Below are 144,179 nucleotides of genomic sequence, written 5' to 3' on the forward strand. Positions count from 1 at the left end.
GATTGAGGAGAGAGGTTAGGAGATATCTCTTTACACAGAGGCATGCTGGAGTATTGAATGCTTTGCCACAGTGTGGTTGAGGCAGAGACCATTGCATCTTTTAAGGGAAAATTGGATAGAAATGTAAAGCAGCTGAAGATACAGGGCCATGGGGAGAGACAAGGGCAATGGGATTAGTTTTGGATTGCTCTAGCAAAAAGCTGGCATAAACATGATGGGTGGAATAACCTCCTTCTGTGCTGTGACCTTATATATCATTCTATGGTTCTAAAGTAGCAGCTTGAGATGCTTCGATGTAATGAACTAAAATATAAATGCAATTATTTTGATTATTTTGCTATTTTTGCTATTGAAACCTTGGGGTAGAAATTGGTTGTCCGGGTGGAAAAGAGGACGAAAAGTATCAATTTCGCAGGGCTATGTTTTGCACCCCAAGGACACCTGGAAACCATCCGACTCGAATTGGGTCAGGCCATTTTTTTTGGCAGCTACCTAAAACAGGCAATAGGCCCTTGCATATGTTAATGAGCGGCCTGGCAAGGCAGGCAGCCCGGAATGGATTCTTTGGAAATGGGCGAGCTGCCTCTGGAGATCAACCAAAGTTTTCAAATGAGGCGCGAGGCACAGTTTAGGGAAAGCCTCAGGCCTATCGTTACCTGTTTGGTCAGTAATGGATTTGTTAATGGATTGGCACTCTGAGGGCATGTTTTAATATCTGTGATGTTTGTCATTCATTGTTGATTGAGCAGGACTATTGTCCTGTCTTTTTATGTAACAGAGCAAACAAATTCTTCGAACCAAACCTTTGGACCAGATGCAAATTAGTCCAAGCCTTTGGATATCAATTAACACAATGGCCGGAATTTTGCCGGCGCTCAAGAGTGTGGGTTTGGAGGCGGGTCCGCTGTTAAAATCACAAAGATTGACAGTGGGTCGGTATCCCGCTGTAAACCCGCCTCCTTGTCAGTTTCCCAAGTGTCGGGTCTGTCATCCCTGAACAGACCCGATGCCAAGCGGCGAGTCAGCCAATTTAGATTGTTAAAAGCCTATTAAAAACTAGTTAAGAACCATTTTCCCATGTACTTACCATTTTACCAGGTTTTCAACGAGGTTCCCGGAGAGCAGCTATCACGTCAGGTAAGTATATTGGGTTCTCAGTGACTGTGGATTGCTGTGAATAGGTGAAAGCTGCAAGAGTGGTCTAAAACTTACCATTTCACAGCTGTTCATTTCCCAATCTTAGAAGCTGGAACATTAATGATTTGGTACCCACTTTTGAACTTTATGCACTTTTGAAATGTTTGGAGTAATCTCTCTATCCACTGTCACCTCCTTGGAACAACCTATCTCAACATTGACAGATTATTTCTGTCATCTCAACCTCACATGCTATCTATTCCATCAGCATTGGTGCCCTTGAAAAAATCTCACCTTGGTCCTCAGAATCCCAACACGATCAGCTCCAACACCAGCATCACCGGACACACCAGCAGCACCAACATCCACACCAATCTTCTCCACAATCAACTGATGCTCCACTGGACACAGGGCATCATCACCCATGCACATTGCTGCCCGGGACACCAGCGATGGCCTCACTATGTCCAGAGTTGCTTCACTTAACACTGTACACCATGGCTGCCACATGATGCACCAGGTTGGCACCACCCCACACCAGCACCACAAAGCATCCCTACAATGTCCAAGCCATTCCTTTCATACTCATCACCAATGGGGGGTGGGGGGAGGGGGGCAGACGTTATGTCTCACCATTCACTGGAACCCACTAAGACACTTTCAAAGGCGTGCACTAAGACACTTTCAAAGGCGCACGCAAATCTATCCAAGAAGGCAAAGGGGTGAAAATAAGGATTTCAATGCTTGACAACACATTAACGGAAAGTTCACTCATTACTCGAACATTGGCTAAAACACACAAGTGCCAACCCTTGTGTGTTGTTAGTTGGTATGATTAGACTAGGATGAGGGTGAGTGTGAGGGGTGGCTAGTGAGATAGGGAAGTGATAATATAGATAGAGAGGGATGGGTGGAGGTGCAAGGTAAGTTGGTGTGAGTAAGGATGTGCAGGAGTAGGATAGGGAAGGCAGAGTGATGGGGATGTGATGAGTGGCGCAGCAGGATGAGGTTGAGTGTGGCTTTGCAGTAGTGTTTTGTGATCTACTGAGATCATTGAAAGGTTTGTGCCACAGCAGCCAGGTCCTCCTGACCACATCCCTGCTTGTGTCCTCCTGTGCAATAAGCATATGGAGGGAGTCATGGGAGAGCCTGGGTGCAGCTGTGCACCTCTGTGCAGTGCTTGTCAGTGTTTGCAGCACCTCAGTGCTGTAGAACACTGACAGCACAACTGTCAAAATGAATGTGGACATGGTCCCTTTAAGGAAATGGCTGATGATGCATCATCAGATGACGTCATCAGACCCGCTTCCATTTAATTGGCCGGGAACCTCACAGGGCGGGCTTAACAACCCCAATCAGGGCAAAATCACTTGAAGGAGGCAGGATGATGACGAGTCAAGTGTTTGAGGCCGCAGCCTACTTCGGCCGCACTGGACTCGCCACGGCTGGTGAAATCACAGCCTTTGTGTGTAGTCCGCGGACATAAACTATTATCCTTTTAAGTAGAAGAAAGAGTGGAACCAATCAAGGACAGTCCCACTCAGCTGGACAGCAGAGGTGAAGCGTTGGAGGAGGATGGTTTGGTCAAAGGCTGCAGAGAGGTCGCGAAGGACGAGTAGGGATAGTGCATCACAGTCACAGAGGATGTAATTTGAAGTTGTGAGAAAGATGGGTATGGATTTGGGAGGTGACAACACATTCAAGGTTTTTGGGAGAGGAAAAGGAGGTTCGAGGTATTTGCAAGGGCGAGAGATCAAGAGTGGGTTTTTTAATGAGGGGGTGATGCTGGTGGTTTTGAAAGGGAGAGGGACAGTATTGGAGGAGAGGGAACTATGTCAGCCAACATGGGGGCCAGGAAAGGAAGGGTGGTTGCAGTTTAGTTGGAATGGGGTCGAGAGAGCAGATGGTGGGTCTCATGGACAAGCTGAGTTTGGAGAGGGCATGAGGGGAGATAGGAGAGAAACCAGAAAAGACCTGGGTTCAGGGCCAGGGCAGGGAGGAACCTTGGGGTTAATTAGGCTTAGTGGGCAAGGGGAAGAGAGGGTTTTGGCAGAGGCAGTTGAACGGATGGTCTCAATCTTAGTGACAAAAAAGTCCATGAGTTCCTCGCAGTTATTTGAGGTGAGGGAGGAGGGTAAAGGAGTTTAAGAAGACTGTTGATGGTGGGTAAAAGAAGTCGAGTTGATCTTTTCATTACAGGGTGACCTTGGTGTGGTGTATGATTTTGGCAAAGGAGAGCTCTGGAATTCCATCCCTACACCTCTCTGCCTCTCTACCTCTCTTTCCTTCTTTAAATCGCTCCTTAAAAGCCATTGTATTTGGTCCCCGCCACAAAACTCCGTTCCCTAGCCATCGACTCCATCCCTCTTCCTAGCAACTGTCTGAGGTTGAATCAGACTGTTTGCAACCTTGGTGCCGTATTTGACCTCAAGATGAGCTTCTGACCACATATCCACGCTATCACTAAGACTGCCCATTTCCACCTCTGGAACATCGCCCGACTCCATCCCTGTCTCAGCTCATCTGTTGCTGAAATCCTCATCCATACCTTTGTTACCTCTAAACTTGACTATCCCAATGCACTCTTGGCCGGCCTCCCATCTTCCATAAACTTAAACTCATCCAAAACTCTGCTGCCTTTGTCCTAACTCGCACCAAGTCCCATTCACTCATCACCCCTGTGCTTGTTGAGCTCCATTGGCTCCCGGTTAAGCAACGCCTCAATTTTAAAATTCTCATCCTTGTTTTCAAATTTCTCCATGGCCTCGCCCCCTCCCTATCTCAGTAACCTGCTCCAGCCCTACAATCCTCTGAGATCTCTGCGCTGCTCTGATTCTGGCTTGAGCATCCCTGATTATAATCGCTCCACCATTGGCGGCCGTGCCTTCAGATGCCTAGGCCCTAAGCTCTGGAATTCCCTGCCTAAAACACTCCGCCTTTCTCCTCTCCTTCCTTCTTTAAGACGCTCCTTAAAACCTACCTCTTAATATCTTCTTATGTGGCTCGGTGTCAAATTTTGTTTGATAATGCTCCTGTCAAGCGCCTTGGGACATTTTACTATGTTAAAGGTGCTATATAAATGTAAGTTGTTGTTATTCTTGATGTGGTACAGCCAGATCTGGTGATAGATAACTAAACCAGTTATGCATCATGGCACAGGTGATGCGGACGTCCTTGCGGTCCCTCGCTTGGACGATGACTTAGTCCAGCAGATGCCAATGCTTGGAGCACAAAGGTGTTGCCATGAAGCCTTGTATTTGTCTCTCTGACAGAACAAGGTGTTGTTTATGACAAGACCATGTTCTAAGCATTTCGTCAGAGGAGGGTACCATTGGAGTTGGCTTTCCCTACCCCCTCTCTGCCAATCACACCTCCCCAGAGGCCTGTGTCCTTTCCAACTCTGCCGTTGAAGTCGCCAAGGAGGATCAGCTTGTTGCCCATTGGGACTCGGGACAGGTATTGTTGGAGGCTGGAGTAGAATTCCTCTTTGGTCTCGTCAACAAGGTATTGTCAACAAGGGCAGATGTCGATGACGAAGTCCAACACCGTCTTCAGTGTGCCAGTGCAGCCTTCGGTCAATTGAGGAAGAGAGTGTTTGAAGACCAGGACCTCAAACCCAGCACCAAGCTCATGGTCTACAAAGCAGTAGTGATACCCGCCCTCCTGTATGCTTCAGAGACATGGACCATGTACAGCAGGCAACTCAAATCACTGGAGAGGTACCACCAACACTGCCTCTGCAAGATCCTGCAAATCCACTGGCAGGATAGGCGCACCAACATCAATGTTCTTGCTCAGGCCAACATCCCCAGCATCGAAGCTTTGACCACGCTCAATCAGCTCCGATGGACGGGCCACATTGTCTGCATGCCCGATACGAGACTCCCAAAACAAGCACTCTACTCGGAGCTCCGACACGGCAAGAGAGCCCCAGATGGGCAGAGGAAACGCTTCAAGGACACCCTCAAAGCCTCCTTGAAAAAGTGCAACATCCCCTCCAACACCTGGGAATCCCAGGCCCAAGACCGCACAAAGTGGAGGAGAAGCATCCGGGAAGGCGCCGAACACCTCGAATCTCTTTGCCGGGAGTAAGCGGAAGGCAAGCGCAAACAGCGGAAGGAGCACACGTCAACCCAAGCACCCCACCCACCCGCCCCTTCAACCACTGTCTGCCCACCTGTGACAGAGACTGTAGGTCCTGCATTGGACTCATCAGTCACCTGAGAACTCATTTTTAGTGTGGAAGCAATTCATCCTCGGCTCCGAGGGACTGCCTAAGAAGAAGAAGAAGAATTTATGCATCAGATATGTTCAAGTCTGTGGCCCTTGGATTTGGGGGAGCAAAGATGGTGGTTATACCGGGGGCATGACAGGGATGAAAGAGAAAAGATTTACTGGGAGAAGGTTATGAAAGGTGGAAATGAGGGAGTGACTGAAGAGATTGACAGCTGCAGGAGTATAGTGCCAAATGGAGGGCCAAAGCCTAGACAATTGGGAGCTTAAAAGTACAGAGAGACCACATGAGGTGGCTGTGAATATGTGTAAGAGAGTTTATATGGAGGGAGAGATTAAGGGAGGAGAGGAGGGTAGTGAAATCAGAGGCGAGAGGACAAGGTGAGCTATGGAGATTGGAATCACCAGGGATGAGAGGTCAGTCATTGCAGATGCTGAGGGTGGAAACGAGTGAGGCTATCTCAGTGAGAAACTCGGTGTGGGGCTTGGATTGGCGATGGAGAATGATGATTTTAAAGATGAGGTGCTCAAAGGAGGAAAAGGTGAAAGAATTAGCAGGAGAGATCGAGGTGTGATTTGCTAATAAGGGCTACGGTCAGGTGGCGTGGACAGGGCAGGTGGTGGAAAGTATAGCCAGGTAGGGAGGCCTCCGTAAGAGGCACCCACAAGGTAAGTTTCCGTCAATGCCATGATGTCAATGCAATCATCCACAATAAGGCTATGGATGGCAAGGGCCTCGTTGGCAAGTGAATGGACATTCTTGAGGAAAATGCGGAGTTGGGCGGTGACTGTTGTTCCGCTGCTAGAGTTTAAGGATGTAGTGTATGTACCTTTAAGGGGAGAACTACTTTTTACAGCTCCTGTATACTGTAGTACCGGCAGTGACCACACCTGTATATAAACCCTGAGTAGGGATCTGTACTTTAGTTTTAGAGTAACCTGCATCCAGTAAACACCTGTTGATTGTTCCTCTGCAGTCTCTGTCGATTTATTGAAGGACACCATACATCAAAATTCACGGATTTAACAGTGGCGACGAGTCGATTCAAACCTACCTGCAACTCTGTAGAAGAAGGCCGATTCCACCAGTGCGGGCGTCGACCATCCGGAGAGGACTTGAACATCGCAGAGGAGGCTGTGGAGAGCTGGGCTTGGTTCCCCAGTCGCGACGATCCAGCGCAGCGGGATGGCAGCAGGTACGGCGCAGACCCTTCCCGGACGGCGGCGGCTGGAGCCGACCGACGGCACAGAAAAAGGCCAAGCAGCGTTGACAGGGTAAGAGAGAGGGTAAAGCGCACAGGGCGCAGCCGGGGTTGAAGACCGAGCGGCGTCAATGAGAGAGGGGAAAACGCGCAGAGCGCGGCCGGGTTTCAAGGGCTGAGCAGCGTCCGCGGGGGAAGAAAGGAAGCGCGGGAGACACCATTTTGAGCCAGCGGAGAAGAAGGGAGAGCGCGGGAGACGCCATTTTTAGCCAGTCTAACCACACCCAGGGATGCAGAAGAGTGGCAGCGTCACAGTGTTCGACAATGAAGTCGAACATTGGGCAACATATATAGAAAGCGTAGAAGTGTACTGCAAGGCGAAGGAAGTGCCAGATGCCAGGAAAGCACTGGTATTGTTGAATTCCATGGGTGCAAAAACGTATGGCTTACTGCGAAACCTAGTAACCCCAGAGAAGCCAGTGGAAAAGGATTTTGAAAGCATAGTGGCAATCCTACAGGACCACTTAAACCCCACACCGCTGCTGATAGCAGAAAGATTTAAGTTTCACAAAAGGAACCAGCATAAAGACGAAAGTAATGCTGAGTATTTAACAGAACTGTGCAAACTATCGAAACACTGCCAGTTTGGAACGGGACTAGCAGATACTTTAAGGGACAAGTTTGTGTGTGGGCTTCAAAGTGAAGGAACCCAGAAACGGCTTCTATCAGAAAAGGATCTTACACTGGACAAGGCTTTCAGCATGGCAGTATCACACGAAGCAGCCGCACGGGGCGCTGCAGAGATACAACGGAGACCGCAAGAATATGGCACAAATGAAATGTCATATGGAGCAGTGAAGTGTTATGGCTGCGGCAGAACAACACACGACCATAAGGATTGTTGGTTCAAGAACCAAGTGTGCAGACAGTGTGGAAAAGTAGGACACATGGCAAGTGTCTGCAGGTCGGGAAAGAAAACCAGCAGCAAGAAATCTCCACAGGAGAAGTACAAAAAGGTACATAAGGTGACGGAGAGTAGTTCAGATGAACAGAAAAGTGATACAGACTCCGGAAGCAAGGAGCTGGGTTGTCTGAAACTACATAATGTAATCAAAATGGAGGATCACCAAACTATCTGGGTGACGCTCAAGATAGACGGAGTCCAAGTGAAAATGGAATTGGACACAGGATCAGCCCTAACAGTCATAAACCGAAGGGACTACAAGCGGCTATTCTCACATATACCCTTGAGAGATACAGAGATTGTCTTGAAGACGTACACAGGGCAAAAAGTCTACCCCAAAGAAAAATAAGGGTGAATGTGATATACAACGGCAAGGAAACACCAAAAATGGACCTATATGTATTGCCAGATGGAGGACCACCACTACTAGGGCGTGAATGGATCCGGAAGATACAGCTAGATTCGCATTCCATACAAGCACTGACTGTAGATGCCAAAAAGGATGACGACTGTCACACCTGGACGACTGTCAAAAATGCTAACTGACGCACAAGACGTGTTCCAGGAGGAACTCGGAACACTAAAAGGCATAACAGCGACGATCAAAATAGAGGAAAATGCAAGCCCAAAGTTTTTTAAGGCCAGACCGGTACCTTATGCGATCCGCCCAGCCGCCGAAGCAGAGCTGGAGGGTTTGGAACGTTCAGGAGTACTATCCAAAGTGGACTGGAGCAAGTGGGCTACACCCATCGTTCCTGTAATGAAGAGGTCATTGAGTAATACGCCTGGGGAACCAAAGAAGGTTCGCATCTGTGGGGACTTTAAGGTGACAGTGAACCCAGTCCTTCGCACTGTACAATATCCGCTTCCGCGGATTGAAGATATTTTCGCCTCGCTATCTGGAGGGAAACGCTTCACTACGATTGATCTGGCCCAGGCGTACCTGCAAATGGAGGTAGAAGAAGCCTCGAAACAGTACCTCACGATCAACACTCATAAAGGTCTCTACCAATACAACCGGCTGGTGTTCGGGGTAGCATCAGCTCCGGCTATTTGGCAAAGGGCAATGGATCAAGTCCTGCAAGGGATTCCAGGGACCCAGTGTTATTTGGACGACATCCTGGTCACGGGCGAAAATGACAGTGATCACCTCGCCAACCTGGAGCAGGTGCTCACTAGATTGAAGGATTATGGGCTCCGAGCTAATCGCCACAAATGCGAGTTTTTCCAGAAGCAGATCTCGTATTGTGGCCACGTTATTGATGAAGAGGGGTTACATAAGTCCCCTGAAAAAATTGAGGCAGTAATCAAGGCTCCAGCACCGGAAAATGTGTCACAACTGAGGTCGTTCCTCGGGTTGGTGAACTACTACCATAAGTTCTTACCGAATTTGTCTACAGTACTACACCCACTGAACACCCTACTGCAAACGGGGGTACCATGGAAGTGGAATGATGAATGTAAACGAACTATCCAGAAGTGCAAAGAATTGATCACATCAAAAGAGGTGTTGGCTCATTTCAACCCAGCACTACAAATTTGGTTGGCGTGTGATGCATCACCCTATGGCATTGGAGCGGTGCTGTCGCACAAATTCCCAGACGGCTCGGAGAGGCCAGTAGCCTTTGCGTCTCGGTCACTAACCTCAGCCAAGCGTAACTACACCCAGATTGACAGGGAGGCCCTCAGCCTAGTGTGGGGAGTGAAAAAGTTCAACCACTATCTGCCCGGGCAGAAGTTCACCTTGCTGACTGACCACCAACCACTTGTCTCCATCTTTAATCCAAAGAAGGGCGTTCCGGTGATGACTGCGTAACGGCTACAAAGATGGTCCCTTTTTCTAGGGGCGCACCAATATGATATCGAGTATAAGGGCACGAAACAGCATGGAGACGCTGATGGGCTATCTCGCCTGCCACTGCCTACTGCGGAGGAAGCACCAGCAGTGGATCCTGTCGAAATATTTCATTCGACTATAATTGAATGCTTGCCAGTAACTAACGCTGGTATAGAGAAGGAGACCCGAAATGACCCGACACTGTCTCGGGTATATGATTTGACGGTGAAGTGATGGCCAGCACATGGCGACTCACTGTTGCCAGCATTCTCATCCAGAAGAGAACAGCTGTCAGTATGCCAGGGGACCTTGATGTGTGGATCCCGAGTGGTAATTCTACCCAAGTTAAGGGAGAGAGTGCTAAATGAGCTTCACGGAGGCCATCTGGGAGGGGTGAAAATGAAAAGCCTTGCTAGGGCTTATGTGTGGTGGCCGGGGATCGATCAGCAAATCGAGGACCTGACAAAGAGCTGCCCAGGATGCCAGAAGGTCCAAAATGCACCACCACATGCCCCTCTACACCCATGGGAGTGGCCCTCATCTCCATGGCAACGGGTGCATATTGATTTTGCTGGTCCATTCATGGACTCAATGGCCTAGAAATTCAGTTGCGTTTGCGCCCACTTAGGGGCGAAAGAGTGGGTTGCGCCGGAAGTTTTTTAGTGCCCGAAATTAAGTTGGTCCCTAACAGCGGCATTAGCCGGTAGCGCTGCGCCGGCACCGATGACGTCATCGGTGTGCGCAGCGCCCCGGTTCCAACGCGATTCCGTCCCGAAGGCCAAATTCAGTTGCGGCCGCCTCGCCCGCAGCGGCCGCAAACAACGTTTGAAAAATGGGGCCTTGCAGCTCCGAGAGGCCGGCGCATAAAGGTGGAGGGGCGGCCGGCCGCTTTCCCGGCGGCCGCATGGCCGCACCTCCCTCCCCGGACTCCTGCACCACCCCCCCGCGGCATTGCTGTCTGACTCCCGCGAGCCCGGCACTTCTCCGTGGTGCCGGGCTCATTTGCCGGGGGAATCCAGCGGCGATCTCACGGCTGCAGGCAGCTCCTCCTTAAGAGAAGTAGGAGGCCTGCAGTACCCCAGCCTGCCGCACCGCATCGGGTGGCGCAGCGGCAGCTGGACGCCTGAAATAGACTTTCATCGCCCCAAGCGAGGCGGCAAAACCCTGCAATAGCGCCCGCCTCCGTCTTGGCCCGTCGCAACTGAATTTCAGGCGGGCGCTACGGGAATCCGGGCGAGCGCTAAATTTCGGGCGCTAAAGACCTGGCGGGGCCTTACTGAATTTCTAGGCCCATGTTTTTAATAGCCGTGGATGCACACTCGAAATGGCCTGAGGTGATCAAGATGTCCTCCACCACCACGGAGAAAACTATTGCAGTCCTATGGACCATATTTGCCAGGAACGGCTTGCCAGAGCAGATTTGCTCTGATAACGGACCACAGTTTGTGTCTGAAGAGTTTTGAAGATTTATGAAAAGGTATGGGGTAAGTAGAATTTAGGGAGTTAGGAGCCAAGCTAAAAAGTAGGACCTCGAAGGTAGTAATCTCTGGATTACTACCAGTGCCACGTGCTAGTAAGAGTACAGAGAACAGGATAGTTAGGCTAAATACGTGGCTTGAGCAGTGGTGTAAGAGGGAGGGTTTTAAATTTTTGAGGCATTGGAACCAGTTTTGTGGTAGGTGTGACCTATACAAAAGGGACGGTCTACACCTGTGCAGAGATGGAACTGATGTTCTCGGGGTAATTTTTGATAAAGCAGTTCGGGAGCATTTAAACTAGTATGGCAGGGGGCTAGAAACCTATGTAGTGAAATAGAGGAAAGTGAAAGGCAGACAGAAATAAATGGTAAAAGGGTGAGGAACAAAAAACAAAGGGCCAAACTAATTCATAAAAAATGTGAGCATAAAAAAAGCCTGAGGGTTTTATACCTTAATGCGAGAAGCATCAGGAACAAGGTAGATGAATTAGCTGTGGAAATAGAGGTTAATAATTATGATCTAATTGGGATTACGGAAACATGGTTGCAGGGTGAGCAGGGCTGGGAGCTTAACATACAGGGGTATTCAGTATTTAGGAAGGATCGACAAAAAAGAAAGGGAGGAGGGGTAGCATTGCTAGTAAAAGAGGGGATAAATGCAATTGAAAAGAAGGATATTAACTCAGTTAATACAGAATCTATATGGGTGGAGCTAAGAAATAGCGAGGGGCGAAAAACATTAATAGGAGTGGTATATAGGCCTCCAAATAGTAAAATAGAGGTTAGGGAGGGCATCACGAGGGAAATTAGAGAAGCGTGCAATAAGAGCACAGCTGTCATCATAGGTGACTTTAACTTACATATAGATTGGACTAGCCTAATCAGTAAAAATAATGAGGAGGAGGAATTCCTTGAGTGTTTAAGGGATGGTTATCTGGATCAATATGTCGAGGAACCAACTCGGGAACAGGCTATATTGGACTGGGTACTGTGCAATGAGAAGGGACTAATCAGTAATCTTGTTGTACGGGGACCCTTGGGTCAGAGCGATCATAACATGATCGATTTCTCACTCGAAATGGAGAGCGAAGAAATTGACTCAGAGACTAAGGTCCTGAATTTAAACAAGGGGAATTATGATGCCATGAGACGGGAACTGAGTAGGTCTGATTGGACAACGTTCCTGGGAGGACTGGAGGTAGATAAACAATGGCAAACATTTAAAGATAGAATGACAAAATTGCAAAAATTGTTTATACCAATCTGGCATAAAAGGAAATCTAAAAAGGTGACTCAACCGTGGATAACAGGGGAAATTAGAGACAGCATAAAATCCAAAGATAGGGCGTATAAAATAGCCAAAAAAAGCGCCAGAGCGGAAGATTGGGAACAGTTTAAGATAGAGCAAAGGAGGGCAAAGGGCATGATCAAGAGGGGCAAAATAGCTTACGAAAACAAGCTGGCGGAAAATATAAAAACTAACTCCAAAAGCTTTTATAAATATATCAAAAGGAAAAGACTGGTGAAAACCAAAGTTGGTCCATTGCAGTCAGATACGGGGGAATATATAATGGGAAATAAGGAAATGGCAGATCAACTAAATGCATACTTTGGGTCAGTCTTTACGAAGGAAGACACAAAAAACCTCCCTGGGATATCGGAAAAAATAGGGACATTGGCAAAGGAGGAACTGACGCAAATCAATATCTCTAAGGATATGGTGTTAAGGAAGCTAAGGATATGGTGTTAAGGAAGCTAAAGGGATTGAAGGTGGACAAATCCCCAGGGCCTGATAACATGCATCCTAGGGTACTGAAGGAGGTGGCCCTAGAGATAGCGGATGCACTAAGGATGATTTTTCAGAATTCATTAGACTCGGGAACAGTGCCGATGGATTGGAGGGTAGCTAACGTTACCCCACTATTCAAAAAGGGGGGTAGGGAAAAAGCAGGTAATTACAGACCTGTAAGCCTTACATCAGTTGTGGGCAAAATGCTGGAGTCCATCATTAAGGATGAAATAGCGGAGCACTTAGCAAATGGGGACAGGATAGGACAGAGTCAACATGGATTTACAAAGGGTAAATCGTGCTTGACTAATCTATTGGAATTTTTTGAGGGAGTAACTGGTAGAATAGATGGGGGAGAGCCAGTAGATGTGGTGTACCTGGACTTCCAAAAGGCCTTCGATAAGGTCCCACATAAAAGATTAGCATGGAAAATTGAGGCTCATGGGATAAAGGGGAAAGTTTTGGCGTGGATAGGGAACTGGCTGTCAGATAGAAAACAGAGAGTTGGAATAAACGGCTCATTTTCTGAATGGCAGGCAGTAACAAGTGGGGTACCACAGGGATCTGTCCTGGGCCCCCAGCTGTTCACAATTTACATTAATGACCTGGATCAGGGAGTCGGATGCAGCATTTCCAAATTTGCAGACGACACTAAACTAGGAGGGGGGGTGGGCTCAGAGGAAGAGACCAGGAAGCTCCAGAGCGATTTGGACAGACTGGGCGATTGGGCGGATAAATGGCAGATGCACTATAATGTGGACAAGTGCGAAGTTATCCACCTTGGGTGCAGGAACGGGAGGGCAAATTATTATTTAAATGGCAATAGATTGGGAGAGGGGGAAGTACAGAGAGACCTGGGTGTTCTTGTACACCAGTCACTGAAGGCGAGCATGCAGGTGCAACAGGCGGTCAAGAAGGCAAACGGTATGCTGGCCTTCATAGCAAAAGGGTTAGAATACAGGAACAGGGATACCTTGCTGCAGCTGTACAGGGCACTGGTGAGACCACACCTCGAGTACTGTGTACAGTTTTGGTCGCCTCATCTGAGGAAGGATGTTCTTGCCATGGAGGGGGTGCAGCGGCGATTCACCAGGCTGATACCAGGAATGGCGGGAATGACCTATGAGGAGAGACTATGTAGTTTAGGGATGTACACACTGGAGTTTAGAAGATTGAGAGGGGACCTCATAGAAGTGTATAAAATTCTGACAGGTCTAGACAGACTGGATGCAGAAGGAATGTTTCCCTTGGCGGGTGAGAACAGAACTAGAGGACATAATTTAAGGATAAGGGCTAAACCATTTAGGACAGAGATGAGGGGGAATTTCTTCACTCAGAGAGTGGTGAACCTGTGGAACTCATTGCCACAGAGGGCAGTGTATGCCAGCTCATTAAATATATTTAAGAGGGAATTAGATATATTTCTACGGGCAAAAGGGGTTAAGGGTTACGGAGAGAAGGCGGGGACGGGATACTGAATTAAAGGATCAGCCATGATCTCATCGAATGGCGGAGCAGGCACGAAGGGCCGAATGGCCTACTCCTGCTCCTATCTTCTATGTATCTATGTATCTATGTAAGGCATTATACATCCGCCCCGTATCATCCAGCCACAAATGGATTGGCTGAGAGGTTTGTACAAACCTTTAAAAAAGCAGTAAGGGCCATGTGCGATGACGACATTCCACTGCAGCATAAGGTGGACAATTTCCTGTTAGCCTACAGAAATGCGACACATGCAGTCACCAACCAGACCCCGGCCATGATGTTCTTTAACCGAAGGTTGAGATCTCGTCTGGATTTGCTCAGACCAAATGTACGAAGAGATGTTGAGAATAAGCAAATCCAGCACATCAATGAGAAGCCGACAAGGAGCTTCAATATAGGGCAACCAGTCTTGGCCCACGACTACCGAACAGAGAAATGGCAGCCAGGAATGATATGCACACGGCAGGGGCCACTAATGTACACAGTGGATGTTGGGGAGAACATTGTGAGACGCCATGTCGACCAGATCCTAGAGTCACAGGAACGAGTCAACCCCAGGTCTCGCGTACCTGGTGATGAACCCGACATACAGGTAGCATCTACCCCAGAAACAGTAGCATCGGAAGCTGATGAACCAACCGACGACAGGGGGCCAGAATCGCCTCCGCACCAAGAGCAAGACACTCAGGAAAGGCGCTATCCAGAAAGGATCAGGAAGCCGCCCCAAGACTGAATTTATAAATGGACTATTTGCCGCTAATGTTGCATGTTAAAAGTGTTAATTGTTAAATGAATGTTATGGTAGTGTTAATCTAAAAGGGGAGGAATTGTAGTGTATGTACCTTTAAGGGGAGAACTACTTTTTACAGCTCCTGTATACTGTAGTACCATCAGTGACCACACCTGTATATAAACCCTGAGTAGGGATCTGTACTTTAGTTTTAGAGTAACCTGCATCCAGTAAACACCTGTTGATTGTTCCTCTGCAGTCTCTGTCGATTTATTGAAGGACACCATACATCAAAATTCACGGATTTAACAAAGGAGACAGCAGTGGGTGGGGTGAGCAGATCAGGAAGGAGGCTAGTGAGATTAGATCCCCAGCAGGCATGTTTGGCGGGTAGGTTGTTGAGAGAAGAGGATGTTGCTGCTTGTGAGGAGGTTTCGAAGGATGCCTCGATGGGCCCATCACAGAATTCTGAGATAGGGACTGAAGGAAGCTGTGGGCTTATCCAAGGGGGATTCAAGCCTGGGATGGTGGCAGGAGAGTAGAAAGGTAGAGGAATATTGCAGGGTTGGGGTAGGGATTGTGGCAGGGTACGGGGGGCGGGGGTGGGGGGGGTGCGGTGGAGGGGGGCAAAGTACCCGAGAGGAGAGAAATGAAAGATGGCATGACTGGGTGACAGAAAGGGGAGGAGGCAGGTGAGCGGTGACCCAAGATGAGTCAAGAGAAGGGAAAAAATATAAGGGAGATAGAAGTTTTGGGCTCGTGCCTGAACGGCAACGAAAATGCACAAGCGCGTGGACAAAGAGGGAATTTAGGTTAAAATTAAGGCAAAGGTTTGGATAGATAAGCCCTGGTTGTAAACAGAGGATAGGGAGGAGGTGCTATTTCAGAGTCTAAAGTTAAAGACTTTGGTGGGATGAAGACTTGTAGACAAGATGGAGTCAGCTTGGAGCATCAAACGAACCAAAGTCCAGTTGATAGGAGGTGTGGAGAGTCGACCATGAGCCAGCATAGGTTGATCCAGAGCTCCGGCAGAAGTGAGCAGTGGCCTTGGTGATTAGTAGTGGACACCAGCGGATCCAGTATATGAGCAGAGGAGTGAAGAGCGAGACGCTGTGGGGGTGAAACCCAAGGGCTGAGAGCTGTAGAGGCTAGGGAACCCGACGATGGGCCAAATGGCCTCCTTCTGTACCGTTAACTTCTATGGTTCTATGAAGAAAGGTAGTCAGGGAGCAGATCCAAGAAACAGCTATGGAGAGATGAGGGTGGCTCAAAATCAGGAGTAGCAGGGGGATTTTATTTAGAAAGTTCTAATTTTCTTCTTTCTTAATTTTTCTTATTTTTTATTTAACCTCTCTCCTTTTATTTCTATTGTTGTCTTAGGGATATGTTTTCAGCATATAGAGAAGATAGAATCATAGAATGATGCAGCGCAGAAGGAGGCCATTCGGCCTTTTAGAGAACTATCCAATTAGTCCCACTCCCCTGCTCTTTCCCCAGAGCCCTGCCAATTTTTCCTATTCAAGTATATATCCAATTCCCTTTTGAAAGTTACTATTGAATCTGCTTCCACCAGCCATTCAGGCAATGCATTCCAGATCATAACAACTTGCTGTGTAAAAATATTTCTCCTCACCTCCCCTCTGGTTCTTTTAGATGAGGCAAGATAAGGATGAGCAGACCAACGGAAGAGCTGGTAGCTGGGCGTCTGGAGCAATGGGAAACAATTGTCTGTGTTAAAGTGAGTGGAAAAGGGGCGTGTAGTGTATGTACCTTTAAGAGAGAACTACTTTTACAGCTCCTGTATACTGTAGTACCGGCAGTGACCACACCTGTATATATGCTTTGAGCATGCCTCTGTACTCCCAGTCTTGAGACTACCCTACTCCAGTAAACACCTGTTGATTGTTAAGTTACAGCCTCCGTGTAGTTCTTGGGAAACATCCTATTTTAAGAATCACGGATCTAACAGTGGCGACGAGGTCGATTCGAATCTGCCTGCAACTCTGCATTTCCCGTTAAGGAGTCGCTCCGGGAGGACGGTGGAAGAAAGTCGAGGCCAGAAGCACGGGCATCGACCACGAGCAACCACCCAGTCATCCGGCAGCAAGTAAACATCGCAGGAGAGGCTGTTGAGAGCCGGTCTGGTTCCCCAGCCACGACGATCCAGCAACAGACTGGCAACAGGTGCAGCGCACACCCTTCCCAGACAGCGGCGGCGGGAGCCGACCGACGGCGTAGAAAAGCCGAGCAGCGTCGACGGGGTAAGAGAGAGGGTGAAGCGCACAGGGCGTGGCCGGGGGTTGAAAACCGAGCGGCGTCAAGGAAAAACAAGCAGAGAGAGAGAGAGGGTAAAGCAGCAGCCGGGTTCAGGACCGAGCGACGGCAACGGGAAAGGCGCACAGGAGAACGCGCAGAGCACAGCCAGGGCTCAATGGCTGAATGGCGTCCGCGGGGAGAAGAAGGGAGAGCGCAGGAGACGCCATTGAGCCGTGGAGAAGAAGGGAGAGCGCGGGAGACGCCATGTCGACCAGATCTTAGCGTCACAGAAACGAGTCAACCCCATGTCTCATGTACCTGGGAATGAACCCGACATACCGGCAGCATCTACCTCAGAAACAGTAGCAGTGGGAACCAATGGAAAGGGGCCAGAATCGCCTCCGCACCAAGAACAAGAACCTCGGGAAAGGCGCTATCCAGAAAGGATCAGGAAGCCGCCCCAAAGACTGAATTTATAAATGGACTATTTCTGTTTAATGTGCATATTAAAGTGTTAATTGTTATTTGAATGTTATGGGTACTGTTAATCTAAAAGGGGAGGAATTGTAGTGTAAGTACCTTTAAGAGAGAACTACTTTTACAGCTCCTGTATACTGTAGTACCGGCAGTGACCACACCTGTATATAAGCCTTGAGCATGCCTCTGTACTCCCAGTCTTGAGACTACCCTACTCCAGTAAACACCTGTTGATTGTTAAGTTACAGCCTCCGTGCAGTTCTTGGGAAGCATCCTATTTTAAGAATCACGGATCTAACAGGGCAATAGAACCCTCAATTCGTTAAAGGGTAGCAGGAAACTGCACACGGAACTGTGACAACCTGCCTTCTACTACAACATGATCTTTTCTTCAGATGTTTGGGTGTGTGTATTAGGTTACGTTTGGGCAGGTATTGCTCTGTCCAATGACCCTCACAGAATGTCGGCCCGCTATATGCTACATGTCTTGTATCAAACAAAACTGCAGCTGCTTCTGTCTGCAATACCATGCATAGTTTATATTGTAGCTTTACAATTCAATATATTTTTCCTTTTTCTCTCCACTTCCTCTCTGGTCCCAGTTGGGGGGCTCAAATCACACTGAATTAAATAGTTGTTTACTTGGTGAGATGGCTTCCAATTCCATTGTTGAGATTATTTGTTAACCTCGAGTCAGACAGTGGATTTTTATATCTGCTGAGTGTCCTTAGTCATGGAATCTATTAGCTGTGAGTGAAGGATCTGGCTCAGGTGACAGATGCATGTTTTCTGATGGCTTGGGTAGCAAAGCAATGATAAGTATGAATCTTACTTAGATATAAAATATACAGGAAACTCTCGTTTAAACGGCACCTAAATATCCGGAATTCTCTATTAACCGGCAAAATTCATACTCCGAAAACAACACCTCAATAACCGGAAATGTTGCCGAGTCCGAGTTTCCCGCGGTGGCCGAGTTAGTCAGTGGGGGTAGTTCTCCAAACTGCCACTACTCGGCTTCTTGGCGCTGTCGGAATTCCAAACACCTCAGTAACAGGAGTCTGACTCTTTGTTTGTTAAAAATAGCCTCGGTAGATAACCCTCTCCGTCATCCGGAATTTTTAATCAACCGGCACCATCCCGGTCCCGTCGGTGCCGGATACCAAAGAGTTTCCTGTAGTTACGTGAGGTGGTATCCATTGTTGCTCCCAGCTCTTTTACTCTATCACCAAAGGGGTTTGTACATTCCTATGTCCTATCAGAAACTAATTGGAACTATAGCAACTGTGGCGCTACTTTGGAAAATGTAGCCTAAGAACTCCACGGACCCTTTTGAAGGGACGGGACTTCCGCCTGCTGCTTTGCTGCGCCTTGACGTAGGTACATAGGAACAGGAGTAGGCCATTCAGCCCCTTGGGCCTGTTCCGCTGTTCAATTAGATCATGGCTGATCTGTATCTTAACTCCATCTATCCGCCTTAATTCCGTAACCCTTAATACCCTTACCTAGCAAAAATCTATCAATCTCAGTTGTGAAATTTTCAATTGACCCCCCCAGCCTCAACAGCTTTTTGGGGGAGAGGGTTCCAGATTTCCACTACCCTTTGTGTGAAGAGTGCTTCTTGACATCATCCCTGAACATTGACCCCATCCCAAATCTCATAGATGTGGTGTTTAAAGATTCAGGAGTAGTGCCCGCCCCTGTAGTGTCACGACAGTGTGTCTGCCTTGCTGATGAGGTCAAAGTTAGAGTGGCGCGCCTGCTAATGACTCTCAATTTTATAAACCAGAAGGGTTCCATTCAATTAATGTGCAGCTAGTACGCGATGCCAATCACATAATTTTGCATATCAGTGCCTACTACCTAAGAAGCTGCCAGGACTCAACCCTGGCTGATGGCACCTCTTACGGCATTCACAACCAGCAGGGAACAGGAGATAGAAGAAAACCCTTGGAACAACTCAAATTGTTACTGAGCAGACAATCAGAATACTGAAGTCTCATTTCAGGCACCGTGACAGGTGTGGTGGAGCCCTGCAATATACCCGGGCAAGGGTCTCCAGAGTAATTGTAGCCAGCGCATCTTTACAATTGAAAAAGGGTGGATGAGGATGAGAAAGAGGAAGAAGGAACCGGCCCAGCATTGCCCGAATATGCGGAGGTTTCCCAGGAGGGAGATGAGTGGTTCGAGAAAATCCAGCTCTGAGAGAGAATGTTTTCAGTGGCCCCAGTAATCTGCAGTAGGATGGACCTGGCGTGAGTGACAGAATTTGCCTGGTCCCCAACTTCCACCGCTAACACTGCCAAGGTTCACGGGGCTGGGGGAGGGGCTGCAAGTAGTGGGCCTTGGCCAATTTTGGGGGCACAGCTCGTGCAACCCTCCGCCCCACTGAAGAGGCTGTAGATGCTGGCTAAAGCTTACTGGGCCAGGAGGGTTGCCAGGTCCTCCTGCAGAAAGGGGGAAATCTCACCCCCCCCCAATGGGAAAGGCTGCCCCCAATGGTGCTCTGTGTCAAGCAGTTGTTTGTAATACATCCTCAAAAAAACTTCATCTTCAGGTGTTCAGGCCAGAATCCCAGCCTTGACTGCAAGCGGGCTCCATATCTGCCCCTGTCATCAAGATATACCTGGTCTGACCAGGTGTACCTACACTGAGTTTCACCTGAGGGCCAGAGCATGGGAACTCCTGACTAAAGACGCTGCACCGCCCCTCGCCCCCCCACCAACACCCCCCCCGCCCCCCCACCACCCCCCCACCCCACCCCCCAGCCTCCACAAGGCCATCCTGGAAACTTTATCCTGCAGCCAGGACCCAGCATATCCAGATTGCAGCCAAGGTCGTGGCCATTCCGGTGCACTGCTGCCGAAGTTAGGTTTGGAGTCCATCATTGACATAAGAAAACTACTAGGCACTTGGCCTAAGCGTTAAACAAAGTTTTAATCAACTGTTTTACAACATGGAGGTCTAGTTGTGTCCTTCACTAGTTCCTGTTAAGAATGTCCTGCGCAAGCGGGGCCCGTGCCCGAGTATTTATACTCTCCCTGGACAATGCCACCCGCAGGCCGCTCACTATTATTTCATAAGTCTTTCTTTCATGAATGACTGATTCATGTCAATTATAAGAGCAGTAGAATTTTTCGGACAATAAGCCTAACTTGTATAAGATCATTTTCCTCTGGATGAGCCTGCACCCACCTTCCACCCGCCCCCACCTTCCACCCACCACCACATCCCCCCCCCGACAATTTCCCAACACTTTTCCTCTTTCAGGGAGAATTCCCTCCCTTACAGTAACATTAATGAACAGTTTTCTGCATATTCCAACAGAAAGAAAACACACACGCACACTTTGGCAAATAAATTTCTAATTTAGTTTTTACAACCTACTTCTACTTCTTACTTCCAGTTGTGCCTAAAACCTTGCTAACTCGTGCTTCCAACCTCTTACTTCTCCTGCTGTAGATCTGTCCTGGACAGGCACACATTCCAGGGTGGTCCGTATGGCCTTGAAAACGTCCATCATTGTGTTGTAGATGCAGGTATTGGGCTCACCCAATTCATCCACAACCTGCATGCAGTCATGGAAGTGTCCACTGCCCAGGCTCCTGAGAACAGCCTCGCTAGGGTCCACTGCCCAGGCTCCTGAGAACAGTCTCGCTAGGGTCCACTGCCCAGGCTCCTGCGAACAGTCTCACTAGGGTCCACTGCCCAGGCTCCCGAGAACAGACTCACTAGGGTCCACTGCCCAGGCTCCTGAGAACAGCCTCGCTAGGGTCCACTGCCCAGGCTCCTGAGAACAGCCTCGCTAGGATCCACTGCCCAGGCTCCGGAGAACAACCTCGCTAGGGTCCACTGCCCAGGCTCCTGAGAACAGCCTCGCTAGGGTCCACTGCCCAGGCTCCTGAGAACAGCCTCGCTAGGGTCCACTGCCCAGGCTCCTGAGAACAGCCTCGCCAGTGTCCACGGTCCAGGCTCCTGAGAACAGCCTCGCTAGGGTCCATTGCCCAGGCTCCTGAGAACAGCCTCGCTAGGGTCCACTGCCCAGGCTCCTGAGAACAGCCTCGCCAGTGTTCACGGTCCAGGCTCCTGAGAACAGCCTCGCTAGGGTCCACTGCCCAGGCTCCTGAGAACAGCCTCGCTAGGGTCCACTGCCCAGGCTCCTGAGAACAGCCTCGCCAGTGTCTACGGTCCAGGCGCCTGAGAACAGCCTCACTAGGGCCCACTGCCCAGGCTCCTGAGAACAGCCTCGCTAGGGTCCACTGCCCAGGCTCCTGAGAACAGCCTCGCTAGGGTCCACTGCCCAGGCTCCGGAGAACAGCCTCGGTAGGGTCCACTGCCCAGGCTCCCGAGAACAGCCTCGCTAGGGTCCACTGCCCAGGCTCCTGAGAACAGTCTCGCTAGGGTCCACTGCCCAGGCTCCTGAGAACAGCCTCGCTAGGGTCCACTGCCCAGACGCCTGAGAACAGCCTCACTAGGGCCCACTGCCCAGGCTCCTGAGAACAGCCTCGCCAGTGTCTACGGTCCAGGCTCCTGAGAACAGCCTCGCTAGGGTCCACTGCCCAGGCTCCTGAGAACAGCCTCGCTAGGGTCCACTGCCCAGGCTCCGGAGAACAGCCTTGGTAGGGTCCACTGCCCAGGCTCCCGAGAACAGCCTCGCTAGGATCCACTGCCCAGGCTCCTGAGAACAGCCTCGCTAGGGTCCACTGCCCAGGCTCCTGAGAACAGTCTCGCTAGGGTCCACTGCCCAGGCTCCTGAGAACAGCCTCGCTAGGGTCCACTGCCCAGGCTCCTGAGAACAGCCTCGCTAGGGTCCACTGCCCAGGCTCCTGAGAACAGCCTCGCTAGTGTCCACTGCCCAGGCTCCCGAGAACAGCCTCACTAGGGTCCACTGCCCAGACGCCTGAGAACAGCCTTGCTAGGGTCCACTGCCCAGGCTCCGGAGAACAGCCTCGCTAGGGTCCACTGCCCAGGCTCCTGAGAACAGCCTCGCTAGGCTCCACTGTCCAGGCTCCTGAGAACAGCCTCGCTAAGGTCCACTGCCCAGGCTCCTGAGAACAGCCTCGCTAGTGTCCACTGCCCAGGCTCCCGAGAACAGCCTCACTAGGGTCCACTGCCCAGATGCCTGAGAACAGCCTCGCTAGGGTCCACTGCCCAGGCTCCTGAGAACAGCCTCGCTAGAGTCCACTGCCCAGGCTCCTGAGAACAGCCTTGCTAGGGTCCACTGCCCAGGCTCCTGAGAACAGCCTCGCTAGGGTCCACTGCTCAGGCTCCTGAGAACAGCCTCGCTAGGGTCCACTGCCCAGGCTCCTGAGAACAGTCTCGCTAGGGTCCACTTCCCAGGCTCCGGAGAACAGCCTCGCTAGGGTCCACTGCCCAGGCTCCCGAGAACAGACTCGCTAGGGTCCACTGCCCAGGCTCCCGAGAACAGCCTCGCTAGGGTCCACTGCCCAGGCTCCTGAGAACAGACTCGCTAGTGTCCACTGCCCAGGCTCCTGAGAACAGCCTCGCTAGGGTCCACTGCCCAGGCTCCTGAGAATAGCCTCGCTAGGGTCCACTGCCCAGGCTCCTGAGAACAGCCTTGCTAGGGACCACTGCCCAGGCTCCTGAGAACAGCCTCGCTAGCGTCCACTGCCCAGGCTCCTGAGAACAGCCTCGCTAACGTCCACTGCCCAGGCTCCTGAGAACAGCTTCGCCAGGGTCCACTGCCCAGGCTCCTGAGAACAGCCTCGCTAGGGTCCACTGCTGACTGCAACCATGTCTCTATCCTCTGGTGAATCTCGGCTGGTTTCCCATCTCCCACTTGCAGCCCCTCCTGCTCAATGGTACTCTGTGCTTCTCCCTGTGATCTTCCCTCTCACTTGCTAATTACTCCTCCCGAGTGTGTGCATTTGGGCTGGTGCTCGAGTAAGTAAAGGTGCCATGCCCGAGTTGGCGAAGCTGGTGCAGGAGTTGCTGAATCGGGGTTACCAGGCTGCTCTTGTATTTTTTTGTTCAGCCTCACCTAGAAGAGTTACAAGGGGAATATTTTTACCAAGGGAGATTCTCACATCTAGCTTCAAAGATCTAAGACATTTTCTGAGAGTTTGCTTCTATCCCATGATCCAAAGGGGGAAAAATTGGGTGGTGGCCATTTTGGGATGCTAACGTCGCTGAGGCGCTAAAATTAGAAAAAGTTAATGCCCCTCTGCCCTAACTTCAGTAGTAGTGCCCCAAGCAGGAGATGGGGTGCCACTGGAAAGTGCTCCACCTCCTGCTTGGGGCACTACTACTGAGTTTCACAGTGCTACGTGCTGCCGCGCTACACCTGATTAAAGGGGAGGGCCTAGCGCTGCGCGCACCGGGGCACTGCTGGACCACCGGGGAGTGCGTGTCCTGAAAAGAGCCTGGCACTCAAGAGGAGTGCCAGGCTGAGCGATCGCGGCCAGCACCCCGCATACAAAAGTGAAAGGTGGCAGGTGCTGGCAGTTGGCCAAAATAAAAAGGGCCGCCCGACACTTGCCCTTTAAGTAGTGCCGCCGCCACTGCAAAAACACCCCCTGATCCTGTCGGACGTATTGTCCGGCGATAGGTCAGGGGCGCAAGGGAAGTGTGCGGCTGGGGCGCTGCGCACGGCGATGACGTCATCGCTGGTGGCGCAGCGGCACGGCGCACTACCGGCTACCGCCGCCACTAACCTCCCATGTTAGCGGCGCCGCGCCCGGGCGCTAGGGGATTCGCACCCCGTTAGCGCCCCCCCCCAACCCAATTTTCCCCACAAAATTTCTAAGGTGCCTTATTCTTTAAGCAGCTGCAGCATTTTATGCAGTGCATTTGCATAGCGTTTCCTTTCCTCCCATGGGTAGTGAGCCACTCAGGAGCAGGGACTCCACGCCAAACCTGCCCTGAATAACCAATCAGGCCCACCGCAGGAAAATGAAACAGGTTTCCGGTGGGGTCGTGGGGTAAAGTCCCACCCGCGCTGCGTTTCCGGTGCACAAAGGAAACTCCAGTCCATCAAGGGATATGGGGAGAAGGCAGGGACAGGGTACTGAATTTGGATGATCAGCCATGATCTCATTAAATGGCGGAGCAGGCTCGAGGGGCCGAATGGCCTACTCCTGCTCCTATCTTCTATGTTTCTATAAGCCGACATTTCAAGGAAGGCTCTGTTGTCAGTGGTCCTTCACAGGAGATGTTGGTTCAGGCAGATGTTAAACAAACCCCTGGCAGGATTTGCGAGAAGAGCAGAACGAACCTCTGGCAATGTGGTCAACATTCCTACCTCAACAAACATTGCTAAAAGTAGTTAACTGGTCATTCAACTCATCGTTGATGTGCAAAGTGGCTGCTGTGTTTGCCTAGACTACAGTCATGTATTTCAAAGTAATTCATTACACGTAATGCATTTTGAAATATTTAAAGAAATGTATTTCTTTCTTCTTTCTTTCTTTCTTTCTTTCTATCTTTCAAAAATACCTTTCTATTAGAAAAGTTTGACAGATCGTGTGTAGTTCTGTGTGTTGGGTTGGGTAAAAGCCCAGGAGATCGGGTGTCAAGGTGGGTGGGTGGGTGGGTGGGTGGGCGGTGTGTAGGTTCGGAAAATCCAAATACCTGTTCTGCACACATGGGTGAAACTTTCTAGGAATTAAATGGAAGGTCTTTTTATCCTCTGGAATTTCTCCAAAGACTTGGCTTTAGTGATGCGTACTTTGCATAATTTGCTACCAGAAGACGGACATTCAAGCTTTTGTCATCTTTCACGCACAATCACACTTGTCAAACCAGACATTGGCCTAGAAATTCGATGATGCCAAAAAAAGGATGCGGCGCCGCGAAGCGAGATATGCGAGCGCCCGTTCAAAAAGCACAGGCAGCACATCAGCTTTGTGCTGCATGCTAATAATGGTGATTATAGCACACAGCCTAGCACAAAACGTGCTGCTGACAGGCTGTGCGCTCAGCAAGGGGCTGATGTTCACGTTGCTCAAGCGAAGCTGGTTTTACTTAGAGTAGCCTGCTCCTCTTAAAGGCAGTCTGCACGTCTTAAAGGTGAGCTGCCTTCTGCAGATAAAAAATTATAAAACTGCTTCAGCACTAATACAAATGGCTCAACAGGCCAGGGAAAGGGCACCCAGGGTCTCGCCTTAGCACTCGAGCTTTATGCATGGGGTCAACACTGGAAGAGAGGTCCTCTACCCAAAGGGGGCAGGGAGGCCCTCCAGAAAGAAGGATGTGGGACCAGATCGCCAAGGTGACACCCCCAGCACCTGGCTCCAGTGCCCAAAGAAGTTTCATGACCTCAGGCGAGTGTTCAAAGTCAGTGAGTGCATCTTCTCCTATCAACTGCACCACTAGCCTCACACTGCTCAATGCACGACTCCCGTCCCCATGCCAATCACTCACCTACCAACAATCTCTATCAAACATGAGGCACACCTCACATTCCTAGCTTCACCTCATCCCCTTGGAGGAGACAGTGCTGGCCATTCTTGACAGGGGCATGGCTGAGACCTTGGCCAGCGGCAGGGCTGAAAGAATAAAAGATGCTGGTAACCTCATATGTTATCTTCCTTCTCATAACCCACTTCTCCCTCATCCCACAATCTCTTCTGAGGCACATGGTATAAGCATGCACCTCTTGCTTTCCCCCCCGCCCCACCCCTACCACAACCTTACCCTTGCGCCTTCCTCATTTCAGACAGCTAAGAAATCCAGTCTTCCCAGCCAGTGGTTGACCAAGAACAGTGAGAGGAGAGTGAAGAAGAAGAGGAAGAAACACCATCACTCGATCTCACACTCCCAGCCACCAGCTCCTCGAGGTTGTACTGCAGGGCCATCTGCAGTGTTTCCCACTGAAAGACAGCAGCTTTCCACCAGCCATGCTGCAGCCACTGGGGTAGCACTGTGTAAGTGCACTGGGATAGGCAAAGACACATGCAAGACAGTCACTAAGGGAATGCACAAGGGTGATTAGTTGATTTTTTGATGTAATATTGGATGCATATATGGATAAAGTTGGATTGGAAAGTTTTCTTTGTGGTGACTTTTATTTCAGCATTGTGGCCAAGAGGACGCTTTGATGGTCAGTAACAGAGGGAAGGGAAGGTGTGGGACTAATGTTGAAAGGAGAATTGGGGTTGTGTTCATTGGGACCACAGGTGGATGATTCGATCACGGATATCCTGGCCAGAAAGGGTCTGTCTGGGTTGCCTTCTTCCTTCTGCTTCCTCCTTTTCTGCTTTATCCTTTTCTGCTTCCTCCTCTTCTGCTCCTTCCTTCCTCTGGGAGCAGCTTGTCCCCTTTGCTGCCTCTGCTCCATCTGCAAGTCATGCTGCAGCCCAAAGGAGGATTGCAACTAGTTGTGTGTGTCCCTTTAAGAAGCGCTGGCAGCGGCTCCGTTGTACTGCTGCACGCACGTTCTTCTGTGCATGGTTTGGAGAGAGCATTAATAAGGGCGTCCAAATCCAAGATCGTGCATCAATTCAGCGTGGCACGCCGATTGGCATCACAATCTGAATCATTTACATATGTGAAGCGAGCATAGGCAACAGCAGCGCTGCCGACCTGCCCAAAATGGCGGCCATTGCGTTGCGCACCAGAAGCATGCAGAAGCGAGGCGGCCACCATTTTTTCTTCCAAACCGGCTTTAACGGCCGGCGCAAGTGGCTCCAATTTCCTGGCCGTTGTGCTGAGAGGTGAGGCTGTGCAGTGGCAATAACATCATTCAATTTTTCTTCCGCATTATCATTTCTCGTTGCTAAATCTGTTTCTTCCTGCAAAAACAACAAATGCATGAGTTATTTCAGAGATATTAGTTTCAGGCAACCTACAGCAACAAAGCTAGCTCAATTTGATTAATGCAAATTTGCTGCCTAATTCTGTAATAAATAATGTTATTGTTTTATGATGGATAGCTGTGCAATGATGAAAGAAAAAAAAACATAATTTCAGTGTCAATATGTGGCCCCTGAAAATTAGTCAGATGAGATTTGTCACATTGTAAGTGGAGCCACGATGGGGGTGAAACTGTTCTTGGGCAATAGCACAAAACAGGCGACAGCGAATCGGCAGCCCGTTTTACACCCCGCCCCATATTCTTTTCTACTGACTTCAACATCCAAAGCCATAAAATTACACTCAAGTTGGATGAGTTTAAATGGAACTAATGAGATTAGGAACCAAAAGCTCGCTGCCAAAGCAGTTTGATGCTGATGGCTTTAATCAACACTGGACCAAGATTGAAACTAATTTTACAACAACCTCTTGCAGTTATATAGCATGTTTAATGTAGCAAAACGTCCCAAGGTGCTTCACAGGAGCGTTATCAGGCAAAAATTGACACCGAGCCACAAGGTTGGTCAGAGAGGTAGGTTTTAAGGAGTATCTTAAAGGAGGAGAGAGAGGCAGAGAGGTTTAGGCAAGGAATTCCAAAGCTTAGGTGCTAGATGGCTGACACGGCCGTCAATGGCGGGGGAAGGAAATGGGGGATGCACAAGAGGCCAGCTTCGGAGGAGCGTAGAATTCTTGTAGGGTCGTAGGTCTGGAGGAGATGGTCATGGAGAGATTTGAACACGATAAGAATTTTTTTAATCGAGGCGTTGCTTTTATTCCAGTGCATTAGAAAGAATTGGGTGGTGTAGATTTTTCATTGTGAGCTGGCATTGCTTTTGAAAAGTACAAAGATTGTGAGCAAAGTTTAAATTCCAAACACTTCAGAACAGACTTTGTGAGGTGCACTGTTGCAGGCATGTTACCATAACAACCACACATCTACCAAGGAAATCCAGACATTAAATAATCTGTTCTTGCTTTAGTAAAGTCTACTACTTTTTAAAAAAAAATCATTATAACACTATTTTTAAATACTGATTGCCTAAACAGACAACACACTTAACTTGTTTTTCATTCATTCACGGAATGTGGGTGTCACTGGCAAGGCCAGCATTTATTGCCCATCCCTATTTGCCCTTGAGAAGGTGGTGGTGAGCCACCTTCTTGAGCTGTTGCAGTCAGTGTGGTGAAGGTACTCCCACAGTGCTGTTAGGTATTGCACCTGTTCAATATCAAATGTGCAGACCTCTGTGATAAAATGCTCACAACTATGTGGCACATGCATTATTTGCTTGTGCCTGCCCGTTGGGTAAATATTATAGTCAACAGGCACTCAACATGAATGTCATTGTTGTCAACAGCCTATAATTCAGGAGCGACAAAGGCATTCGGGAATTTGGTCAATGTTCTCATGAGTGACGTAAGCCCAGTCATGTTAAAAATGTTGAAAATGCTGGAAATACATAACAGGTCAGTAGGCACCTGAAAGACAAAGATGTATTGATGTTTTGAGTGGCACCTTTCATCAGAACTGTCATGGTCAGAGCTCCTTTAGGGCACTGACTAAATTGATTTGGGTATAGGAGAATAATAGAAAGTCCAGATATACAATCTACTTACACAAAGAGGCAGATAATGGATTTAGTAACTAATGAACCAAGAAGTCAATGTCAACAGTAAATATTTTACAGTAAGTCATTACATATCCTTTATATGTGCCGTAATTAGCAAATTTACTTAACGATGTATTTCAAAATGAAGTTAAGATACTCAGAACTCAGATGTAAAATGTTCCGAGGAAGATTGGTTTTGAATGAACAGATTTTTAACTGGTGTCTTGGCGCCCAATTCTGTTTCAGAACAATATAAAACTTAGCCATCACTGTAATTTATTATCTTGAGATGACATCAAATAATATCATCATATCTATTCATAATCTACAGAAATTATTCAACTTTCAAAATAACTTGAATTTGCTGGTCGAATACACTCTTGTGTTGTGCACAGAATAAGATGATGAGCTGGAAGCTAAAAACGAGAAGTATCTGTGTGACAGAGATGGGGACTGGGGCACTCTGGTGAGGGAGTCCAACAGTGGGAAAGAGTGTTTGAGGGAGCTGGAGATTAGGATATAGGGCTGGAAGGAGTCAGAGACTCGAACTGATCCTGTGAGGTAGTTAAGATCTCAAAGAAGTTGTGTGTGTGTGTGCGGGGGACTGCAACATACTGTGTATAAGTTTGATACTGGCTGCTACTAGAGCAGTGAAAGTATGGCCAGAGGGGGCAGTATCGGAGCTTCAGGATTGCTTCGAACGCACTGATTGGGGCATGTTTGCCCATAATGACATCGAGGAATACGCATCCACAGTGCTATTCTACATCAACAGCTGCATCGAGGTCGTCACGACCCACAAAAATATCAGGTCATACCCCAACCAGAAACCCTGGATGAACGGAGAGGTCCGCTCACTGTTGAAAGCACACGACGCAGCATTTAAATCTGGCGACGCGGCAGCTTACAGTGCAGCTAGGACCAACCTAAAAAAGGGTATCAGGACTGCCAAAAGGAAACAGACACTACGGATAGAGGATCACTTCCGCAACAACTCGGACCCCCGGCGCATGTGGCAAGGCATCCAGTCCATCACTGACTACAAGGGCAAAAACACCAGTCCCCCGGTCAGCGACGCCTCCCTTCCGGAGGAGCTTAACAACTTCTACGCTCACTTCGACAGGGACAACAAGGAGCCGGCTACCAAAGCCTTGCCACCCCCGGAAGACCAGGTGCTCACTCTGTCGACCTCCGACGTAAGGGGCGCTCTAGGCAGAGTGAACACACGAAAGGCTGCTGGACCGGATAGCATCCCTGGACGGGTACTCAAGGAATGTGCTGATCAGCTGGCTGATGTCTTCACCGCCATGTTCAATCTGTCATTGGCCCAGGCAGTAGTCCCTACATGCTTCAAGACCGTCACCATCATTCCTGTGCCTAAACAAGCGGCTGTGACGTGTCTGAACGACTATCGACCTGTCGCACTCACACCCATCATAATGAAGTGTTTCGAGAGACTGGTCTTAGCCCACATCAAAGCCAGTGTTCCTGCCTCCCTTGACCAACACCAGTTTGCCTATCGTGCAAACAGATCAACGGAGGATGCAATCACAACTGCTCTACACTCGGCACTGAATCACCTAGATGGTAAGGAGACCTACATCAGAATGTTGTTCATAGACTACAGCTCAGCATTCAACACTATCGTCCCCAACAAGCTGGCCACCAAACTCCAAACTCTTGGCCTGAACACTTCCCTCTGCAACTGGACCCTGGACTTCCTAACAAACAGACCCCAGTCTGTCAAATTAGGTAACCACACCTCCCCCCCCTGACCCTGAACACGGGGGCCCCCACAAGGATGTGTGCTGAGCCCCCTCCTCTACTCCCTCTTCACCCACGACTGTGTGGCTGTTAATGGTTCCAACACCATCATCAAGTTTGCAGATGACACCACGGTAGTAGGCCAGATCACCAACAACGATGAGTCAGCCTACAGGGAGGAGGTCCAGCATCTCGTGAAGTGGTGCGCCGACAACAACCTGGCCCTTAACACCAAGAAAACAAAGGAAATAATCGTGGACTTCAGGAAGTCCAAAGGCGGAAGTCACACCCCCATCCACATCAATGGGGCGGAGGTGGAAAGGGTGGCCAGCTTTAAGTTCCTCGGAGTCCACATCACGGAAGACCTCTCCTGGTCCCTCAACACCTCCTCTCTGGTGAAGAAGGCCCAGCAGCGCCTATATTTCTTGAGGAGGCTGAAGGGATGTAATCTGTCACCCCTGGTCCTCTCTAACTTCTACCGCTGCACTATAGAGAGCATTCTGACAAACTGTATCACGGTATGGTATGGCAGCTGTAGCTCCCATGACCGGAAAGCCCTGCCGCGGGTAGTCAAAACTGCCCAACGCATTACCGGCACCCGGCTACCGACCATAGTAGAACATATATATCAGAAACGCTGCCTACGGAGGGCACGGTCCATCATCAAAGACCCTACCCACCCCAGCCACAGTCTGTTTGCCCTCCTACCATCTGGAAGACGCTACAGGTGCATTCGCACCCGTACGACCAGATTTAGGAACAGCTTCTTTCCCAGGGCTGTCATCCTACTGAACTCCACAAATAAACACTAAAGCCTGCACATCTGCCAATGCACTTTATTATGGTCATATTTATGCTAATATACTGCAAGCCAAATGTATAAATGTATGTTGAATGTTTAAGTGTCCTAATCCAAATTGTACACTCTCGGGAGCCGCAAGCCTACATTTCGTTGTACTGCACTTGTGCACTAACAATGACAATAAAAGTTGATTTGATTTGATTTGATTTGATTGATTCAGGGATTTGGTGACTAGAATGAACTCTATGAGGGACTTAGCAATTGGACAGAACGGGGGAATCCATTGTGGGCTAAAACTAACTATGCAGGGGACTTTGGAGTAAATGTGCAAGACAGCTATAGATTGTACTGACTGAAGAGACTGCTATGGTAGTGGGATTAAGCAAGACTGGATTGATGGAGCACCCACCAGCAGGACTCTAGTACTCCATAAGGATATGGATGAGTTATGAACTAGGTGCAGGTAAACGTTAGCAACTCAATGCCTGTGTAATAAGAGCCTAGAAATTGCCAGCCACAGTTATTAGGGACTCAAATTTGTGAAGGTTAGATACAAGGGTGAGTTACATTGCATTTGGGGCAAGGACATTAATCCTTAGAGCTGGGAACCAACACCCAACAAAACAGAATTAAAATCAGATAAAGTGGAACTGAAAATCATCCCTGGTACTGAATAGATTGCAATCTATCTTAAAGTTCAGATGTAGGTGGTATACTGTGGAATGTTTCTATGGGATTTGACAGGTGTAGTTTTATTGTTTCTTGAAGATTGCTGAATCCTACAAAAAGGCATTTCTGTCTTGTGTTAATATTATGAAACAAAGCTGACATGAATCTGGGAAAATAATGGCTATGTCACTGCTTTAAATATTGGAGAAAAATAGTCACTGCAGAATACGTTGATAAAGGACACCGAAAAGTATAAGTTATGTTGACTTTGTATTTTTTGTGATCAACTTTAATAAATTTATTGTGGAAAAGAATGAATGGGGATCCTGCCAAGCTTCCACTGAAGTTACACCGTCGGTAGGGCTGAAGTCACGAGGGAATTCTCCTCCCACCGTTTATCACTTTCCTCATAATTCAGGCATTTAATGCCAGGGATTAACCTGTAGAGCTTCTCTATACCACTTTCAGGGTTTGAATATCAACAACAACAACTTGCATTTGTATAGCGCCTTTCACGTAGTGAAATGTTCCAAGGTGCTTCACAGGAGCGTAATCAAATAAAATTTGACACCGAGCCACATAAGGAGATATTAGGGCAGATGAGGTTGGTTTTAAGGAACGTCTTAAAGGAGGAGAGAGGCGGAGAGGTTTAGGGGGAGAATTCCAGAGCTTAGGGCCTAGGCAGCTGAAGGCACGGCTGCCAATGATCGAGTGATTAAAATGGGGGGATACGCAAGAGGCCAGAACCGGAGGAGTGCAGAGCTCTCGGAGGGTTCTAGGGCTGGAGGAGGTTTCAGAAACAGGAAAGGGCGAGGCCATGGAGGGATTTGAAAACAAGGATGAGAATTTTAAAAGTGAGGTGTTGCCGGACCGGGAGCCAGGGGTTATGGGTGAACGGGTCTTGGTGTGAGTTAGGATATGGGCAGCGGATTTTTGGATGAGCTTAAGGTTATGGAAGGTGGAAGATTGGAGGCCGCCCATTAGAGCTTTGGAATAGTCATGTCTAGAGGTAACAAAGGCATGGATGAGGGTTTCAGCAGCAGATGAGCTGAGGCAGGGGCGGAGTCGGGCGATGTTACGGAAGTGGAAGTAGACGGTTTAGGTGATGGCGCGGATATGTGGTCGGAAGCTCATCACGAGGTCAAAATCGAGACCAAGGTTGCGAACAGTCTGGTTCAGCCTCAGACAGTTGTCAGGGAGAGGGATGGTGTTGGTGGCTAGGGAACGGAGTTTGTGGCTGACCTACCACAATGCCTGAAATTAAAAACCCTTCATGGCCTCACCTCTCCCTACCTCTGTAACCTCTTCCAGCCTTACAAGCACCCCCTGAACTCTCCGTTCCTCTGACTCTGGCCTCTTGTGCATTCCTCTCTCCCTTCGCCCCATTATTGGCGGCTGCGGCTTTAATTGTGCTCTGGAATTCCTTCCCTAAACCCCTCTGCCTCTCCATCTCCCTCTCTTTTTTTTAATTATGCCTCTATGAAGCACCTTAGGATGTTTTTCTACACTAGAGACACTTAACAGAGGCCTATATAAATGCAAGTTGTTGTTATTGTTGGCAACCAAAGCAGGACTTAGCATCCGAGGTATGTCTGACTCGGGCACTGCACAGGTTTAGCACAGAGGATTCTCTGACTTGTACTCTACTGTTTTGGCTGTATGGTTCAACATTCTGCTTGTTCTGTAACCATAAATGTTCAGCGCCAAGTCTATTAATGCTCCTCAATCTATTTCAATTTCACTATTAACTAAATCAACATGATCCATGAAGTGCGTATATAGAAACTGGAAATCTCAAGGCCAGAAAGAAGCAAAGGTCCATCCGGTCTGCCTTCCCATTATCCCAGTAGTTGTAACTAATGATGTGTTTCTCTTCAAGCTACCCGTCCAACTTGACCTTGAAGAGACCTAACATACAGCCTAGGTAAGTAATTCCAAAAAACTCACCCAAACAAAAGCAAAGTACTGCGGAGGCTAGAAATCTGAAACAAAACAGAAAATGCTGGAAATACTCAGCAGGTCAGGCAGCATCTGTGGAGAGTCAACGTTTCAGGTCAACGACCTTTCAACAGAACTCACCACCTTCTCAGTAAATTTATGCTTTCCTGCATTCCGCCTGAATCTTACCCCCCTTTTACTATCGACTCCTGTTCTTCTATCCTGCACCAAATAATAAAGCTCTGATTGATCCTTTACACCACTTGTTATGTTCATTAATAAATAGACATTTTTATTATGAACACAGCTAGCTTTTGCTAGTTACTTTATTGAGCACATGTGGACTAGCTGCAGTATCTGTAGAGGCTTCCATCTTGACTGCTGCCTTGTGGGTAGCCTAGTGCCTCATGGGTAATGTAGTCTTAATATCATACAGCTGGGTAGTGTAGTCTTATACATACAGCTATATACAGCTCTATGGCTCCACCTAGTGTCCACTATAGAATGACATGTTATTGATCGTTACATCCCCCTTTCTTTGAGGTTTAACAAAATCAATATCAATCAACTTTCAAGAAAACAATAAAGATAATATCAGTAACACTTTTGTTAGTGCTCTATAAACATAAACATTTTCAAAACAGTCAACACATTTTCAAAGCTTTACATTGTACTCAAAGATTAAGTCTATCAGGCTCTTTTACTTCACGTGTGGATCTTCTCAACACGGGTAAGTCTGATGTGTCTTCATGAGATTGTTCTGGCGGTGAATGACAAGATGCAGTTGCAGCATTGTCATCAATCTGCTCTTGTATAGATCGAGGTCTCCTTGCGATCTTTGCTTGGAGAGGGTTTCAGTGTTTCCTTCACTCTTCATGCCATAACTCTCAATGTAGTCAATGCACTCTCGAAAAACTGCTGACAGCTGGATCCCATCATACAGCATAGTCCTCTCAGCAGCCTCGGCTAATGGAACACCAAAGATTGGCCTGAGGGAAGAAGGAGTATCCACCGGAGCTGCTTCCTGCTCTGGTGCAGGCTTCTTCTTTTTCTTTTTCTCTTTCCACTGCTTAACAACATCTGCTGCGGTTATATCTTTGGACTTTTTCTCCTTGTGTTTTTCCTCTTTGTGCTTTTCTTCCTTTGGCTTCTCTTTGACCTTAAAGTCTTTTTCTTTCTTCTTGGAGAAACTAGGCTTTTTGAAGACATGGATACCCTTTGGCCTTTTCATCCTTGATGGGCTCTCTGCTTCATCACCTGAGTCATCTGGTCTGCTTATGGCACAGTTTATACGGTAGACTCTCTTGACCAGTTCTAAGTCTTCACAAGCTTTGTCACCTAGTATCGAATCAAGTCTTTCAGCCACAACAGAAAACATGAGATGATGCACTTTGTCTTTGACTATCACTTTGAGTCTGCATACACCTAAGCTATCTATTTTCTGTCCATTATAGTCCTTCAGTAGTACTGACTTTTTCTGTATTTTGGGCTTTTCTTTCATATTTTTTATGTCACTCATACTGATTAAGTTTGCTTTTGCCCCAGTGTCCAGTTTCAATGTAACTAATGCTCCATTTATCTGCAGTGGGATCATCCATTTGTCCTCTTTTACTGCATTAACTTTATGTTCAGCATTGTCCATTTCTGAGGGCTGCACATTTTCTGTATCCTTTTTGATATCGTCACATGACACCATTCCTACAAAAAATGTCTCACTTAAATCAGTGTCCTCAATCACATTAACTTGTTGCCCTTTCGTTGTTTTTACTTTTGAAAAGCATTGTTTGGCAAAGTGATTTTTTCCATTACACTTTGTGCACATTTTTCCAAACGCTGGGCATTGTCTTAACTGGTGTTTGTAACCACAGCGTTTACAATTAAAAATTTCATCCTCCGATTGCTTTTCATTTCTGTTCTGCCCACGTTTCTTCCCCTTGTAGGACACAGCACCGACAGCAGCATTATCACTCATTACATTCGCATCATTATTGATTTCACTGAAAGTCTTCGCGTGCTTTCGAGCTAGCTCGCTGGCTTGGCATATTTTCACTGCATTTTCCAAATTTAGTTCGGTTTCTCTCAACAGACGTTCCCTGACTTTTTTTATCATGAACACCAAACACAATCTGGTCACGAATCATGGATGATTTCAGCTCAGAGAAATTACATGTCTGTGCTTTCAGTTTCAGATCAGTTATAAAGCTATCAAAAGTCTCATTTTGTTGCTGTGTCCGAGAACGGAAGATGTATCTTTCATACGTCTCATTCTTTTTGGGAGAGCAATGTGCATCAAATTTTTTTAGCACATCTTCTAATTTTCCTCTGTTCTCCTCTGGATTAAATATAAATGTATTAAATACCTCTATCGCCTGTGGGCCTGCAACCGTAAGCAGCAACGCTATCTTCCTTGCGTCTGGCTTCGTACCGAATCCGATGGCTGCAAAGTAGAGTTCGAATTGTTGTTTAAAAGTCTGCCAATTGTAGTCGATTTTTTTTTGTGAGATTCAAACGCTCTGGTGTCTTCAAATTCTCCATGTCGCTTTTCACAATTTTCAGCAGATCTTCACCACCCTGGTACCATGTTATGTTCATTAATAAATAGACATTTTTATTATGAACACAGCTAGCTTTTGCTAGTTACTTTATTGAGCACATGTGGACTAGCTGCAGTATCTGTAGAGGCTTCCATCTTGACTGCTGCCTTGTGGGTAGCCTAGTGCCTCATGGGTAATGTAGTCTTAATATCATACAGCTGGGTAGTGTAATCTTATACATACAGCTATATACGGCTCCACCTAGTGTCCACTATAGAATGACATGTTATTGATCGTTACACCACTGAGCTTTATTGATTTAAGTATCTCAATCCTCCTCCTCAGTCTGCTGTTCACCAATTAGAAGCATCCTAGTTCAGTGAGTGTATTCTCGTATGTTATATTCCAGAGTGCTCTATCTGCACCTTTCCAAGGTCAGCTTAACTCTGCTGCATTGAGGGTTCCAGAACAGCTCACAATACTCCAGGCTTGACTTGTCCAATGCTGTATACAGTGAAAGGAAAACCTACTTGGATCTACATGCTATTACTCTTTTTTATACAACCTAACATCCCATTTGCCGTCTTTACAGTAGCCAGACATTGGCTCGATGTTGTGGGGCATCTATCTACAATAATTCACAGATCCTTTCCCAGATTCACCTGTCAGTGCTTTCCCATTAATCCTGTAATCCCTCTGCTTATTTCATACCCTAAGTGCGTGACTTTACACTTATCTACATTAAACTGCATTGACCAAATGTGCGCTCAACTCCCCAAACAGTGTAAATCTCCAATAACAACAGAAAATGCTGGAAGCACTCAGCAGGCCAGGCAGCATCCGTGGAGACGGAAACAGAGTTAACGTTTCAGGTCAATGACCCTTCGTCTGAACTGGAAAAAGTTGGAGATGGAACAGGTTTTTAAGCAAGTGTAGGGGCAGGGAAAGGGGAAGGGGAGGAAGGAACAAAAGGGAAGGTCTGTGATAGGATGGAAGGCAGGAGAGATTAAGAGACAAAAGGGATGATGGTGCCAGCAGAATGAGATGGAAATGGGACAAGTTAAGAAACAAAAGATGACTCTAGATGAAGTGTAAATGGCAGAATGATTGACAGCTGCCATGTTTGAGAGAGAGAAAAACAAGATGGGGCAGAGGTTATGGTCTGAAATTGTTGAACTCAATGTTGAGTCCAGAAGGCTGTAAAGTGCCTAATCGAAAGATGTGGTGCTGTTCCTCGAGCTTACGTTGAGCTTCATTGGAACAGTGGAAGAGGCCGAGGACAGAGAGGTCAGAGTGGGAGTGGAGCGGAGAATTAAAGTGACAGGCGACCGGAAGCTCGGGGTCACCTTTACAGACTGAATGGAGGTGTTCCGCAAAGCGGTCACCCAATGTAGAGGAGACTGCATCGTGAGCAGCGAATACAGTCTACTAAATTGCAAGAAGTACAAGTAAATCGCTGTTTCACCTGGAAGGAGTGTTTGGGGCCCTGGTCAGTGCGAAGGGAGGAGGTAAAAGGGCATGTGTTGCATCTCCTGTGCTTGCACGTGAAGGTGCCGGGCGAAGGGGAAGGGGTGTTGGGTGTGATAGAGGAGACTCGTCATCAACAGCTATACTAAAACCCAAGTAAACCACTGGGCAGATTTTCAGCTTGCCACCTGGCCATTGATCTAGTGTCATGGATCGGCCGCCGGTTATAGAAACTTCCCAATTTTCCAACTGCCATCAAAATGAATGGAAATGATTTGTATAATGGGTGGTTGATGCGCAATGTCAATTCTACATTCGGACTGTGAGTTGAAAATCTACCCCCTGTGTCTGCACTGTTGGACCATATCTACATTTTTAGTTATTTTATCAAAAAATATATTTTTTTTCCCTTTTGTAAATCTATGCTGAACAGCATCAATTAGTAATTGGCCTAGAAATTCGGAAGCCCGGGGCTGTAATCGATCCCTGTACCTGAATGGCGAGGCCCGACGCGCCCCCAGTATTGCGCCTCAGTTGAAATGAGGATAAAACACAGCACTTAAGTTCTTAAAAGAAAAAAAAATTCCATGTGGATATTTGTTTTGTGTAATCCCAATCAGATTTGCACAGGAAATGTGCAAACTATTCATTTATGGGATGTGGGCGTCGCTGGCTGTGAAGGAATAAGCCGTATAACCTATTCAGAAAAATGCACTATTTTTTGAAAGAACTCTGGCCTTATTAAAACATGACAAACTGGGTCTGGAAATCTAGAAACCGAACGATGAAAGAGCGGTGAAAGCATTCTGGCTACAGAGATAAGATAAGTTGTTGACACTGAATCAATAACCTTATTGAAACAGAAGGCTGAACCTTTCGGAATGAAACAATGGTTCACCCTGGATAAGGTGTTCTAAATTACACTTCGTAAAGAAGTACAAACATCTGCCTTCATAAAAATGACATCAAGTAAAAAACACACCTGCCGTTACACCGTTTCTTATGGTAAACTTAGAACACCTAGAGAGGAGACATAATTCTGTAATGCTACCAGCTGAGGTGATTAAGAATTGCAGAAATCAGCAGAAAACTGACTAGCGATAATTAGCTTACATCAGCAGAAAACCTTAAAGGAAATACCACTGGAAAAGGGTATGAATATTGAACTCTCAAATGGGATAGTAGACTTGCTTTAAAGGGGTAAAGCGATTCTTGGCTTCAAAGGCGGCTCTGTAAGTCTCCAACTCTTTGTACCTCGGGGATCAAAGGTATTTGATTTTGGTGGATATCCTGAATAGAACTTTAAGAACTGTAAAACTGTAGCAAAGTTAAGATTTGAAAGTAAGGTTCTCTGATAATAGGATTGTAAGCTTTCTCTTTTTGGAACTGTTAATGTTGCGATTGACTCACCAACTGTAAACTGCATGTCGGTTCTTTAATAAATCTATATATTTTTAGAATTGTCTCACATAAGACTTCTGTATCAAACTCACAAACTCAATTTCTGTACACTCTTTGGTGAGGAGTTGCAGAATTCTGGGCCCTCATAACATCCGGAACGTTACAGTCTAGCTAAGCTTATTAAAAGCGCTATCTGGAGGATGGTAACATCTTCAGGTTGTTCCTTTCCTTTAGGGAGAGATAGTTCGGACCTTTAGACCCAATTAAGTGTCTTTAGGATTCAGCTACCTCAAACTTTAGTTGAAAGTGAACGTCTGAGGAAGATGCCTGATCTGGGGTAGCCCTAAAGGGGCTAGAACTAGTAATTATCCCTTCATGGCAAGACCAGCGTTTATTGCCCATCCCTAATTGCCCTTGAGAAGGTGGTGGTGAGCCACCTTCTTGAACCACTGCAGTCTGTGTGGTTTCATTTTTATTATTTTGTTTCAGTAGCAGCTTGTTACAACTGAATGACTTGATAGGCCATTTCAGAGAGCAGCTAAGAGTCAACCAACATTGGTTTGGAGTCTCATATAGGCCAGACCTGCAGATTCCCTTCCCTAAAGGACATTAGTAAACCAAATGTGTTTTTACAACAATCCAATAGTTTCATGGTTACCGTTACTGATTTTTATTTAATTAACTGAATTTAAATTCCCCAGCTACCATGGTGGGGATTTGAACTCGCAGTCCCTGGATCATTAGTCCAGACTCTGACTGGATTACGATCCCAGTGACATTACCACTATGCTACCGTTCCCATGGGTCAGTGAAAACAAGCAAAAGGAAACAAAAAGCTACATTCTTTGAAATGTTTTTTTTAAAAGGCCTGTGGAAGGTGGTAACAGTCGTACTTTCAGCATTGTGCTCCTCTCCAGCAGGTCAGCATTGCTGCAAGAACGTGGTGGGAGTTGTGAAGCTTTAATAAAGGTTGTTGATTGGCTGTCACTGTAGTAACCAAGGATACCGTCCCCCTTTCCCCTTTCTCCCTCCCCAACCTTGTGTCTTTTCAGTCATAATATTTATAGAGAAAGAAGGTGGAAGCACAAAGGAGCGCTAACCCTGAACTTAAGGTTACAGTGTTTCGTTATTCATTGGGGAAAACTTGGTTTTCCGGCTTGTTTTATTTTTCTTTGTCCGGTGCACATTTTTTAAAATTTGAAAACACGTTATAAAATTGATGAGTTTCGTGAGGACTTACTTTTAATAAATTTGTACGTAACGCTCGAATTAAAATTACAAAATGACGTAACCTTTCTGTAACTGTCAAGGTGGCGTTCATTTTCATCCTGACATCTGGGTCCATGTTCCCCGTCAGCACTAGCGAGGCAAGTCTGAGAAATTCCAGCCCTACAGCAATTGCTTCGTGCCACTGGGAAGTATGAGCCTGATCACCAGATTATATCAAGAGACTATATGGCAAGCTGAGACTGACCAGAGAGGGAACAGGCAAAAGAGAGACAAGGACGGCGATTTTGCCAGCCCTGGGGAGGCGGGTTTGGAGGCGGGACTACTGGGAAAATGGCAGAATCTGGGGGCGGGTACCCATCCCACCCCCAACCCGCCTCCGTGCCATCTTCCCAGGAGGCGGGTAGCCGACCCGCACCACGTCCCGTCTCCTGGAGGCAGGAAGGGGATTACAGCCACTTAACTGCCTGTTAACAGGTAGTTAACAGGCAGTTAAGAGGATTATCCCCATTTTCCCTCCAGAGATGCGGGCTTCCTGACGTCGGGAATCCCCGCCAAGGTCAACGAGGTGAGCAGTGGGTCTGCAGGGGTCGGAGGGGTGCAAAAGTGCGCCGTGGAGGTAAGTGATGGGTGCAAGTGTGGAAAGGTAAGTTTGTGAGGTGAGTGAAAAGTGATAGAAAATGCTTACTTACCTTTGTTTTTTCCTGCAGGCTTCAACCGTTGGACATGCGGAGACTCTTGCATCTCATCGGTAGAGATTACAGATGGCTGCTGCATTCTCCGATGCAACAACCATCTAATTTCTGCTCACAAAAGAGGTTTGATGCGTCTTAGCATGGAAAATTGAGGCTCATGGGATAAAGGGGAAAGTATTGGCGTGGATAGGGAACTGGCTGTCAGATAGAAAACAGAGAGTTGGAATAAACGGCTCATTTTCTGAATGGCAGGCAGTAACAAGTGGGGTACCACAGGGATCTGTCCTGGGCCCCCAGCTGTTCACAATTTACATTAATGACCTGGATCAGGGAGTCGGATGCAGCATTTCCAAATTTGCAGACGACACTAAACTAGGAGGGGGGGTGGGCTCAGAGGAAGAGACCAGGAAGCTCCAGAGCGATTTGGACAGACTGGGCGATTGGGCGGATAAATGGCAGATGCACTATAATGTGGACAAGTGCGAAGTTATCCACCTTGGGTGCAGGAACGGGAGGGCAAATTATTATTTAAATGGCAATAGATTGGGAGAGGGGGAAGTACAGAGAGACCTGGGTGTTCTTGTACACCAGTCACTGAAGGCGAGCATGCAGGTGCAACAGGCGGTCAAGAAGGCAAACGGTATGCTGGCCTTCATAGCAAAAGGGTTAGAATACAGGAACAGGGATACCTTGCTGCAGCTGTACAGGGCACTGGTGAGACCACACCTCGAGTACTGTGTACAGTTTTGGTCGCCTCATCTGAGGAAGGATGTTCTTGCCATGGAGGGGGTGCAGCGGCGATTCACCAGGCTGATACCAGGAATGGCGGGAATGACCTATGAGGAGAGACTATGTAGTTTAGGGATGTACACACTGGAGTTTAGAAGATTGAGAGGGGACCTCATAGAAGTGTATAAAATTCTGACAGGTCTAGACAGACTGGATGCAGAAGGAATGTTTCCCTTGGCGGGTGAGAACAGAACTAGAGGACATAATTTAAGGATAAGGGCTAAACCATTTAGGACAGAGATGAGGGGGAATTTCTTCACTCAGAGAGTGGTGAACCTGTGGAACTCATTGCCACAGAGGGCAGTGTACGCCAGCTCATTAAATATATTTAAGAGGGAATTAGATATATTTCTACGGGCAAAAGGGGTTAAGGGTTACGGAGAGAAGGCGGGGACGGGATACTGAATTAAAGGATCAGCCATGATCTCATCGAATGGCGGAGCAGGCACGAAGGGCCGAATGGCCTACTCCTGCTCCTATCTTCTATGTAAACTACAGAGAATGTAAGTGTTTGACAGCTTCACAGAGCTGTCAAACGATGACAATTCATCTGTCAAAAATTTTTGACAGATGAAACTGTTATGTCCGTGTAACTTAATGTTGTGTCCTTCAATAATCAGACTGCAGGGAACGATTCAACAGGTGTTTACTGAACGAGGGTTACTTTAGAACTAACTGTACAGTTCACTACTCAGGGTTTATATACAGATGTGGTCACTGCCGGTATTACAGTATACAGGAGCTGTAAAAAGCAGTTCTCTCCCTTAAGGTATATATACATTACATACATTACAATTCCTCCCCTTTTAGATTAACAGTACCATAATACTCATTTAACAATTAACATTTTTAAGATACAATGTTAGATGAAAATAGTCCATTCATATATTCAGTCTCTGGGGAGGCTTCCTGATTCTTTCTGGATAACGCCTTTCCCGAGTGTCTCGCTCTTGGTGCAGAGGCGATTCTAGCACCCTGTCGTCAGTTGATTCATCAGCTTCCAATGCTATTGTTTCTGAGGTGGATGCGACCTGTACGTCGGGTTCCTCACCAGGTACGTATGGCCGAGACATGGGGTTGACTCGTTCCTGTGACTCTAGGATCTGGTCAGCATGGCGTCTCACAATGTTCTCCCCAACATCCACTGTGTACATTAGTGGCCCCTGCCGCGTGCATATCGTTCCTGGTTGCCATTTCTCTGTTCGGTAGTCGCAGGCCAAGACTGGTTGCCCTACATTGAAGCTCCTTGTCGGCTTCTCATTGATGTGCTGGAATTGCTTACTCTCAACATCTCTTCGTACGTTTGGTCTGAGCAGATCCAGACGAGATCTCAACCTTCGGTTAAAGAACATCATGGCCGGGGCCTGGTTGGTGACTGCATGTGTTGCATTTCTGTAGGCTAACAGGAAATTGTCCACCTTATGCTGCAGTGGAATGTCGTCATCGCACATGGCCTTTACTGCTTTTTTAAAGGTTTGTAAGAACCTCTCAGCCAATCCATTTGTGGCTGGATGATACGGGGCGGATGTGTAATGCCTTACCCCATTCCTTTTCATAAATCTTCGAAACTCTTCGGACACAAACTGTGGTCCATTATCAGTGCAAATCTGCTCTGGCAAGCCGTTCCTGGCAAAAATGGTCCATAGGACTGCAATAGTTTTCTCCATGGTGGTGGAGGACATTTTGATCACCTCAGGCCATTTCGAGTGCGCATCCACGGCTATTAAAAACATTGAGTTCATGAATGGACCAGCAAAATCAATATGCACCGGTTGCCATGGAGATGAGGGCCACTCCCATTGGTGTAGAGGGGCATGTGGTGGTGCATTTTGGACCTTCTGGCATCCTGAGCAGCTCTTTGTCAGGTCCTCGATTTGCTGATCGATCCCCGGCCACCACACATAAGCCCTAGCAAGGCTTTTCATTTTCACCCCTCCCAGATGACCTTCGTGAAGCTCATTGAGCACTCTCTCCCTTAACTTGGGTGGAATTACCACTCGGGATCCACACATCAAGGTCCCCTGGCATACTGACAGCTTTTCTCTTCTGGATGAGAATGCTGGCAACAGTGAGTCGCCATGTGCTGGCCATCCCTTCACCGTCAAATCATATACCCGAGACACTGTTGGGTCATTTCGGGTCTCCTTCTCTATACCAGCGTTAGTTACTGGCAAGCATTCAATTATAGTCGAATGAAATATTTTGACAGGATCCACTGCTGGTGCTTCCTCCGCAGTAGGCAGTGGCAGGCGTGATAGGCCATCAGCGTTTCCATGCTGTTTCGTGCCCTTATACTCGATTTCATATTGGTGCACCCCTAGAAAAAGGGACCATCTTTGTAGCCGTTGTGCAGTCATCACCGGAACGCCCTCCTTTGGATTAAAGATGGAGACAAGTGGTTGGTGGTCAGTCAGCATGGTGAACTTCTGCCTGTGCAGATAGTGATTGATCTTTTTCACTCCCCACACTAGGCTGAGGGCCTCCCTGTCAATCTGGGCGTAGTTACACTCGGCTGAGGTTAGTGACCGAGACGCAAAGGCTACTGGCCTCTCCGAGCCGTCCGGGAATTTGTGCGACAGCACCGCTCCAATGCCATAGGGTGATGCATCACACGCCAACCGAATTGGTAGTGCTGGGTTGAAATGAGCCAACACCTCTTTTGATGTGACCAATGCTTTGCTCTTCTGGAAAGCTCGTTTACATTCGTCACTCCACTTCCATGCTACCCCCGTTTGCAGTAGGGTGTTCAGTGGGTGTAGTACGGTAGACAAATTTGGCAAGAACTTATGGTAGTAGTTCACCAGCCCGAGGAACGACCTCAGTTGTGACACATTTTCCGGTGCTGGAGCCTTGACTACTGCCTCAATCTTTTCAGGGGACTTATGTAACCCCTCTTTATCAATAACGTGGCCACAATATGAGATCTGCTTCTGGAAAAACTCGCATTTGTGGCGATTAGCTCGGAGCCCATATTCCTTCAATCTAGTGAGCACCTGCTCCAGGTTGGCAAGGTGATCACTGTCATTTTCGCCCATGACCAGGATGTCGTCCAAATAACACTGGGTCCTTGGAATCCCTTGCAGGACTTGTTCCATTGCCCTTTGCCAAATAGCCGGAGCTGATGCTACCCCGAACACCAGCCGGTTGTATTGGTAGAGACCTTTATGAGTGTTGATCGTGAGGTACTGTTTCGAGGCTTCTTCTACCTCCATTTGCAGGTACGCCTGGGCCAGATCAATCTTAGTGAAGCATTTCCCCCCAGATAGCGAGGCGAAAATATCTTCAATCCGCGCAAGCGGATATTGTACAGTGTGAAGGACTGGGTTCACTGTCACCTTAAAGTCCCCACAGATGCGAACCTTCTTTGGTTCCCCAGGCGTATTACTCAACGACCACTTCATTACAGGAACGATGGGTGTAGCCCAATCGCTCCAGTCCACTTTGGACAGTACTCCTGAACGTTCCAAACCTTCCAGCTCTGCTTCGACGGCTGGGCGGATCGCATAAGGTACCGGTCTCGCCTTAAAAAACTTTGGGCTTGCATTTTCCTCTATTTTGATCGTCGCTGTTATGCCTTTTAGTGTTCCGAGTCCCTGCTGGAACACTTCTTGTGCGTCAGTTAGCATTTTTGACAGTCGTCCAGGTGTGACGTCGTCATCCTTTTTGGCATCTACAGTCAGTGCTTGTATGGAATGCCAATCTAGCTGTATCTTCCGGATCCATTCACGTCCTAGTAGTGGTGGTCCTCCATCTGGCAATACATGTAGGTCCATTTTTGGTGTTTCCTTGCCGTTATATATAACGTTCACCCTTATTTTTCCTTTGGGGTAGACCTTTTGCCCCGTGTACGTCTTCAAGACAATCTTTGTATCTCTCAAGGGTATATGTGAGAATAGCCGCTTGTAGTCCCTTCGGTTTATGACTGTTAGGGCTGATCCTGTGTCCAATTCCATTTTCACTTGGACTCCTGCTATCTTGAGCGTGACCCAGATAGTTTGGTGATCCTCTGTTTTGATCACATTATGTAGTTTCAGACAACCCAGCTCCTTGCTTCCTGAGTCTGTATCACTCTTCTGTTTGTCTGAACTACTCTCCGTCACCTTATGTACCTTCTTGTACTTCTCCTGTGGAGATTTCTTGCTGCTGGTTTTCTTTCCCGACCTGCAGACTCTTGCTATGTGTCCTACTTTTCCACACTGTCTGCACACTTTGTCCTTGAACCAGCAATCATTATGGTCGTGTGTTGTTCTGCCGCAGCGATAGCACTTCACTGTTCCGTATGACATTTCATTTGTGCCATATTCTTGCGGTCTCCGTTGTATCTCTGCAGCGCCCCGTGCTGCTGCTTCGTGTGATACTGCAATGCTGAAAGCCTTGTCCAGCGTAAGATCGTTTACTGATAGAAGCCGTTTCGGGGTTCCTTCACTTTGAAGCCCACACACAAACTTGTCCCTTAAAGTACCTGCCAGTCCCGTTCCAAACTGGCAGTGTTTCGATAGCTTGCGCAGTTCCGTTAAATACTCAGCATTACTTTCATCTTTATGCTGGTTCCTTTTGTGAAACTTAAATCTTTCTGCTATCAGCAGCGGTGTGGGGTTTAAGTGGTCCTGTAGGATTGACACTATGTTTTCAAAATCCTTTTCTACTGGCTTCTCTGGGGTTACTAGGTTTTGTAGTAAGCCATACGTTTTTGCACCCATTGAATTCAACAATACCAGCGCTTTCTTGTCATCTGGCACTTCATTCGCCTTGCAGTATACTTTTATGCGTTCGACATATGTCGTCCAATCTTCGACTTCATTGTCGAACGCTGTGATACTGCCACTATTCAGCATTTTTGGGTGTGGTTAGACTGGCTTAAAATGGCGTCTCCCGCGCTTTCCTTTCTTCCCCGCTGCGGCTTAAAATGGCGTCTCCCGCGCTTTCCTTTCTTCCCCACTGCAGCTTAAAATGGCATCTTCCGTGCTGCTGCCAACGCCGCTCTCGGCGGTCCTCGTGGCAAATGGCGATGCCCTGTGGGTTTCGTGCGCTGCTCCTGCGCTGCTGCCAACGCCGCTCTCTGCGGTCCTCGTGGCAATGGCAGCGCCTCGTGTTTTCCTGCGCGCCTCTCTCCCCTGTTGACGCTGCTTGGCCCTTGACCACCGGCTGCACTCTGCTATCTCTCGTCTCTGTCCCCCGTTGTCGCCATTCGGTCCTGAACACCAGCTGCGCCCTGTGTGCTCTGCCCTCTCTCTCTCCCCCGTCGACGCTGCTCGGCCTTTTTCTGTGCCGCTCGGTCGGGCTCTAGCCCGTCGCTGTCAGGGAAGGGTCTGCGCAGTACCTGTTGCCAGCCCGTTTCGCTGTACCACCGTGACTGGAAAGCCAAGCCTGGCTCTCGACAGCCTCCCCTGCGATGCTCAAATCTCCGCTGGAAGACTGGGCGGTTGCCCGTGGTCGACGCCCGTGCTTCTGGACTCGACCTCCTTCCACTGTTCTCCAGGAGCGAATCCCTGGGAGGTGATGCAGAGTTGCAGGTAGGTTCGAATCTGCGTCGTCGTCAATGTTATGTCCGTGTATCTTAATGTTGTGTCCTTCAATAATCAGACTGCAGGGAACGATTCAACAGGTGTTTACTGAACGAGCGTTACTCTAGAACTAACTGTACAGATCACTACTCAGGGTTTATATACTGGTGTAGTCACTGCCGGTACTACAGTATACAGGAGCTGTAAAAAGTAGTTCTCTCACTTATGGTATATATACATTACATACATTACAGAAACGTCATATGCAGACGTTCTCTGGAACCGGCTTGCCCTCAATTGGCCTGCTAAGCCCGCTGGGCAGGCTTAACAAGGTCAATCAAGGGAAAATAGCGTGGGTTGGCCACAAGTCGATGGAGACGGGACTAAAACTCAACAAGTGGAAGCCCCGCCTCCAAAAGCTCCCCATTGACAAAATCGAGCCCAAGGTGACGTAAAAAGAAACTGCCAGCTGCAAAATGTAAGTTTGCCAGAACAAAACTGAGTACCTGTATACCCATTAGTCATTGGAAATAGTTGCAGATAGAGTCTAGAAACTGGAATACAAGTACATGGTTTGTGATTTTGCATTAAGTTAAAAATTAATGGAAATTTTTGGTAATTATGAAATAGTCCTTTATTAAAGTTTATTACATAGTGTCATAGTATAGCAACATAGCATAAGACGGCACAGAAGGAAGCCCATCGCGCCTGTGCTGGCTCCTTGGTAGAGCTATCCAATCAGTCCCACTCCTCTGCAGTTTCCCCATAGCCCTGTAATTTTTTTTTCCTTCAGGGATTGATCCAATTCTCATAGAACATAGAAGATAGGAGCAGGAGTAATCCATTCGGCCCCTCGAGCCTGCTCCGCCATTCAATGAGATCATGGCTGATCATCCAAATTCAGTACCCTGTCCCTGCCTTCTCCCCATATCCCTTGATCCCTTTAGCCTTAAGAAATATATCTAACTCCTTCTTGAATATATTTAATGAACTGGCCTCCACCGCCCTCTGTGGCAGAGAATTCCACAGGTTCACCACTCTCTGGGTGAAGAAATTCCTCCTCATTTCAGTCCTAAATGGCTTACCCCTTATCCTTAGACTATGACCCCTGGTTCTGGACTCCCCGGCTATCGGGAACATCCTTCCTGCATCTAGTCTGTCCAGGCCTGACAGAATTTTATAGGTTTCGATGAGATACCCTCTCAATCTTCTAAACTCCAGTGAGTATAAGCCCAATCGACACAATCTCTCCTCATACGTCATTCCTTTCATCCCAGGTATCAGCCTGGTGAATCTTCGCTGCACTCCTTCCATGGCAAGAATGTCCTTCCTCAGGTAAGGTGACCAAAACTACACACAATACTCAAGGTGTGGTCTCACCAAGGCCCTGTACAACTGTAGCAAGACATCCTTGTTCCTGTACTCGAACCCTCTTGCTACGAAGGCCAACATACCATTTGCCTTCTTAACCGCCTGCTGCACCTGCATGCTTACCTTCAGCGACTGGTGCACAAGAACACCCAGGTCTCTTTGCACTTCCCTTTCTCCCAATCTATTACCATTCAAATAATAATCTGCCTTCCTGTTTTTGCCACCAAAGTGGATAACCTCACATTTATCCACATTATAGTGCATTTGCCATGTTTCTGCCCAATCACCCAACCTGTCCAAATCGTACTGGAGTTTCACGACATCCTCCTCACAGCATACCCTCCCACCCAGCTTTGTGTCATCTGCAAATTTGGAGCTATTACATCCAATTCCCTCGTCCAGATCATTAATATATATTGTGAACAGCTGGGGTCCTAGGACCGATCCTTGCGGTACCCCACTAGTCACTGCCTGCCACTCGGAAAACGACCCGTTTATTCCAACTCTTTGCTTTCTGTCCGCCAACCAGTTCTCTATCCAAGTCAATACCTTGCCCCCAATCCCATGTGCCTTAATTTTGCACGCTAATCTCTTATGCGGGACCTTATCGAAAGCCTTCTGAAAGTCCAAATACACCACATCTACTGGTTCTCCCTTATCTATTTTACCAGTTACATCCTCAAAAAATTCCAGTAGATTAGTCAAGCATGATTTACCTTTTGTAAATCCATGTTGACTTTGTCCGATCCTGTCACTGCTTTCCAAGTGCTCTGCTATTACATCTTTTATAATGGACTCTAGCATTTTCCCCACTACCGATGTCAAGCTTACCGGTCTATAATTCCCCACTTTTTCTCTACCACCTTTTTTGAATAGTGGGGTAACATTAGCTACCCTCCAATCCATGGGTACTATTCCAGAGTCTATCAAGTTCTGGAAGATGACCAGCAATGCATCTACTATTTCTAGGGCCACTTCCTTAATACCTTGGGATGTAAATTATCAGGCCCTGGGGATTTATCGGCCTTCAGTCCCAACAATTTTCCTAACACCATTTCCCTACAAATACTGATTTCTTTCAGTTCCACCCTTTCATCAGACCCTATGTTCCCCGGCATCTCTGGGAGGTTATTTGTGTCCTCCTTTGTGAAGACAGAACCAAAGTATGTATTTAGTTGGTCTGCCATTTCTTTGTTCCCCATTATAAATTCCCCCCATTCTGACTGCAAGGGACCTACGCTTGACTTCACCAATCTTTTTCTCTTCACATATCGATAAAAGCTTTTACAGTCAGTTTTTGTGTTCCGTGCAAGCTTACTCTCATATTCTATTTTCCCTTTCTTAATTAATCCCTTTGTCCTCCTTTGTTGAATCCTAAACTGCTCCCAATCCTCAGGATTATTGCTTTTTCTGGCCAATTTATATGCCCTCTCTTTGGACCTTATGCTATCCCTAATTTCCCTTGTTAGCCACGGTTGGGTCACCTTTTTTGTTTTATTTTTATGCCAAACTGGGATGAACAAATTCTGTAGTTCATCCATTCGGTCTTTGAATGTTTGTCATTGCCTATTCACCGTCAACCCTTTGAGTGCCATTCCCCAATCAATCCTACCCAACTCGCTCCTCAGACCATCGTAGTTTCCTTTATTGAAATTGAGGACCCTAGTCTCCGAGTCAACTACTTCATTCTCCATCTTAATGAAGAATTCGATCATATTATGATCGCTCCGACCCAAGGGGCCTCGTACAACAAGATTGCTAATTAATCCTTTCTCGTTACATAATTTCTTTTGAAAGTTACTATTAAATCTTCTTCCACCACCCTTTCAGGCAGCACATTCAAGATCATAACCACTCACTGCATTACAAAATGTTTTTGCATGTTGCCTCTGGTTCTTTTCACTTTAAATCTGCGTCCTCTGGTTACCGACCCTTCTGACACTGGAAACGGTTTCTCCTCATTTACTCTATCAAAACCCTTCATGATTTTGAACACCTCGATCAAATCTCCTCTTAACCTTTATTACAGTGATAACATCACAGTGAACATAAGGAAACCTCTGAGCTTTCGGCTGAAAACTTGATTTATCCCAGAGAGAGTGTTTTCGCTTGCCCAGATTTCCAGGTAAATACGTAGCATTACTCAGGAACAGAGAACTCTCTGCAGTTTATTTAGCCGAGTAATTTTGTCATGTGATCTGACACGATCCTCCTTGTCTTCAGAAGGTGGTAGACTTTGAATTAGGCTTCAGCTGCCAAGCAAATTTTATTAAGTCAGCATAGAGCAAGCAGCTAGAAGCAGCAAAACAATCAATATTTTTACAGTAGTTGTTAAACTTATTAACAAATAATAAATCGATCCTACCTGCTGTGCTAAACTATGATGTAAGTAATCTTCTTAAGCAGCGTTTCTTTTCAGTGTCTCACCACATACAGAAGCTGCCTGGCCTGACTATCTCACTGATTTGAACAAGACAGGAACTGAGGGCGATTTTAACTCTACTCGCTCAACAGAAACATGGCAGGTAGGCACTTAAACTCTTACCTGTCCGAAAGCCATCACGATCGCAACATCTGCAAATTTAACCTGCTCTCCTGGGCAGGCACCAAGGACAGGCGCCCGGAGCCACCAGGGTCCTTCTTTACATATGCATGTTGCAGCCCGGTGACATCACTGAGATCCGACTGTAATTTTAACTCCGGCCTGAGCGGGGAATCCACCTGGAGTTAAAACTGGGGCCCTAGGAGCAGGAGTAGGCCGTTCAGCCCCTTGAGCGTGCTCCACCATTCAGTTAGATCACAGGTGATCTATCCCTCAACTCAATTTACCCGCCTTTGCTCCATATCCCTTGATACCCTTACCTAACAAAAATCTACCGATTTCAGTCTTGAATATTCCAGTATCCACAGCTTCTTGGGGGAAGGGAGTTCCAGACTTCCACCACCCTTTGCGGGAAAAAGTGCTTCCTGATTTCACTCCTAAATGGCAAAGCTCCAGTTTTAAGATTATGTCACCTTGTTCTGGATTCCCCCACCAGAAGAAATAGTTTTTCTGTATCTACCCTATCGAATATCTTTATCAATTTAAAGACCTTGAGGGAGAAATTCAGTAGCGTGCAGGAAGGGGCGCTAACTTTTGAGAAGTTGGAAGATTAGCGCCAGGCACTAAGCAGTCTCGCTGCCCGCTAAATTCAGTCTCCGCACTCAAAGAACACAGGGGAGCGCTAAATCAGGCGCTAATGGCATAGGTGAGTGGTGTTGGGCTCCAAGCGACAACGAGTATGAGGTGTGTAATCGGAAGTGAACATTGGTGCAGGTGCTTTCCAGCCATTAAAAGGGAGGGTGCCTCAAGTCTGCACACCAGCCCCCCGATGATTCGGGGAGTGTGGTACGGTGATATGCAAAGTGCTTTGACGACCCGCAACACTCCGGGGACTAAGCAGCCTTTATTTGGCTGCAGGTACATCCTGCGCTCTCTGCCATTCATAACTGACCTTTCAAACGGAAGTTCCTTGACAGCTGGGGTGGATCCCTTTAAGTAGCGCCCCGCCCGCCGCCAGCTGGCTGGTTCATGCCTCCGCTCCCTGGCGCTGTCAGCGCGAGATGGTAAGGCAGGGGGCGCTACTGAAGTTTGCAGATCGGGCACCCTGCGAGCGTTGCACACTCGCTGACGTCACGATCTGCATGGCGAAAGGGGCCAAGGCGCTAACCGTTATTGCCGGCGCTTCAGGGGCCGGTGAATTTGCCGTGCGGCGCAGGGTTCGCCCCGCCGCGGCACCACTGCCTGAGCGCCCCGTTAGCACCTCCGTCAGGCGCTAACTGGGGGTGCTAACCTACTGAATTTCACCCCCCTTGATTCGATCGCCTCTCAACTTTCTAAAGTCAAATTAATACAATCCAAGTTTATGCAGCCTGTCCTCATAATTTAACCCGTTAAATCCTGTTTTCATTCTGCTGAATTTGAGCTGTACCCACTCCAAGGCCAATATTATGTTTCCTGAGGTCCAGTGCCCAAAACTGAATGCAGTACTCCAGATGGGGTCTGACCAAGGCTTTGAACAACGGAAGCATCATTTCCTCACTTTTGTTCTCCAATCCCCTTGAGATGAAGGCCAACATCCCATTCGCCTATTTGATTACAGGTTGAAAATACCTTCAAAAAAGTGACTGAGCCCAAGTTGATTTAATTAACCACCTGTTAAGAGTAATAAAAAGCTACCAATCAAATGCATATTTGAACTAATCCCAAAAGATGTTCATATATGTATTGTAAAGCTTGGCCCCTGCTTAAGACACAGCACAGACAAACAGACTAAAATGTGTAACAGTTGTCTCACGATAAGCTGGGACACCTAAAAGGTTCTGTGAGTGAGGCTGGATTCCAACTTCTTACATAGTGACACAGGGTTAAAGAAACCTTGCTAAATCTTAGTCAAAAAGGCTTCATTTTTGTGACAACAATGACAACAATAATTTGTATTTATATAGTGCCTTCAATGTATTAAAACAGAAGTGGGGATGTTCGCTGATGATTGCACACTGTTCAGCACCATTCGAGACTCGTCAGATACTGACGCAGTCCGTGTCCATATGCAGCAAGACCTGGACAACATTCAGACTTGGGCTGACAAGTGGCAAGTAACATTCGCACCACACAAGTGCCAGGCAATGACCATCTCCAACAAGCAAGACTCTAACCATCTCCCCTTGATATTCAATGGCATTACCATCACTGAATCCCCCACTATCAACATCCTGGGGGTTACCATTGATCAGAAACTGAACTGGACCAGCCATATAAATACTGTGGCTACAAGAGCAGGCCAGAGGCTAGGTATTCTGCGGTGAGTGTCTCACCTCCTGACTCCCCAAAGCCTTTCCACCATCTACAAGGCACAAGTCAGGAGTGTGATGGAATACTCTCCACTTGCCTGGATGAGTGCAGCTTCAACAACACTCAAGAAGCTCGACACCATTCAGGATAAAGCAGCCCGCTTGATTGGCACTCCATCCACCACCTTCAACATTCACTCCCTCCACCACCGGCGCACTGTGGCTGCAGTGTGTATCATCTACAAGATGCACTGCAGCAACTCTCCAAAGCTCCTTCAACAGCACCTTCCAAACCCGCGACCTCTACCACTTAGAAGGACAAGGGCAGCAGACGCATGGGAACATCACCACCTACAAGTTCCCCTCCAAGCCACACACCATCCTGACTTGGACCTGTATCACTGTTCCTTCACTGTCGCTGGGCCAATATCCTGGAATTCCCTTCCTAACAGCATTGTGGGTGTACCTACACCATATGGACTGCAGCGGTTCAAGAAGGTGGCTCACCACCATCTTCTCAAGGGCAATTAGGGATGGGCACAAAATGCAGGCCTAGCCAGCGACGCCCACATCCCATCAATGAATTTTAAAAAATACGTCCCAAGGCGCTTCACATGAACGTTATCAAACATAATTTGACACCAGTCCACATAAGGAGATATTAGGACAGGTGACCAAAAGCTTGGTCAAAGATGTACGTTGCAATGAGCATCTTAAAGGAGGAGAGAGAGGTAGAGAGGCAGAGAGGTTTAGGGAGGGAATTCCAGAGCTTGGGGGCTAGGCAGCTGAAGGCACGGCCGCCAATGGTGGAGCGATGAAATCGGGGATGCACAAGAGGCCAGAATTTGAGAGCACAGAGCTCTCGGAGGGTTGTAGGGCTTGAGTAGGTTACAGAGGTAAGAAGGGACGAGGCCTGGAGGGATTTGGAAATAAGGATGATGTTGCGGCTGCCGCGGAACACGAATGGAGGCCGAACCGATCTGAGGAACACATGGCTTTTATTACCTTCTCTTGAGAGATGGCTGCACCAGCTCCTCTCTCTGCTAAACCCGAAAACCGCATGAGGGCGACGCCCGCGCTTTTGAGTACACACTGAGGGCAACGCCCGCTCCTTTGTCATGCCTTAAAGGCAGCATGCTTCTTAAAGGCAAGGTGCCCGATTTATTGTCCACGGACGGAAAAGTGGATTGCGCCCGTTTAGGTGGCGATCCGCCACACAGCTCCCCCCAGAATCCGCTTAGGAGGTGTGGACGAGACGGTGCGGCAGTCTGATGGGCCGGCCGGAGCGGCTCTTGTAGGACGCCGGTGGACGTGGAATGGCCGGGCGTGGAGCAGCCGGGTGTACTGGCTTGAGGGCAGGTCGGCCGCGTGGCGGTGGACGAGCTACTGGGACCTGCTCACCGGGCTCCGAGTGTGCTGGCTTGAGTCGGTCAACCGACACTTTTTCAGTCCTGTCGCCCACTTGTAGGTCGAAAAATTTGCCCCCAGCCTGTAGCACTTTGTAGGGCCCGTCGTACGGGGGTTGAAGGGGTCCGCAGTGGGCATCGTGCCGGACGAAAACGAGCCGTGCCTGGTGCAGGCTTAGCGGGACGTGTGAGATGGATTCGCCGTGCCGGGCAATGGGCACCGGGGCGAACTGTAGCGCCGGTGAGGCGAAGTCGTGGCGTTGCTGGTCGGCTGACCAGGGTGTCGTGGCGGTGGGCAGGAACTCGCCGGGTACGCGCAGCGGCTGGCCGTACACGAGCTCTGCTGCCGATGCGTGGAGGTCTTCTTTAACCGCGGAGCGCAGGCCGAGGAGGACCCACGGGAGTCGGTTGGTCCAGGCGCCGTCCTGGAGGCTGGCTCGAAGAGATGCCTTCAAGGATCTGTGGAACCGCTCACACAGTCCGTTGGCTTGGGGGTGGCACGCTGTGGTGCGGTGAATGGTCACCCCGAGATTGCGTGCGATGGCGGTCCAGAGTTCAGAGGTAAATTGCGGACCTCTGTCCGACGTCATGTCGGAGGGGACGCCGAACCGTGCGACCCAGGTGCTGACGAAGGCTCTGGCGATGTCGGCGGTGGTGGTAGAGGTCAGTGGAATTGCCTCGGGCCAGCGCGTGGTGCGATCGACGATCGTCAGCAAGTGCGTGTGGCCTTGCAACGGCGGCAGGGGCCCGACGATGTCCACGTGGATGTGGTCGAATCTACGTGAAGGGACGGTGAACTCCTTGAGGGGTGCTTTCGTGTGTTGCTGCACCTTGGCCCGTTGGCAGGCTAGGCAGGAGTTGGCCCAAGTACGCACATCCTTGCGAAGGCCGCGCCAGACAAAGCGGTTGGCTACCAATTTGATGGATGCGCGGGCGCCGGGGTGGGAGAGGTTGTGGAGAATCTCGAATACCCGGCGGCGCCAGGGCGCTGGGACGACGGGCCGAGGTTGAGATAGGGATATGTCGCACTTGACCGTGACTGCGGTCGGGCCGCAGGCGACGTCGGCCAGGCGTAGCCCTGGTAGGTTGGTAGGTGCGGAGAGCAGATCAGGGTCCGTGAGCTGGTCTGCTGCGAGTTGAGCATAGTCGACTGCCAGGTGTGCGGCGTGGATGGCGGGGCGGGAGAGGCAGTCGGCTACCACGTTGTCTCGGCCGGAGACGTGTTGGATGTCCGTGGTGAACTCGGACACTGCCGCGAGCTGGCGCTGCTGCCTGGCGGACCAGGGGTCGGTTGTCTTTGCCATTGCGAATGTCAGGGGTTTGTGGTTGACAAACGCAGTGAAGGGGTGGCCCTCCAGCAAAAACTGAAAATGGCGGACCGCCAGGTACAGCGCAAGGAGCTCGCGGTCAAAGGTGCTGTACTTGACCTCCGGGGGGCGTAGTTGGCGGCTGAAGAAGGTAAGTGGTTGCCAGGCGCCGTCGACCCACTGCTCATACACGGCGCCGACCGCGTGGTCGGAGGCGTCCGTGGTGAGCGCTACTCTGGCATTGGGCCGTGGGTGCGCGAGCAGGGTGGCGTCGGCGAGCGCGGTCTTGGTGGAGTTGAAGGCGGCTGATACGTCTGCCATCCATTCGACCGCCATCTTGCCGCTCCTGCCCCGGAGGGCTTCATACAGGGGCCTCATGAGGGACGCCGCTTTGGGGATGAAGCGGTTGTAGAAATTCACCATCCCGAGGAACTCCTGGAGTCCTTTGATGGTGGTGGGGCGGGGAAATTGCTGGACGGCCTGCACCTTGGTGGGCAGGGGAATGGCCCCAGCATGGGTGATGTGGTGGCCGAGGAAGTCGATCTTGTCCAGGCCGAACTGGCACTTGGCTGGGCTGAGGATGAGCCCGTGGTCGCTGAGATGCCCGAACAGGATGCGAAGATGTTCGAGGTGTTCCTGCTTGGAGGAACTGGCTACCAGGATGTCGTCCAGGTAGACGAACAGGAACTTTAGGTCCCGAAGGACCGAGTCCATGAGCCGTTGGAATGCCTGGGCCGCATTTTTGAGGCCGAAGGGCATCCGCAGGAACTCGAAAAGCCCGAAGGGGGTGATTACGGCCGTCTTGGGGACGTCCACGGGGTGGACGGGGACTTGGTGGTAGCCGTGCACCAGGTCGACTTTGGAAAAGACTGAGCGGCCGGCCAGTCTAGCCGAGAAGTCCTGAATGTGCGGCACGGGGTACCGATCAGGGGTGGTGGCATCGTTGAGGCGGCGGTAATCCCCGCAGGGGCACCAACCCCCACCTGGTTTGGGGGCGATGTGGAGTGGGGAGACCCAGGGACTGTTGGAGCGGCGGATGATGCCGAGCTGTTCCATAGTGGCAAACTCGGTCCGCGCGATCTCCAGTTTGGCCGGGTCCAGCCTGCGGGCGTGGGCGTACACTGGGGGGCCTGTGGTGGGGATGAAGTGTTCCACCCCGTGTTTGGCGACCTCCGCGGAGAAGGTCGGGTTGGTGAGGGCCGGGAATTCGGCCAGGAGTGCCGAGTAGTCATCCGTGGCCCGGGCGTGGCACTGTGACGCCATGTCGGCGGGTTGACGGGGGGCCATGGTGCCCAGGATGGGGGACATGGTGTTCATGTCCACGAGGCGGTGTCGAGGGATGTCTACCAGTAGGCCTTGGGCGCACAGGAAGTCTGCGCCGATGAGAGGGGAGAGTACCTTGGCAGTGATGAACTCCCATCGGTAGCGGCGACCAGCGAGGTCGAGGGTGACTGTGCGGGTGCCGTACATCCGGATGTCCGAGCCGTTAGCGGCAGCCAGCGCCTGTCCTCGTTCGCCCTTTTGGATGTCGAGGGCGGAGGCCAGGATGATGCTGTGCTGAGCTCCAGTGTCGCACAGGAACCGACGGCCAGTTTTGTCATCCGTGACGTACAGCAGGGAGCCCGCGTGGCCCACGGCCATCGCGGGGGCTGGTACGGGGGCGGACTTGAAGGAGCAGGGAGGTGTGCACCGTTGTGCCCTGGCGCCGAACCGTGCGTGGTAGTAACAGTAGCCCGGGTTTGTGGGGCGTGAAGGCCCTGTGGGCCCCGTGGCTGGGCCTTGTGGCCGCGTGGTGGCCGGTGAGGGGCGCACCCAGGCTGTGGCTGCCAGGTCCGGAGCGACATCGCGGCTGGAGTGAGCGGACAGCAGCTTGTCGGCCTCGTCGGCCAGGGCTTCTAGGTCCGTGAGGCCGGACGCCACGATCGCTGGGCGGATGCTGGGAGGTAGCTGGCGGATGAACAGCGTGCGGAAGAGGGACCCGGGTGGGCTCTCGTCGGTGAGTGAGAGCATGTGGGAGAGGAGGTCTGATGGTGAGGCGTCACCGAGGCCTGGAAGGTCGAGGAGGCGGCAGTTTCGCTGGTATGTCGAGGTCGTAAATTTTTTAAGGAGTGCGGCCTTAAGATATGCATACTTGCCCTCCTCTGGTGAGTTCTGCAGCGCTATCCAGACCTTCGTGACTGTGGAGCTACCGAGTGATGCGACGAGGTAGTCATACTTCGTCCCATCTGTGGTGATGTGTCGCAGCCGGAATTGGGACTCAGCTTGGAGGAACCAGGCTTCGGGCTGGTTTTCCCAAAACTCCGGCAGTTTCACGGAAACTGCGTTCGTGACCGCCATTGCAGTGCTCGGAATACGTTCTGAGCGTCGGGGTCACCAATGTTGCGGCTGCCGCGGAACACGAATGGAGGCCGAACCGATCTGAGGAACACATGGCTTTTATTACATTCTCTTGAGAGATAGCTGCACCAGCTCCTCTCTCTGCTAAACCCGAAAACCGCATGAGGGCGACGCCCGCGCTTTTGAATACACACTGAGGGCGACGCCCGCTCCTTTGTCATGCCTTAAAGGCAGCATGCTTCTTAAAGGCAAGGTGCCCGATTTATTGTCCACGGACGGAAAAGTGGATTGCGCCCATTTAGGTGGCGATCCGCCACAATGGGAATTTTAAAATCGAGGCATTGCCGGACTGGGAGCTAAAGTAGGTCAGCAAGCACAGGGGTGACAAGGGTATTGTCATATTTGAAAAGCAGAAGTAAGATTGTTGGCCAAATGTTTATGTACAATCAATTATGTTTTTATGTCATAAAAAGTCACTAATTTATGAAATGGCACATAATTCTGGGCAACAATTTGCACTTTAATGAGTTATTGGTCATAGTTAGAACTCCAGTTTGCACCAATCAGTTCCCTTTATAAAATTATTTCTGTATCCTCAATAACGAGCATAAACTGGCACAAAACAAAATTTAATTTATAGCAGTCCACGGAAAATACACCTTTTCTCGAGAGATTTCTGCTAAACAGACACTTAAGTTGCATTTTAAACACCAAACGCTATCAGATAGTTGCCCTTCACTTGTCCTGTTTATCCTAATTGGTCTCTTCCTCCCTAGGACTTAATATAATAGGATTCAATCTGTACATAAGGGAGTATGTGTAACATCCTCAAGCTACTTCTCTCTAACTGAAAAGTCCACATGTTAATGTATTGGAAATGGTTATGCATCTCCATAAAAAGTTCATCTCTTTGATCTTGGGTTTCCAGTGCACAATTTAGATTTTTTTGACTAAACAATGTGTAAAGTAGTCCTTTTATTCTATGTATTAACCATCCACAGACCTCCCGTGGCATTGCATACAGTGAGTCAGAGGATCCACTGTTCTATATTAGGGGCATTATCAACAAACTGTGACAGGGAAAGTGTGACAGGAAGTAAGCTTGACACTAACAGGATGTACACACTCTACTCAAGGCTTTTAGTAACTATCGGCACTCCACCGCTCAACTTGAATTTCCCTCCCCCGCATCCCCATCGGATCTGTCATTGATCTCTCCTTGCCCGCCTGGCACTTGCAAGTGACAGCGGAGGGGTGGGGGTGATGGGAGGGGCAGGTGTGGCACCCGGGTCCCCAGTGGATTTCCCTCCCATCTACCTATCTTACCACTGCTTCCTGGGCTGTTATGGGGAAGGTAGTGTTAGACTCCAGGAAGTAGCAGTAACAGCTCTGAGGTGCCCCTGTGGTGGAAGGGAGCCTTTTCGTGGCCTCCTCCATCCCCATTCCACCCACAACACTTACGTGCTGAAGGCCCCAGCCTCACCCAAGGCCTTCAGCGAGGCAGCCGGCCTCATCTTCAGGGCACTTCCGCTCCTTTAAGGTCCCTCGCCAGCTCTTGCACTGCTGCAGTGCCTTCCCCGTATCCCCACTGCAGCCCCATCAGGATTGCCCTTTATGCACTGGTGTGCTCCCTCTTGGCAGTGGGAATCCGGCAGGAGCCCGCACTGCATCTCTAATGACCCTCGAGTGATGGGGCGGGGTTGGGGCGGATTCGGAGGGGTGAGAACAAGTCCTGCTCAACCAGATCTCCACCCTGAAGAGGAGAATCCCAACCTTGGTCTTGGGTTAAGAAACAATAGCATGGTGGAAGAAGGATATGTGTTGGGGGAGGTATCGGTGAGGTACCTTGTGCATTTTAACTGTCTCATTCATCTCTTTATCTACACCGTGTAGACATGGATGGTAAGAAGTTGAGTCATGTTTCCAGAATTATTTCGGGATCTGCATGGGACTTGTGCCTTCACTTGCCTTGGCCAATCTTGCAAGATCATTAAAACATTTACAGCCCTGTACTGCCGTTCATGGGGCACTGACTGCCTGAGCCTCTATATTGCCTGCAGCATCCTTCTTCCTGTCTTAGGCACCAAAGAGCCTGTCTCGTCCAACCTTACCTATACTATATCATCTGAGTCAGGATGCATCTTGAAAAATACATGTACGGACATTGAAAGTTAGTAAAGGCATGCAAATCAACACTAAATACCAAAATGAGACTGCTAACGCACTTTAATGTTGCCCAGGACTACATTTATAAGTGATTGCAGCTGGCTGATTGCAAAATGATCTCGAAAGAAAGTAGTAAGAGCTACGGGACATAATCTGCAAATTAGAACTAAGCCAGTTTGAAGCAAATATCCCTCAAAAGGCCATGAGAATGTGGCATGCACAGCCGCAGAAGGCCATGGATGCAGAGTCAATTGACATGTTTAAAGGAGATAGATATTACTTGGGAAATAAGGATATTGGGGACTATAGAAAAAGGCCAGGGATTGGATTTAAAAGGATAGAGCTGCCTTGGCTAACAAAATGGTACAACAAGTTCATTTGGCTAAATAGATAACTCATTACCCTATGTATATAAAACACACGAATGAAGCTTCGGTTACCAACGTATACATGACCACAAGCAAAAAAAGTCTGAATAATGACGTATATAAAAATACAAGCAACAAAAGGGAATGAAAATGGACTAGCAATGTGCTATAGAGTAACCATCATTGGGCTGTCTCGCAAGTCTCACTCCAGAGACTTGAGCACATAATCTAGGCTGACACTCCAGTGCAGTGCTGAGGGAGTGCTGCACTGTCAGAGGTGCCGTCTTTTGGATGAGATGTTAAACCGAGGCCCCGTCTGCTCTCTCAGGTGGAGGTAAAAGATCCTATGGCACTATTTCGAAGAAGAGCAGGGGAAATATTGCCGGTGTCCTGGCCAAAATTTATCCCTCAACCAATATCACTAAAACAGTTTATCTGGCCATTATCACATTGCTGTTTGTGGGAGCTTGCTGTGCGCAAATTGACTGCCGCATTTCCCACATTACAACAGTGACTACACTTCAAAAAGTACTTCATTGGCTGTAAAGTGCTTTGGGACGTCCGATGGTCGTGAAAGGTGCTATAGAAATGCAAGTCTTTTTTTTTCCTGGAAGCGCAATAATGGGCAAAAAAATGTCCCAAAAGCAGCCAATATTTTTGTATTTCTCTGGTCAGATCATTGCACGTTGCTTCAAGTGACTCCGCACTATTAACAGTCTTTCCAAGCTACACAATTATCAGTGGGAATGGGAATTGTAACACTGAATATCATAAAACTCACCCAACACTACAGGAGGTTTGACACCTATAATGATTTACCCTACATGAGCGACGGTACAACCCAGATATAATATAAATCTGTGACTTTCTATTCTGCATTTGCAGGACACAAAGGGGGAGAAATTGAACACTGTTGCGCCCATTTTTTGGCCAAAAAAAATGAAGGTTGGAGAGACCAATTTTAGGTTGTGAGCTCTCGCACCAGTCTTTACCGGACATACGCCAAATTGGAAGATTTCCAAGTGTGCAGTGCACACGCCAGAAACAGGCTTTAGTTGTCTTGAATACACAAATCGAGGTCCTAAAGCTGGTTTGATGGTCCTCATTGCAAAACTGGTCATCAACTGGGCTGAGCTTGGGTCGTGCATCCTCCACTCAGTTGTTCCAGGTCTTCAGCGGTCTAACCAGCGATCCTTAAAGCAACCACTGGTTAAGCCACCCTCGAATAATTAAGGAAACCTTTTCGACGTTTCATTTCTGTGGAGCGGGAGGTTCTCCCCCTTGGCTTCACAAAAATACCGCGGGCTGCTGTTGGCCCCGGCTCGACACCCTCTGTGTTGCCTCCCCCTTCACCTTCCCCCCTCCCGCGCCCCCAGGCCCTACCTGCGGGCTGACTCGGAATCAAAACCAGCCGAAATTCCTAAGGACCTGACCAGAAAGCAGCTTCGGGCATCGAATTACATGGAATTTACAGCACAGAAACAGGCCACTTGGCCCAACTGGTATTTATGCTCCACACGAGCCACCTCCCCCTATTAACGCACAACTGGTTTCTGCAGCTCACCGGTTGCATGCAAATGAGGCCACATTTTGATCAGGCCGACATCTTCAGCTTACGTGTTGCGAAAGCCCCGTTACTTGAATATCTCCCCCAGATCATCTAGCCTAACTAATTTTGTCTGATCTCGGTCATTTGGCAGCGAAGTTTTCCAATTAGCTTTTGGTGCCTTCAGCTGTCCTTCATTCTACCAGTGCAATTCACACCCCATCCAGAGCCATCCTTTATTCCTCGACCTGTCCCATTTCCACCTCCCCTTGCCTTGAATATCTCTTAATATCTCTTAATGTCTCTTAATCTCTCCTGCTTTCTATCCTATCACTGACCTTCCCTTTTGTTCTTTATCCCCTCCCCCCTTTCCCAGCCCCCAAACTTGTTTTCCATTTCATGCTTTTTTTCCAGTTCTGACGAAAGGTCATCGACCTGAAACGTTAACTCTGTTTCTCTCTCCACCGATGCTGCCTGACCTGCTGAGTTTTTCCAGCGTTTCTTCTTGTTATTTCGGATTTCCAGCATCCGCACTATTTTGCTATTGTATTCCTAAAAACTATCCTTCTGTATAATTGGCCATGTATTTGATTTTGTCTGTGTCAGCTGTGGCTCAGTGCATAGCACACTCGCTTCTGAGTCAGACGGTTATGGGTTCAAGTCCCACTCCAGGGACTTGAGTACATAAATCTAGGCTGACACTGCAGTGCAGTACTGAGGGAGCGCTGCACTATTGGAGGTGCTGTTTTTCAGATGAGACCTTAAACCAAGGTGGACGTAAAAGATCCCATGGCACCGTTTCGAAGAACAGCAGGGGAATTATCCCCGGTGTCCTGACCAATATTTATCTCTCAATCACCATAACAAAAAACGATTATCTGGTCATTATCACATTGCTGTTTGTGGGAGCTTGCTGTGCGCAAATTGCCGCGTTTCCCACATTACAACAGTGACTCCACTTCAAAAGTACTTCGTTGGCTGTAAAGTGCTTTGAGACATCTGGTGGTCGTGAAAGGCATTATATAAATGCAAGTCTTTCTTTCTTTTGATTCAGGACTGGAAATATAATGCATGGTTGAGATCGTTCCGAGTCTATGGGAATTCCAGAATTCCTATAGAACAAAATATAGATATAGGAAAGAAATTGAGGACCTTTTTACTTTACAGGAAAATTAGATAGTAGGTTGATATTTCATGTCTCATTGGTAGCCCACTGACAGGGGGCATATCATTTTAAACACCACAGATTGCATGGAACAAAACAGAAGGCACATGCAGGATCCTCTATGGGGATGACAGAAGTTACTGTGGGAAAGACGGGTAGGAGGGTTATTGTAGAGTCTGAGTGTCCCAGATATGCTTATTCTAAATCACTGGACACAGACAACAAGAATAACTTAAACAGGTCTTTACTAATCGAAGGTCAGGGCTGAACTGCTTAGCAAATTACTACACAGAGTTTATATACCGGTGTGGTCACCACCGGTACTACAATATACAGTAGCCAAGAGAAAGTAGTCCATCTCTTAAGGTAGTCTCTTAAGGTGGTACAGGTTACATACACCACAATTCCTCCCTTTTTAGCTTAATAGTGTACATCCCAATTTAAACATAACATGGATAACATATATACAACTTCATGCAAAACTGTTCAAAGATTCAGTCTCTGAGGAGGCCTCCTGATCCGAGTTGGATAACGCCTTTCAGGGGTCTCTGATTCTCGTTGCTGGGGTGACTCATCTAGTTGATCTCTTATGGATTGGACATCATCAGGTACATTGGCGTCTGAGGTAGATGCTTCAGGTTCACTAACTTCTTCCACTGGTGTCTCTGTCGTAGTCATGGGTTCGACCCTTGTTCTTGATTCTACAAGTTGGTCAGCATGACGTCGTATTACGTTTTCACCAATATCCACCGTGTACATCAGGGGTCCTTGTCTGGCACGAATTGTTCCAGATTGCCATTTCTCATTCTTATAGTCCCGGGCTAACACTGGTTGTCCTATTTCGAAACTCCGAGTGGTCTTGTTATTTATATGCTGGAACTGTTTGTTTTCGACTTCCCTCCGCACATTTGGTTTTAACAAGTCCAACCTGGACCGCAACCTCCTGTTATAGAACATCATGGCAGGGCTTTGATTTGTCACTGCATGAGTGGCGTTTCGATATGCCATTAGGAAATTGTCCACCTTGTGTTGTAGTGGAATCTGGTCTTTGCTCATGGCCTTTATCGCCTTTTTGAACGTTTGTACAAATCTCTCGGCCAACCCATTTGTAGCCGGATGATATGGGGCAGAGGTATAATGTTTCACCCCATTCTTCTTCATGAATTTCTGGAATTCTTCTGACACGAACTGCGGTCCGTTGTCTGAACGTATTTGTTCTGGCAATCCATTTCTTGCGAATATCGTTCTTAGAACTGCGATCGTCTTTTCCGAGGTAGTGGTCGCCATCTTAATCACTTCTGGCCATTTAGAGTGTGCGTCTACCACAATTAAAAACATGGAGTCCATGAATGGACCTGCGAAGTCAATATGTACACGTTGCCATGGGGTTGAAGGCCATTCCCATGGATGCAGCGGTGCAATTGGAGGTGCATTTTGAACTTTTTGGCACCCTGAGCAGTTTTTAGTCAGATCCTCTATTTGTTGGTCGATACCTGGCCACCACACATAAGCCCTAGCAAGGCTTTTCATCTTGACTCCCCCCAGATGACCTTCATGCAGTTCCTTTAGAACTCTCTCCCTTAATTTAGGAGGAATAATCACCCTTGTTCCATACATCAATGTTCCTTGACAGACGGACAGCTGTTCTCGTCTGGCTGAGAATGCCGGTAACAGTGGTTCACCATGAGCTGGCCATCCCTTCACTGTCAATCTGTAGACCCGAGACAGTGTCGGGTCGTTCCTGGTTTCTCTCTCAATACTTGCATTGGTGACTGGTAAACATTCGATGATGGTCGAGTGAAATAACTCAACAGGGTCAACTGTCGGTGCCTCTTCCGCTGTAGGCAGTGGCAGGCGCGACAGCCCATCAGCATTACCATGTTGCTTTGTACCTTTGAATTCGATCTGATATTGATGTGCCCCTAGGAAAAGGGACCATCTCTGGAGCCTCTGCGCTGTCATCACCGAAACACCCTTCTTAGGGTTAAAAATGGAAACCAACGGCTGGTGGTCTGTCAGCAGCGTAAACTTCTGCCCTTGCAGGTAATGATTAAATTTTTTTACTCCCCACACAAGGCTGAGAGCCTCCCTATCTATCTGAGCATAGTTGCGCTCAGCGGAGGTCAATGATCTGGATGCGAACGCGACTGGTCTTTCCAAGCCATTTGGCAACTTATATGAGAGCACTGCCCCAATACCATATGGAGGAGCATCACAAGCTAAACGAATAGGCAGCGTTGGGTTAAAGTGAGCCAACACTTCCTTAGAGGTGATCAATGCCTTGCTTTTGTGAAAGGCCCGCTTACAGTCCTCGCTCCACTTCCATGGCACTCCCTTCTGCAAAAGAGCGTTCAGCGGGTGTAGCACCGTGGATAAATTTGGCAGAAACTTATGGTAATAGTTAATCAACCCTAGGAACGACCTCAACTGGGATACATTTTCCGGAGCGGGAGCCTTCACAACAGCTTCGATCTTGTCAGGTGACTTGTGAAGCCCCTCCTGGTCAATGACGTGACCACAGTACGAGATTTGCTTCTGAAAGAATTCACATTTCTGGCGATTAACTCGAAGTCCATATTCTTTCAATCTGGTGAGCACCTGTTCCAAATTTGTAAGGTGTTCCTCATCATCATCTCCTGTAATCAGAATGTCGTCCAGGTAGCATTGTGTGCCTGGAATTCCCTGTAATACCTGCTCCATGGCCCTTTGCCAAATCGCTGGAGCCAATGCCACTCCAAAAACCAGTCTATTATACCGATATAAGCCCTTATGCGTGTTGATCGTGAGATACTGGCGTGACGCTTCATCAACTTCCATCTGTAAGTACGCCTGCGCCAGGTCTATCTTGGTGAAGTGTTTCCCGCCAGACAACGAAGCGAAGATATCCTCAATCCGTGGAAGCGGATATTGTACCGTGTGAAGCACCAGATTAACAGTGATCTTGAAATCGCCACAGATGCGAACCTTCCCCGGTTCCCCCGGCTTGTTACTCGATGAACGCTTCATGACGGGAACAATGGGCATAGCCCATTCACTCCAGTCCACCTTTGACAGTACTCCGGAACGTTCTAGTCCCTCCAGCTCAGCTTCCACAGCAGGTCGTATCGCATAAGGTACCGGTCTAGCTTTGAAAAATTTCGGGTTTGCATGTTCTTCAACCTTGATGTTTGCCGTAATTCCTTTCAGTGTTCCCAGTCCCTGCTGGAACACCTCTTTAGCATCGTCCAATATTCTGGACAGTCGTTTAGGTTTGACATCGTCCTTTTTACCGGAATCTACAGTTAGTGCTTTTAAGGAATGCCAGTCCATATTTATTCTCCTGATCCATTCCCGTCCCAGTAGTGGTGGACCTCCCTCAGGTAACACATATAAGTCCATTCCTCGGCTTTCTTTACCCTTGTGGACCACCTTTACCTTTATCTTTCCGATGGGGTATACTCTTTGCCCCGTGTATGTTTTCAATACAATCTCCGTATCCCTTAGGGGAATGTGTGGAAATAACCTTTTGTAATCTTGCTTATTCATGACCGTCAATGCCGATCCAGTGTCCAATTCCATCTTCACTTGGACTCCTGCTATCTGAAGTGTGACCCAGATAGTTTGGTGGTCTGCTGTGTTACCCACATTATGTATTCTTAGATAACCCAGTTCCTTACTGCTGGAGTCTGAATCCGTCTTCTGTTCATCCGAACTGTTCTCTGTCACCTTGTGTACCTTTTTGCACTTTTCCTGCGGTGACTTTTTGTTGCTGGTCTTCTTTCCTGACCGGCATACTTTAGCTATGTGACCTAGCCTGCCACATTTTCTGCATTCCTGATTTTTGAACCAGCACTGGTTCTGATCGTGCGTTGTCCTTCCGCAACGATAACACTTTACTGCACCCAATGCCATTCGATTGGTGCTGAGTTCCGATGACCTTAGCTGCATTTCCGCGGTGCCTCTTGCTGCGGCCTCGTGCGATGCTGCAATGGTGACAGCTTTATCAAGCGTAAGGTCCTTTTCCTCTAGCAGTCGCTTTTGAGTTCCTTCTTTTAGTAATCCACACATGAATTTATCTCTCAGAGCGTCTGCTAGTCCTGTACCAAACTGACAGTACTTTGATAGCTTGCGCAGTTCAATTAAGAATTCAGCGTTGCTTTCCTCTTTCAGCTGCGTTCTTCTGTAAAATTTAAATCGTTCCGCTATTAGCAGCGGCGTGGGGTTTAAATGTTCTTGCAGGATAGTAACAATATTCGCGAAAGTCTGATCCGCCGGTTTATCTGGTGTTACAAGGTGCCTCAATAACCCGTACGTCTTCGCACCCATTGAGTTTAATAAGGTTATTGCTTTCTTATCATCTGGTACCTCATTTGCTGTGCAATAAACTCCAATGCGTTCTACATACGTGGCCCAATCTTCAACATCGCTATCAAAAGCAGTGATGTTACCGTGTTTAGGCATCCTTGAGAGTTTCTTTAAATATTTTATTTTCCCAAAATGGCGGCTTCCCGCGCTTGTCTTCTTCCCCCGCCTACTAAAATGGTGGCTTCCCACGCTTGGCGGCTTTTCCCGCGCTTGTCTTCTTCCCCCGCCGACTACAATGGCGGCTTCCCGCGCTGGTCTTCTTCCCCCGCTGGCTACAATGGCGATTACCGCGCTGTTGCCGTTCTCGCCTCCCAGCGGTTCTTAATTTCCCCGACGCTGCTTTTGTTCCCCCGCGGTTCTCGTGGGCATTAACGCTTCCCTTGTTGCTGCGCCTCTCAGCCCCGATTGCAGCCCGGCCCTTTACACCGGCTGCGGTCGAGTTCTCCGCGGTTCTCGTGGCATTAACGCTGCCCTTGTCGCTGCGCCTCTCGGCCCCGATTGCAGCCCGGCCCTTTACACCGGCTGCGGTCGAGTTCTCCACCCTTTTTCCTCCAGTTTCCCTCCCCTTCTCCACTGACAATGCGGCCGACTTTCTGCCCGTGTCGCTAGATCGGCTTACCCACCACCGTGGTAGAAGGATGATCACTGCCTGTCGCTGATGGAGGACTTCGTGGTCAGTAATTTCAACCCGGGTTCTCGATGCCTCCCGTGCGATGCAGTGCTCAGCAGGCTGATGAGGGCGGATGCCTCTTCTCGACGCCCGTTCTGAGGACGAAGCTGCCTTGGATGCAAAACTGCCGCAGGGTAAGATCGGACTCGTCGCCACTGTTGAGTCTGAGTGTCCCAGATATGCTTATTCTAAATCACTGGACACAGACAACAAGAATAACTTAAACAGGTCTTTACTAATCGAAGGTCAGGGCTGAACTGCTTAGCAAATTACTACACAGAGTTTATAGACCGGTGTGGTCACCACCGGTACTACAATATACAGTAGCCAAGAGAAAGTAGTCCATCTCTTAAGGTAGTCTCTTAAGGTGGTACAGGTTACATACACCACAGTTATGATCTCTGAAAGGGGATCTGGTTGTTCATTCTAATGATCTTTTCTGTTCCTAAGAGTACTTATGCTCTTATCTACCAGGACAGCAGTTTTGAAGACATGGCCCCCATTGTGCATTCATGAGGTGTGCCATTGTCTGACAAGCGTAACTATTTGTTTGCTAGCAACATATTGAGATCATTTCAATGTTTCCATGCCCAATCGTAGAAAAAACACCAAGGAAACACAAGGGGTACATGTGGTCTTGAGAAAATTCTGTCATTAATTCAGGAGCAATGAAACTAGGATTACTAAACCAACCAAAAAGAACTATAGACCCTGCAAACACAGAATTTGACAGCAGTATTAACCACTCAAACTTCGCAGATAGCGAGTAAATACAACTCACAAGATCACAAGATACTTACAGATAAGGGAGGCCATTCAACCCATCTTACCTTATTCATCCAGAACAAGCCTACACTTCCCCCATTGATGTATCTACTTGTTTCAAAAATGGTTCCAGGTTTATTTGCCTTCACCTCTTTGTCTGGAAGTTCAGTCCAAGTTTTGATCATCCTCTGCATGAAGAAGAACCTCCAGAAATCAGTCCTAAAGTTACTTTCTACTCGTCTGAATCAGCGTTCCCTAGATCCAGTTCCATAGTTTCATTTAAAGTAGTGTTCCAGGCTAACTTTTTCTGTGCCCTTAAGAATCTTACATATAAGATCACCTATCTCTGTAACTTCCTCCAGCCCTACAACCCTCCGAGATCTCTGCGCTCCTCCAGTTCTGGCCTCTTGCACATCCCCGATTTTCTTCGCTCCACCATTGGCACCATCAGCTGCCTAGGCCCTAAGCTTTGGAATTCCCTCCCTAAACCTCTCTGCCTCTCTACCTCTCTCTCCTCTTTTAAGATGCTCCTTAAAACCTACCTCTTTGACCAAGCCCTGTCCTAATATCTCCTTATGTGGCTCAACGTCAAAGTCTGTTTGATAACGCTCCTGTGAAGCGCCTTGGGACGTTTTACTATGTTAAAGGCACTATATAAATGCAAGTTGTTGTGGTTTTGGCTATGTAGTTCAACATTCTATTGACTTAACAACAGAAAATGATGGAAAAACTCAGCAGGCCAGGCAACATCCGTGGAGAGAAAAGATTATTGCTTAAGATAAAAAATCACAGGATTGGGGGTAATATTCTGGCATGGATAGAGGATTGGCTATCTAACAGAAGGCAGAGAGTTGGGATAAATGCTTCATTCTCAGACTGGCAACCAGTAACTAGTGGTGTTCCGCAGGGGTCACTGCTGGGTCCCCAACTCTTTACAATCTATATTAACGATTTGGAGGAGGGGACCGAGTGTAACATATCAAAGTTTGCAGATGATACTAAGATGGGAGGGAAAGTAGTGAGTGAGGAGGACATAAAAACCTGCAAGGGGACATAGACAGGCTAAGTAAGTGGGCAGAGATTTGGCAGATGGAATACAATACTGGAAAGTGTGAGGTTATGCACTTTGGCAGGAAAAATCGTAGAGCAAGTTATTATCTTACTGGCAAGAAACTGGAAAGTACTGAAGTACAAAGGGATCTGGGGGTCCTGGTGCACGAAACTCAAAAGGTTAGTATGCAGGTGCAGCAAGTGATTAAGAAGGCCAATGGAATGTTGGCTTTCATTGCTAGGGGGATAGAATATAAAAATAGGGAGGTATTGCTTCAGTTGTACAAGGTATTGGTGAGACCGCACCTGGAATACTGCGTACAGTTTTGGTGTCCATACTTAAGAAAGGACATACTTGCTCTCGAGTCAGTACAAAGAAGGTTCACTCGGTTAATCCCGGGGATGAGGGGATGGACATATGAGGAGAGGTTGAGTAGATTGGGACTCTACTCATTGGAGTTCAGAAGAATGAGAGGCGATCTTATTGAAACATATAAGATTGTGAAGGGTTTGGATCGGGTGGATGCGGGGAAGATGTTCCCGATGATGGGTGAAACTAGAACTAGGGGGCATAGTCTTAGAATAAGGGGCTGCTCTTTCAAAACTGAGATGAGGAGGAACTACTTCACTCAGAGGGTGGTAGGTCCATGGAATATGCTGCCCCAAAAAGCTGTAGAAGCTACATCATTACATAAATTTAAAACAGAAATAGACAGTTTCCTAGAAGTAAAGGGAATTAAGGGTTACGGGGAGCGGGCAGGAATTTGGACATGAGTCTAGGTTCGGATCGGTCATGACCCTGTGGGTAGCGGAGTGGGCCCAGGGGCCGTGTAGCCTGATCCTGCTCCTATTTCGTGTGTCTAATTCTGTTAGATTCAGGAGATGGTTCTGTGATAGTGGATTGGCGGTTAGGATCAGATCAGCCATGATCTTACTCGAGGGGCCGATTGGCCTACTCCTGCTCCTATTTCTTATGTTCTTATGTTCTTATGTAAAATAGAGTCAACGTTTCGGGTGAACCCTTTGTCAAGACACTTCTATTGACTTTGTTGATTGGTAGTCTGCATTAGCTGGGCATGTTGAGCATTTGAGTCTACTTAAGCTCCATTCAACTTCATAGTTAGTTATTTCAACACCATTCATGAGGTACGTATGTTTCCCCATTTTTCCTTCCCTTCCTGTGTGCAATACTTTACACTTGTCTGCATTAGCTTTCATCTGCCATTGTTCTGCCCACTCACTCACTTTGTTTAGTTCATTCTGTGGTTTCTGGGCTGCCTCCTTTGATTTTACTGCCCCTCCTAGTTTGGTATAATCTGCAAATTTAACCAATTTACATTGAGTTTAAGAGTGCAAGTCAATAACGTCAATTATGATAGTGTGGTCCCAACACTGAGCACTGGGCCGGCAGCATCTGGAAGGAAAAGGTTCATTTTTCAGTTCTAGTGAAAGGTCTATAATCAAAGATTTGGTATATCTTTTGTCTTTGATATTCTAATCGAGTTACTGTGTAATTTTCAGGGGGTAGAGTTTCCGCTCCGTTGGGCTGGCTTTTTCAACGCAATGCGCCCGAAATCAGCGTAACCTGTGCAAAAGATGGTGGAATTTTAAGCGCAAATTACGTTCCGTGCAAATTGAGTTTCCGCAATCTTTTACGCTAGTTTAAAAAACATCGCGCTAGAAGCCGGCCCGTCCACAAACCTGACCACGCCCGCAGGATAAATTAATCAGTAAGTTTCTGCTAATTAGGACTGTTTGCAGGCATTCAAAGAGGCTCTAAAATTTAAACTGGTTCTTTGAGGCGCAAGGACACTAAAAGGCACTTTTTAAAATCTTTTGAGTGTAATTTTTTTTTCACTTACTAAAAAACTGACTACTGTACCCCAATATAATTAGCAAATGGTTCTGTATATTTTTTTTAAGTCATTTTCAGTAGTTTAAAATCTGGTTACTTACAGGTGATTGATACTGTGATTAAAAATGCTTATTTTTTGTGTTAAACCCATTTTCAGCTGAATTAATTAAACTGCACCACTCACCACTCTTAAATATATCAAGGAATATTTTTAATGCTTTTTTTAAAATTATGTTTTAAAACCTGGCCGATTGTGCTGGTTCATGGCAGATTTTACGTTCGGCAATATGCAAATGAGATGAAGTGGAAACTCGAGAGAGAGAAAAAAACACTTCTCAAAACGGGCGCAATTTTGGTCGCCGATTGCGGCCAAAGCGTGAACTCTGCCCCCAGATGTTTAGCGTTCATGGTTTTCCTTTTCCCATGACTCACTCTCAAGTATGTTAGTCATTAGTTATCGGGCCTCATTCAGCTTGCCATACAACCATAGAAGTTTCAGCAAAGAGGAAGCTCATTCGGTCCATTCTGCCTGTGTGGGTGCTAGCTCCACATTAAAGCTATCCACTCTAATCCCCCATCTAATCCCACCCTCATAAGAGTGCATTGCATATTCTGCTGGCTCTTGCTGGAAATTCCTCATTAACATAATGAAAATTTTAACAGAGACAACGGGGGTGATTTTGCCAATGGGGAGCTTTTGGAGGCGGGACTCCCACTTGTCGGGTTTTAGTCCCGCCTCCATCAACTTCTGGCCAACCCACGCTATTTTCCCTTGATTGACCTTGTTAAGCCCGCCCAGCGGGCTTAGCAGGCCAACTAAGGGAAAGCCAGTTACTGAGAACGTCAATGTATGACGTTTCATCTATCAAAATATTTTGACAGATGAATTGTCATCGTTTGACAGCTCTGTGAAGCTGTCAAACACTGAAATTCTCTGTAGTTTGATGAGTTATTGTACTCAAGACCTCATCAAACCTCTTTCTTTTGTAGAAATTAGATGGCTGTTGCATTGGAGAATGCAATGGCCATCTGTCATCTCTACCGTGGAGGTGCGAGACTCTCCGCATACCCACCGATTGGAGCCTGCAGGAAGAAACAAAGGTAAGTACACTTTTACTAACACTTTGCACTTACCTCAGATACTCACCTCTCCACACTTGCACCCATCACTCACCTCCACAGCACACTTTTGGACCTCTCTGACCCCCACAGACCCACTACTCACCTCGGTGACCCTGGCGGGTTTCGGAGCCTTCGGAAGCCCTCACTTCAGGGCTCAAAATGAGGATAATCCTATTTTCTGCCTGTTAACTACCTGTTAACAGGCAGTTAAGTGGATGCAATCCCTTCCCGCCTCCAAGGAGACGGGACCCAGCGCGGGACGGCTACCCGCCTCCTGGCAAGATGGCACGGAAGCAGGTTGGGGGCGGGTTGGGCACCCGCCCCCAAATTCTGCCATTTTCCCAGCAGTCCCACCTCCAATCTTATCGAAACATATAAGATTGTGAGGGGGCTTGATCGGGTGGATGCAGTGAGGATGTTTCCACTAATGGGTAAGACTAGAACTAGGGGGCATAATCTTAGAATAAGGGGCTGCCCTTTCAAAACTGAGATGAGGAGAAACTTCTTCACTCAGAGGGTAGTAAATCTATGGAATTTGCTACCCCAGAGAGCTGTGGAAGCTGCAACATTAAATAAATTTAAAACGGAGATAGACAGTTTCCTAGCAGATAAGGGAATTAGGGGTTACGGGGAGAGGGCAGGGAAGTGGACGTGAGTCTAGATTCGGATCAGCCATGATCCTATTGAATGGCGGAGCAGGCCCGAGGGGCCGTATGGCCTACTCCTGCTCCTACTTCTTTTGTTCTTATGTAAACCCGCGTCCCCAGGGCTGGCAAAGTTGCCCCCAATGTAACTGATTACTGGTACATTAAATGCCATTGGGTGTTGCATTACCAAAATGGGTTGTGAATAAAGAAAGAACTTACATTGATATAGTGCCTTTTCCGACCTCAGAATGTCCCAAAAAGCTCTAGAGCCAATGAAGTCCTTTTGAAGCGTAGTCACTGTTGGAATGTAGTGAATAATTACTTTCAGGGCACTGGAACTCTGTATCAAATTATATAATATAGGATGAGCTTAACAGATGAAGATACCAGGAATAAAATAAATATTCTAGCTGAACAAACACATCTTAACACATTTTATTCAAACTTTCAACATTCAATGAGGAAATATTCAGTCGTAATGAATGATATGAGTTTAACCTTCCAGGTTTAAGTAGGTTAGAATGTCTGGGGAAAATTGATAGAAAATGTATGTGATAAAGGTGACAGCTTTTCACACCAGAAAATAGTGTTTTCTCATGGATTGCCTCGATCAGCAGTCTGCCGCAACACATCTCAAAAATCATCTCAGGACCTTGTGGCATTTACTTGTCACTACATGCAGAACTTAGCATGGGCATGGGATCATAGAGACTTTGAACATCATTTCCACATGCTGCAGGAGATTAAATAGACCGCACCTGGACAGGGCCAGCAGAAGCTCGGTCTCTTGTGTACCAGTAACTGGAGAACTCGAGGCTGGCTCCTATAAACTATATTCCACACAATTCATATACTTCCAATTGAATAACTGAATATAATGGGGGGGGGGGAATGGCCACTTTGTACAACAAACAAGTAAATACAATTATAATGTTTGTCAATAAGGCTCAAATGCTTTTAAAATGCATTTATTATACCCAAAGAATCAAGTTAGCTTCTTAAATAATTCTCATAATATTAATACTGGTTTATTGTTGGACTGTAATCAAGATTGCATACAAAGAAACAAAAACGGCAAAATAAACGTAAGACTTTCATCCTAACATCAGTGTAACAGGAAAAGAAATAAAATCTCAATTGACTGAATTGACTGTAGGAGAAATACAAAGCAAGTATAACCAATAAAAATACTGCCTGAACATCAGACCATCTCTAACCATCACTGACTGGTGATACAGACTCAATCACCTCACAAAAAAGCTGTATTTTTCCCCACACATTCAGCTACACAGAAAACATTTAATTGTTTTGGTCCACAGGTTATATATTATGCTTGCTAAAATTATTGCATGTTTTTTAATTGGATGCAGACACCAATCAGACAGGAAATTCTATTTCAGGAGTGCGTGAGGCAATACACCAGTCCTTTGCCGATTAAAAACAAAATGCTGCAAATCGAGGCATTTCATCCAAGTACTGAAGCCATCCATTCCCAAAGACAATTTTGACAAACTGACGTTCTATGATACCTTAGGAATTTACAAGTATTGTTATACTACAGCTATTAGTTTGAGACCAGTACTTGCATACAGTGACATAAGCCAGGAGGCGCAAGTTATAATGCCCATTCATTGCTGCTGTCTGACCAGAGAACACAGAGCTGCGCTCACCAGCATCTGAATGACAGTCATATTTTGCCATAAACGAATAGCCAAAAGGGTATTAGGTTTTTCGCTCACATTAAAAAGATTAAAGACAAAATTTTAAAAAGTGCATCATCATGAACTTTAGAGTGCAACTGGCCTTTTAATATTTGAAGATCCGAGATCCTAGAGCAGTTCAAACAATGCAACAATGAATGAGAAGATGTGTGAATATTGAAGAGTTCAGCACTCAGGGATTGTAAAATCAATACAATGGACACTCACTTTATTTCCTCAATCATAATGGCAACTCATGAATATGAATAGTTTAATGATAAATTATGTATAAAACCCGGAAGTTTAAAATTCCCTGCACTGTTAGACTTGCCAGCAGCAGAAAGGAATGCCAAGACAGAGGAGTCAAAAAGCAATTGTAACACAACAAACTGTGGTGTGTGTGTGCTAGCAGATCTTACAACTGTGCTTCGGCCTGTCAGAGTTGAGATTAGTCTCTCCATAATATCATTCAAAAGTGTTGTTGGTAATTACTCTGTTACAATGAATGGTGGCTGTGGTAATAATATGTAAACTAGAAGTCTGAAGGAGGCAACTCTAACGTTGTAGGGTCACATGACAGAACATGTAATGGCGAATTGGCATTTCACGTGATAACTATCCGTAATATCGCTTTGTTCTGAGTTGTAAATTGGCCATGATTACATCATATGGTATAATCCTATCACAATATATGCAAGGATATACAGTATCTGGGTGACACACAACAAAATATATTTCAACAAACCGCCCCTTCCTGTCACATGACAGGATCACAGATCCTTTTTTGTTGCAACCCCCCCCCCCATTTCCTGTGATACAATTTAACAGCTCACGGGCAAACTTGGCGTTCATATGACAATTGCCGGATATAATGGGAGCTCTTGTATTAGGAAAGGTAACCTTCTTCTTCTCCTTCTTAGGCAGTCCCTCGGAACCGAGGATGACTTGCTTCCACATTAAAAATGAGTTCGCAGGTGACTGATGTGTCCAATGCGGGACCTACAGTCTCTGTCACAGGTGGGGCAGACGGTGGTTGAAGGGGCGGGTGGGTGGGGTGCTTGGGTTGACGTGCGCTCCTTGCGCTGCCTGCGCTTGGCTTCCGCTTGCTCCCGGCGAAGAGACTCGAGGTGTTCGGCGCCTTCCCGGATGCTTCTCCTCCACTTTGTGCAGTCTTGGGCCAGGGATTCCCAGGTATCGGTGGGGATGTTATACTTTTTAGGAAAGATAACCAATGGGATTATCTCTCTCTCTATGTATATATGTGTGTGTATATATACACACACATATATACATAGAGAGAGAGATAATCCCATTGGTACCTTTCCTAATACAAGAGCTCCCATTATATCCGCCAATTGCCATATGAACACCAAATTTTCCCGTGAGCTGTTGAATTATATCACAGGAAATGGGGGGGGGGGGGGTGGGGTTGCAACAAAAAAGATATGTGATCCTGTCATATATATATATATTTATATATCCTGTTTTGGGTGTGTGTGTAAAGGTGTGTGGGAGTATGCTAGAATCCATAACAGACTTCCACCCTCTTTTATTTTCTATTACTTTGACATGTTTTAGAAACTTTAAAAAAAAATTCTGCATATATTAGGTTTTCTTGTCTAGACACCAGTTTATAATCTTTGAATGTTTCATAAGTGCATACGAACAGTGCATTGTTTTGTTTGCCTATTTATATGAAAAGATTAAAGGAACGAATTCTAAATCAACTGACTAGGGAAAATGAACTCATTGTATCTCTCTTTGAAGCTTGTTAGTAGTAATAATAAATGAGCTGGCAGCTGACAGCTAAAACCTAATCCCCTTTAATGCCGTCATAGGAAATAACTGGTAAGCTCGGTAAATTTGTGGTAATATGTGAGAAGCAGATCCAGGGTCAGCCATTGCCACCTTATAAAAATACAGTAGAATTGCTCATATTAATAATTTAAAGGACAAGAAATTGTAATAAATACAAAGTTATTTGCAGCAAAATTAAATGATTACTGGCCTGTTTGTTGCCTCAAACCAGGTCATCTGCACAAACAATTAATAACAGTAGTGATGATTAAGTGCGTACATTTTAAAGATTAGAAACAGAAAGCTTATTTACAAGCCCATAACCTTCCGTGCTCGAACAGTTCAAATAATATCATACAGCTGTTTTTGTTAAATTGCAAGGCTTTTCCTGCGATACCAGGAAAATAATTTCAATTAGTGTGCAGCATTTCATAAAAGACTGAGCTATAACAAATTTCAAAATTGACCGATGTATCTCCATAAGTGATAATTATTATCTTGCAGCGAGAATTTCCCCTGCAAAGAAATGTAATAATGATAGCTGAAGTAAATCATTAGTTATTGTTATGCCTTTCTTCGTCTTTTTTTTTATTATTGAGGCCTTTAGGCAAGTACAGACATTTGCTTTGGTGCCTCATCATTTTCTCCATAGAGACATGAGGCAGAGGTATAATCATGCACAGGGCAATCAAACAGCAATCACATTAACATTGTGTCTCTCTCTGTAATAGTACTTTGCTCTGTTTGTGGTTTAAAATCTAAAGCAGGTGTGAAAACATGACATTTTTACTTTTCCCAATTTAGAATTCGTTTTAATCCAAATATGTGGAGAGAATGCCAACAGTAGCTTGGTCATTTGGGAACTACCTAATACTGTTCCAGTTACATTCAAAGCAGTATTATCCACACTTTAGCAGAGAATTGTATCGTACATAAAGCTAGGCTGACATTCCAGTGAGGGAGTGCTGCACTGTCGGAGGTGCCGTCTTTCGGATGAGACATTAAACCGAGGCCCCGTCCGTCTGCTCTCTCAGGTGGATTTAAAAGATCCCTTGGCACTATTTCGAAGAAGTGTAGGGGGGTTCTCCCCGGTGTCCTGGCCAATATTTATCCCTCAATCAATATCACTAAAACAGATTACCTGGTCATTATCACATTGCTGTTTGTGGGAGCTTGCTGTGTGCAAATTGGCTGCTGCGTTCCCCACATTACAACAGTGGCTACATTTCAAAAGTACTTCATTGGCTGTAAAGCGCTTTGAGATGTCCGGTGGTCGTGAAAGGCGCTATATAAATGCAATTCTTTCTTTCTTTTTATATATTCATATATTCTTGAAAAACATACAAAAATCTCAAATTGCATTCCATTTGACTCTCAGCTAAAAACACGTGTTACCAGTATATGTAGCAAATACTCCTCACTGGAAGACAGTGCTTGAAGACACAGTCTGGATCCTAGAAAGTATCTGTAAAGCACTTTGTAACATATGATTGTATGTGATAGTGGTGTAACTATTAACTATCACATACACTTAAGGCTATCACATACAGATAAGCCGGAGGAAGAGAATGTTTGAAGACCAGGACCTCAAACCCGGCACTAAGTTCATGGCCTACAGGGCAGCAGTGATACCCGCCCTCCTGTATGCCTCAGAGACATGGACCATGTACAGCAGGCACCTCAAAGCACTGGAGAGGTACCACCAATGCTGCCTCCGCGAGATCCTGCAAATCCATTGGCAGGATAGGCGCACCAACGTCAGTGTTCTTGCTCAGGCCAACATCCCCAGCATCGAAGCTTTGACCACGCTCAATCAGCTCCGATGGATGGGTCACATTGTCCGCATGCCCGATACGAGACTCCCAAAACAAGCGCTCTACTCGGAGCTCCGGCACTGCAAGAGAGCCCCAGGTGGCCAGAGGAAATGCTTCAAGGACACCCTCAAAGCCTCCTTGAAAAAGTGTAACATCCCCACCGACACCTGGGAGTCCCTGGCCCAAGACTGCGCAAAGTGGAGGAGAAGCATCCGGGAAGGCGCCGAACACCTCAAGTCTCTTCGCCGGGAGCAAGCGGAAGCCAAGCGCAGGCAGTGCAAGGAGCGCACGTCAACCCAAGCACCCCACCCACCCGCCCCTTCAACCACCGTCTGCCCCACCTGTGACAGAGACTGTTGGTCTCACATTGGACTATTCAGTCACCTGAGAACTCATTTTTAACGTGGAAGCAGGTCATCCTCGGTTCTGAGGGACTGCCTAAGAAGAACTATTAACGAATCAACAACAACAACTTGCATTTATATAGTGTCTTTAACATAATAAAACGACCCAAGGTGCTTCACAGGAATGTAACCAGACAGAAATTGACACTAAGCCACATAAGGAGATACTAGGATAGGTTGGTCAAAGACCTGGGTTTTAAGGAGCATCTTAAAGGAGGAGAGAGAGGTGGAGAGGTTTAGGGAGGGAATTCCAGAGCTTAGGGCCTAAGTGGCTGAAGGCACGGCTGCCAATGTTATGGCGAAGGAAATCGAGGATGCACAAGAGGCCAGGATTGGAGGAACGCAGAGTTCTCGGAGGGTTGTAAATTACTAACAATTATGGTATAATGGTAGGCTGGAAATGATTCCTCTATCATTCAGTGAAAAAGATTCAATCCTGAAGATATCCCAGGAGCATTAAATATGTTTACAGTAAAACTGGACATTGCCTATTGATGTAGTGACCATGGCACAACAAATTAATAAGTGGTTATTAATCAGAATTTTACTGTAACAAAAAGTCCACGATTAGAGAATTTCATGTTTATTACCCACATATGACAAACGCTCTAAATGCACATTACCAAATGGGTACATTTCATTTCGGCTACACACCAAGTGATGGTACTTCTGTTTGTAATGGTGTGCACTGAAGCTCAATCGAGTGGCTGCCAGTCAAGGCATAAACAGCTCAACATTTGCAACAGAATGAAAATTTGGAACAGCAACAGTGGTTAGCCTCCTTATCCAGCAGCCTTTTGCCTTAGGTTTGCAAACTGTTTTAACAGCCATCAGCCAAGAAATGTATGTGTCATCTGCAAACCCAAATTAATAAGAGTTCGGTTCAAGTGATTTGCACAGAGTGAAGTGCTGAAGGGTTTCGAGTCGCCGGAAACCAGACTTAAAAGTGATGTGAAATACAGAGCGAAAGGAGCTGCTATTGCCTTCGAGCTTAAAATAGACCGAGCTTCAGTGCCATGGAACAAAAAAATCACTAGTTTCTCCAGCATTTCTTGAAAGGTCAGAAATTTTGTAGGTGGATTGGGAGAGTAGTGGATTGCAGATGTGTTTAACAGCAGGGTATTTTCCGCTGCCATGCCCAGTTAAAGAAAACTTTGGAAAACACATCTGCTGGTAAACAGGCTGGCCTTACTGTGGGTCACGTGCTCTCTGCTCAGTGCTGCGTGAACTTATACCTGCACAAAGCTCCCAGGCCCCAAACCAGTCAAAGTTTTTTTGGGGGGGAAAAAAAAGTGTGGAGCGATGGACTCCAGAGACTCTTCATTATCTGTCATTAAATGTTTTAACGTTTGCATAATTGATCTGGCCAATAAGTCATCATTGATTTATAGCGGTCTCTGTTGAAGAGGTTCTGTTTAAAAATTCATAACGCTGGTACGTGTCTTTACAATCCATTAGCTGTTTACGTACCCATAGTCCTGAGATTGATCGACCTTGGGCTGAGATTCTCATGGACTCTGCTCTTCCTACAAGCCTTCCGTGTGGGAACAGCACTTTTTTTCCCTTGACAGCTATACTTTGATTTTTTTTTTACATCAAAATTGAACCCTACTTTGAAACGATGAATAAATAAAGCATATTCTATAAACAGCGTTTCAGTCTTATTTAGGATTTGGAGCTTCATCCTGGCAATCTTTTTCCCTGCCATCAAATTCAAGTGTGTAAATGTTCTAAAAGGCTTTGAATGTTTTATGATGATTTCAGGGAATGATGGAGTAATAGCTGAAGAATGAAGCTATTAGTTTTAATATTTATATTGAGTGCTCTGAAACATTAATGTGACAGGATGTAAGATCAGAGCAGCGGGACGTATTTACTTTACAACCTCCACCACGTGGCAAATGCATTTGTGTTCTGTAGCTCTAATGCCAGATATTTACTTGCGACAGTTCAGGTCTAGCAGCGATACATGTGTCAAACCTTAACTTTCCACTGGCTTCAGAGACAGTGCAGGCATGACAGTCATCTCAACAACAAAAAAAACAGCTCACTTAAGTCAGTGCTGCTTGATCAACATGTTTGCAGTTTTGGGAAACTTTTCCCATGATTTTACCCTTTCAGCCATTTGTAATCGGTGGTGTCTTGGCCTGTATTCGTACCTCAAGAGTGTTTCACGAACTAGGCTCACACTGATGTTTTAAAGCGTTTTAAATACCAGTCCCGATTTTCAATTCATGTTCAAGATCTACTCCCCTTCAAAAGATCAACAACAACAAACAAACAAACAAACAGCAACAAAAAGCAGATCTTATACCTGAGCCCCGGGGCAGCGTGTTGGTTCCTGGGAGAGTTGCAGGTCCTAGATTCCAGTCCCACCTGCTGTTCGAACCGCCTCTCCTCAATCAACAAGTTGAGCTGAAGTCTCAGCCAGACTGCTCAATGAAGCAGAGCACTGTGTCTGCAGGGCGAGGAACTGACTGGATCACCCCTGTCCCAGACAAGCTGACATCTTGTCAGCACTTGATGGAGCAGCGTTGACGGTGGCGGCCCTGGAAAAGCCGGGTCTCAAGACAGCGCCACTGTTGCAGCTAAAGGAAGATAGATGGAAAAGGGACCATAGGAAATGATCTCAAAGTGGGGAAAAGCCACGATAAAATATAGGTTGCACAGACTATTTAACCAATGTAAAACTATGTAACAATCATACCCCCCTTTTCCTGATTAGTTTGTAATGCGCTCCTCTACTTTGCTGGTTTTAAAGCTGTTGACCACAATCAATCCGATCTAGTTTGCTCTTATCATGAGCAATTCTGCTTTACAAAAACGATGCTGTTAAGAGGAATGTGATATCATAAAGGATCATCTCAGACAAACAGCGCTGTAATTTCATCCGCGTTCAGTTTTTGCCCCAGTCTAGGTATATTTCTGTTGTCTATTTGAAGGTGTATTGAAAGTTGGCCCTGTATTCGCAGAACAGATGTTATCGTGAAATCATTTTGTTATTCGTTCACTCAGATAGCTTGGTATGAATTATATTAAATTACTCACTTTTCCTGAACATTCAAAATGATGTTAACATTGCTATAAAAAAAAAGCTGTGCATGAACAATGAGTATTGAAAATGCTTGGGGCCTTGTTGTACATGTGTGTGACTGATGATACAAGACATCCCTTGCAAGCGCTGATGGAAACCAAGCATTTGTTAACTAAAGCAGTGAAGACAATTACAGCTGTTCCACTAACCTCTGTACTGCTCACCTCTAACCTCAGTGGTTCTTGGGGGCTTTCAACCATCAGAACACTGGGAGAATTAGCACATGTCAATTATGCAATACCCATGCAGCACGCTCCAAACGCCAGTGATTTCAAGCAGCCCTGAAAAGAACAGGATAAATACTTCTCCTACTTGGCTTCTGAAGGCAAGAAGCCCAGCCCAAGTGTGACATTTTTATAGCTTGTGCTTTAGATATAGCAAGGTCAACCCCACAATATCCTTAAACAAATTGTGCTTACACTCCATGCTTTTGCTCTGGTCCGCGAGAATAGTTTAATTTATATTATTTATTATGCTATTAACTATCACAGCATTGAAATATTCAGCATACCATATACCTCTCTCTGTTCGCGCCGATTTATTTTTGTTGTGTGGTGCTTTATTTTTTTTAAACGTGAAAAGCACCGTGTTTGGATGATGATTAACTCATTGCTAACACAACCACCTGAATAATCAGTGGAACAATAATCCACTGCAATAGGAGTGACGGAAATACATCAGGGTTGTTGTAATTATACAGGAAACATTCCCAGCAGTCAGAGTTAAACGGAATTTTTCATCTTTTTAAGTAAAGCGTAAAGGCACGGTGGCATAGTGGTTAGCACTGTTGCCTCACAGCGCCAGGGACCCGGGTTCAAATCTGGCCTCAGGTGACTGTCTGTGTGGAGTTTGCACATTCTCCCTGTGCCTGCGTGGGTTTTCTCCGGGTGCTCCGGTTTCCTCCCACAGTCCAAAGATGTGCGGGTTAGGTTGATTTGGCTATGATAAATTGACCCTTAGTGTGTTAGGGGATTAAATACGTGGGGTTACGGGGTTAGGGTGGGATATGTGTCGGTGCAGGCTCGATGGGCCGAAATGGCCTCTATCTGCATTGTGGGGATTCTGTGATGTCACCCCAGTTATTTGGGTAGCTAGAAATGGACTTGGTGCTGAGCAAAGAGGCGTAAAACGTTTAATTCTCAGCACAGTCCTGTGTCGGAAACTTAGTGCTTGCCCAAGTATAGACACCTTGTTTATCAAACTGCTGTCAGCTACCATTCTAAGAACATCTGTATCTATACATCCACATAATGGAGGAGAAATTCGTTGTCTTAGCGCCTCCCATTAGCGCCTCTGGGGGGCGCTAACAGGACGCTACCGGCTTTGCGACCGGGTGCGGCGATAGTACCGACGCCCGTGAAATTGACGTGGAGGTTTGTGGTGGCAGCAGTAACCCACTAGCGCCTGAGATCTCCTGCGCCCGGAGATCGTGACATCATCGCCGTGCACACCGCCCCGGTAGCGCCCCGGACCCGAACTTCAGTTCCGCCCCCTGCAGCATCGCTGGGCAAAAACACTGGCAGCCGCAGGAGGCGTCGTTCGGGAGGCCGGGAGCTTCGGAGGCGCAAGTAAAAAGGGATGTTGGCGCGGGTAGGAGAGAAAATTTTAACAACGTTGCAATTGATTTTTTTCGATTGCTCCTGGGCCGCGATCGATCAGCCGTCGTCGTGGACCAGCCGACTGGTCCCAATGCAGAGCCTGTAGCGATGGCCTTTCCCTTTAAGGGAGGGAAGGAGCCTCGGACGTCGGCAGCGCTGCACGGGACATTGTGCAGCGCTGCACCATAACCACCCCGCCTGCGTCCTACAGCACTCCAGGAAGGTAGTGGAGCGCTTGATTTAGTGTTCCTCTTCCTTCCTGGAGCGCAAACACCGAATTTTGAAAAAGCTGGGAATCATTAGTACCTGGCGCTATGTTTCCCAGCTTTCAAAAGTTAATGCCCCAAACGGGGCGATACTGAATTTCTTCCCCAATGTATCTATGATAGCTGGTTAGTAGCTGAGCTGACAATGTGTGGTATGGATGCCATTGAGTATTATGGGTTGCTCTTACAGTGGTGTCACCTGAATTCCTACACTATTTAGATAAAAAATTAGTATCTCAGTAAAATTTGTAGCTATAGGTCTATAACAGAAAACTACCACGAATAGACTACAAATTCCAGACCACTGAGAATAAGAAAGACAACAGAAAGAAAGGGTGTCATTCCTCTTGTTTTGTACTCACATCATTTTTTTTTGCCAAATTATCGACAGGAGAAATTTGAAGAGCCTTCAAAATGGGAGTGAAATGCGGGGCAGTAGAGAATAGTCTTCTGAGGTTGAGGTGTTTAGTTGCACTGTTGGACAATGTAGGAAAGCTTCACTGCAGCTAACGAGTGCCAGACATGCCCAGGAGCACAAAGCAGAAACATGTTCTGTCCCCCAACACTGTCACTTCTCACCTTGATGATTGATTTAAAGATTTTGGACTGGGACAAGTACACCTGAGCTTGGTACTGAATCTTCAGTAATTAAGGTGATATTATGATGTATAATCATGTGCATTTTAGTATATTCGAAAAGAACGTATCTATCATTTGGTTATAAATAGCAATCAGTAGAAATTTCTTCATCGTACATAGAGTATTACTAACACACAGCTTTCAGAAGAAATCCTCCCAGGAATGCTTCAGAACGGAAGCAGGCTACAAACATTTAATCTAAACTCGGCCATTCTCTCCAAGATATCTTGATGCGGGCACCGATGTTGCTGATGTGTAAACAGTGTCGAGATTACACCCGATATACAGCGAAAACCCGGGCCACTATCTGTAAAGAAGCATTGTGACAATGGTTTAAAAAACCCTCCATTGGGATAAGTAGGTGACAAGCAATGCCATTGAATTAATGCTCTTTGGGCGTTTCCATTTGATGACAGGGTGCTGCGGTGCTGATGTCAAATTCACTACTGTCTGATTTCTTGAGTTTCGCTTCCTTTTATTAACTAGGGGGATTTTAATAGATTAACGTAACCCTCAGTTGACTATATACAAAATGGAGGCCATTTTTCTTCACCAATATGAACAGGGAAACAATAGGTGGGAAAGCCAGCTGAGTGTCAGGACTATGTAATGTACTCTGGGTTTTTTTACCCCCCCCTCCCAGATTACTATTGTAATGCACAGCTGGACTCTGGCCCTGCTGCCTGCTGTCTACTATATAAAAGACACCTAAGAAATAAGGAGAATATCCACGAGCTTGGTGAGCTATAAAAACCAGACAGTAGAGCGATAAAGACAAACTGCAAATTTAAAATTAAAATCAAAGCTAATCACGCCAGGCCAATCAGCATCTGGAGGGGGTCAACCGGTGCCTCCAACCAGTCTTAGACCCTCGGGCGACTGTCTGTGTGGAGTTTGCACATTCTCCCCGTGTTTGCGTGGGTTTACTCCGGGTGCTCCGGTTTCCTCCCACAGTCCAAAGATGTGCGGGTTAGGTTGATTGGCTATGATAAATTGACCCTTAGTGTTAGGGGGATTAAATACATGGGGTTACGGGGATAGGGTGGGATATGTGTTGGTGTAGGGGTTACGGGGATCGGGTGGGATATGTGTCGGTGCAGGCTCGATGGGCCGAAATGGCCTCTATCTGCACTGTGTGGTTTCTGTGATTTCTGTGATTTCTGTGATTATATCACTGCCATAATCGGCTATGTAGTGACATTGCGTGTCAGCTGTGGCCCAGTGGGTAGCACACTCACCTCTAGGGTCAGAAGGTTGTGGGTTCAAGTTTCACTCCTGGGACTTGAGCACATAAAGCTAGGCTGACACTCCAGTGCAGTGCTGAGGGAGTGCTGCACTGTCGGAGGTGCCGTCTTTTGGATGAGACGTTAAACCGAGGCACCGACTGCTCTCTCCATTGGGCGTAAAAGATCCCATGGCACTATTTCGAAGAAGAGCAGGGGAGTTCTCCCCGGTGTCCTGGCCAATATTTATCCCTCAACCAACATAACAAAAACAGTAATTATCTGGTCATTATCACGTTGCCATTTGTGGGAGCTTGCTGTGCGCAAATTGGCTGCTGCATTATAACAGTGACTACACTCCAAAAGTACTTCATTAACTATAAAGTGCTTTGAGATGTCCGGTGGTCATGAAAGGCGCTATATAAATGCAAGTCTTTCTTTATTCTGCTGGTAATTCCACTGCTTGCCACTTACAACATTAGTGGTAGTCTGCTACCATTGGCTATAGATAGTGAGAATAGTCAGAAGCCAGTCAATCTCCTCCCTGTCTGAATGCAGTAAATCAAAAGCCAGCCACACTTGTTTTAACAAGCTGAATCATACAAGTCATTTATCGAACCGGCATTATTGATAGAAATGCCAAATGGAAGAGCACTCATTTTTTGGGGGGTGGCGGGGGAGGGGGTGGGAGGGGGGAGAGACACAATCAAAATCTTGGGAGAAAAGTAAAGCATTGAAATGTTGATTAATTGGCAGCTGTTTTTGAGATTGATCCAAAGTGGGATTTTCTGATTGTGAACACTTTTTGTCTAACAAAACCCATGGCCATTTGGGGGGTGATTTTTTGATTCATCTGATCATTTACTCAACTGTGCAAGTGCTCAACAGAGCTCGGTTGCTGGAAGATATACTTGCCCAGAGAAAGACGACAATGGTTTAGTGCCGAGCACTGCAACTGTCACCATACCCATGTATCAGTATGCATTTCTGAGAGATTTATTTTTTAAAAGAATGTCATTTAACCTTTCAGAGCAAATCAATCAGATCTACTTTGACAATAGGTTTAACAATGCAGCTCAAACAGTCAAATAGTTTAGCTACATGACTAGGGGTTCTTAAATATAGAGCTTATGGAGAGAGATTTGAGTGTTTTTTTATTTTTCTTTCCTTCTTTTCATCCTAGTGACTGACACTCAGAGCATCAGCGTACTGAGGAAGATGAAACAGCCTCTCCCACTGTCCTAATCAACTCAACACAAGCTTCCTGCTACAGCTTCCTGCCTCTGGGAGCTGCTGTCAAACTTGAGTCAGCGCCTTCCCCGACGAAGATTGTAAATAAGTTACGAGACATTTGCCTTTGTCACCTGCTTATGCACCACAGATTAGTATGCAAATGAGCCTGCACAGGAACAGGCTGCAGCGCTGGTGCTAATACCCTAAATGATCCTTCAAAACAGTAATTAGAAGTTTTTCATCACACTAATTTGACATGGCAAATTAGTGAAGCTGTGTTAAGGGGACTGGAGCCAGGGCTTATGTGTGCAAGCAGAGAGCCTTGCCAGAAAAGTCCAGCTTCACAAGGGAGTATGGTAACAGTGCACAGAAGCGACAATTAGCAAAATCAGCAGAAAATATCAGCAATTTGGGGCTTTTAAACCCTATTAAGTTGGGACTGCAACTTGTCATTCCAATAATTCTGCTCAGTGAACTATGCAACGAGGCTTCTGGTTGGTCAGTAAATCTAAAACTGCTCCGAACTCCGTTTAGGAGGCCAATCAACCCTCAGCGTGAATTAACCTGTCTCCGTCGTTACCTCCCCCTGTTTGCATAACAACTTGGTCGAGCCTTAAGCCAAGAATATCAGAATAGATACCACAGCTAATGGTTGCCATCATGTAATCACACGCATCACTGTGTATTTTACACAAGGCACCTGCCGCCACGAGTTATGTGCTGTTTAAGTCTTTTTCATTTTAAATTGCTTGTTTATTTAGGCTAACATCGATTAGCTGAAATGCGGTAAATATTTTTCATTTAAAAAAAAATCAATTTGAGTGTTGTTAATTTACTCACCAGGCATCGTCCTGTTAAATTTCTAGAAGCTGTTAATTCATATTAAGCCAGAATTAACTAATCTAAACAGATCAGGCAGATCTAATACCCAGAGTATGATCTAAAAAAAAATCATGAATACAGGAAATCTGAAACAAAACTTGAAAATACTGGATATGGAGAGCAAAAGAGTCAATTTTCTCCCCCTTTGCCTGGGTGCAAGTCAGTTAATGGTTGTTCTACCTGACCTAATCTGACTCCACTCACAGTCATTACTCTAGGCCCAGTGCATTCCCAAGCCCAGGCCTTGCATCTGGAACTGGCAGCAGCCGTCCAGCCACTGAGAGGCCTTGGGCAGGATTTTCATTGGGCCGTGGAGGCGGAATTGGAGGCATGTGGGGGGTTAAAATCCCAAAATCGGGGGTCCCAACACCATCCCGCCCCCAACCCGCCTCCATGCCAGTTTCAAAGGAGGCGGGTGACCGTCCCGCGCTGGGACCCGCCTCCCCGAGGCGGGAAGGGGATTAGTGCCAATTAACTGCCTGTTAACAAGTAGTTAACAGGCAGTTTTTAGCCTAATCCCTATTTTTAAGGTTGAAGTGTGGGATTCCCGACGGCTCCAAACCACGCCAAGTTAGAGGAGGCGGACCGTCGGGATGAAGGGCTTGAAGGGGTCGAGATGTCCAGTGTTCAGGTGAGTGATAGGTGCATGAGTGCAAAGATAAGTGTGTTTGGTGTGTGTAAAGTGTTTAAAGAAGTTTTACATACCTTTACTTACTTTTACAACCTTCCTTCCTTCAGGTCTCGGGAGTCCCTCATCTCACCGGCACAGAAAGCTGAATGGCTGCGAGCTGTCAAAAATTGCAGCATTCAGCTTTCTGTTCCGGGGAGATCTCTAAATCATCCTGAGAGGAAGGAATTAACCTGGAGTACAGATTGTCAGTGTTTGACAGCTTCAAACAGATGTCATACACTGATATTTCATCTGTCAAAAGGTCTTGACAGATGAAATTTCAATCTGTGACGTCACCTGTTGCCGGGTGGCCCTTAATTGGCCTGCTGAGCCCGCTGGGTGGGCTCAACAAGGTCAATTAAGTCAAAATTGCGTGGGTTGGCTAGAACTCGATGGAGGCGAGACTACAACCCCGAAAGTTGTAGTCCCACCTCCAACCCGACTCCTCAATGAAAATCCAGCCCAAGGCTTGTGTTTGGCTGCTATACAGGAAGATGAGGAGGAGCAGCAGAAGGAAAAGAGGCTGATAAGGCTGCACAGGAGGCATCTGCAAACCACCTGGTGGTACCCTGGCATTAGCACGTGGGGTTGTCCAAAACTAGAGGTCATAAATATAAGATGGTGACTAATAAATCCAATAAGGAATTCAGGAGAAACTTCTTTACCCAGAGAGAGTGGTGGGAATGTGGAACTCGCTACCACAGGGAGTGGTTGAGGCGAATAACATAGATGCATTTAAGGGGAAGCTGGATAAATACTTGAGGGAGAAGGGAATAGGAGGTTCTGCTGATAGAGTTTGATGAAGTATGGCGGGAGGAGACCCATGTGGAGCATAAACACTGGCATGGACCAGTCGAGCCAAATGGCCTGTTTCTGTGCTGTAAGTTCTATTTAATTCTATGTAATGTATAGACACCCGTGTCCCCCCCACCCCATCTCCCGAGCCCTACCTGCACCTCACCCAGGAGTAGTGTCTAAGGAAAGCTATATCCCAAAGGAAGCCATCCAGGAATTGAACCGTATGTTGCAAATTGACTTGCACTGTACCCACTGCACTCCCAGGAGCTGTCAAACTTATCATCGTACTCAATTTTTTTTCCTTTCAAACTGGTTCTGGGGATATCTATAACATCTCTCAGTTAGCACAGAGGTGATTAATATATTGTTTACTTGTGCAAATGACCTCATCAGCTTTCCAATGGATGTGCCACATCTGCGTGCAAGGGTCATGGGATTCTTCAGAGCAGTAGGACTCCCAAAAGTTTAACAGATCTTAGATGGAACCTATGTGGCCTTATGGGGTCATCAAAGGCAAGTTCGATCAATTTAGGCTGAGATGATGAATAGTGCATTTCCCCAGGACCCCAGTAGAACAAAGGTATAATGAGAAATAACAACAGAAAATGCTGGAAAAACTCAGCAGGTCAGGCAACATCCGTGGACAGAAATTTGAGTTGACGTTTCGGGTCGAACCCTTCTTCAAAACCCTACTGTCTAACCTGCTGCTCCAGGCTGGATTCTCTGGGCTGGTGCCTGCCATTGTCAGGATGAACGGTGTCATTGGGGGGACTAGGGCCCAAAGCAGAACAGCCATCCTTCACTTTGGTTTCTTGATGCCTTATTTCATCCAGAGGAGAAGTAGAGGGGACGGGGGAAATTCTGAAGAAGGGTTCGACCCGAAACGTCAACTCAAATTTCTGCCCACGGATGTTGCCTGACCTGCTGAGTTTTTCCAGCATTTTCTGTTGTTATTTCGGATTTCCAACATCTGCAGTATTTTGCTATCGTAAAGGTACAATGAGGTCCATTCTGCCAATAGGGTGCTCATAGAACACACTGAGGCTGAGAGGCTGTTTTTCTTGGCTGGAGAGTCTAGAACTAGGGGCCACAGTCTCAGAAAAAGGGGTCAGCCATTTAGGACTGAAATTAGGAGAAATTTCTTCACTCAGAGGGTTGTGAATCTTTGGAATTGTCTACCCGAAAGGGCTGTGGATGCTCAGTCGTTGAGTATATTCAAGACTGAGATAGTTAGATTTTTAGGCACTAGGGGAATCAAGGGATATGGGGATCGGACGGGAAAGTGGAGTTGATGTAGAAGATCAGCCATGACCTGATTGAATGGCAGAGCAGGCCCGAGGGCCATATGGCCTACCCCTGCTCCTGTTTCTTATGTTCTTGCAGCAAAGGAATGCTGACGTACAGTCCCGCAAAAGTGTTCAGAATAGTGGTCACGTGCTGCATGCTCCACAATTTGGCCTGGACAAAGATCTCCTCATGCAGGATACAGCAGGGGAGGGAGTTGCAAGGTAACTGAGAAAGGAGGTGCTCATCAGCAGCAGTAGAGGGAAGAGGTTGGCGAAGAGAGCCCTCTGTAGCAGTCATTCACGACACTTTCATTATGGACACCTTCTCCTGAGACCCGGCTCTCCCCACTGCACGAACATTCCATTCAACATTGTCCCGGTGCCGCTCCCTGATCATTATCTTCTGTGGTCAGAAGACAGTCAGTTTCATCTCCTCACATCTCAACATGTCCACTACTAAACTGATAAAATATCACCAAAATAAAATTTCAGTTCTGTTAGATCCGGGTATCTTAATGTTGTGTCCTTTCAATAATCAGACAAAGACTGCAGGGAATGATCAACAGGTCTTTACTGGATGAAGTTCAAACTGCAACTGACTGTACAGAGCGCCACTCAGGGCTTATGTACAGGTGTGGTCACTGCCGGTACTGCAGGATACAGGAGGTGTAAAAAGCAGTTCTCCCTCTTAAAGGTACATACACTACAATTCCTCCCCTTTTAGATTAACAGTACCATAACACTCATTTAACAATTAAATATCAAACTAATTACAATTAACACTTTTAACATGCAACATTAACCAGAAATAGTCTATTTATAAATTCAGTCTTTGGGGAGGCTTCCTGATTCTTTCTGGATAACGCCTTTCCCGAGTGTCTCACTCTTGGTGCGGAGGCAATTCTAACACCCTGTCGACAGTTGATTCATCAGCTTCCAATGCTATTGTTTCTGAGGTAGATGCGACCTGTACGTTGGGTTCCTCACCAGGTACGTATGGCCGAGACATGGGGTTGACTCGTTCCTGTGACTCTAGGATCTGGTCAGCATGGTGTCTCACAATGTTCTCCCCAACATCCACTGTGTACATTAGTGGCCCCTGCCGTGTGCATATCGTTCCTGGTTGCCATTTCTCTGTTCAGTAGTCGCGGGCCAAGACTGGTTGCCCTACATTGAAGCTCCTTGTCGGCTTCTCATTGATGTGCTGGAATTGCTTATTCTCAACATCTCTTCGTACATAGCAAATCCAGACGAGATCTCAACCTTCGGTTAAGGAACATCATGGCCGGGGCCTGGTTGGTGACTGCATGTGTCGCATTTCTGTAGGCTAACAGGAAATTGTCCACCTTATGCTGCAGTGGAATGTCGTCATCGCACATGGCCTTTACTGCTTTTTTAAAGGTTTGTACGAACCTCTCAGCCAATCCATTTGTGGCTGGATGATACGGGGCGGATGTGTAATGCCTTACCCCATTCCTTTTCATAAATCTTCGAAACTCTTCGGACACAAACTGTGGTCCGTTATCAGAGCAAATCTGCTCTGGCAAGCCGTTCCTGGCAAAAATGGTCCATAGGACTGCAATAGTTTTCTCCGTGGTGGTGGAGAACATTTTGATCACCTCAGGCCATTTCGAGTGCGCATCCACGGCTATTAAAAACATTGAGTCCATGAATGGACCAGCAAAGTCAATATGCACTCGTTGCCATGGAGATGAGGGCCACTCCCATGGGTGTAGAGGGGCATATGTTGGTGCATTTTGGACCTTCTGGCATCCTGAGCAGCTCTTTGTCAGGTCCTCGATTTGCTGATCGATCCCCGGCCACCACACATAAGCCCTAGCAAGGCTTTTCATTTTCACCCCTCCCAGATGACCTTCGTGAAGCTCATTGAGCACTCTCTCCCTTAACTTGGGTGGAATTACCACTCGGGATCCACACATCAAGGTCCCCTGGCATACTGACAGCTGTTCTTTTCTGGATGAGAATGCTGGCAACAGTGAGTCGCCATGTGCTGGCCATCACTTCACCATCAAATCATATACCCGAGACAGTGTCGGGTCATTTCGGGTCTCCTTCTCTATACCAGCGTTAGTTACTGGCAAGCATTCAATTATAGTCGAATGAAATATTTCGACAGGATCCACTGCTGGTGCTTCCTCCGCAGTAGGCAGTGGCAAGCGTGATAGCCCATCAGTGTTTCCATGCTGTTTCGTGCCCTTATACTCGATATCATATTGGTGCGCCCCTAGAAAAAGGGACCATCTTTGTAGCCGTTGCGCAGTCATTACCGGAACGCCCTTCTTTGGATTAAAGATGGAGACAAGTGGTTGGTGGTCAGTCAGCAAGGTGAACTTCTGCCCGTGCAGATAGTGATTGAACTTTTTCACTCCCCACACTAGGCTGAGGGCCTCCCTGTCAATCTGGGCGTAGTTACGCTCGGCTGAGGTTAGTGACCAAGACGCAAAGGCTACTGGCCTCTCCGAGCCATCTGGGAATTTGTGCGACAGCACCGCTCCAATGCCATAGGGTGATGCATCACACGCCAACCGAATTGGTAGTGCTGGGTTGAAATGAGCCAACACCTCTTTCGATGTGATCAATGCTTTGCTCTTCTGGAAAGCTCGTTTACATTCGTCACTCCACTTCCATGGTACCCCCGTTTGCAGTAGGGTGTCCAGTGGGTGTAGTACGGTAGACAAATTCGGCAAGAACTTATGGTAGTAGTTCACCAGCCCGAGGAACGACCTCAGTTGTGACACATTTTCCGGTGCTGGAGCCTTGACTACTGCCTCAATCTTTTCAGGGGACTTATGTAACCCCTCTTTATCAATAACGTGGCCACAATACGAGATCTGCTCCTGGAAAAACTCGCATTTGTGGCGATTAGCTCGGAGCCCATATTCCTTCAATCTAGTGAGCACCTGCTCCAGGTTGGCGAGGTGATCACTGTCATTTTCGCCCGTGACCAGGATGTCGTCCAAATAACACTGGTCCCTGGAATCCCTTGCAGGACTTGATCCATTGCCCTTTGCCAAATAGCCGGAGCTGATGCTACCCCGAACACCAGCCGGTTGTATTGGTAGAGACTTTATGAGTGTTAATTGTGAGGTACTGTTTCGAGGCTTCTTCTACCTCCATTTGCAGGTACGCCTGGGCCAGATCAATCTTAGTGAAGCGTTTCCCTCCAGATAGCGAGGCGAAAATATCTTCAATCCACGGAAGCGGATATTGTACAGTGTGAAGGACTGGGTTCACTGTCACCTTAAAGTCCCCACAGATGCGAACCTTCATTGGTTCCCCAGGCGTATTACTCAACGACCTCTTCATTACAGGAACGATGGGTGTAGCCCACTTGCTCCAGTCCACTTTGGACAGTACTCCTGAACGGTCCAAACCTTCCAGCTCTGCTTCGACGGCTGGGCGGATCGCATAAGGTACCGGTCTGGCCTTAAAAAACTTTGGGCTTGCATTTTCCTCTATTTTGATCATCGCTGTTATGCCTTTTAGTGTTCCGAGTCCCTGCTGGAACACTTCTTGTGTGTCAGTTAGCATTTTTGACAGTCGTCCAGGTGTGACGTCGTCATCCTTTTTGGCATCTACAGTCAGTGCTTGTATGGAATGCCAATCTAGCTGTATCTTCCGGATCCATTCACATCCTAGTAGTGGTGGTCCTCCATCTGGCAATACATATAGGTCCATTTTTGGTGTTTCCTTGCCGTTATATATAACGTTCACCCTTATTTTTCCTTTGGGGTAGACTTTTTGCCCTGTATACATCTTCAAGACAATCTTTGTAGCTCTCAAGGGTATATGTGAGAATAGCCGCTTGTAGTCCCTTCGGTTTATGACTGTTAGGGCTGATCCTGTGTCCAATTCCATTTTCACTTGGACTCCTGCTATCTTGAGCGTGACCCAGATAGTTTGGTGATCCTCCGTTTTGATCACATTATGTAGTTTCAGAGAACCCAGCTCCTTGCTTCCGGAGTCTGTATCACTCTTCCGTTCGTCTGAACTACTCTCCGTCACCTTATGTACCTTCTTGTACTTCTCCTGTGGAGATTTCTTGCTGCTGGTTTTCTTTCCCGACCTGCAGACTCTTGCTATGTGTCCTACTTTTCCACACTGTCTGCACACTTTATCCTTGAACCAGCAATCATTATGGTCATGTGTTGTTCTGCCGCAGCGATAGCACTTCACTGTTCCGTATGACATTTCATTTGTGCCATATTCTTGCGGTCTCCGTTGTATCTCTGCAGCGCCCCGTGTGGCTGCTTCGTGTGATACTGCCATGCTGAAAGCCTTGTCCACCGTAAGATCCTTTTCTGATAGAAGCCGTTTCTGGGTTCCTTCACTTTGAAGCCCACACACAAACTTGTCCCTTAAAGTATCTGCTAGTCCCGTTCCAAACTGGAAGTGTTTCGATAGCTTGCGCAGTTCCGTTAAATACTCAGCATTACTTTCATCTTTATGCTGGTTCCTTTTGTGAAACTTAAATCTTTCTGCTATCAGCAGCGGTGTGGGGTTTAAGTGGTCCTGTAGGATTGACACTATGTTTTCAAAACCCTTTTCTACTAGCTTCTCTGGGGTTACTAGGTTTCGTAGTAAGCCATACGTTTTTGCACCCATTGAATTCAACAATACCAGCGCTTTCTTGTCATCTGGCACTTCATTCGCCTTGCAGTATACTTTTACGCGTTCGACATATGTCGTCCAATCTTCGACTTCATTGTCGAATGCTGTGATACTGCCACTCTTCGGCATTTTTGGGTGTGGTTAGACTGGCTTAAAATGGCGTCTCCCGCGCTTTCCTTTCTTCCCTGCTGCGGCTTAAAATGGCGTCTCCTGCGCTTTCCTTTCTTCCCCGCAGCGGCTTAAAATGGCGTCTCCCGCGCTGCTGCCAACGCCGCTCTCGGCGGTCCTCCTGGCAAATGGCGACGCCCTGTGGGCCTCGCGTGCTGCTCCTGCGCTGCTGCCAATGCCGTTCTCTGCAGTCCTCGTGGCAATGGCAGCGCCTCGCGTTTTCCTGCGTGCCTCTCTCCCCCGTTGACGCTGCTCGGCCCCTGAACACCGGCTGCGCTCTGCTCTCTCTCGCCTCTCTCCCCCGTTGATGCTGCTCGGTCCTGAACACCGGCTGCGCTCTGCTCTCTCTCGTTGATGCTGCGCGGCCCTTGAACACCGGCTGCGCCCCGTGCGCTCTGCCCTCTCTCTCTCCCCCGTCGACGCTGCTCGGCCCTTTCTGTGCCGCTCGGTCGGCTCTAGCCGCCGCTGTCCGGGAAGGGTCTGCGCAGTACCTGTTGCCAGCCCGTTTCGCTGGACCACCGTGGCTGGAAGGCCAAGCCTGGCTCTCGACAGCCTCCACTGCGATGCCCGTGCTTCTGGACTCGATCTCCTTATGCAGAATTGCAGGTCGGTTCGAATCTTCTTGTCGCCAATGTTAGATCCGGGTATCTTAATGTTGTGTCCTTTCAATAATCAGACAAAGACTGCAGGGAACGATCAACAGGTCTTTACTGGATGAAGTGCAAACTGCAACTGACTGTACAGAGCGCCACTCAGGGCTTATATACAGGTGTGGTCACTGTTGGTACTGCAGGATACAGGAGCTGTAAAAAGCAGTTCTCCCTCTTAAAGATACATACACTACAAGTTCCTTCACTACTTGTGCATAAAATCAGGATCAAACCATTATGTCCATTCTTGGTGCCACAGTGTGCTCTTCTAACTATTCCTATTCCTCCTTCGTGCTACCTGAGTGGCTCAGGTGACTGGCTGTTGACTGTCGGAATGAGCCTCTTGGGACTGTTGCGACCTCCTTCTCTGGCCACCTACACTGTGAAAAGGCCCAGCAGCAAGCTGCGCCTTATAGCAGCATCTGAGGGAACTGACTAGAGGGCTTGCTTGATGTGCTATTGCGAGAGGCAGTAGGATCACTTGAGTACCTTTCTGCAGGGCCGCTGGCACTGGGCACTGCCTTTGCCATTGATCGGCAGAAATGCAGACCAAATGATACTAATGTGAGCAGTGAAGCCCTGCCTAAAGGTTCTCTCCAACAGGTGGCCAATTCTGTCCAAGTCGGAAGAGGTAGCCGTCTCAAAACAGTCACCCAGAACCTCAATGACGACAGTGTGAGTTGCCAGAAATGAAGCTTGTCCTGTTGCTAATGTCTCTGGGATTGAGGGTATCTGCTGCAATCCTGCTGCCTGGTGCTGCCGCAGCCTTCAGTGTAGCCTGTGGTGTTGTGTACCCATCTCTGACTGTACCGCACATACTAGCTTTGGATTCCCACAGGTGGCCAGTCAGGTCTGCACATGTTGGGAGATTGTCCGCAGCGCCTGCACAGAAGGTGTGGTGTTCTGCAAGCTTCCCTTTTTTTTACAAGCAGGTTCTGTGAGATTGGGGTCCACATGACTCTTCAGGAAAAGGCTGACCTCTCCCGACCCTTTGCTCAGGAATATCAGGCTCCAAATCCTCCACCTCGCACTCCTCCTGCCCATTTTTGCTCTGTGCATCATCTCCTGTGATCCCCCCAAACCTACTGTCTAACCTGCTGCTCCAGGCTGGATTCTCTGGGCTGGTGCCTGCCATAGTCAGGATGAACGGTGTCATTGTGGGGACGAGGGCCCAAAGCAGTACAGCCGTCCTTCACTTTGGTTTCTTGATGCCTTGTTTCATCTAGAGGAGAAGTAGAGGGGACGGGGGAAATTCTGTTCTCAGTTACAGAAGGAGCAGTAACATCAGGCTGTTTGTAGAAAGGTTACGTGCTTGTCTGCAGCAAGGCATGGAACAGCAGCAGAATGCTGTGATGAACCTACAAATTGTACCTGCCCTCTGACTTCTCTTGTCTCTGACTCTTTCAGCTATGAGCTTCCCCAGTAGCACATGCACTTCATCCTCTTAGGAGCTCGGAGACCTATGTCCTGCCTTTCCCTATTACTTTATTTATTCGTTCCTGGAATGTGGGCGTCATTGGCAAGGCCAGCATTTATTGCCCATCCCTAGTTGCCCTCGAGAAGGTGGTGGTGAGCTGCCTTCTTGAACCACTGCAGTCCGTGTGGTGAAGGTACTCCCACAGTGCTGTTAGGGAGAGAGTTCCAGGATTTTGACCCTGCGACGATGAAGGAACGGCGATATGTTTCCAAGTCAGGATGGTGTGTGACTTGGATGGGAACCTGGAGGTGATGGTGTTCCCAGGTGCCTGCTGCCCTTGTCCTTCTAGGTGGTAGAGGTTGCGGGTTTGGGAGGTGCTGTCGAAGAAGGAGCAGTAACATCAGGCTGTTTGTAGGATGGTTACATCCTAAAAGAACAATGCAGATAGTGGCCCCAAAATTCCATGGTTTGCAATCCTGGTGGTTGTGTCAGAACTATGCCCACCGGCGCCCTCTAACACTCACTTCTGTTGGGGTTGGTACCTGCCTTCCCCTTATGCCCAGATAGTTGGAGACCCACCTGCCCATGGAAAGCATGTCGGGGGGTATCCCACCTTCATGGACAGATGAGCATCGTGCGAATCATGCACAGTCCCGGAGACACAAGGTGGCAAGCAGGATTGGCACCAGAAAAGGCTAAAAAATCCAGTTCGAAACCAGGTCTGATATTTGCCTTACCAGAACAGATAGCCATCCAATTTCTGCTTCTGTCCCTACCTTACCTCTCTCAGCGCTGAAACTATGTCCCTAAGCTTTTGTCGTTGGTAAACTCCATTTCTCTAACGCCCCCTTTGCCAACTTCCCAACCTCCACCAAGGGCAAGAGTCAGGAAGATCGGCCTTATAAAAGTATGATTTGTTGTTGTTTAGCAATAAGAGGTTTGTGCTATTCGGGGAAGTGTGATACCAGAGTAAAACACCAGAAGCCAACGTTAGAAAATGATGCTAGAGTGTGACAGGGGACATATGATGCCAAAGTGTGACACATAAAGTGTGACAGAAAGAAATTGCACGCAGACATATTGGTAAATTCGACTGTGCAGCGCCTGTCTGTTAGGCAGTAAACCTAGACCTCCAAGGTGGTTAGCGCACTACCGGCTCATAATGAGCGTGCGTTTCCTGCCCTGCCTGTTTACAGGCAAAAAAATTGGCGTCCCAGCCCCGCCACATTCAGGATAGCCAGGTCTACATGCGGCATAACAGGCGGTCCTTAAAGGGACCACTGCTGGTCGTAACCAACAAGGTAAGTGTTTAAAATATACATACCTAAGTGTTCCTCCCGACCCCACATTAAACGCACGCGGACTTTGAGGCAGTCTGCCCACACCCATTATGATTTGGTACCCACAATTCTAGACCCCTTCGTATGTACATCTCAGAGGAAACCCTCTGCTTCACAAGACAAGCTGTCGCAGGTTTTTAACCATCTTTGTTAAAATGACCGGCAGAAAACGTCTGTAACAGTGATGGTTGCTTCTGTAGAATTGAAGGTTACCACAGGATTAAGCCACTATCTCTGTGCCCAGCTAAAAGAGACACCAGCCACTACCTCCGTACAGTTAAAAGAGACACCAGCCACTGTCTCTGTGCCCAGCTAACAACAAATTAAGTCACCAGAACTATTGCAGAAAAATCATTAGTTTGGGATTTTGCATGAACTGGCAAAATTCAAAATGAATTCAGAATCTAGGAATCTAGCAGAGAAAAATCAATAAAACCATTAAAAACATTAAAGGAAACAACTGTATCAGAGACCTATGAAAAAATGGGTCTAAGAATCTGGTGTCAGGTTAAAACCGCAGAGTAAACGTGGGCAGCAGATCTCACGCTAATAATAATAATAATAATCAACTTTATTGTCATTGTTAGTGCACAAGTGCAGTACAACGAAATGTAGGCTTGCGGCTCCCGAGAGTGTACATTTAGATTAAGACATTTAAACATTCAACATTCATTTGGCTTGTAATACATTAACATAAGGACATTGGCAAAGGAGGAACTGACGCAAATCAATATCTCTAAGGATATGGTGTTAAGGAAGCTAAAGGGATTGAAGGTGGACAAATCCCCAGGGCCTGATAACATGCATCCTAGGGTACTGAAGGAGGTGGCCCTAGAGATAGCGGATGCACTAAGGATGATTTTTCAGAATTCATTAGACTCGGGAACAGTGCCGATGGATTGGAGGGTAGCTAACGTTACCCCACTATTCAAAAAGGGGGGTAGGGAAAAAGCAGGTAATTACAGACCTGTAAGCCTTACATCAGTTGTGGGCAAAATGCTGGAGTCCATCATTAAGGATGAAATAGCGGAGCACTTAGCAAATGGGGACAGGATAGGACAGAGTCAACATGGATTTACAAAGGGTAAATCGTGCTTGACTAATCTATTGGAATTTTTTGAGGGAGTAACTGGTAGAATAGATGGGGGAGAGCCAGTAGATGTGGTGTACCTGGACTTCCAAAAGGCCTTCGATAAGGTCCCACATAAAAGATTAGCATGGAAAATTGAGGCTCATGGGATAAAGGGGAAAGTATTGGCGTGGATAGGGAACTGGCTGTCAGATAGAAAACAGAGAGTTGGAATAAACGGCTCATTTTCTGAATGGCAGGCAGTAACAAGTGGGGTACCACAGGGATCTGTCCTGGGCCCCCAGCTGTTCACAATTTACATTAATGACCTGGATCAGGGAGTCGGATGCAGCATTTCCAAATTTGCAGACGACACTAAACTAGGAGGGGGGGTGGGCTCAGAGGAAGAGACCAGGAAGCTCCAGAGCGATTTGGACAGACTGGGCGATTGGGCGGATAAATGGCAGATGCACTATAATGTGGACAAGTGCGAAGTTATCCACCTTGGGTGCAGGAACGGGAGGGCAAATTATTATTTAAATGGCAATAGATTGGGAGAGGGGGAAGTACAGAGAGACCTGGGTGTTCTTGTACACCAGTCACTGAAGGCGAGCATGCAGGTGCAACAGGCGGTCAAGAAGGCAAACGGTATGCTGGCCTTCATAGCAAAAGGGTTAGAATACAGGAACAGGGATACCTTGCTGCAGCTGTACAGGGCACTGGTGAGACCACACCTCGAGTACTGTGTACAGTTTTGGTCGCCTCATCTGAGGAAGGATGTTCTTGCCATGGAGGGGGTGCAGCGGCGATTCACCAGGCTGATACCAGGAATGGCGGGAATGACCTATGAGGAGAGACTATGTAGTTTAGGGATGTACACACTGGAGTTTAGAAGATTGAGAGGGGACCTCATAGAAGTGTATAAAATTCTGACAGGTCTAGACAGACTGGATGCAGAAGGAATGTTTCCCTTGGCGGGTGAGAACCGAACTAGAGGACATAATTTAAGGATAAGGGCTAAACCATTTAGGACAGAGATGAGGGGGAATTTCTTCACTCAGAGAGTGGTGAACCTGTGGAACTCATTGCCACAGAGGGCAGTGTACGCCAGCGCATTAAATATATTTAAGAGGGAATTAGATATATTTCTACGGGCAAAAGGGGTTAAGGGTTACGGAGAGAAGGCGGGGACGGGATACTGAATTAAAGGATCAGCCATGATCTCATCGAATGGCGGAGCAGGCACGAAGGGCCGAATGGCCTACTCCTGCTCCTATCTTCTATGTATCTATGTATCTATGTATAAACATAACCATAATAAAGTGCATTGGCAGATGTGCAGGCTTTAGAGTTTATTTGTGGAGTTCAGTAGGATGACAGCCCTGGGAAAGAAGCTGTTCCTAAATCTGGTCGTTCGGGTGCGAATGCATCTGTAGCGTCTCCCAGATGGCAGGAGGGCGAACAGACTGTGGCTGGGGTGGGTAGGGTCTTTGATGATGGTCCGTGACCTCCGTAAACAGCGTTTCTGGTATATGTGCTCTATGGTCGGTAGTCGGGTGCCGGTAATGCATTGGGCAGTTTTGACTACCCGCTGCAGGGCTTTCCGGTCATAGTAGCTACAGCTGCCATACCATACTGTGATACAGTTTGTCAGGATGCTCTCTATTGTGCAGCGGTAAAAGTTAGAGAGGATCAGGGGTGACAGGTTACATCCCTTCAGCCTCCTTAGGAAATATAGGCGCTGCTGGGCCTTCTTCACCAGAGAGGAGGTATTGAGGGACCAGGAGAGGTCTTCCGTGATGTGGACTCCGAGGAACTTAAAGCTGTCCAACCTTTCCACCACAGCCCCATGGATGTGGATGGGGGTGTGACTTCCGCCTTTAGACTTCCTGAAGTCCACAATGATTTCTTTGGTTTTCTTGATGTTAAGGGCCAGGTTGTTATCGGCGCACCACTTCACGAGATGCTGGACCTCCTCCCTGTAGGCTGACTCATCGTTGTTGGTGATCTGGCCTACTACCGTGGTATCATCCGCAAACTTGATGATGGTGTTGGAACCATGAACAGCCACACAGTCGTGGGTGAAGAGGGAGTAGAGGAGGGGGCTCAGCACACATCCTTGTGGGGCCCCCGTGTTCAGGGTCGGGGGGGGGAGGTGTGGTTACTTAATTTGACAGACTGGGGTCTGTTTGTTAGGAAGTCCAGGGTCCAGTTGCAGAGGGAAGTGTTCAGGCCAAGAGTTTGGAGTTTGGTGGCCAGCTTGTTGGGGATGATAGTGTTGAATGCTGAGCTGTAGTCTATGAACAGCATTCTGATGTAGGTCTCTTTACCATCTAAGTGATTCAGTGCAGAGTGTAGAGCAGTTGTGATTGCATCCTCCGTTGATCTGTTTGCACGATAGGCAAACTGGTGTTGGTCAAGAGAGGCGGGAACACTGGCTTTGATGTGAGCCAGGACCAGTCTCTCGAAATACTTCATTATGATGGGTGTGAGTGCGACAGGTCGATAGTCGTTCAGGCACATCACAGTCGTTTGCTTTGGCACAGGAATAATGGTAGCGGTCTTGAAGCATGTAGGGACTACTGCCTGGGCCAATGACAGATTGAAGATGGCGGTGAAGACATCAGCCAGCTGATCAGCACATTCCTTGAGTACCCGTCCAGGGATGCTATCAGGTCCAGCAGCCTTTCGTGTGTTCACTCCGCGTAGAACACCCCTTACAGTGGAGTCCAGGCTGCAAGAAAGTGGCACCTGATGCTGAATGTTAAAGGGGAAGTTCAGCTCAGAGAGGTTGGTCTCTCAAAACTGGAGCAAAAGTAACACAGTCGTGTAAAAGTGCCTTTAAAATACAACACTAAACCAGCCTAGAAATGACTGTTGACCTATTCGTAGACGAATGCTTAACACGTTTACACGACATGCCTTTGTTTGCTGAGCCCATGAACCTGTTTATCAAAGTAACGGAGCGAGGAATGGCATACAAACATGTTAAAGGTCCTCCCACTAGTATCACCAACAGTCATTTCTAGGCTTAGTTGGCAGAATTCATCGGAATGCAGATCCCACGTCTGTAAAAGAGTTTAACTGCTTTGAGTGGTGATTTAGAAAACAAAATACACATTGAACGTAAAGCAGCAAAGTTTACTACAGGCTGCGTATTGAGATCCCGCAAAGATGCTTCCTGCCTAGTTGTTTACAAGTGCTTTGCTGGGACACCTTTTGAAGTTCGTTCCTCGGCTCACACGCTGACGTGTTTATACTGCTGATCGTGATGCCACCCCAAAAGGCTTCTGTCACTGCTCCCTTCTATTACACAATGGTTCCTTGTGTGGGTAACTTGTTGTGCCCTGTCAACCAGAGCAGAACAGAGAAGCTTTGTTGTCTTAAGTGTGATAGTCAGTTGAATAAGTATCAGATAAAAAGATGTTTTCAGGATCACATAAGTCCCTTCATCAGACTAGTTGTCATTTACCATACCATCCATTAGAATACCTTAGATTTACTATCAGGAATCTCTAGCTTACCTTCAACATCGATGAAAAGCTATGTCACCCATCCCTCAGAGATAAAAAAGAAAAAATTGGAAAATGGTGAAAATCTCAAATCAAAACAGAAAGTACTAGAAATACACAGCCCATCTGTCAGTATCCGAAAAGAGAAAAAGATGTGCTAATGTTTCAGGGATAGAGCCTTGAAGTGTAGTCACTGTTGTAATGTAGGGAAACGCGGCAGACAATAATGCACAGCAAGGTTTAACGAACAATAATGAGATTAATTAGCAGATTATCTAGTTTGCTGGTGTTGGTTGAGAGATGAATATTGGCCAGGACAGCAGGAAAACTCTCCTGTTCTTCCTCATGAGATCTTTGACGTCCATCTGAGAGGTCAGAAGTGGCCTCACTGTAATGTTTTATCTGAAAGACGGAAATGTCATGCCGTTGACGCTTCTCTTCTGAGCTTGGGCCGAGGTACGTTGTTGAAACAGTTGAGCATTGACCTTATGCAACTCGGGTCAGGTCTGCCAGAAGTGCTTGGAGCTGCCACCCGACCCCTCCACTGCCTCTGGTTTGTCACGCTGCTTGTCCAACTTCCAGCACTGGGTGAGAATAAAGTTCCTCAAATTAAATATTGGGAAGACCGAAGCCATTGTCTTCAGCCCCCGCTACAATTTCCGTTTCCTAGCAACTGACTATCCCCCTCCCTGGCCATTGTCTGAGGCTGAACCAGACTGTTTTCAACCTTAGTGTCCTATTTGAAATAACAACAGAAAAAGCTGGAAAAACTCAGCAGGCCAGGCAGCATCCGTGGAGAGAGAAACCGAGTTAACGTTTCAGGTCTGGGACCCTTCATCAGAACTGGAAAAAGCTGGAGATGTAACAGATATTAAGCAGGTGCAGAGACAGCGGGGGGGGGGGGGGCGGTTAGGAGGGGAGGAAGAAATAGAAAGAATATCCTGTACTTTTGTAAGAGGCAGGAAAGATAAAATGTTGCAAATGGGAATGGCAAAAATCATACTGCATGAAAAATGGGGGCAGGGATAATTATCTGAAATTGTTGAACTCAATGTTGAGTCCGGCAGGCTGCAAAGTGCCTAATCGAAAGATGAGGTGCTGTTCCTCGAGCTTACCTTGAGCTTCATTGGAACAATGCAATAGCCCGAGGACAGAGAGATCAGAGTGGGAGTGAAGCGGTGAATTAAAGTGACAGGCGACCGGAAGCTCAGGGTCACCCGTACGGACTGAACGGAGGTGTTCCGCAAAGTGGTCGCCCAATCTGCGTTTGGTCTCCCCAATGTAGAGGAGACTGCATCGTGAGCGGCGAATACAGTATATTAAATTGCAAGAAGTACAAGTAAATCGCTGTTTCACCTGGAAGGGGTGTTTGGGGCCCTGGACAGTGGGAAGGGAGGAGGTAAAAGGGCATGTGTTGCATCTCCTGCGCTTGCACAGGAAGGTGCCAGGTGAAGGAGCAGGGCTGTTGGGGGTGATTGAGGAGTGGACCAGGGTGTCGCGGAGGGAGCGGTCCCTTCGGAATGCTGAAAGGGGAGGTGAGGGGAAGATGTGTTTGGTGGTGGGATCACGTTGGAGGTGGCGGAAATGGTGAAGGATGATCCATTGAATGTGAAGGCTGGTGGGGTGAAAGGTGAGGACAAGGGGAACCCTATCGTGGTTCTGGGAGGGAGGGGCAGGGGTGAGAGCAGAAGTGCGGGAAATGGAACGGACACGGTCAAGGGCCGTGTCAACCACGGTAGAGGGGAATCCTCGGTTGAGGAAAAAGGAAGATATGTCAGAAGCACTAGTATGGAAGGTGGCATCGTCAGAACAGACGCGGCGGAGACGGAGAATCTGGGAGAAAGGAATAGAGTCCTTACAGGAAGCGGGGTGGGAGGAAGTGTAGTCCAGGTAGCTGTGGGAGTCAGTGGGCTTGTAGTGGATGTTTGTTGAAAGCCGATCGCCAGAAATGGAGACGGAGAAGTCAAGGAAGGGAAGAGAAGAGTCGGAGATGGACCATGTGAAGGTGAGGGCAGGGTGGAAATTGGAAGTAAAGTGAATGAACTTATCCAGTTCAGGGCGAGAGCAGGAAACGGCACCAATACAGTCATCGATGTACTGGAAAAAGAGGTGAGGGAGGGGACCTGAGTAAGACTGGAACAAAGAATGTTCCACATGTCCCATGAACAGGCAGGCATAGCTAGGGCCCATGCGGGTTCCCATAGCAACACCTTTAATTTGGAGGAAGTGAGTGGAGTCAAAGGAGAAGTTGTTCAATGTGAGAACAAGTTCAGCCAGGCGGAGGAGGGTGGTGGTGGATGGGAACTGGTTGGGCCTCTGTTCAAGGAAGAAGCGGAGCGCCCTCAGGCCATCCTGGTGGGGGATGGAGGTGTAGAGGGATTGGACGTCCATGGTGAAAAGGAGATGGTTGGGGCCAGGAAACTGGAAACTGTTAAAGTGACGGAGGGCGTCGGAAGAGTCGCGAATGTAGGTGGGAAGAGACTGGACAAGGGGAGAAAAAATAGAGTCGAGATAGGAAGAGATAAGTTCCGTGGGGCAAGAACAGGCTGAAACGATGGGGCTACCAGGGCAGTCCTGTTTGTGGATCTTGGGAAGGAGGTAGAAGTGGGCTGTGCGGGGTTGGGGGACTATGAGGTTGGCGGCCATGGAGGGAAGATCTCCAGAGGAGATGAGGTCAGTGACACACTTGGAAACAATGGCTTGATGTTTGCTAGTGGGGTCATGGTCCAGGCGGAGGTAGGAGGAGGTGTTGGAGAGTTGGCGTTCAGCTTCCGCACGGTAGAGGTCGGTTCGCCAAACAACAACAGCACCATCCTTATCAGCAGGTTTAATGATAATGTTAGGGTTGGATCGGAGAGAATGGAGTGCTGCAAGTTCAGAGGGAGTTAGGTTGGAGTGAGTGAGGGGAGCAGAGAAATGGAGACGGCCGATGTCACGTCGGCAGTTAGCAATGAAAAGATCTAGAGAGGGTAGAAGGCCAGAGGGAGGGATCCAAGTAGAACGAGAATTTAGAAAGCGGGAGAAAGGATCAGCCGTGCAGGGGGAAGACTCCTGGCCAAAGAAGTGGGCACGGAGACGAAGGCAATGGAAGAAGAGCTCAGCATCGTGCCGAGCTCGAAATTCATTCAGGCGGGGGCGTAAGGGGATGAAGCTAAGGCCTTTGTTGAGGACTGAACGTTCGGGGTCAGAGAGGGGAAGGTCAGAGGGGATAGTGAAAACATGGCAGGGGGTGAGACTGGAAGAAGGGATCGGATCGGAGGAAAGTAACAGGGAAGAAGGTTCTGGGGGGGCGTTGGTGTCCATGAGTTGACGAAGCTTGCGATCCTTGACATCAGAAAGGAAGAAAAAAAGTTTTTTGTTGAAGCGTCGGATGAGCTTCCGACCCCATATCCACCCCATCACCAAGACCACCTATTTCCACCTCCATAACATCGCCCGTCTCCACCCCTGCCTCAGCTCATCTGCTGCTGAAACCCTCACCTGTGCTTTTGTTACCACTAGACTTGATTATTCCAACGCTGTCCTGACTGGCCTCCCATCTTCACCTTCCATAAACCTGAGCAGAAACTCTGCTGCCCGTATCCTAACTCGCACTAAGCTCCGTTCACCCATCACCCCTGTGCTCGCTGGCCTACATCGGCTCCCGGTCTGGCAACGCCTCAGTTTTAAAATTCTCATCTTTGTTTTGAAATCCCTCCATGGCCTCGCCACTCCCTATCTCTGTAACCTCCTTCAGCACTACAACCCTCCGAGATCTCTGCGTTCCTCCAATTCTGGCCTGTTGCGCATCCACAATTTTAATCACTCCACCATTGGCGGCTGTGCCTTCAGCTGCTGTTGTTGTTGTTGATGATGAAAAGTGGAAGAAAAATTACTTAATAAATTCACTTCTTATCTTCATCCCTAAAATGTAAAACAGAAAACAAAAGATTTCCTCTGAAGTGTCCAAAGGCGGATGGTATTAAGAAATGTTTACATGAGAACTCTCAGCCATGTCCCCACATGAATTTGTTTAAAAATGCTCCAAAAGTATTTTTTTTAATTAAAACTGTGAGTCACAAATGATGCTAATCGTTCCTGGGTGACAAAATGCTAACTTTCTACTGAATGATGCGCATAATTTGCTTCTAATGATGGTGGTCTGTGCTTTGAACACCACCGCAAACACTCTGCGACCAGAAAAGTTAAGACTTGTCAAACATGCATCATATGAGGAGGTCATTCAGTAGGGATTCTGGGTCACATCTAGACTGACATCAATACACAAATTCTCCAGACTGCACCATATAATGAAAAGATACCATTCATACATTTATGCTTTTAATTTTTAGCATAAATGTTCTACTTGCACAGCATGAACAGATTATTATCAAGTGCTCTGAGCCATCTCCCTGCGTGTTTCGCTCCTCACATGTCAAGCCTCAAGTGGATTTTTTTAAAAATTTGTTTATGGGATCAGGGCATCGCTGGCAATGCCAGCAGTTACTGCCCATCCCTAGTTGCCCTTGAGAAGGTGATGGTGAGCCGCCTTCTTGAACTGCTGCAGTCCGTGTGGTGATGGTACTCCCACAGTGCTGTTAGGTAGGGAGTTCCAGGATTTTGACCCAGCGACGATGAAGGATCGGCGATATATTTCCAAGTCAGGATGGTGTGTGACTTGGAGGTGGTGGTGTTCCCATGCACCTGCTGCCCTTGTCCTTCTAGGTGGAAAAGGTTGCGGGTTTGGGAGGTGCTGCCGAAGAAGCCTTGGCGAGTTGCTGCAGTGCATCTTGCAGCCACGGTATGCCGGTGATGGAAGGAGTGAATATTTAAGGTGGTGGATGTGGTGCCAATCAAGCAGGCTGCTTTGTCCTGGATGGTGTCGAGCTTCTTGAGTGTTGTTGGAGCTGCACTCATCCAGGCAAGTGGAGAGTATTCCATCACACTCCTTACTTGTGCCTTGTAGATGGTGAAAAGGCTTTGGGGAGTCAGGAGGTAATACACTCGCCGCAGAATACCCAGCCTCTGACCTGCTCTTGTTGCCACAGTATTTATGTGGCTGGTCCAGTTAAGTTTCTGGTCAATGGTGATAGTGGGGGATTCGGCAATGGTAATGCCATTGAAAATGTTAAGGGGAGGTGGTTAGACTCTCGCTTATTGGAGATAATCATTGCCTGGCACTTCTGTGGCGCAAATGTTACCTGCCACTTATCAGCCCAAGCCTGAACATCGTCCAGGTCTTGTTGCATGCGGGCATGGACTGCTTCATTATCTGAGGAGTTGCGAATGACGCTGAACACTGTGCAGTCATCAACAAGCATCCCCATTTCTGACCTTATGTTGGAGGGAAGGTCATTGATGAAGCAGCTGAAGATGTTTGGGCCTAAGACTCTGCCCTGAGGAACTCCTGCAGCGATGTCCTGGGGCTGTGATGATTGACCTTCAACCACCACAACCATCTTCCTTTGTGCTAGGTATGACTCCAGCTGGTGGAGCGTTTTCCCCCTGATTCCCATTGAGTTCAGTTTTACTAGGGCTCCTTGATGCCAGACTCGGTTAAATGCTGCCTTGATGTCAAGGGCAGTCACTCTCACCTCACCTCTGGAATTCAGCTCCTTTGTCCATGTTTGGACCAAGGCTGTAATGAGGTCGGCAGCCGAGTGGTCTTGGCGGAACCCAAACTGAGCATCAGTGAGCAGGTTATTGGTGAGTAAGTGCTGCTTGATAGCACTGTCGATGACACTTTTCATCACTTTGCTGATGATTGAGAGTAGACTGATGGGGCGGTAATTGACTGGGTTGCATTTGTCCTGCTTTTTGTGGACAGGACATACCTGGGCAGTTTTCCACATTGTTGGATAGATGCCAGTGTTGTAGCTGTACTGGAACAGCTTGGCTAGAGGCGCGGCTAGTTATGGAGCACGAGTCTTCAGCACGATAGCCAGGATGTTGTTAGGGCCCATAGCCTTTGCTGTATCCAGTGCGCTTAGCCGTTTCTTGATATCTCGTGGAGTGAGTCAAATTGGCTGAAGAATGGCTTCTGTGATGGTGGGGACCTTGGGAGTAGGCTGATATGGATCATCCACTCGGCACTTCTGGTTGAAGTTGGTTGCAAGTGCTTCAGCCTTGTCTTTTGCACTCACGTGCTGGGCTCTGCCATCAGTGAGGATGGGGACATTCTTGGAGCCTCCTCCTCCCGTTAGTTGTTTAATGGTCCACCACCATTCACGACTGGATGTGGCAGGACTGCAGAGCTTTGATCTGATCCGTTGATTGTAGGATCGCTTAACCCTGTCTATAGCATGCTGCTTCTGCATTTTAGCATGCATGTAGTCCTGTGTTGCAGCTTCCCCAGGTTCGCACCTCATTTTTAGGTACGCCTGGTGCTGCTCCTGACTTGCTGTTCTGCACTCCTTGTTGAACCAGGGTTGGTCCCCTGGCTTGGTGGTAATGGTAGAGTGAGGGATATGCCGGGCCATGAGGTTACAGATTGTGGTGGAATACAATTCTGCTGCTGCTGATGACCCACAGCGCCTCATGGATGCCCAGCTTTGAGCATTAGATCTGTTCTGAATCTATCCCATTTAGCATGGTGGTAGTACCACACAACACGATGGAGGGTGTTCTCAGTCTGAAGACAGTGAGGTACAGACGGCAGCAGGGCGAGATAGCGGCAGAGGCGGGCACTGATGCAGAGGTAGAAGGAAGCAGAATTGGGAACAGAGTGTATGTGGCTCAAGGAGCTGGGTTTGGGGGTCGAAGTAGATGCAAAAGTTCCACACTTCCCGACTCGGCTTAAGATGGTACATGTGGAGGTTGATTGACTGGAGGCTCGGACGCGATGATGGAAGCCAAAGCTAATGGCCACATTTTTGCTGACCTTCAGCTGGAGAAAGTCTTGGATCAGACAAGTAATTTGAGAGCGTTAAGTCTTTGTCTCCTTATAACATGTGTGTGACTTCATCCCTTGATGTGATTTTTTTTTTTAATTGATTTATTCATGGGATGTGGGCATCAGCATTTATTGCCCATCCCTAATTGCCCTCGAGAAGGTGGTGGTGAGCCACCTTCTTAAATACAACTGAGCGGGCTATTTCAGAGGGCAGTTAAAGATTCAACCACATTGCTGTGGGCCTGGAGTTACATATAGGCCAGACTGGGGAAGGGTGGCAGATTTCCTTCCCTAAAGGACATTAGTGAACCAGATGGGTTTTTATGACAATCTGGTAATTCGATTACTGATGCTAGCTTTTTTATTCCAGATTTTTATTGAATTGAATTCAGATTCCCCAGCTGCTGTGGTGGGATTTGAACTCATGAATCCGGGTCATTAGCCAAGGCCTCTGGATTACTAGTCCGGTAACATCTTCTTCTTCTTCTTCTTAGGCAGTCCCTCGGAACCGAGGATGACTTGCTTCCACATTAAAAATGAGTTCTCAGGTGACTGATGAGTCCAATGCGGGACCTACAGTCTCTCTGTCACAGGTGGGGCAGGCGGTGGTTGAAGGGGCGGGTGGGTGGGGTGCTTGGGTTGACGTGCGCTCCTTGCGCTTGGCTTCCGCTTGCTCCCGGCGAAGAGACTCGAGGTGCTCGGCGCCTTCCCGGATGCTTCTCCTTCACTTTGTACGGTCTTGAGCCAGGGATTCCCAGGTGTCGGTGGGGATGTTACACTTTTTCAAGGAGGCTTTGAGGGTGTCCTTGAAGCGTTTCCTCTGCCCGCTTGGGGCTCTCTTGCCGTGCCGGTAACATAACCACTATGCTACCGTATCCCATGATTATGTGGTCTGTTTCACTGCCGAATAAATAACTTATTTAGCAATTTTTTAAAAATAGCTCTTATCAACATTCATATGCTCTTTTTTATCCATCATCCCAATTGACTCAATTTTTCCTGAAGCATGGATCCAATCCTATAGATTGCTTCAAATCTACAGGCTGCAGTCAATGTGCCCCTGGCTGTGGAACTACCACAACCAGCAAAGGCAATCTAATTAGACATAGGCAAACACTTAGGCAATCTCACCTTCTGCATGTAAGATGCTTCCTGTCATTTGGCAAGACTCCCAGCTGCCTCTGAGCGTGAGAAAACAAATCCCCTGCAAACATGTTCCTCACTCGCCCTGTTAGTGAGATCTAACGGATCACAATGGCTGGAGGTGAAAGGTGACAGTCTTGTCAGGTAATGACATAGCCTAGTGCAGTCTATATTAAAATGGTGGCACTTGTTTAGATTAGCCTATTTACACCTACACGCAGAGTGTCTTTTTTAATGTAATTATTAGCCTCTGTGGCCCTGTCTTCGATTTGAAAATATCATTCATTTTCATCTACTTTCATCCGCTGCTGCTATCCTCCGATCAGATGCAGTCACCTAATCTTCCCACATCTAAGTGTGGACGTGAAGGTGGGCAGAAAATAGCTGAATTAACAAGAATGAGCCTGCAAGTGAGCTAGGTGACAAATAAGGAATTGGCAATTTATTTTAATCCCTCACAGATCAGGGAAATAGTATGCAGGAATGAAGTGCTATTCAGTTGAAGAGAGGGGACCGGACAATATGCCAGAGTTAATAGAACAGCTGTTCTAATATTATTACCAGGCATAGAAAAGAGCCAGTACATGATGAATTATGTGAAATAGAGTCGCACTCAATGACTATAGACAGATTTTCATTGAACGCATGTGATGATAAAAAGGTAAGAGTTCAATTTAGCTCCGCTGTAAAGTAGTTTTTTTTTATCCCGCTCTCTAATTAATTCTAAATGCAGTTTGAAGCGTTTCAGTGCAGTCAGGAAGCAGGTATCTGTGGTAAGCTCTTGTGGTTATGAAAGAAAAGATACATAAAACACTCAGTTTGTACTTCAAAAAGAATATCTTCTTGCGCCTACATTGTTCTAAGGTGGCATTGTAATACTGAATTTCCATCTGTGGATTCTGTCGAAAATTAATATTCATGAACCAGATGGAAGTGCAGTTTAGCCTATGACGTTATAAGAAAGAGAGAAAGAACAAACAGACTCGGGAATTAAAATTTAAACTTTGGAAACTAGACCGTATTGCAAAGTAGATCTTAGAATGAATCTACAATTGGAAATTGTTACAAACCGGCCACATCTCATTTTGAGCCAATTAATATGCAGTAATTTGGATTGATTTTGATATTTTCTCACACAATTTTCTCAAGCTCATTTGCCCAGTTACTTTTCCATGTGTACGTGCTAAAGCAAAGGGAGGAACACAAGTTTCCCTGTCTGTTGACAGAATCAAGCTCTTAAACCCCCAACTCAATAGAGCACCAATTCAATTCAATTCAATTCAAATCGCTTTATTGGCATGATGACAAGTTACATCTTATGTTGCCAAAGCATCGAAAAACATTCATGTTTGTACACAAAAATACAGATCTATCCATACAGTGTATAAACAGATATATCCCTGAGTGTATAAATATACTTTCATATAATTTATATATACTCTTTTCTTATATTTAGTGGTTGTCCCTCTGTCTATGGCAAGCTGTAACATAGTGTGCCGCTAGTGTTACACAATTTCTCTCTTCCCCTAGTAGGTATGGGAGTTTTTGGTCGTCATTCAAATTTCTACCACCTACTGTACTAATATGATATGTCCATTTCCCCAAAGCCCTACTATTAATGCCCTTCCTGAGTGAGATTGCCAAATACAATGCCAATTGTGTTGAATTTGAGGGTAGTTTTCTGTGTTACAGTTGTGCCCACTGGGAGTTGTGTTGAGACTGACCAAACTCATTTTATTTACGACCCTTAGCAGCCATCAGAGAGGAGACTTCAATCATCTTTTTGGCCTGGATTCTAACCCAGGTGCCAGAAGGTTCCAACACATTACATTACCCAATTCCTAGGACCTTAGTTGAGGTATCATAAGTTCTCTGACATGCCAAAACAATTATCACAAAATAGAGCAATGTCTATTACTGCTGTTATTCCTGTTGACATTTACACGGTTATTTATATTAAAAATAACAAAGTGCTGTGTACAGCAATATGTCAGGCTGTATCTAGTAGCCAAGAAATGTGGATGTTCACACGTGATCAAAAATGTAACAGAGGCCATCGAGTGGGCATTGCTTGCATTCGCACCGATGGTTCCGAGTTCCTGATCTTAGCTGTGGGGAAGTACTGAGCAAAGGTGAAGCACTTTCCTGTCAGTGGAGAGGAAGGAGAAAGAGGGAACTAACAAGGCAGCAGTAGATACATTGCTCGTGTGCCCCTCCTGGAAGCCATAGACCTGTCAAAAGGTCACTTGTTCATCTTATCACAAAGTATTACACTACAGCACAGAAACAGGCCATTCGACCCAAGTTGGTGTTTATGCTCCACACGAGCCTCCTACCACCCTTCTTCATCTAACCCTATCAGTATATCCTATTCTTTTCTCCCTCATGTGCTTATCTAGCTTCCCCTTAAATGCATCTACACTGTTCGCATCAACTACTCCCTGTGGTAGCGAGTTCCACATTCTCACCACTCTTTGGGTAAAGACGTTTCTCCTGAATTCCCTATTGGATTTATTAATGTCTTTCTTATATTTATGGCCCCTAGTTCTGGTGTCGCCCGGAAGTGGAAACACCTTCTCTACATCTACCCCATCAATCCCTTTTATAATCTTAAAGACCTCTATCCGATCACCCCTCAGTCTTCTCTTTTCTAGTTGTGTTCTGTTGTGTATGTACCTTTAAGGGAATAACTGGTCTCAGACTGCAGTACCGGCAGTGACCACCCCTGTATAAAAGGCCCTAGCAGGCTTCTGTAGTTTCAGTTTCCAGGTTGTCTCCATTCAGTAAAGACTTGTTATAATCAACTCCTGCAGTCCGTGTCTCAATTATACACGGACATAATACTGGCGACGAGTAAGAAACGAACTTACCTGCAACTCGGCAGCACCTCAGACGACATTATTGAAGGTCGAAGCCAGAAGAAAGAAAATAAAAATAATCCAAAGAAATTCGAGAAACGGGCGTCGACCGTGGGCAAACGCCCTCCAAATCATCGAATTGAAAAGTGCAGGAGAAACTGTCGAGAGCCAGGCTTGGTTCTCCAGTCTGTGGTTTCCCAGCTAATCGGGCTGGTGGCAGGTAGTGCACTGATCCTTCCTGGGCTGCGGCGGGCTAGAGCTCGATCGGGTGGCTCTGCAACGGGGTCGGGCAGCGAGTCGGGAAGCAAAGAGAGAGAGAGAGGGTGGAGCACACAGGGCGCGGCTGGTGCTTCGAAGCCGGGCAGCGTTCAGACCTAAGAAGAGGGAGGGAAGTGTCCCAGAGGGTCCGCTCCACGACAGGAATGGTTCTTCAATTAACGGAGCAAATATTGAAGCGCGATAGAAAAATAAAAATACCGCGGAGAGCGGCGTTGGCAGCAGCAATCGGGGAGGCGCGAAGATCATAGGGCGTCACCATTACAGGATAGTAAAATAAATATAATCGCCAGCAACAACGTTGGCAGCAGCGGCAGCGGCAGGAAAGCGCAGGAGGCGCCATTTTAACTCGGCGGGGAAGAAGGAAAAGCGCGGGAGGCGCCATTTTGATCCGTCGGGGACGAAGGCAAAGCGCGGGAGGCGCCATCTTAGATTTTCAAGATGCCAAAGACTGGCGATATCACTGCCTTCGATAATGCAATAGAAGACTGGACCACGTATGTGGAAAGAGTCGAGGTATATTGCGAGGCAAACGAAATAGCCAATGAGAAAAAGGCATCGGTATTGCTAAATTTAATGGGCGCAAGAACGTACGGCCTATTGCGGGACCTGATTACTCCAGCCAAACCAAAGGTGAAGAGTTTTAACGAAATTGTTGTTATCCCTCAGGAACACCTAAATCCTACACCGCTGCTGATAGCAGAAAGATTTAAATTCCACAGGAGAAACCAGCATAAAAATGAGAGCAATGCTGATTACCTTACGGAACTACGCAAGCTATCAAAGCACTGCCAGTTCGGAGCAGGACTGGCAGATACCTTATGGGACAAATTTGTCTGTGGACTCCTGAGTGAAGGAACCCAGAAGAGGTTACTCTCAGAGAAAGAGCTGACGCTAGATAAGGCTTTCAGCGTGGCAGTATCGTACGAAGCAGCAGCAAGGGGAGCTGCAGAAATACAACAAAAGCCACAGGAATACGGCACCCATGAAATGACACGGGGATTTGCAAAATCTTATCGCTGCGGCAGAACAAACCATGACCAGAAGGACTGCTGGTCCAAGGACAAAATATGCAGGCAATGCGGAAAGATGGGACACATTGCACGAGTTTGCAGGTCTGGGAAGAAGACCAACGACAACAAAAAGGCTACTAAGGAACCGTACAGGAAAGTACAAAAGATGACGGACAGTAGTTTCGAAGACCAGATGAGCGATAGTGAATCCGGGAACAAGAGACTAAGCTGTCCCAAACTTCACAACATAATCGCAAAAGAGGATCACCGAACCATTTGGGTCACCCTCACGATAGCAGGGTCCCAAGTCAAAATGGAATTGGATACAGGATCAGCTCTAACCGTCATGAATCGACGAGACTACGAGCGACTATTCTCACACATACCCTTGAGAGAGACATCCATTGTCTTGAGGACGTATACGGGGCAAAAAGTATACCCCAGAGGAAAAATAAGGGTGCCTGTCGAATACAACAGCAAGAAAATACGGAAATTGTATCTCTACATTCTGCAAGATGGTGGACCACCGTTATTGGGATGTGAAAGAATCAGAAAGATAAGTTTAGACTGGCACTCCATTCAGGCACTGACGATGGCTGGTAAAAAGGATGACGACGTCACTCCTGGACGATTGTCAACAATCTTAGCTGACGCCAAAGAGGTATTTCAACAAGAACTGGGCACTCTTAAAGGCGTAACCGCCTCGATAAAAAAATAGAGGAGAATGCAATTCCCAAGTTTTTCAAAGCAAGACCGGTACCATATGCAATTCGCCCAGCCGTCGAGGCAGAGCTGGAGAATCTGGAGAATGCAGGGGTGTTATCTAAGGTAGACTGGAGCGAGTGGGCGACACCCATCGTTCCTGTCATGAAGAAAACGTTAAACAATAAGTCTGAGGAGCCAAGGAAGGTTCGCATCTGTGGGGACTTCAAGGTGACGGTGAACCCAGTCCTTCACACAGTACAATATCCTCTTCCAAGGATAGAAGATATCTTCGCCTCACTATCTGGAGGGAAGCGTTTTACAAAAATTGACCTAGCACAAGCATATTTGCAGATGGAGGTTGAAGAATCCTCTAGGAAGTATCTCACGATAAACACTCACAAAGGTCTTTACCAGTATAATCGACTGGTATTCGGAGTAGCATCAGCTCCGGCGATATGGCAAAGAGTGATGGAACAAGTCCTGCAAGGGATTCCGGGGACTCAGTGTTACTTGGACGACATCCTAGTGACAGGTGAAGATGACAGTGAACACCTTGCCAACCTAGAGCAGGTGCTCACTAGACTACGTGAACATGGGCTACGAGCCAATCGCCCCAAGTGCGAGTTTTTTAAGAAACAGATATTGTATTGTGGCCACGTGATTGATGAAGAGGGGTTGCATAAGTCCCCTGACAAAATTGAAGCGGTAGTTAAGGCTCCAGCGCCTGAAAATGTGTTGCAACTGAGGTCATTCCTCGGATTGGTGAATTACTACCATAAGTTTTTGCCGAATTTGTCCACAATTCTGCATCCACTGAACACCCTACTACGAACGGGAGTAGCATGGAAATGGAGCGATGAATGTAAGCGGGCCTTTCAGAAGAGTAAGGACCTAATCACTTCAAGAGAAGTATTGGCTCACTACAACCCATCACTACCGATAAGACTGGCGTGTGATGTGTCTCCCTACGGCATTGGGGCGGTACTGTCACATAAATTCCTTGATGGTTCAGAGAGGCCGATAGCTTTTGCGTCACGCTCGTTAACTTCAGCCGAGCATAACTACGCCCAGATTGACAGAGGGGCCCTCAGCCTGGTGTGGGGGGTGAAGAAGTTCAATCACTACCTGCACGGTCAGAAATTTACTCTACTAACTGATCATCAACCTCTCGTCTCCATTTTCAACCCTCAGAAGGGCGTACCGATAATGACGGCACAACGGCTACAGAGGTGGTCCCTTTTCCTAGGGGCACACCAATATGACATCGAGTACAAAGGAACTAAACAGCATGGGAATGCTGATGGATTGTCGCGCCTACCGTTGCCGACGGTGGAAGAAGAACTGGCAGTGGATCCAGTGGAGTTATTCCACTCGACTATAGTCGAATGTCTCCCTGTGACGAATGCAAACATAGAAAAGGAAACACGAAATGACCCAACACTCTCCTGGGTCTATGATTTAACGGTGAAGGGATGGCCAGCACATGGCGAACCACTGCTGCCAGCATTCTCGCCGAGAAGAGAACAGCTGTCAGTGTGCAGAGGAACCTTGATGTGTGGACCCAGAGTAGTAATTCCACCCAAATTGAAGGATAGAGTGCTCAATGAGCTTCATGAGGGTCATCTGGGAGGGGTAAAAATGAAGAACTTAGCCAGAGCGTTTGTGTGGTGGCCGGGAATCGATAGAGAAATCAAAGAGATGACCAAGAGCTGTACAGGATGCCAGAAGGTCCAAAACGCCCCACCACAAGCCCCTCTACATCCATGGGAGTGGCCCTCATCTCCATGGCAAAGGGTGCACATTGATTTTGCTGGTCCCTTTATGGACTCGATGTTTTTAATTGCGGTGGATGCACATTCAAAGTGGCCAGAGGTAATAAAAATGTCCTCAACCACCACAGAAAAAACTATCACAGTCTTACGAACCATATTCGCCAGGAATGGGCTGCCTGAACAGATTTGCTCTGACAATGGACCACAGTTTGTGTCTGAAGAGTTCCGGAGGTTCTTAAAGAACAATGGTGTTAAGCATTACACATCCGCCCCATATCATCCAGCCACTAATGGATTGGCCGAGAGGTTTGTTCAAACATTCAAGAAGCCTATCAAGGCAATGTGTAATGAAGATATACCCCTACAACACAAGGTGGATAACTTCTTGTTTGCCTACCGGAATGCGACACATGCGGTTACCAACCAAACTCCAGCCATGATGTTCTTCAATCGAAGACTACGATGCCGCTTGGATTTGGTTAAGCCAAACGTCAGAAGAGATGTGGAGAACAGGCAGTTTCAGAATATGAATGAAAGGCCGACCAGGAGTTTTAAGATAGGTCAACCAGTTTTGGCCCGGGACTACCGCACTGAGAAATGGCAGCCAGGAATGATCTGTACACGGCAAGGACATCTAATGTATACCGTAGATGTTGGAGAGAGCATTGTAAGATGCCATGCTGACCAGATTCTAGAGTCACTGGAAAACGTCAACTCCACACCACGATCTGATACACCTGGCGATGAAACCGAAGTACCAATTGCATCTACCGCAGAATCGGTGATATTGGAAGCAGACGAACCAAACAACGACATTGATCCCGACTCAACCTTGCCAGAAGAGCCTGATATCCCAAAGAGGCGTTATCCAGACAGAATCAGGAAGCCTCCTCAAAGACTGAACTTATAATTGCTTAACTTCAACCAATGTATCTAGCAACCGTAATTGTAATTGTAATTAGTTATTACTTAGTTGTTAAATGAATGTTATGTACTGTTTATCAAAAAGGGGAGGAATTGTTGTGTATGTACCTTTAAGGGAATAACTGGTCTCAGACTGCAGTACCGGCAGTGACCACCCCTGTATAAAAGGCCCTAGCAGGCTTCTGGAGTTTCAGTTTCCAGGTTGTCTCCATTCAGTAAAGACTTGTTATAATCAACTCCTGCAGTCCGTGTCTCAATTATACACGGACATAATATGTTCAATCTTTCCTGATAGGTATAACCTCTCAGTTCTGGTATCATTCTAGCCAATCTTTTTTGCATCTTCTCCAGTGCCTTTATGTCCTTTCTATAAAATGGAGACCAGTACTGTTCATAGTACTCCAAGTGTGGTCTAACCAGGGTTCTATACAAGTTTATTGACCCCAGATGATGTGTGGGCTGGTGGGGCTAAGGAAAAGGACTAAACAGAATGCTAAAATGGTCTCTTTTAGTCCTATACATTCATCTCCTAAGGAGAGAAAGTACTTCAGCTACTGCTGCTCAATTCCCAGTTTCTGTTTTTATTTCAGATTTTCAGCAACTCCAAATGGCTAAGAGAAACTAGGGAGGCAATCATGATCAAACATTAAATGGACTTTTGGACAGAGTGGTGGAGGTTCAAAATCCTGGAATTATTTACAACAACAACTTGCATTTATTTAGCGTCTTTAACGTAGTACAGCGTCTCAATGAGCTTCACAGGGCCATTAGCAAACAAAATTTGACACCGAGTCACATGAGGAGATATTGGGCCAAGTGACCAAAGCTTGGCTAAAGAGGTAGGTTTGCAGCAGTGTCTTAAAGAAGGAAAGAGGTAAATAGGTGGAGAGGTTTAGGGAGGGAATTCCAGAGCTTAAAGCCTAGGCAGCTGGAAGCACGGCCGCCAATGGAGGGGCGAAGGTATTCGGGGATACGCAAGGGGCCAGAACTGGAGGAGCGCAGAGATCTCGGAGGGTTGTAGGGCTGGAGGAGGTTACAGAGTTAGGGAGGAATTTTAAAATCGTGGCATTGTCGGGTCAGGAGCCAATGTAGGCCAGTGAGCAAGGGGGTGATTGGTATGAGTTGGGATACAGGCAACTGATACAATTGAGTGGTGCAATGTGGGGACTTTAGGGTCTTTCTGAAGAGATGTCCTGAGATGGCTTGACCGGCCTTCCATAATAATCTGGTGATCTTGTGTTAGTTTAATCTGCTGTTATGTTCCTAGTGGCTCCCTCAGGATTTCACAAAACTTGCCAGGGGCCTATAATCCAGAATAGGCAATAATCGCACGAGTTCATCTTTAAAAAGTATCTTTATTTCTTCTCGATATTAAACATGCAGTATAAAAGTACCAAAGAGTGGGATCCCTAAGTGCAGCTGGTAGACAATTATTCCTGTGCACTAACAGACACGTTGGTTTATAGCCTTGGTGTTTATTCAGTGTGCAGAAGCCATTTATTGCTTTGTATACCCAGGGATTCCTGTGATTATCGCTTCATTATATGATTATGCTGATTAACTTGTATCATTAAAATATTATTTGGTATTGTACAGATTTTATCCCTCTTTTAAGTTCCCTGCTGCTTTCGTCTCCTCTGCCGTTGCTGTTTTAGTCAGCAAACTGGGAAGCCTGGACTACAGATGTCCCCATGGAAATTATTATTGATGTTCCACAACAGACTGATGGAAGACACCATTTCTTCTTCCTAACTTTTCTCTGGCAATTCTCTGCACTCTGCCCCTCTCCTACCATTGTCTCTCTGCACTCTGCCCCTCTCCCACCATTGTCTCTCTCCACTCTGCCCCTCTCCTACCATTGTCTCTCTGCACTCTGCCCCTCTCCCACCATTGTCTCTCTCCACTCTGCCCCTCTCCCACCAATGTCTCTCTCCACTCTGCCCCTCTCCCACCATTGTCTCTCTCCACTCTGCCCCTCTCCCACCATTGTCTCTCTCCACTCTGCCCCTCTCCCACCATTGTCTCTCTCCACTCTGCCCCTCCCACCATTGTCTCTCTCCACTCTGCCCCTGTCCCACCAATGTCTCTCTCCACTCTGCCCCCTCCCACCATTGTCTCTCTGCACTCTGCCCCTCTCCTACCATTGTCTCTCTGCACTCTGCCCCTCTCCCACCATTGTCTCTCTCCACTCTGCCCCTCCCACCATTGTCTCTCTCCACTCTGCCCCTGTCCCACCAATGTCTCTCTCCACTCTGCCCCCTCCCACCATTGTCTCTCTCCACTCTGCCCCTCTCCCACCATTGTCTCTCTGCACTCTGCCCCTCTCCCACCATTGTCTCCTCTGCCCCTCTCCCACCATTGTCTCTCTCCACTCTGCCCCTCTCCCACCATTGTCTCTCTCCACTCTGCCCCTCTCCCACCATTGTCTCTCTCCACTCTGCCCCTCTCCCACCATTGTCTCTCTCCACTCTGCCCCTCTCCCACCATTGTCTCTCTCCACTCTGCCCCCTCCCACCATTGTCTCTCTGCACTCTGCCCCCTCCCACCATTGTCTCTCTGCACTCTGCCCCTCTCCCACCATTGTCTCCTCTGCCCCTCTCCCACCATTGTCTCCTCTGCCCCTCTCCCACCATTGTCTCCTCTGCCTCTCTCCCACCATTGTCTCTCTCCACCCTGCCACTCTCCCACCAATACCTCGCTCCACTCTGCCCCTCGCCCACCATTGTCTCCTCTGCCCCTCTCCCACCATTGTCTCTCTCCACTCTGCCCCTCTCCTACCATTCCCTCTCTCCACTCTGCCCAGCTCCTACCATTGTCTCTCTCCACTCTGCCCCTCCCACCAATACCTCGCTCCACTCTGCCCCTCTCCTGCAGTTGTCTCTCTCCACCCTGCCACTCTCCCACCAATACCTCGCTCCACTCTGCCCCTCTCCTGCCGTTGTCTCACTCCACTCTGCCCCTCTCCCTCCATTGCCTCATCACTCAGGGATGTCCCTTGACAGAGAGCTTTGGCAGGCAAAACTATGGGTAACATCACAACCAAGCCCAATTTTAACCGCATACCAACTGTGATAAATAGAGAGCAAATTTCACCTTGACACACCTGGGTAGTAACCTGGGGGTATGGATCGCCCACCCATTTTAGAACACATTGGGGGAGAAATTCAGTTGGTTGCGCCACCCGTTAGCGCCTTAAGAGGGCGATAAGTGGGGCGCGAACCAGCTAGCGCCCGGGCGCGGCGATACCTGCGCCTCTCGTGAAATTGAGCGGACATTTAGCGGCAGCACTAAACCGCAACGCCAGCTCAGCTGCGCACGCAGATCCTGACGTAATTTCAGAATGCAACGTCCTTGGGGCACCCCGGACCGGAAATTCAGTGGCATCCCCCTCTTTTCCGCCTGTCGCTCCCAACGACAGGTTGACTGGAACGGTTCCCAGTCGCTGTGGGGCTGGGGGTCGCTATTTAAAGGGGGCTCTTCCTGGCTTCTTTGTGGTAGCCATTTTTGGACCACTCCTTCTGAGAGAGAGAGAGAGATTTCCAGAGAGACAAAGGGAGGGAGATTTCTGCATTGCGTCAGCGCTCGCTGAGGTACTTTTGGCTTCTGACCAGAACTTTGTAGTTGGTTTGCTTTTTCACCGGCATAGCTTTGAGTGGCCACATACTATGGGGGCTGCAATGGATGGGAACGTCGGGCTTCTCCATTACATTGAGAGGGCACAGAGACGCAGAGAGAGAGTGGCAATCATGGCCAGACGGAGGAGGGCCAACAGGCATCAGCTCACGAGACCTTACACTCTCAGGGTTTTCCGCCAACAGTTCTCATACATCAATATGTTTGAGGAGCAGTGTTTTCGGCAGCTGCGATTCAGCAAGGAGGTGGTCACTGAGCTCTGCCACCTGTTTCAGCCAGATCTGCAGCCTCAGCTGAGGAGCAGGACATCTCTGTCGGTGGCAGTGAAGGTCGGTGGCAGTGAAGGTAACAGTGGCTCTCAACTTCTATGCCACCGGCTCCTTTCAATCCGCTACTGGGGACATTGCCAATATCTCCCAGTTCGCAGTGCATTGCTGCATCCGTCAAGTCATGAATGCCCTCTTTAAAAGGAGACGACAGTACATCTCCTTCCCCATGACCCCGGACAAGCAGCAAGAGCGCGCAATGGGCTTTGCAAGAATAGCGGGCTTCCCCATGGTGCAGGGCACCATTGACTGCATGCATGTGGCTTTGCAGGTGCCACAAGAGAATGCCAAGGATTTCCGCAACCGAAAGGGGTTCCATTCGTTGAACGTCCAGTTGGTCTGTGACCACAGACAGCTGATACTCGCTGTCAATGCCCGCTTTCCAGGCAGCAGCCACGATGCCTTCATCCTGCGCCAGACTTCTGTGGCAGACCTTTTCGAGGCCCCGGCTCACCCAGGAGGCTGGCTTCTCGGGGACAAGGGCTATCCTCTGTGCACCTGGCTCATGACCCCGCTCCGTTCGCCCAGCACCCCTGCTGAAGAACGATACAATGAGAGCCATCAAGCTACCAGGAACATCGTTGAGCACAGAATCGGTGTGCTCAAGCAATGGTTCCGCTGTCTGGACCATTCCGGAGGAGCCCTTCAGTACTCACCTGAGTGAGTCTCCCATTTCGTTGTTGTGTGCTGCATGCTGCATAACCTGGCAATCCTCAGGACTCAGCCAATGCCACCAGACATTGGAGCACCAGCAGGGGAGGAGGGGGAGGAGGAGGAGGAGCAGCAGCACCAAGATGGGAGGGAGGCACAAAGTGCAAGGGCCGTCCGTCAGCGGCTTATAGCAAGTCGCTTCTAGGCCCCCTCTGAGGGAATGGCTTCTGCCATTCAAGGAACATGAATGGAACTGTGCCGCAACCCCTAAGCCGGTCAAGGCAACAAATAGTTCAAAGAGCAAACCTGCACATTCTGAATAAAGACACTTCTTTATTTAACAAACTGTGTACCCTTCCCGCGTGACAAAGTAATAGAAAGAAACCCAAAAAAACCAGTCAGTCACATAACTGGCTCTCACAACCTGGAGACAATGACCAAAACAGTACCAAAAATATGACCACGATCCTCGGCCTTCAATAAAACAATTAACAACATATTGCCACACCTCCTATTTTTTGCCCTTCGAGGGTAATCTGCTTCGCTTCCGAGATTGGCCCCTTCCCACCCTGCAGCTCCTCTGTAATGGGACCCCAGTGGCTGCAGCAAGGTTGGGGGAAGGCTGCTGAGTGTCAGAAACTGAGACTGCAGATGCCCTTGAGGGACGGCCTGGACAAGCTCTGGGCCTGGAGGGCCCGGCTGCTGACTGCTCCAACTCTGCATGGGCGGCACCAGTCTGTCCTACAGGTGGTGGCAGCTGCAGTGGAGAAGTGACAGTGCTGGCAGCAGGAATGCTGTCATCCTGAGAGAGGACAGCAACTCCCTGTTCGGCTGACACACTGGCACTCCCACGGGGCAGCACTGCAGCATGCGGAGCAATCTGCTGAAGCACAGATTGCTGGCCTGCTGCGGCGCGGTGAGGGCCCCGGGGAATCCTGCCCGATCCAGCGAGGGTGGCAGCAGTCAGTGCTCGTGTGGCCTCAATCTGCGTCTGCATGAGACCAGCCACTGACTGCATTGCAGCACTTAGCAATTGCGTGGCAGCCGCCTGTGCTGTGCCGACGTCCTGGACAATCCTTGCCTGTGCTACACCGAGGTCCTGGACAATCCTTGCCTGTGCTACGTCGAAGTCCTGGAGACTCCTTGCCTGTGCTGCGCCGAAGTCCTGGACACTCCTTGCCAGTGACTCAATGGAATCTGGCATCCTTGCCACTGCAGCCATGAGCTCAGTGTGCCTGTGCTCCGCCTGGGCACTCATTTCAGCGAGGAGCCGCACCTCTTCTGCGCTCACTGTAGCAGGACTCGAGGCCAGACTCTCCCTCCGGGGAGAAGGCCGCCGAGCTTCCCTACCCCCCTCGCATTGTTGCAGCCCGCTGGGCCCCGGAGCTTCACCCACCTCAGACCATTCCCCCCTGCTCCCCTCCAGGGAAGACATGTCCCCATTATGGCCATGAGCTGCCTCGGCTAAGGGTGGCACTGATGGTCCTCTTCGTCGTCGCCTTCAGAATCACTCACAGTGGCAGCTTGAGGGCTCGCCTCCTCACCTGGTGAATCAGCATCTGAAAGCAGGGAGGTACAAGAGTGGCTTTAGCGTGAGGACAGGGTGGCAGCAAGGGAGGCATGAGTGCTGCAATGTACTGATTTGGCTTGAAAGTGGCAAAGGATGCTGGTGTGAGGAACAAGTGGAAGGAGAGAGGTCAAAAAGGTGATGACCTTACCATTGCTGTCCATAACGGGGTCGGCATTTCCAGTGGCGACGGGGCCAATCATCCGGCCTGCCATAATCCGTTGGACTCACTGCTCCAGATTGGTCAGGGCTTGAAGGTGAGGCCGGCCTCCCCCGGTCCATTGCTGCTGCCTCCTATTATGCGCCAGCTTGCCCTGCAAGAGAAAGGACGGGCTTTGAGTACAGTGTGCAGCCCTGATCTTGGCTGCACTGCCTCCCATGGTCGAATAGCCCTTACAGTGCGAAGCCCTGATCTTGGCTGCACTGCCTCCCATGGTAGAATAGCCCTTACAGTGTGCAGCCCTGATCTTGGCTGCACTGCCTCCCATGGTCGAATAGCCCTTACAGTGTGCAAAGTGCTGAATGTGCGTGTGAGTTTCCTGAAAGGGCCATAGGTGTTGGATGAGGGCTGGGCATTGGGGCTTTCAGGACCCTTTGGCCATAAAGTGAGGTCGACAAGCAGGGATGAAGAGGATTCTGCAAAGGGCACTCACCCTGACGACCCGAGTGAGGTCGTTGAACTTCTTCCTGCATTGCACAGGGGTCCTAGGCACCATGCTGCTGGAGGTCACTCTGTGAGCCACCTCCCTCCAAGCTTTTCAATAGTCGCTGGGCAGCGGCCTCCTGCCACTGTCCTGGTACAAGAGAGATTGCCTGCGCTCCACCGCGCCAACCAGAGCCTCCAAGGCCCCCTCGCTGAACCGCTGTGCTCGCTCCCTGGCCCTCTCCATGGTCCCTGGCTTAAGTACATGGCAACAGGTCTGTCCAGGCCGAGATTCAGGGCTCTGATGCGCAGGGTGTGGCTGCAATTCAAGATCGACCCTCCCCTTTAAGAGCTGACTGGCGCCAGCGTGTCTGTGTGCAATCGCTAATTGGCCGCACCTGCACTGCGCCCGCCCTCGGAGGTAGCGCCTCGCTCCTCCGGCTTAGCGCCTTAAGACAGTCATGCAGCGCCTGTTTTAGCACTCCATGGACCTCCTGAGGCGAAGGAGGCCAATTTAGCAGTAGGTGGCGATAATTTGTGCAAAATTTCGTGCCCGGCCGATACTTACGCCCCAAACGGGGTGATACCGAATTTCTCCCCCATTGACTTTCACTCACTTGAATGATACACATAACTGGCTGCGTGAATCAAACCAATTCAACAATAATTGGGAGCAGGAGCCTTGAACTGTTTCCCTTCAATTAAGTAAGTCCACACCAGGGATTGAACCAGAGACTTTCTTGGTCTTCATGACTTAGCCACTCATTAAATAAATTCACTGAGGAGTTGTGGAGCCAGAGAAGCACAACTGAATATAGGGGGTATGATTAAGAAGTTTGCAGATGATATTAAAATCGGCTGTGTGGTTGATACTGAAGAAGGAAGCTGTAGACTGCAGGAAGATATCAATAAATTGGTCAGGTGGGCAGAACAGTGGCAAATGGAATTCAATCCGGAGAAGTGTAAGGTAATGCATTTGGGGCGGGCTAACAAGGAAAGGGAATACACATTAAATGGTAGGACACTGAGTAGTGTAGAGGAACAAAGGGACCTTGGAGTGCATGTCCACAGATCCCTGAAGGTAGCAGGCCAGGTAGATAAGGTGGTTATGAAGGCATACGGAATGCTTGCCTTTATTAGCCGTGGCATAAAATACAAGCCATGGTGTGGAGATGCCGGAGTTGGACTGGGGTGGACAAATGTAAGAAGTCACACAACACCAGGTTATAGTCCAACAGCTTTATTTGAAATCACAAGCTTTCGGAGCGCTGCTCCTTCGTCAGGTGAAGTGGAGAAATGCATAAAGACACAGCTTATAAAGACAGACACCTCAGCACTTCACTCTACCGCAAGCCCACGGACAACCTCAGGATGCTCCACTTCTCCAGCTTCCACCCTAACCACGTTAAAGAAGCCATCCCCTATGGATAAGCCCTGCGAATACACAGGATCTGCTCAGACGAGGAGGAACGCGATGGACACCTACAGACACTGAAAGACGCCCTTGTAAGAACGGGATATGACGCTCAACTCATCAATCGACAGTTCCGACGGGCCACAGCGAAAAATCGCATAGACCTCCTCAGAAGACAAACACGGGACACAACCAACAGAGTACCCTTCATCGTCCAGTACTTCCCCAGAGCGGAGAAACTACGCCATGTTCTTCGCAGCCTTCAACATGTCATCGATGACGACGAACACCTCGCTAAGGCCATCCCCACGCCTCCACTACTCGCTTTCAAACAGCCGCCTAACCTCAAACAGACCATCGTTCGCAGCAAATTACCCAGCTTTCAGGAGAACAGCGACCACGACACCACACAACCCTGCCACAGCAACCTCTGCAAGACATGCCAGATCATCAACACAGATACCATCATCACACGTGAGGACACCACCCACCAGGTACATGGTACATACTCATGTGACTCGGCCAACGTTGTCTACCTCATACGTTGCAGGAAAGGATGCCCCGGAGCATGGTACATCGGCGAGACCATGCAGACACTGCGACAACGGATGAACGGACACCGCGCAACAATCACCAGGCAGGAGTGTTCCCTCCCAGTCGGGGAACACTTCCGCAGTCAAGGACATTCAGCCTCCGATCTTCGGGTAAGCATTCTCCAAGGTGGCCCATGAGGACGGCCTCAACCGAGATCTTGGGTTCATGTCACGCTACATGTAACCCCACCTGACGCAGGGTCATCCAGACTCGAGTCGACATTGGCTTGTTCTCTCTACACAGATGCGGCCGGACCTGCTGTGATTTCCAGCAAAAAAAATGTTTTTTATCTTTTTTTTGTTTTTCATACAGACCCCAGCATCTGCATGTTCTTTGATGTAATGTTTTCCTGACTGACCTGTTTGGACACCATTCACACCTTTGATTGCTGTGATTATCTCTCTGCCGAGGTGCGATAAATGGCAGTTGGAAAGATTACCTGTAAACATCTGACATTATTCTCTGACTATATAAGCTGTGTCTTTATGCATTTCTCCACTTCACCTGACAAAGGAGCAGCGCTCCGAAAGCTTGTGATTTCAAATAAAGCTGTTGGACTATAACCTGGTGTTGTGTGATTTCTTACATAAAATACAAGAGCAGGGGGGGTTATGCTTCAACTGTATAAAACACTAGTTAGGCCTCAGCTAGAGTACTGCGTGCAGTTCTGGTCACCACATTACAGGAAAGATGTGATTGCACTAGAGAGGGTACAGAGGAGATTTACAAGGATGTTGCCGGGAGTAGAGAATCTTAGCTATGAGGAAAGACTGGATAGGCCGGGTTTATTTTCCTTGGAACAGAGGAGGCTGAGGGGAGACCTTATTGAGGTGTATAAAATTATGAGGGGCCTAGATAAAGTGGATAGAAAGGACCTACTTCCCTTAGCAGAGGGGTCAAAAACCAGGGGGCACAGATTTAAAGTAATTGGTGGAAGGTTTAGAGGGGATTTGAGGGGAAATTTCTTCACCCAGAGGGTGGTGGGGGTCTGGAACTCTCTGCCTGAAAGGGTGGTAGAGGCAGGAACCCTAACCACATTTAAACAGTACTTTAATGTGTGTGTGGGATGCTGTAACCTGCAGGGCAACAGACCTAGAGCTGGGAAGTGGGATTAGGCTGGATAGCTCTTTGTTGGCTGGCGCGGACACGATGGGCCGAAATGGCCTCCTTCCGTGCTGTAACTTTCTATGATTCTATGATTCTATCCAACAGTTCTTCCCCCACGCTCCCCCCCCCCCCCCACCCCGAACTGAGATGGAATGTTGCATTTCTATCTGGTGGTCGGTCCATCTCACAACTCCGCAATTGGTAACATCCATTTAATGGAGGTGCCCTTTTGCTTTGGAACATAGTTACAGGCGTAGGCCATTCAGCCCCTCGAGCCTTTCCTGCCTGTTTGGACGCCCAGTGGCCTATCATGAGAGCCAATGGATTACAGCATTAGTGAGCAGGTTTGCCAAAAAGGATAAAATGAAATACATTGCCAGTAAGGTCTGGTCTTGCACTGTGGAGCTGGATCACTCACTTTTCCCAACTGCACAGATCTTCTCAATGCTCTGGAGATCCTTATTGTAGATTTATTGGTTGGTAGTAATACCAAAAGTTTCTACTCCTTTATCACTTGTATTTAAAGTCTTCAATACGAAACCCTGCCAACTATTTTCTGTATTGTTATATATTACAGGGGAACTAAGCGGGCTGGCGGCGTTGTTCCATTATCTGAACAAACCCTCCATTTAAAATCCCAGCAGTAATGTAAGGAGTGCAGTTCACTCAACTCATTCAGTCTGTTAAGGCCCATGACTTCATTGCTTAATGTTAGAAGGTCTCTGTGTACCGTCTTTTATATAGATATAAAATAGAAGATGTCTCCACTTCATAGCACAATTAATTCTCTGTACTACAGTTTGCTCCCAAAGTGTTGATATTATTTTCTAATCATAGTCAGCCTAGAGTAATAAATAATTTTTTTGCCAGAAAATGAAAGTGATAAAACCTACTAGAGACTAACCTAATATTTAACAATACTTCAGGAAGCCATAAAGTAGTATTCCTGATTGATTGAGAACTGTAGTAAAATTCCTGATAGACCATAAACTACATCACGCGAGGGTGGGTATAGATCTATTTATTGTTCTTGCAAGTGAAAGAGTCATAATTCACACATTCTACCAGACCAAGTGGGCTATGAAGACCTTTTTTTATCTACAAGTAAATAATCATTAACTGTCACTCATTACCTATTGCTGAGTTTTAAAGTAATTCCACAATCGAGCACGTGCCATGAACTATTAAGTGCTATTTTGTACATGGGCAATATAAGAGATAATTTGGCATTGCTCCAATCCTGGGGCGGAGGCTCACCAAGTGCGAGTACAGGGCACAGAATAGACCCAATAATGTCTCTGACCTGCGCTGCAATCTGGCTGTCGGTGTAGGGACCGGGTGCTAGGGTTTGGATGATCAGCCATGATCTCGTTGAATGGCGGAGCAGGCTCGAAGGGCCGAATGGCCTACTCCTGCTTCTATGTTTCTATGTTTCTGTGAAGTGCCATGACGGTTCGCAACATTTTTAATTCACTCTCTGGATGTGGGCATCACTGACATGGTCAGCATTTATTGGCCGTCCTCAGTTGCTCTGGCTGAGTGGTTTGCTGGGCCCCTTCAGTGGGTACTTAAGAGTCAATCACGTTGCTTTGGGACTGGAATCATCTTCAGACCAAGTCCAGGCAGGAGGCTTCCTTCCCTAAAGGACGTTCGTGAACTACTTGGGGTTTTACGACAATTTGATAGCTTCACGGTCACTTTACTGCTACCAGCTTTTTTATTTCCAACTTTTTTAAAACGCAATTTAAATTCTCAAACAGCTATGGTAGGATTTGAACTCAGTTTTTCTGGGTTATTAGTCCAGTAACATAACTACTGCACTGCCATACCCTTATGGGGTATTATTACTGAATCACAATGAATATTTGGCCTGTTTTTAACTAGGGCATTTAAGCATGAAGCTGAATGCAGTTCAACGGATAGACTGGAGAAGCTGGGGTTGTTCTCCTTAGAGCAGGGACGGTTGAGAGGAGATTTGATAGAGGTGTTCAAAATCATGAGGGGTCTAGATAGAGTAGATAGAGAGAAACTGTTCCCATTGGCGGGAGGGTCGAGGACCAGAGGACACAGAATTAAGGTGATTGGCAGAAGAACCAAAGGCGACATGGGGGAAAACATTTTTACTCAGCGAGTGGTTAGGATCTGGAATGCACTGCCTGAAAGGGTCACAGCTTTCAAAAGGGAACTGGCTAAGTACCTGAAGGAAAAAAAATTGCAGGGCTACGGGGAATGACGTATGAGGAGAGATTGGGTCGATTGGGTTTGTACTCGCTGGAGTTTAGAAGAATGAGAGAGGATCTCATTGAAACTTATAAAATTCTGACAGGACTGGACAGACTGGATGCAGGAAGAATGTTCCCGATGGTCGGGGAGTTCAGAACCAGGGGTCACAGTCTAAGGATAAAGGGGTAGGCCATTTAGGACAGAAATGAGGAGGAATTTCTTCACCCAGAGAGTGGTGAACCTGTGGAATTCTCTACCACAGAAGGCAGTAGAGGCCAATTCATTAAATATATTCAAGAAGGAGTTGGATATATTTCTCAAGGCTAAAGGGATCAAGGGGTATGGGGAGAAAGCAGGGACAGGGTACTGAATTTGGATGATCAGCCATGATCACATTGAATGGCGGAGCAGGCTCGAGGGGCCAAATGGCCTACTCCTGCTCCTATCTTCTATGTTTCTATGAAAGGGCAGGGGAGTGGGACTAGCTGAAGTGCTCTTGCAGCGAGCCGGCACGGGTTCGATGGGCCGAATGGCCTCCTTCTGTGCTGTAACCATTCTATGATTCTAACAAGTTTGACAACTGTTAATACGCCCAACCTTGCTTGTTGAGAACAAGTGAAGAGTCGACCAGGATCTACACATAGATCAGTTTTGAAACAGGACCATTGCACTCTTTCGCTGGGAATTTCCTCGGGGGTTCTTGTGATCGGTCACCATTATTTCTGTGGTAGATTGGTGGAAACCCCGTTTTCATGTCTATCCAGGTTTGTCCATCTGAAGTTATGGCGGGACACTGGGAAAACAGCAAGGAAGTTCTTGCCGCTTTTAATTTAAATTTATCTATTGCAGACAAGAGTTCAGCAATGTTCAACCCATATAGTTGGGCCAGTGAATGGATTAACAGATGTGAATTTCCATACCATCCAATATATAATGTTATTTTTCCCTAGGTGAATAATTTCACTCAATAATAAATTGTGCGTCACGGTGCTGAATCCTTTCTCCACTATTTCAGTCTCATAAACCTCCATCTGGCCAAAAGCAGCAGGTTTCCCTGATTCCCAAGTAACCAGTTCACCTTTGAATAATGTCAATAGAAACATAGAAACATAGAAGATAGCAGCAAGAGTAGGCCATTCGGCCCCTCAAGCCTGTTCCGCCATTTAATGAGATCATGGCTGATCATCCAAATTCAGTACCCTGTTCCTGCTTTCTCCCCATATCCCTTGATCCCTTTAGCCTTAAGAAATATATCTAACTCCTTCTTGAATATATTTAATGAATTGGCCTCAACTGCCTTGTGTGGTAGAGAATTCCACAGGTTCACCACTCTCTGGGTGAAGAAATTCCTCCTCATCCCAGGCCTAAATGGCTTACCCCTTATCCTTAGACTGTGACCCCTGGTTCTGGACTCCCCGCCATCAGGAACATCCTTTCTGCATCTAGTCTGTCTAGTCCTGTTAGAATTTTATAAGTTTCAATGAGATCCCCTCTCATTCTTCTAAACTCTAGCGAATATAAGCCTAATCGACCCAATCTCTCCTCATACGTCATTCCTGCCATCCTAGGTATCAGTCTGGTGAATCTTCGCTGCACTCTCTCCAGGGCAAGAACAAAGGTAAATCGTGCTTGACTAATCTACAGCAATTTGTTGAGGATGTAACTGGTAGAATAGATAAGGGAGAACCAGTGGATGTGGTGTATTTGGACTTTCAGAAGGCTTTCGATAAGGTCCCGCATAGGAGATTAGCATGTAAAGTTAATGCACATGGGATTGGGAGCAAGGTATTGGCTTGGATAAAGAACTGGTTGGCAGACAGAAAGCAAAGAGTTGGAATAAACGGCTCTTTTTCTGAGCGGCAGGCAGTGACTAGTGGGGTACCGCAGGGATCGGTCCTAGGACCCCAGCTATTCACAATATATATAAATGATCTAGATGAGGGAACTAGATGTAATATCTCCAAGTTTGCAGACAACACAAAGCTGGGTGGCCGTGTGTGCTGTGAGGAGGATGCCGAGAAACTCCAGTATGATTTGGACAGGTTGGGTGATTGGGCAGAAGCATGGCAGATGCAGTATAATGTGGATAAATGCGAGGTTATCCACTTTGGTGGCAAAAACAGGAAGGCAGATTATTATCTGAACGGCAATAGATTGGGAGAAGGGGAAGTGCAACGAGACCTGGGTGTCCTTGTGCACCAGTCGCTGAAGGTAAGCATGCAGGGGCAGCAGGCGGTTAAGAAGGTAAATGGTATGTTGGCCTTCGTAGCGAGAGGATTCGAGTACAGGAGCAAGGGTGTCTTGCTGCAGTTGTACAGGGCCTTGGTGAGACCACACCTTGAGTATTGTGTGCAGTTTTGGTCACCTTATCTGAGGAAGGATGTTCTTGCCATGGAGGGACTGCAGTGAAGATTCACCAGACTGACACCTGGGATGGCAGGAATGACGTATGAGGAGAGATTGGGTCAATTGGGCTTATACTCACTGGAGTTTAGAAGACTGAGAGGGGATCTCATTGAAACTTATAAAATTCTAACAGGACTGGACAGACTGGATGCAGGAAGGATGTTCCCGATGGCCGGGGAGTCCAGAACCAGGGGTCACAGTCTAAGGATAAAGGGTAAGCCATTTAGGACAGAGAGGAGGAGGAATTTCTTCACCCAGAGAGTGGTGAACCTGTGGAATTCTCTACCACAGAAGGCAGTGGAGGCCAATTCATTAAATATATTCAAGAAGGAGTTGGATATATTTCTTAAGGCTAAAGGGATCAAGGGATATGGGGAGAAGGCAGGGACAGGGTACTGAATTTGGATGATCAGCCATGATTTCATTGAATGGCGGAGCAGGCTCGAGGGGCCGAATGGCCTACTCCTGCTCCTATCTTCTATGTTTCTATGTTTCTCTCCAAGGCCCTGTACAACTGCAGCAAGACATCCTTGTTCCTGTACTCAAATCCTCTCGCTATGAAGGCCAACATACCATTTGCCTTCTTAACCGCCTGCTGCACCTGCATGCTTACCTTCAGCGACTGGTGCACAAGGACACCCAGGTCTCGTTGCACTTCCCCTTCTCCCAATCTGTTGCCGTTCAGATAATAATCTGTCTTCTGTTTGAATGCCTTTGCAATTCAAAGGATTTGTCTGAGGTGACAAGTGCATTCAGTCCTTCCATCTCCTCACCTTCCAACCTCCTGGACCTTCGCTGCCACTGAGCTAAAAATCCATTCGTTTATAAAGAGAGTCACCAACAAGAAGTCATTTCAGTTAAACTTCCTGCCAAAAATTCAGTTAGTATTTGCCCTGCTCCACTTGTATAGTTTTACTTAAGAAGAATTTTATCATCACTGAATGAAATATGAACTTGGTGAAAAGTAGCGCAAAGATATGCAAAAACTGCTAATCAGAATATATAGAAATGAACACACTTTTGAAAATAATATTACCCATGGGGGTTACGTCTTTTAAAAAGCAAATGAGTTTATTTACCGGAATAAGGAGATAAAAAATTGTAGAACTAAAACAAAAGACTTGCACTTATATAACCCTCAGAAACATTTCAAAACACTTCACATCCAATTAATTACTTTGAAACGTTGTGCATGAGCAAATACAATGACTATTTTGTACACAGCATGACCCCACAAACAGTAATGTCCAGCCATTTTGGTTCTGGATGTACACGCTGCTCTTTATCAAATGATGACATTGGATCCTTAACCACCACTTAGAACAGGCAGATAAGACCACAGATTAACATCTCTTCTGGAAAACCAACAATTTAGCACTCCCTCAGTACCGCTCTGAGCTTAAGCTCTTAGCATGGAGCTTGAACCCACAAACCTCAGGGTTAGAGGCAAGAATCTAACATTCAAGCCAAGTTTGACAGCTAAAAACTACTCAGATTAGAAAGAAGTGCTTATTTTACCCTTGCTTTTCTATATAACCATGGACTGATTACCCCTGAAATCAACCAAGTTGTAATCTAGCTGTAGGCTGCAAGGCTTAAAAAAACAAAAACACAGTCCAAGTTATTTTCTCTTTTTTTTCCAGTCATAGGAACAGAAGTAGGCCATTCAGCCCCTCGAGCCTGTTCCGTCAATCAATTAGATCATGGCTGATCTGTATCTCAACTCCATTATCTGCCTTGGTTCCATATCCCTTAATAATCTTGTCTAACAAAAATCTATCAATCTCCGTTTTGACATTTTTAATTGACCGAGCCTCAACAGCTTTTTGAGGGAGGGAGGGAGTTCCAGATTTCCACTGCTCTCTATGTGAAGAAGTGCTTCCTGACATCACCCCTGAACGGCCTGGCTCTATTTTAAAGTTCTGCCCCCTTGCTCTGGACTCGCCCATCAGAGGAAATAGTTTATCTCTATCTACCCTATCAAATATTTTAATCACCTCCACCCAAATTAGATCACCACTTAAGGGAATACAAGCCTAAGTCAATGCAACCTGTCCTCATAATTTAACCATTTTAGCCCTGGTACCAATCTGGTGAATCTGTGCTGTAATCCTCCGAGACCAATATACCCTCCAAGACCAATATAACCTCCGAGACCAATATACCCTCCGAGACCAATATACCCTCCGAGACCAATATACCCTCCGAGACCGATATACCCTCCGAGACCAATATACCCTCTGAGACCAATATACCCTCTGAGACCAATATACCCTCCGAGACCAATATACCCTCCCAGACCAATATACCCTCCGAGGCCAATATACCCTCCGAGACCGATATACCCTCCGAGACCAATATACCCTCCCAGACCAATATACCCTCCAAGACCAATATACCCTCCGAGGCCAATATACCTTCAGAGACCAATATACCTTCAGAGACCAATATACCCTCTGAGACCAATATACCCTCCGAGACCAATATACCCTCCCAGACCAATATACCCTCCGAGACCAATATACCCTCCGAGACCAATATACCCTCCGAGACCAATATACCCTCCGAGACCAATATACCCTCCGAGACCAATATACCCTCTGAGACCAATATAGCCTCCGAGACCAATATACCCTCCGAGACCAAAATACTCTCCCAGACCAATATACCCTCCCAGACCAATATACCCTCCGAGACCAATATACCCTCCGAGACCAATATACCCTCCGAGACCAATGTACCCTCCGAGACCAATATACCCTCTGAGACCAATATACCCTCCCAGACCAATATACACTCCGAGACCAAGATACCCTCCCAGACCAGTATGCCCTCCGAGACCAATATACCCTCCGAGACCAATATACCCTCCCAGACCAATATACCTTCCGAGACCAATATACCCTCCCAAATCACTATACCCCCTGAGACCAATATACCCTCTGAGACCAGTATACCCTCCGAGACCAATATACACTCCCAGACCAATATACCCTCCCAGACCAATATACCCTCCCAGACCAATATACCCTCCCAAACCAATATACCCTCCCAGATCAATATACCCCCCAAGACCAATAAACCCTCCGAGACCAATATACCCTCCGAGACCAATATACCCTCCGAGACCAATATACCCTCCGAGACCAATATACCCTCCAGGACCAATTAACCCTCCATGACCAATATACCCTCCGAGACCAATATACCCTCCCAGACCAATATACCCTCTGAGATCAATATACCATCTGGGACCAATATACTCTCCAAGACCAATATACCCTCCCAGACCAATATACCCTCCGAGGCCTATATACCCTCCGAGACCAATATACCCTCTGAGGCCAATATACCCTCCAAGACCAAAATACCCTCCCAGACCAATATACCCTCCGAGACCAATATACCCGCCGAGACCAATATACCCTCCAAGACCAATGTACCCTCCGAGACGAATATACCCTCTGAGACCAATATACCCTCCGAGACCAATATACCCTCCAAGACCAAAATACCCTCCCAGACCAATATATCCTCCGAGACCAATATACCCTCCCAGACCAATATACCCTCTGAGACCAATATACCCTCTGAGACCAATATACCCTCCGAGACCAATACACCCTCCGAGACCAAAATACCCTCCGAGGCCAATATACCCTCCAAGACCAAAATACCCTCCCAGACCAATATACCCTCCGAGACCAATATACCCTCCGAGACCAATATACCCTCCGAGACCAAAATACCCTCCCAGACCAATATACCCTCTGAGACCAATATACCCTCCGAGACCAATATACCCTCCAAGACCAATATACCCTCCGAGACCAATATACCCTCTGAGACCAATATACCCTCCGAGACCAATATACCCTCCGAGACCGATATACCCTCCGAAACCAATATACCCTCCGAGACCAATATACCCTCCGAGACCAATATACCCTCCGAGACCAATATACCCTCTGAGACCAATATACCCTCTGAGACCAATATCCCCTCCGAGACCAATATACCCTCCAGGACCAATATACCTTCCGAGACCAATATACCCTCCGAGACCAATATACCCTCCGAGACCAATATACCCTCCGAGACCAATCTACCCTCCCAGACCAATATACCCTCCCAGACCAATATACCCTCCGAGACCTATATACCCTCCGAGACCTATATACCCTCCGAGACCTATATACCCTCCGAGGCCAATATACCCTCCGAGACCAATATACCCTCCGGGACCAATATACCCTCCCAGACCGATATACCCTCCAAGACCAAAATACCCTCCCAGACGAATATACCCTCTGAGACCAATATACCCTCCGAGACCGATATACCCTCCAAGACCGATATACCCTCCGAGACCAATATACCCTCCGAGACCAATATACCCTCCGAGACCAATATACCCTCCAAGACCAATATACCCTCCGAGACCAATATAGCCTCTGAGACCAATATACCCTCCGAGACCAATATACCCTCCGAGACCGATATACCCTCCGAAACCAATATACCCGCCGAGACCAATATACCCTCCGAGACCAATATACCCTCTGAGACCAATATACCCTCTGAGACCAATATTCCCTCCGAGGCCAATATACCCTCCAGGACCAATATACCTTCCGAGACCAATATACCCTCTGAGACCAATATACCCTCCGAGACCAATATACCCTCCGAGACCAATCTACCCTCCCAGACCAATATACCCTCCCAGACCAATATACCCTCCGAGACCTATATACCCTCCGAGACCTATATACCCTCCGAGGCCAATATACCCTCCGAGACCAATATACCCTCCGGGACCAATATACCCTCCCAGACCGATATACCCTCCAAGACCAATATACCCTCCGAGACCGATATACCCTCCAAGACCGATATACTCTCCGAGACCAATATACCCTCCGACACCAATATACCCTCCGAGACCAATATACCCTCCTAGACCAATATACCCTCCGAGACCAATATATCCTTCCTGAAATATGCAAGAACATGCAATACCATCTGTTGCAGTTAATAGTCTTCTCTGATGGATTCATCATTCATGCATTTATGTAATTTGTTTCTTTTTGCAGTGTCAGCTTCAGAAAGGGTGTCTCACATCCATGTTTTGCTCTGTGCTAAAGGTGGAATCAAGTCAGCCCCATCTGCTGAACACTATTTGCTGCTAGTAGGAGCCTATAAATAAGCATGCTCACAATGCTGTACTTCATTAGAAGCGGACACTACTCTGGCAAGAACATTTTCACTGTTGAGATAAAGCAGGTTAAAGAATTGTGACAGAAACATCCTAGCTGCTAACAGAATACTGAATATATGCCCTTACATGCTCGAAAATATTGTTTGAACTGATGTATTATAATAATAAAGACAAAAGACACAATAGACCTAAAATATATCTTTGCCTTCAAACCCAGATCAAAAACTAATATATTGTGCAGATATCCCAGTTTTGAAAATCGAATCTCAGGACGGATGGGTAACTAATAAGTTTGAGTGCATATTCAAGATATGTGCATTGCAAATGTATGAAGCATTTTCTGTCAGGTTTTACCTGGATCTGAGATTTCTTTCACACAGGATATGCTTTCTCCCCAGGAACAGCATAGAAAAGTTAGAAACTACCAAGGTAATCCAGGAGATTATAACCATTCAAAATGACCTTAAAATATCTAAATCGATGTTTGTATCATTTGTATGAATCATCAAAAAAAATTAATAATTTTCTGAAGTACATCTATCATTAAATTTGACTAAAAGGAACTCGCCTATAATTGACCTTAGGATATTTCCGTTTACAACAATTAGACTTTGTAGCCCTATAGAGACATAGGTCCACCTTAGCAGCAGAATAATACATAGTGCAGTGCATGTTATGACACCTTGACCATATCCCTGACTCACTATAGGAGATCGACTATTGTAATATAAATAGTAGTAGTATTTTTAGTTTTGTAACCAGGCTGACCCAAGTAAAAGAGGATGTAATCTTGTTAGTTGGGAAAGAATTAATGTGCATTTATTTAGATCCCTTTACAGCCAATGAATTACCTCTGATTTGTAATCAATCTAAATAGACAAACCAAACTGCACACAGCAAGGTTCCCCAAAACAGCAAATGATATAAATAACCAATTAATCTCGAATTGGCTCTTTTGGTTGAGGGATAAGTCTTGACCAGGACATCGGAAGGACTTCCTTGCTCTTCTTTGAATATTCTGGCAGGATCTTTTATGTCCACCCAAACAGGCAGACGGAGCCTCAGTTTCAAAATTGCACCTCTGACAATGTAGCACTCACTTACTGCTGCACTGCAGTGTCAACCCTAGTAGGGCTTGAATCCACAGACTCATGACCAAGATCCTGGGGTGAACCATTGACACTATACAACAATATTGTTTCAATAACTGGTCAATATCGGTTCTGGTGGATGTAATAAATATTTATACAACTGGGGTTCTCCTCATGCCTATAATAGAGTGAAAATGTGAGAACCAAAAATGGCACAGGTGTTAGAAGTATATTTTCCACCACATAGGTGGGGCACTAAATTAAAAAATTATTTGCAGTATAATAAGGATTCTACTGCTGTAAAACTCATACGCTTCTCCTCTGTTCTATTGCCAGTCCTAGGGCTAGATTTTCGAGGAGCCGTCAGGCGGGGTTTCAGGCGTGTGTGGGGGGGGGGGAAATCCTGACTTTGGGGGTCCCGACGCCATCCCGCCCAAAACCCCGCCCCACGTAAGTTTCAGGGGTGGCGGGTACCTGCCCCACACTGGGTCCCGCCGAAACCAGACGGGAAGGGATTAGTGCCAATTAACTGCCTGTTAACAGGCAGTTTTTAGCCTAATCCCCATTTTGAGGAGTTTCGTGTGGGTTTCCCGACGGCTCCAAACCACGGCAGGTTAGAGCAGGCGGGCCGTCGGGTTGAATGAGTTGGAGGGGTCGCGATGCCGGTGCTCAGGTGAGTGATGGGTGCATGAGTGTAAAGGTAAGTGTGTTTGGTGTGTCTAAAGTGTGTAAAGAACTTTTACTTACCTTTACTTACCTTAAGAGCCTTTCTTCCTGTAGCCGTCGGGAGTGCAGCACTCAGCCGGAGCTGAAAGCTGAACGGCTGCGATCTGTCAAAAGTGACAGCCTTCAGCTTTTAGTGCTGCTGAGATTTCTAAATGAGTCTGCGCAGAAGGACTCATCTTAGAAATCAGACTGTCAGTGTTTGACAGCTTCAAACAGCTGTGAAACACTGATATTTCATCTGTCAGAAATCTTGACAGATGAAATTTCAGTCTGTGACGTCACCTGTTGCCAGGTGGCCCTTAATTGGCCTGCTGAGCCCGCTGGGCGGGCTCAACAAGGTCAATCAAGGGAAAATTGCGCGGATTGGCCGGACATCGAAGTAGGCGGGTCAGAAACCCGAAAGGGGAAGCCCCGCCTTCTTCCCGACAGGTTCGACAAAATCGATCCCCTAATGTCTCCTTCTTTGGCACAGTGTCAATTTTTTGTCTAATAACACTCCTGTGAAGTGCCCTGGGATGTTTAACTATGTTAAAGGTGCTATATAAATGCAATTTTTTTTATTTATAGTCTTTTGCTCCAAGTCTCTTGTTAGGTCACTCTCGGAGACTGGTTCTCGCTTTCTTGATTCTGACTTTCTCTTTAATATGGCATCATTCTTTGCATTTTCCTATTTTTTTTTGCTCTTGCTTTCAGCCTGTCTCTCCTTGTCATTATTCATCTTGCCCTCGTTTCTTACTCAATGCACCACATCTATTATTGGTTTCTCATAGGGACCTCTCTTTCCTGTTGACCTCAGTCTTTCACCACCGTGTATCTCTGGATAGTAGGTTTCAACTTTCTAAACTATTCCAACCTTCCTTTCTCCTATCTTCTCTCTTAAGGAACCAAAAATGACAAGAGGTCTGATGGACACAATACTCCACCCTACTATAATACCTTAATTCATCTGCATCTCTACGTGTATCCTAACTATTGTATTCAATGACATGAGCAGATAACGTATATAGGCTTTTAATTAATATTATTTCAAACCCATGACCACACAAACGTATGTTTAGTCTACGCAAAATAAGTTGGTAGTGGAAATATGATCCAGAATAATGGCAGCTTGCACGTTCCAGTCTGACGTTTAATTTGCAGGGGATCTGGAATTCCCACCGTAAACCTCTCTGCCTCTCCTCCTTTAAGACACTCCTTAAAACCTACCTCTTTGACCAAGCTTTTGGTCACCTGTACTAATATCCTCCTTATGTGGCTCGGTGTAAATTTTTGTTCGATTACGCTCCTGTGAAGCGCCTTGGGACATTTTACTATGTTAAAGGCGCTATATAAATGCAAGTAGTTGTTGTTATTTTCAGTGAAATAGAACCTCAATGTTTTCTCAAAAAGAAAATGGAGAAAGACTTGCATTTATATAGCGCCTTTCACGACCACCGGACGTCTCAAAGCACTTTACTGCCAATGAAGTACTTTTGAAGTGGAGTCACTGTTGTAATGTGGGAAACGCAATAGCCAATTTGCGCACAGCAAGCTCCCACAAACAGCAATGTGATAATAACCAGATAATCTGTTTTTGTTATGTTGGTTGAGGGATAAATATTGGCCAGGACACCAGGGATAACTTCCCTGCTCTTCTTCAACATAATGTTATGGGATCTTTTACGTCCACCTGAGAGAGCAGACGGGGCCTCGGTTTAACGTCTCATCCGAAAGATGGCACCTCCAACAGTGCAGCACTCCCCTGGAGTGTCAGCCTGGAGTGGGACTTGAACCCACAACCGTCACTGACTCAGAGTCAAGTGTGCTACCCACTGAGCCACAGCTGAACATTTAAAGTTTAAATGTTCTTGATTAAACCTGTCATTCACAGTAAATACTTCCACGTTTTCTAAAGACGCTCAGCCAGAACAAACGAAAGTGACCTTTCTCATCAATAATAATAATAATAATAATCCCTTGAAGCGTTTGCTAGATTGCAAGGTAACAGCAGTCAAATGTTGCTACTTTCAGCAGAATTAGATGTGGCTAGAAATGAAGTGGTGTATTTGGCTTCAAAATAAGCAATAAT

This window comes from Somniosus microcephalus, chromosome 3 (assembly GCF_052327205.1).
Source record: "Somniosus microcephalus isolate GS21.2 chromosome 3, FLI_Smic_1.0, whole genome shotgun sequence".
Classification (NCBI taxonomy): Eukaryota; Metazoa; Chordata; class Chondrichthyes; order Squaliformes; family Somniosidae; genus Somniosus; species Somniosus microcephalus.